At 37.8% G+C, this 143,236-nt stretch overlaps 10 protein-coding genes across 18 annotated transcripts; 7 read left to right on the top strand and 3 right to left on the bottom strand.

The window, feature by feature from the left end:
• Positions 1-14,096: 14,096 nt before the first annotated feature.
• Positions 14,097-23,849, top strand: LOC124393633 (histamine N-methyltransferase-like). The gene is made up of 7 exons (XM_046861578.1): positions 14,097-14,243; positions 19,665-19,828; positions 21,395-21,447; positions 21,908-22,015; positions 22,465-22,595; positions 22,880-22,973; positions 23,058-23,849. Exons 2-7 carry the CDS (start codon positions 19,704-19,706, stop codon positions 23,411-23,413), a joined length of 867 nt encoding a protein of 288 aa, XP_046717534.1. The 5' UTR covers positions 14,097-14,243; positions 19,665-19,703; the 3' UTR covers positions 23,414-23,849.
• Positions 23,850-31,834: 7,985 nt separating this feature from the next.
• On the bottom strand, positions 31,835-38,183 carry slc37a4b (solute carrier family 37 member 4b). Of its 3 annotated transcripts, none has more exons than XM_046860389.1 (11): positions 38,060-38,183; positions 36,814-36,939; positions 36,552-36,750; positions 36,084-36,316; positions 35,235-35,487; positions 33,957-34,112; positions 33,622-33,707; positions 33,416-33,529; positions 33,093-33,158; positions 32,552-32,690; positions 31,835-32,299 (listed from the first exon to the last, which is right to left on the bottom strand). In XM_046860389.1, exons 3-11 carry the CDS (start codon positions 36,694-36,696, stop codon positions 32,133-32,135), a joined length of 1,359 nt encoding a protein of 452 aa, XP_046716345.1. In that variant the 5' UTR covers positions 36,697-36,750; positions 36,814-36,939; positions 38,060-38,183; the 3' UTR covers positions 31,835-32,132. The 3 variants fall into 3 exon arrangements, with proteins under 3 accessions (XP_046716345.1, XP_046716347.1, XP_046716346.1); XM_046860391.1 differs by having other exon boundaries at positions 36,814-36,860; XM_046860390.1 differs by having other exon boundaries at positions 36,552-36,860; positions 38,060-38,181.
• A 1,267-nt stretch (positions 38,184-39,450) lies between these two features.
• b3gat1b (beta-1,3-glucuronyltransferase 1 (glucuronosyltransferase P) b) lies at positions 39,451-50,030 on the top strand. 3 transcript variants are annotated; one of them, XM_046861877.1, is made up of 7 exons: positions 39,451-39,685; positions 41,571-41,771; positions 42,127-42,186; positions 44,702-44,881; positions 45,117-45,607; positions 47,923-48,219; positions 48,796-50,030. In XM_046861877.1, exons 4-7 carry the CDS (start codon positions 44,770-44,772, stop codon positions 48,880-48,882), a joined length of 987 nt encoding a protein of 328 aa, XP_046717833.1. In that variant the 5' UTR covers positions 39,451-39,685; positions 41,571-41,771; positions 42,127-42,186; positions 44,702-44,769; the 3' UTR covers positions 48,883-50,030. The 3 variants fall into 3 exon arrangements, with proteins under 3 accessions (XP_046717833.1, XP_046717831.1, XP_046717830.1); XM_046861875.1 differs by having other exon boundaries at positions 39,452-39,685; positions 41,658-41,767; XM_046861874.1 differs by having other exon boundaries at positions 39,452-39,685; positions 41,571-41,767.
• A 536-nt stretch (positions 50,031-50,566) lies between these two features.
• Positions 50,567-64,712, bottom strand: LOC124393840 (beta-galactosidase-1-like protein 2). Its single transcript, XM_046861873.1, has 19 exons — positions 64,446-64,712; positions 63,049-63,234; positions 62,883-62,951; positions 61,271-61,366; positions 60,367-60,475; positions 60,189-60,281; positions 59,257-59,338; positions 59,095-59,159; positions 58,453-58,537; positions 56,607-56,744; positions 55,711-55,791; positions 54,482-54,588; positions 53,727-53,873; positions 53,571-53,642; positions 52,871-52,949; positions 52,620-52,707; positions 52,406-52,517; positions 51,716-51,832; positions 50,567-50,735 (listed from the first exon to the last, which is right to left on the bottom strand). Exons 1-19 carry the CDS (start codon positions 64,535-64,537, stop codon positions 50,649-50,651), a joined length of 1,905 nt encoding a protein of 634 aa, XP_046717829.1. The 5' UTR covers positions 64,538-64,712; the 3' UTR covers positions 50,567-50,648.
• Positions 64,713-64,871: 159 nt separating this feature from the next.
• ei24 (EI24 autophagy associated transmembrane protein) lies at positions 64,872-72,276 on the top strand. Of its 2 annotated transcripts, none has more exons than XM_046862076.1 (11): positions 64,872-65,009; positions 66,476-66,603; positions 67,445-67,590; positions 67,684-67,744; positions 68,228-68,294; positions 68,396-68,520; positions 68,598-68,717; positions 69,098-69,209; positions 69,284-69,395; positions 69,627-69,701; positions 71,165-72,276. In XM_046862076.1, the coding sequence occupies exons 2-11, from the start codon at positions 66,556-66,558 to the stop codon at positions 71,325-71,327; spliced, it is 1,029 nt and encodes a 342-aa protein (XP_046718032.1). In that variant the 5' UTR covers positions 64,872-65,009; positions 66,476-66,555; the 3' UTR covers positions 71,328-72,276. The 2 variants fall into 2 exon arrangements, with proteins under 2 accessions (XP_046718032.1, XP_046718031.1); XM_046862075.1 differs by lacking the exon at positions 64,872-65,009 and adding an exon at positions 65,235-65,387.
• Positions 72,277-73,893: 1,617 nt separating this feature from the next.
• Positions 73,894-90,495, top strand: stt3a (STT3 oligosaccharyltransferase complex catalytic subunit A). Its single transcript, XM_046861973.1, has 18 exons — positions 73,894-74,032; positions 74,984-75,092; positions 75,193-75,253; positions 75,354-75,475; positions 75,725-75,870; positions 75,968-76,058; positions 76,232-76,338; positions 76,420-76,584; positions 85,047-85,227; positions 85,993-86,148; positions 86,236-86,327; positions 86,584-86,739; positions 87,660-87,848; positions 88,488-88,604; positions 88,713-88,815; positions 89,683-89,871; positions 89,963-90,078; positions 90,165-90,495. Exons 2-18 carry the CDS (start codon positions 75,005-75,007, stop codon positions 90,201-90,203), a joined length of 2,118 nt encoding a protein of 705 aa, XP_046717929.1. The 5' UTR covers positions 73,894-74,032; positions 74,984-75,004; the 3' UTR covers positions 90,204-90,495.
• Positions 90,496-91,263: 768 nt separating this feature from the next.
• Positions 91,264-101,897, top strand: foxred1 (FAD-dependent oxidoreductase domain containing 1). Of its 3 annotated transcripts, none has more exons than XR_006927381.1 (12): positions 91,264-91,476; positions 93,172-93,392; positions 93,510-93,620; positions 93,774-93,892; positions 95,907-96,001; positions 96,246-96,347; positions 96,494-96,570; positions 96,886-97,046; positions 97,147-97,276; positions 97,454-97,558; positions 100,127-100,214; positions 100,938-101,068. XR_006927381.1 is itself a non-coding variant. In XM_046861819.1 (11 exons), the coding sequence occupies exons 1-11, from the start codon at positions 91,350-91,352 to the stop codon at positions 101,190-101,192; spliced, it is 1,503 nt and encodes a 500-aa protein (XP_046717775.1). In that variant the 5' UTR covers positions 91,264-91,349; the 3' UTR covers positions 101,193-101,897. The 3 variants fall into 3 exon arrangements, 1 of the variants encoding a protein (XP_046717775.1); XR_006927382.1 differs by having other exon boundaries at positions 100,124-100,214; XM_046861819.1 differs by lacking the exon at positions 100,127-100,214 and having other exon boundaries at positions 100,938-101,897.
• Positions 101,898-104,843: 2,946 nt separating this feature from the next.
• On the top strand, positions 104,844-107,594 carry dcps (decapping enzyme, scavenger). Its single transcript, XM_046861821.1, has 6 exons — positions 104,844-105,038; positions 105,422-105,569; positions 105,734-105,879; positions 106,168-106,281; positions 106,371-106,481; positions 106,674-107,594. The coding sequence occupies exons 1-6, from the start codon at positions 104,862-104,864 to the stop codon at positions 106,938-106,940; spliced, it is 963 nt and encodes a 320-aa protein (XP_046717777.1). The 5' UTR covers positions 104,844-104,861; the 3' UTR covers positions 106,941-107,594.
• A 986-nt stretch (positions 107,595-108,580) lies between these two features.
• Positions 108,581-110,758, top strand: kcnj1b (potassium inwardly rectifying channel subfamily J member 1b). The gene is made up of 2 exons (XM_046861820.1): positions 108,581-108,708; positions 109,053-110,758. Exon 2 carries the CDS (start codon positions 109,055-109,057, stop codon positions 110,186-110,188), a length of 1,134 nt encoding a protein of 377 aa, XP_046717776.1. The 5' UTR covers positions 108,581-108,708; positions 109,053-109,054; the 3' UTR covers positions 110,189-110,758.
• A 187-nt stretch (positions 110,759-110,945) lies between these two features.
• On the bottom strand, positions 110,946-113,557 carry smtlb (somatolactin beta). 2 transcript variants are annotated; one of them, XM_046861625.1, is made up of 5 exons: positions 113,524-113,557; positions 112,756-112,946; positions 111,671-111,784; positions 111,373-111,552; positions 110,946-111,257 (listed from the first exon to the last, which is right to left on the bottom strand). In XM_046861625.1, the coding sequence occupies exons 1-5, from the start codon at positions 113,537-113,539 to the stop codon at positions 111,060-111,062; spliced, it is 699 nt and encodes a 232-aa protein (XP_046717581.1). In that variant the 5' UTR covers positions 113,540-113,557; the 3' UTR covers positions 110,946-111,059. The 2 variants fall into 2 exon arrangements, with proteins under 2 accessions (XP_046717581.1, XP_046717582.1); XM_046861626.1 differs by having other exon boundaries at positions 111,470-111,552.
• Between the last annotated feature and the right edge of the window lie 29,679 nt (positions 113,558-143,236).

Raw genomic sequence — 143,236 nt, 5'->3', positions numbered from 1 at the left:
AAACAATGCACGGGGTGCAAGTGCATCAAGTGGGTAAATATCAGTGGACTATTTTATGTTGTCACTGACCCATTTGGGGACTGTAAGTAAAAGAAACCCCACATTTTAGACAAAGGGGGGCGCTAGTGGGCCACTTAAGAGACACACCCTTGTCCGACAATTTTTGGACACACTTAACAGCCGACAAATGTGATGTATGTGTCAAATTTCAAGTTAATCTAAGCACGCCAAAAGCCTTAAATATGCCTGAAATAAAATGTAAGTTTGACGCGTTGCCATGAGAACAGCGTTCGAGATATCAAAAATCACTTTGCAAATTATCATCTACAATGTCTCGCCATCATGTTGATTACGTTTGGTGTCAATCGCATGAATATCCTATTAGGAGTATTTAAAAGTTCACCACATGCAACTGTCAAAAAATCCACCTTTTGTGACTGACACACTTCCTAGCGCCTGTTGGTGGCGCTATGTCCGAGATTCACAATAGGCACGTCGATGCGATCGGAATCCTTGGCCGAACATACACACTGCGTGTCATCCGAATAAGAAATTTTTTGCTTTAGATATTAGAAACTTCCTGTTTCTCTGAATTCGCCATAAATTTGTCGCCTCGCCATGGCAGCACCGTTTAAAATATAAAAAAATCCCTTCACAATTTAGCAAGTGCAATGTCTCGGCATCATGTTCACCACTTTTGATGTCAATCGCATGAATTCCCTAGGAGGAGTATTTAAAAGTTCACCACATGCACTTATGAAACTATCCAAAATGGCCGACTTCTTGTTGGGCGGAGCTAATAGGTTTGATTGTGAAAGTTGTTCGGGTCGATGAGATCTATATGCCTACCAACTCTCGTACATGTGCGTACGTTTGCCCGATCTGTGCACCAATATTTGTTTTTGCATTACAGGGGGCGCTACAGAGCCCTATTGCCACGCCTATGTTCCAGCCTTTGACTGGTCCTAATGGCAGACGACTTTGACGTCTGTGCCAAATCTCCGGTGTTTTCGAGCATGTTAAGGCACACAAAGTGCATGCCAAATGCTTAAATATGCCTGAAATAAAAGTAAAGTTTGAGGCGTTGCCATGGGAACGGTGTTCAAGATATCAAATATCCCTTCACAATTTATCATCTACAATGTCTCGGCATCATGTTGACCACGTTTGGTGTCAATCGCATAAATATCCTGGAAGGAGTATTTAAAAGTTCACCACATGCAACTGTCAAAAAATCCACCTTTTGTGACTGACACACTTCCTGGCGCCTGTTGGTGGCGCTATGTCCGAGATTCACAATAGGCACACTGATGCGATCAGTATCCTTGGCCGAACATACACACCGCGTGTCGTCCGAATAAAACATTTTTTGCTTTAGATATTAAACACTTCCTGTTCTCCGAATTCGCCAAAAATTTGTCGCCTCACCATGGCAGCAGCGTTCGAGATATCAAAAATCCCTTCACAATTTAGCAAGTCCAATGTCTCGACATCATGTTCCCCACGTTTGATGTCAATCGCATGAATTCCCTAGGAGGAGTATTTAAAAGTTCACCGCATGCACTTATAAAACAAACCAAAATGGTTTGAGATGAGATCTATATGCATACCAACTCTCGTACATGTGCGTACATAATTGCCCGATCTGTGCATGAATGTTTGTTTTTGAATTACAGGGGGAGCTACAGAGCCCCCCTGCCACGCCCGTATTCCAGCCTTTGTCCGGCCCTAGTGACAAAGGACTCTGACATGTGTGCCAAATTTCAAGAGTTTTCGAGCATGTTAAGGAATCCCAAATGGACCATGTGTGTAAAAAAAAAATAAATAAATAAATAAATAAATAAATAAAATATAGCTGCAAGCAGCGATGGCGGGCCCTCGCACATTTGTGAATCGCTATACGGTGCCTTCCAGAAAACAATGCACGGTGGGCAAGTGCATCAAGTGGGTAAATATCAGTGGACTATTTTATGTTGTTACTGACCCATTTGTGGACTGTAGGTAAAAGAAACCCCACATTTTAGACAAACGGGGGCACTAGTGAGCCACTTAAGAGACACACCATTGTCTGACCTTTTTGTCCACACTTGTGATGTATGTGACTTGTCAAATGTGGGGTTTCTTTTACCTACAGTCCACAAATGGGTCAGTAACAACATAAAATAGTCCACTGATATTTACCCACTTGATGCACTTGCCCACCGTGCATTGTTTTACTTCCTGTTGGGCGGAGTTCATAGTTTAGAGCGCGAAAGTTGTTCGGCTCGATGAGATGTATATGCGTACTAACTCTCGTACATGTGCGTACATAATTGCCCGATCTGTGCACAAATGTTTGTTTTTTAGTTACAGGGGGCGCTACAGAGCCCCCCTGCCACGCCTGAATACCGGCCTTTGTCCGGCCCTAGTGACAAAGGACTCTGACGTGTGTGCCAAATTTCAAGAGTTTTCAAGTATGTTAAGGGACCCCAAATTGCCAGTGTGTGTAAAAAAAATAAATAAATAAATAAATAAAAAAAAAATAAATAAATTCTAAGGAAAACAATAGGGCTTCGCACCTCTGGTGCAGGCCATTCTGGCCTGCTCCTCGGTGCTCGGGCCCTAATAAATAAATAAATTCTAAGGAAAACAATAGGGCTTCGCACCTCTGGTGCAGGCCATTCTGGCCTGCTCCTCGGTGCTCGGGCCCTAAATATTAGTGAGTAATTTGAAAATAGCAATAGTGATGAATTGTCAGAGAGTATGAGGAGGTATAGGGAACAGAAAGTTAGGGAGAAGTCTCATTAGATTAGATTCAAGATTAGATTCAACTTTATTGTCATTACACATGTTTAAGTACATGGCAACGAAATGCAATATATATATATATATATATATATATATATATATATATATATATATATATATATATATATGTGATAGGATTGGCGAGTCCCTTCCTGCTTCCGGATTAGTCGGTTGAGGTGCTCAGTGATTGTCCTATCATTGGGCAAGGGGGATGTATAAATTTGGCTGGGGAGCATTTTGTTGGCACGGGTGCTACGCCCCTGTCTGCGTCATCACGAGTCGCCAGTCAGAGCTGTCTGTTTGGGTAAACCTTGCGGCCGGTGTTGGGTTGACGTGTTTCCTCGCGGCAGGTAAGTAAAACGGCTATAATACTTTTATTTCTTGTGGAAGACTGCGTAGGTAATTTCTATGCGTTTGTCTTAGTGTATAGTCCGAGATGAGCCGAAGAGAGAGAGGCGTTAATAATACCGACAGTGCCTGCCTTAACACATTGTACTATGGTGTGGTAGAGCTATTAAAGCGAGTGAGCCTACGGGTGCACAGAAGTGCTGTGTACGCGATTTCTGGGAAGACCCCACACACGGTATGTTTTAAGTTCTAACCATGCTACATTTCCAAATAGTGGGTTGTATTATCTTGTTAAATTGATTATAGATCGGTTGTCTCATCGGCGGTTCTTGTTCCCCCTGTGCACTATAATCTCAGATCTACGGAACGAGCCTGCAGCTTTCGGGCTTACCCTTATAGTAACCTGTGTTTCCGGATCACTCATCCCAAGGGTATGTGTCTTAAAGGTAATAAACGTTTCGCATGTATGGTGAGTTGTTTAACGTTTATTTTAATTTTATTACAGATTTGCGCTTCTATGGGTGACTAACGTGGAATTATAGCCCAGGAGGCGCTGTTGCTTTGCCTATAATTTAGCGTGTGTGTGTGTGTGTGTGTGTGTGTGTGTGTGTGTCTGAAGCTTATTGGTTGCTTTTGGGGTTTTGTGACCCTTTTTCTTTTGTGTTTACATTTAAATGTTAAAGGTTGGTTTTGCTTTCATTTAATGTTCCTTGAATTATTTTGTTATTATTTCTTTAATTTTGTATTGTGTAACTTGAGTTATTTTGTTTACCGAGGAGGGATTAATTTCCCTCTTTTCCCTTTTTGGGTCTTTTTTTTCCCTGTTTTTAGTTTTTTATATAGGAGGTGAAAGGCACAGTAAAGAGCTAAAGCTGCCCTCACCTCCTAGAGCTAAAGCTGCCCTCACCTCCTATGTGTTACTTGTGCACACTATTCATATGTTTGCGACTTGCACAGTATCCCATCAGTGGCCTTCTTGACTCTTCTTTTGTTTAACTCCATTCGTTTGTGGTTACAGGAGCTGAGTGCCGAAGGCGGGACGGATTGTTTTGATGGTTTTGCTTCACGAGTGCTGTGCTGGGTGCAGTGGTGTGTGTGAGTGTCTACACAGGTGCAACCAAAAGTTGTGTGGTGCTGTGGAGGCCGATTAGTGCCCTTGATCCCCGTTGTTACGCCTTGGCTCCTGCATTCACATCGATAAAGGTGTCCGATTATTGAAGTTATCTGTGTTATAGTTGAGTAATTTCTGTTTTTGGTTTTTCATTAGGTGCATCAGATACTTTTATCATTAATAAAAGAAATCCATACTAATTTTACCCACGTCTTCCGCTGATTCTTTGTACACGAACCTGTGTTGCCTAAGTGCAGTTATTTTCCTGGCCAAGTGCCAGGGTGGCGAGTCGCTACATTTTCTTCGTCAGCCCTCGGTGTGTCATGCCACATTTTGGCGTAGTCGGCAGGATACATGTTCATTTAGGTGAAGACGTGGGTATTTAGTTTTTTTTTTCTGTTAAGGGGAATTACAATTGGTTGGTGATTGTGTTTCTTTGTTATTGTTTTGTTGTGTTTAGTGTTTTTTAGGCAAAGCAGGAGTGTGGTGAGCAGCTTCCTCTATTTTTGTGACACCATCGTAGTGGTAAGTCGTGATTCTCAGAAATGGAAGAAGAACTTAGGGAACTTAGAGAATTGGTCGTCCAGTTGAGGGCGGATAATGAGCGTTTGCGCCAAGAAAGTGCTTTCGCGTTGCCTGGCCCCAGCGCATCATCTTCCCATGTGCCCGATCCAGAGCGGGTTGTGCCTCCTCCAGGCATTGCTGGTGCCAATCCATCCGAAAGATTTGTGTTTGTGCCTCGTGACCGGAAGTGTCCCCGGTTCAATGGTAGATCTGGTATTGGCATCAGTGAATGGATTGAGGAGGCGCAGGCTTGTATTCGGACCCGTCATTTATCGGTGGGCGAGCAGGCGTTCTTCCTTTTCGATCATTTAGAGGGGGAGGCCTGAGACGAAATCCGGTATCGTTCCGAGGCTGAACGAGGGGACCCGGAAAAGATTTTCTTTGCTCTACGTGAGGTTTTGTAGCCAGTCTGTCCCGTTTTCATATGGGATCCAATATGGTGTGCAGGGGGGTCAGCGTTCTGTTACAAATGAGTCTTCATCGTCTGAATTGCACGAATTACGAGAAATATTAAAAGCTCAACAGAATCAGTTAAATCAGCTGACTCAAAGTTTCGCCCAGTTTCAGGGCGTACGTTCGCGTAGTCATTCTCCGCGTTATGGACCGGGGGTTTGTAGGCGGTGTCATCAACCTGGCCATTTTGCCAGGGAGTGTAATTTGTTACTGCCAGCCAATTCGGCTTCTGATTCATCGTCTTCTGATCACTCGCGTCAGGACCCTACCACGTCGTCATTAGCGAGGGGGCAACGTCATCCAAGCCAGCCGTCTGGAAACTAGTGCCCGCCGGGCTGTTGAGCCACAGCTCGGCAGGGGTAATGAGGGGCTCGATGTCTCATTTAATGTCTGGCTGCCCACAATTGGTGGTCAGGATGGGAGGGGTTGGGGTGCCGTGCTTGATTGACACAGGCTCTATGGTGTCTACAATAACCGAGAGCTGTTTTTTAAGCCATTTTGAACCTTGGGGTCAAGAGCGTCTAAAACTTTGCCAATGGCTTCAACTGCGGGCAGCTAATGGGCTCGCTATTCCATATCTTGGTTATATGGAATTGGATGTTGAGCTGTGTGGTAAGATAGTGCCAGGGTGTGGGATATTGGTAGTAAAGGATCCCCGGCGTCGTGTGCTCAGGTCCCAGGAATACTGGGAATGAATGTGTTGAGCCGGTGTTACCAGGAACTGTTTGGTCAACATGGCCAAGCGTTGTTCGAATCTCCACCGGTGGTAGAGGTTCCTGATTTTGTGATGCAGGCTTTGCAGCAGTGCCACAAGGACACATGTCAGCCAGGACTTGGACAGGTAGGGCGAGTAAAGGTGCGAGGGCGTCGTCAGTGTCGTATTCCAGGTGGCACCATGAAGATTGTGGCTGCCACCTGTTCCGAACAGTACTCTCAGGGCACGGTGTTGTTTGAGCCGCTTGAGTCGGGACTCCCAGCTGGCCTTCTGGCCTCACCTGCCTTGGTGCCATCAGTTCGAGGTACAGTCTACATTCCAGTTGTAAATGTAGGATTGTTAGATGTGGTACTCTATCCAAATACCCTGCTGGGTACCCTACATGGGGTGTTTGTTGTAAGTTTGCCTCCGGGGGTCACTGAGGTGAAGGAGACCATTGCAATGGTAGGGGCTCAAGAGTGTGTGTTGGAACCTTCGCTACAGCAGTGGATTGATACGGTTGATTTATCCCCATTGGAGATTAAGGAGCAGGATAGGGTTAGGACCCTGTTACAGAAATATCAGTCTGTGTTTTCAGCTCATGAGAGTGACTTGGGCTGTACAAACTTGATTTCACGACATTCCCTTACAGATGACGTTCGGTTCGGCAGCGGTACAGGCGCTTGCCACCCTCAGAGTATGATGTAGTGAAAACGCATATTAACCAGCTGCTAGATGCCCAGATAATTAGAGAGCTCGAGCCCATATGCATCCCCTATCGTCCTGGTGAAAAAGAGGCGGTAGTCTCCGCATGTGCGTTGACTACCGTCAGTTGAATCAAAGACCAGGAGGGACGTTTCCGCTGCCTCGTATCGAGGAAACGTTAGACGCATTGACCGGGGCCCGCTGGTTCTCTACTTTGGATTTGGCTAGCGGTTACAACCAAGTTCCAGTCACTGAGGGGGATAAGTCCAAGACAGCTTTCTGTACGCCATTTGGGTTATTTGAGTGGAACAGGATGCCGTTTGGGCTTTGTAATGCTCCCAGCACTTTCCAGCGTTTGATGGAAAGATTGTTTGGGGACCAACGGCATCAGTCCTTGCTGTTATACCTGGACGACATTGTGGTTTTCTCCTCCTCAGTGACTCAACATCTGGAACGGTTGGAGGTAGTTTTGGGTCGATTGAAGCGGGAAGGGCTTAAAGCTAAGCTGGAGAAGTGTGTGTTTTTCCAAGAACAGGTAAAGTATTTGGGTCATGTGGTATCTTCTCAGGGGGTTGCCACGGATCCAAGTAAAGTGGAGGTAGTGGCTAGTTGGGCCTGTCCAGGAAGTGCTACAGAGCTCCGTTCATTTTTAGGGTTTGCCAGCTATTACCGCCGCTTTGTAGAGGGGTTTGCCAGGGTGGCAGCCCCCCTACATAAGCTAGTGGCAGAGTTTGCTGGGGGCAAGCGTAAAAGAGTAGTGGGTCCAGGGTTTGCGGTGCTTGGACTGAACAATGTCAAAGGGTTTTGACACCCTGCGGAGAAGCTTACCACTTCCCCTATTTTGGCATATGCTGACTTTTCTTTGCCTTTTATTCTTGAGATAGATGCAAGTTTCCAAGGGTTGGGGGCTGTTCTGTCCCAGGAACAGGAGGGAAAAGTTCGACCTATTGCCTTTGCCAGCCGTAGCCTGCGACCCACTGAGCGCAATTCTGCAAACTACAGCTCTATGAAATTGGAGTTTTTGGCGCTTAAGTGGGCAATGACCGAAAAATTCAGGGAGTATTTGTGGGGGCAAAAGTGCATTGTTTTTACAGATAACAACCCGTTGAGCCATTTGTCATCAGCGAAGCTGGGGGCCACCGAACAGCGTTGGGCTGCACAGCTTGCTGTTTTTGATTTTGAAATTCGGTACAGGCCGGGTAAGAGTAATGGTAATGCTGATGCCCTTTCCCGGCAGTTCCCAATTGATAGTGGGGAAGTAGGGCAGTTCGTACCAGTTACTGTGCTTCCTGCATCAATACAACAAGCTGCAGGAATAGAGCCTATGCATCAGGCAACTCAAGCGGCCCTTAGGGTCTTCCCGAGCTATTCCGCGGCTGACCTCAGGGCACTGCAGGACGTTGACCCAGACATTGGGGGTGTGGGGCGTCTCTGGCGCAGTAAAAACTTTTCAGGTCCAGACGAACGGAAAGTACTGTCCAAGAATAGTCTAATTTTGCTCCGCCAGTGGGATCGACTGGTGGAACGAGGAGGAGTTCTTTATCGTCGGGTTTTCCGTCCCGATGGGAGAGAAATCCTTCAAGTTCTTTTGCCATCTGTGTTAAGAGCTGAGGTCTTGAGGGGTTACACCAGGAGCATGGACACCAGGGCATTGAGCGAGCGACCGAGTTGGTCCGGCAGCGTTGCTACTGGCCTGGTATGTCCGGTACGGTGGCCAGATGGTGTAAGGAATGTGACCGTTGTCAATCCGCCAAGGGGGTACAGCCAGTGGCCTCTAGTTTTATGGGGCACTTGTTGGCTTCTAGGCCCAATGAGATCTTGGCTGTGGATTTTACCGTGTTGGAGCCAACCAGTGCAGGTTTGGAGAATGTGCGGGTGATCACAGATGTGTTCACCAAATATACCCTGGCGGTGCCTACACGGGATCAGCAGGCAGAGACAGTGGCCCAAGTGTTAGTGGTGGAGTTGTTCTGTAAGTTTGGGGTCCCTGGTCGTATACATTCTGACCAGGGCCGCAATTTTGAGTCTTTATTAATACAAAAGCTCTGTGGGTTGTATGGGGTGGAGAAGTCGCGAACAACCCCCTACCATCCTGCAGGGAATGGTCAGTGTGAAAGGTTTAACAGGACTTTGCATAACCTTTTGCGCACATTGCCCCCATCGAGTAAGCGGGATTGGGCTGCATGTCTCCCGCAGGTCCTGTTTAGTTATAACACTACCCCCCATCAATCCACTGGTGAGTCACCATACTACTTGATGTTTGGCCAAGAGACTCGGTTACCCGTTGACTTTTTGTTAGGTAAGGTAGAGGAGACTTCCGAGGGAAAAGTGCATGAGTGGGTTGTAGAGCATCAAACCCGGTTGCAGGTGGCTTCGAGGGGCACGTGAACACTTGAGAGTTGTTGCGGAATGCCGTAAGGCACGGCATGACTCACAAGTGCGAGATGCACCACTGGGGGAGGGTCAACTGGTTTATCTCCGCGATTTTGGCGTGAGAGGTCGGTCAAAAATCCGAGATCTGTGGAGCCCATTGGTGTACCAAGTTGTGAGAGCCCCTACGAAAGGAGGCTCGGTGTACTCTATTGCCCCTGTGGATGATTTAGATAAGGTAAGGCAAGTACATCGCTCCTTATTGAAAATCAGAATTCAGCAAGATTCTGGTGATGTACCTGCTCAGGACCCTGAGGCCATATTGGCTCCGGATGAGCAGGCACCTGAGGAGTCTGAACTGGGAGATTTATGGGTTGTAGTATCTGGGCCCCCAGTGACCGAGGAGGTTAGTGTCCCAGTAGACTTGGGCGGTGTAGACCCTCCTAGTGGTGAGGTGGTGGTGGCCCCACCTAACTTGGGTCAGCCCGTTGGGGATGAGCTAATTCCAAGGCCAGAGGGTTTGTATGATAGGACCGTGCGACGAAGTAGTCGAACTACAGCTGGCCAACATTCTAATGTCCACCACCTTCCACGATCTGTGGGGGGGTTTGATACGGCGGATGGAGCATCTAGGGCTATTTCAGTACTGTTTAGGCCCTGGGATTAAGGGGTGTTCATCGTCGGGGCGACGATGCAGAAGCGGGGGGGAGATTGTGATAAGATTGGCGAGTCCCTTCCTGCTTCCGGATTAGTCGGTTGAGGTGCTCAGTGATTGTCCTATCATTGGGCAAGGGGGATGTATAAATTTGGCTGGGGAGCATTTTGTTGGCACGGGTGCTACGCCCCTGTCTGCGTCATCACGAGTCGCCAGTCAGAGCTGTCTGTTTGGGTAAACCTTGCGGCCGGTGTTGGGTTGACGTGTTTCCTCGCGGCAGGTAAGTAAAACGGCTATAATACTTTTATTTCTTGTGGAAGACTGCGTAGGTAATTTGTATGCGTTTGTGTTAGTGTATAGTCCGAGGTGAGCCGAAGAGAGAGAGAGCGGCGTTAATAATACCGACAGTGCCTGCCTTAACACATTGTACTATGGTGTGGTAGAGCTATTAAAGCGAGTGAGCCTACGGGTGCACAGAAGTGCTGTGTCTGTGATTTCTGGAAGACCCCACACGGTATGTTTTAAGTTCTAACCGTGCTACATTTCCAAATAGTGGGTTGTATTATCTTGTTAAATTGATTATAGATCGGTTGTCTCATCGGCGGTTCTTGTTCCCCCTGTGCACTATAATCTCAGATCTACGGAACGAGCCTGCAGCTTTCGGGCTTACCCTTATAGTAACCTGTGTTTCCGGATCACTCATCCCAAGGGTATGTGTCTTAAAGGTAATAAACGTTTCGCATGTATGGTGAGTTGTTTAACGTTTATTTTAATTTTATTACAGATTTGCGCTTCTATGGGTGACTAACGTGGAATTATCGCCCAGGAGGCGCTGTTGCTTTGCCTATAATTTAGCGTGTGTGTGTGTGTGTGTGTTTGTGTGTGTCTGAAGCTTATTGGTTGCTTTTGGGGTTTTGTGGCCCTTTTTCTTTTGTGTTTATATTTAAATGTTAAAGGTTGGTTTTGCTTTCATTTAATGTTCCTTGAATTATTTTGTTATTATTTCTTTCATTTTGTATTGTGTAACTTGAGTTATTTTGTTTACCGAGGAGGGATTAATATCCCTCTTTTCCCTTTTTGGGTCTTTTTTTTCCCTGTTTTTAGTTTTTTATATAGGAGGTGAAAGGCACAGTAAAGAGCTAAAGCTGCCCTCACCTCCTATGTGTTACTTGTGCACACTATTCATATGTTTGCGACTTGCACAGTATCCCATCAGTGGCCTTCTTGACTCTTCTTTTGTGTAACTCCATTCGTTTGTGGTTACAGGAGCTGAGTGCCGAAGGCGGGGCGGATTGTGGTGGTGGTTTTGCTTCACGAGTGCTGTGCTGGGTGCAGTGGTGTGTGTGAGTGTCTACACAGGTGCAACCAAAAGTTGTGTGGTGCTGTGGAGGCCGATTAGTGCCCTTGATCCCCGTTGTTACGCCTTGGCTCCTGCATTCACATCGATAAAGGTGTCCGATTATTGAAGTTATCTGTGTTATAGTTGAGTAATTTCTGTTTTTGGTTTTTCATTAGGTGCATCAGATACTTTTATCATTAATAAAAGAAATCCATACTAATTTTACCCACGTCTTCCGCTGATTCTTTGTACACGAACCTGTGTTGCCTAAGTGCAAGTTATTTTCCCTGGCCAAATGCCAGGGTGGCGTAGTCGCTACATTTTCTTTCGTCAGCCCTCGGTGTGTCATGCCACATATATATATATATATATATATATATATATATATATATATATATATATATATATATATATATATAAGAAGAATTCATCAGGAAGTATACTAGACACAGAGTTTAATTTATATGAGTTAAAGAGAGCACTTGTGGGGGTCAAGCGTATGTTTCCAGGCAAGGACGATATATGCTATGAGATGATAACGCATTTATTGGACTTATCTTACATTTACATTTACATTTACATTTGCGGCATTTAGCAGACGCCCTTATCCAGAGCGACATACAAACGTGCTTTAAATCTCTAGTAGTGAATAAATCTACACTGGTATGCAAGAATACAAACTCTCTTTGAGTATGATTCTAAGACTTTTTAACAAAACATGGGAATCAGGGAGTTTGCCTGCAGATTGGAAGCATGGGGTAGTAGGGCCTATAGCCAAACCAGTGAAAGACCACTCTCAGCCAATTAACTGTAGACCTATTGCGCTGACATCAAATTTAAAACATCAAACATCAAACAAGTTTGATGATGGAACGAATGATTATGAATAGATTGACTTATGTAATTGAAAGCAGAAACATTTTCTCAGCATGTTAGAGTGGATTTAGAAAAGGGACAAATACGATGGATGCAATATTGTGTTTCAAATTAATAAAGAAGTACTAGTGGGAGTGTTTTTTGATGTAGAAAAAGCTTATGATATGCTGTGGAAAGAAGAGCTCTTGATGAACTGGAAAGTTTGAAAGTTGATGGAAGGATGTATAAATGGATTATGAGTTTCTTATTTGGAAGAACGATTCAAGTAAGAGGGACTGCTTTATCTCAGATCCTTCCAATTGAAAATGGAACTCCCCAGGGAAGTGTGAGCAGCAATATATTTTTTTATTTATTTAATGATTAACGACATCTATCATACTGTAGATACTGGAATAGGAAGGTCATTATACGCTAATGATGGAGCACTATGGAAAAGAGGGTGAAATGCTCTATTTGTAAAAAAAATAGGATTCAAAAAACAGTAAATAAGGTGGAGAATTGGACAAATAGTTGGGGTTTTCTGTGGCAAAAACGCAAGTGGTGTGTTTTTCGAAAAAGAAGAATATTCCAAGCTTGAATATTGAAATGTATGGTTATAAGTTGGAACAAGTAAATGTAGTAAGGTTTTTGGGAATGTGGATGAATTTTAAATTACATTTTAGAACACATATTCAGAAATTGATAAAAAAAAAAAAAAAAGGAATGAATGTATTAAGGTACTTGTCAGGAGTAGAATGAGTGACTTGTCAGTCATTGAAAATAATTTATTGTGCTGTGATTAGGTCAAAGATTGACTATGGATGTTTAATATACAGTTCTGCAAACAAAACAATACTTAAAAAGATTAAGGTAATACAAAATCAAGCTTTGCGAATTTGCTGTGGTGCATTTAGATCATCCCCGATAGCCGAAATGGGAGAATTGCCCCTAGAACTGCGCAGGTTCCAGCTGAGACTAAGCTACTGGTATGGTGCAAAGGGACATCTGGAAAATTATCCAGTTAGATTGATTTTGAAAGAATGTTGGGAGTATGAGTACAGAGAACTAACAAGCTTTGGTTGGGTAGTACGGAAGGAGGTGAACAAGTTGGAGTTGAAAAATCATTAAATTGCTATACCAGCAATACTCCTTTGGTTGTTTCCTATACCTGTAATAGATTTTACAAGTTAAGAAAATAATGAGTAATCCGGGGATGAATATACCAACTGAATTAGCAGTTCAACAGCATATTACACTAGAGTATTATGCTGCACTACAGGTATTTACCGATGGTTTTAAGGATCCAGAATCTGAAAGGACTACAGCAGCAGTATATGTCCCTGCTTTTAAGACAAAGATTGCAAAAAGACTATTAGACCAAGTGTCAGTTTTTGCTACCGAACTTTTAGCTATCATACTAGCCCTACGCTGGATTGAAGAAGTCCAACCAGAAAGAACTGTGATTTGTAGTGATTTAATGGCTGCTCTCACTAGTCTAAAAAGTGGAAAAAACCCGAAGCAAGGCAAGACTTAATATTTGAAATCTTACAAAGTCTGTTTAGAATTAGGCAGCTGAGGGTGAAAGTAATTTTCTTTGGGTACCTGCTCATGTTGGTGTGGATGGAAATGAAACGGTGGACTTGCTAGCAAAGAAAGCATTGAATCATTCACAGATAGACATTAAGCTAGCTTTGAGTAGAGCTGAATTCAAGACAGTGATTTCATCTGAAGTATGTAAAAAATGGCAGGAAGTATGGCATAGTGTGGCTAAAGGAAGACATATCGTCCAGATACAGGAGAATGTTGGAAACGAGAGGAAAAGATTGGGAAATAGAAAAAAGGATGTCATCATCACAAGATTAAGAATTGGACATACTGCATTAAACCATAGTCTGTTTAGAATAGGTAAGCATGAATCGGGAGAATGTGACAAGTGTGGGGAATTGGAAACAGTGAGGCACATTCTTAATAAATGTCCTGCATATGAAAGGGACAGATTTCAGTTAATTCAGGAATTAGGGTGGATAGGAGTAGACAATATTTCTCTAAAGGTACTTTTGGGAAGCGAGTATGGGCAATCGAGAACTCAAGAATTGTTATTTAAATACCTAAAAAAATACAGGAACAATAGACAGAATTTAGGTTTTAATTTCCCTTTTTTTGTGTGTTTTTTTCTTTCTTTTCTTCCAAATCAGTTCGCTCCACACTCCAGATCAGTAGGTGGAGGTAATGCACCTTTGGTTGGTCTGCCAAACAGCCATAAAACACTACAAGAAGAAGAAGAAGAAGAACAATTTAAAAGATCCTGCAGTACACAGGGTGCCCACAGACCAACAGGCTGCACAAGAAGCAAAAGATACAAGTAAGTGTGTTGTGGTTACTTTTTATATCATTTTACAGTGTAAATAGTAGTCAGTCAGTAAGTGGCTCAGATTTGTCTTGTATATTTCAAGAGTTTTGTTTCAATTGCAAGCAATATTTGTGTGAATGTGTGGTGACTGATTTCTACAATTCTGTGCCCACTGGTATAAATGAATATAGACACCCAGTGTTCCCATGACTGGTTCCTAATAACTGCAAAAAAAATGACTTTTTCATATTCACTGACTTGCAAATGAATTGTTTAGTTAAAAATGCCCTCCAAATGTTGCATACTCCAGTTCAGTAATCCATTAAAATGTTACTTTCTAACCCCTCTCTCATGCTAAATATATTATCTCTCTCTTTCTTCTTCTTCCTTTGGCTTCACCCATTAGGGGTCGCCACAGCGGATCATCCGTCTCCATACCATCCTGTCCTCTACATCTGCCTCTTTCATGCCAACTACTTGCGTGTCTTCCCTCACCACATCCATATACCTCCTCCTTGGCCTTCCTCTTTTCCTCCTTCCTGGTGGCTCCATCCTCAGCATTCTTCTACCAATATAAATAATGTCCCACCTCTGCACATGTCCAAACCTCAATCTCGCCTCCCTCACCTTGTCACCAAAACATCCTACATGGGCTGTCCCGCTAATAAACTCATTTCTAATCTTGTCCATCCTCGTCACTCCCAACGAAAACCTCAACTTCAGCTCTGCTATCTCCAGTGCTGCCTCCTGTCTTTTACTCAATGCCACTGTCTCTAAACCATACATCATCGCAGGTCTCACCACAGCCCTATAAACTTTCCCTTTCACTCTTGCAGATACCCTTCTATCACATATCACTCCTGCCACTCTACTCCACCTACTCCACCCTGCCTGCACTCTTTTTTGACTTTTCTCTATTACACTCTCCATTACTTTGCACTGTTGACACCAGGTACCTGAACTCCTCCACCTCTTCTCCCTGCAACCGCACCACTCCACTGCCCTTCCTCTCATTCACACACATGTACTCTGTCTTACTCCAACTGACTTTCATTCTTCTTCTCTCCAGCACATACCTCCACCTCTCCAGGCTCTTCTCAACCTGCTCACTACTCGCCACAAATCACAATATCATCCCCAAACATCATAGTCCAGGGAGACTCCTGTCTGACCTCATCAGTCAACCTGTCCATCACCACTGCAAACAGGAAAGGGCTCAGGACTGATCCTTTATGCAGTCCAACCTTAACCTTGAACCAGTCTGTCATTCCTACTGCACACTTCACTGCTGTCACACTGTTCTCATACATGTCCTGCACCACACTTGCATACTTCTGACACACCTGACTTCCTCATACAATACCACAACTCCTCTCTTTGCACTCTGTCGTAAGCTTGTTCTAAATCCACAAATACACAATGCAATTCCTTCTGTCCTTCTCTATACTTCTCAATCAACATTCTCAAAGCAAATTAGGCATCTGTGGTGCTCTTCCTCTGCATAAAACCATACTGTTGCTCACAGATGGTCACCTCTTCTCTCAGCCTGGCTTTCACTACTCTTTCCGATAACTTCATGGTTTGACTGATCAACTTAATTCCCCTATAGTTACTGCAGGTCTGCACATCTCCCTTGTGCTTTAAGATCAGTCCCAGCACACTCCTTCTCCATTCCTCAGGCATTCTCTCACCTTTCAAAATCCTGTTAAACAATCTGGTTAAAAACTCCACTGCCATCTCACCTAAACATCTCCATGCTTCTATGGTATGTCATCTGGTCCAACCACTAACCGTCCTAATTGCTGCTCTCACTTCCTCCTTACTAATCCTATCCACTTCCTGCTTCACCAACTTCATCATCCAACCTTCTCTCTCTCTCTCGCTCACTCATTTTCCTCGTTCATCACCTGCTCAAAATGCTCCCTCCACCTTCTCAACACACTCTCCTCACTAATCAACACATTTCCTTTTCCATCGTTTATTGCTCTAACTTGCAGCACATCCTTCCCAGCTCGGTCTCTCTGCCTGGCCAATCGGTACAAATCCTTTTCTCCTTCCTTACTGTCCAACCTCTCGTACAGCTCCTCATATGCCTTTTCCTTGGCTTTTGCCACATCCCTCTTTACCTGCTGCCGCATCTGATTGTACTCCTGCCTACTTTTGATCACAAATGTTGAGCTCAGTAGCTCCTACTTTTATACCAAAGACTGTTAAAAGAACATTTACTTAGAATCTTATACTCCAGTGCTCATGTTGGTTCTCACTCTCCAGTGTTCTGTATTGTTGAAAGATTTATGATCAAACTCTTGATGTCACCCAAATGAGGATGGGTTCACTTTTTGAGTCTGATTCCTCTCAAGGTTTCCTCATTACATCTAAGGGAGTTTTTCCTTGCCACAGTCGCCATGGCTTGCTCATCAGGGATAAATGCACACCATTCACCTTGACTGTCGATTTCTGTAAAGCTGCTTTGAGACAATGTCTGTTGTGAAAAGCGCTATACAAATAAACTTGACTTGACTACTTTTCTCACCACTCTGTCGATCCCACTTCTGTTTTGCCAACCTCTTTCTCCTTATGCTCTCCTGCACTTCCTCATTCCACCACCACGTCTTTGTATTCCTTTCTATTTCCAGGTGTCGGACCAAGTACTTTTCTAGCTGCCTCGCTCATCACTTCTGCAGTAGTTACCCAATCATCCAGCACCTTTTCACCACCACCGAGCCCCTGTCTGACCCCTTCCCTGAATCTCATAATACACTCTTCCTCCTTTAGTTTCCACCTTCAGTTTCCACCATCTTCTTTCAGTCCTCACTCTCCTCCTCTTCTTCTCCAAAACTATCCTACAGACCACCATCCGATGCTGCCTAGCTACGCTGTCCTCTGCCAACACCTTACACTCTTCAATCTCCTTCAGGTTGCATCTCCTAAATAGAACATAGTCCACCTGTGTGCACCTTCCTCCACTCTAAGTCACCCTATGATCCTCCTTCTTCTTAAAATATGTATTCACCACTGCCACTTCTATCCTTTTAGCAAAATTTACCACCATCTGCCCTTCCACATTCCTCTCCTTAAAACCATACCTACCCATCACCTCTGTTCCCTTCACCTACGTGCCCATTAAAGTCTGCCCCAATCACCAATCGTTCTCTTCTAGGTACACCATCTACCACGTCATCTAATTCACTCCAGAATCTTTCCTTCTCCTCCATCTCACAGCCAACTTGTGGAGCATAGGCAATGATGGCATTTATAATCACCCCTTTAACTTCCAGCTTCATGTTCATCACCCTATCAGAAACTCTCTTTACCTGCACTACACTCTTTTTGTACTCTTCTTTCAGAATCACCTCCACACCATGATAGAACCGTTTAAAACCACCTCCAATGTTCCTGGCCTTACTCCTTTTCCACTTGGTCTCCAGAACACACAACATATCTACCTTTCTCCTCTCCATCATATCAGCTACCTCTCTCCCTTTAACAGTCATAGTACCAACCTGAACCTCCACTCTACTACACTTCTCCTTTTCCTGCCATCTCTGTAGACGTCTTCCTCCTCTCCTTCTCCTCTTTCGGCCAACAGTAGCCCAATTTCCACCGGTACCCTGTTGGCCAACGATACCTGTGGCAGTCGTTGGTAACCTGGGCCTTGACCGATCTGGTATGAAATTCTTATTTGTGATCCGCATGTTCGATTTGGCATGTTTTACGCTGTATGCCCTTCCTAACGCAGCCCTCCCCATTGATCCGGGCTTGGGACCAGCAGTAAGAGTGCACTGGCTTATGCCTCCCTAATGGCTGGTTTATATAAATATAAATATATAAAACATAAAAAGAACAGGTACAAAAAGCCTGTCCTAGGAACCAAGTTACTAATGTTGGTGTCCACACAGACTTATTACTGTGTTTGCGCACCGGAAGGCAGCATTTAATGTTCATTCCTGCATGATAGTCAAGTCAAGTCAAGTTTATTTCTATAGCGCTTTTTACAACAGACATTGTCTCAAAGCAGCTTTACAGAAATCAACAGTCAAGTTGAATGGTGTGCATTTATCCCTGATGAGCAAGCTGTGGCAAGGAAAAAACTCCCTTAGATGTTATGAGGAAGAATCCTTGAGAGGAACCAGACTCAAAAGGGGAGCCCATCCTCATTTGGGTGGCATCAAGAGTTTGATCAGAAATCTTTCAACAATACAGAACACTGGAGAGTGAGAACCAACATGAGTACCGGAGTATAAGATTCTAAGTAAATGTTCTTTCTACAGTCTTTGGTATAAAAGTAGGAGCTACTGAGCTCAACATTTGTGATCACAGATCCAGCAACAGCTTCTCCATGCCAGAGACTTTAAACACTTCAGGAGGTCTAATGTCAAAACTCCACACATGTAGTGGGATCCAATTAGCAATGGTACGTCTCTAGATGGTACGGGATGTTTGCGAGTTTAGCATCTACTTCTTTAACGTCCATAATCTTCACGAGGTGGGACGTGACTGGAGCTGGCCAAACCTCAGGAAGCCTCGGGGTGGGGAGAGAAAGAGAAGCAGTGGAGAGAAATTGGCGTAGCTGCTGTTCATGATATTAACAGCACAAGTTGATAATGTGCATGTGATCAGATGTTCTGGAGCACAAGGTTATGACGTGAGACGTATGTTATGTGTAGGCTTTGCTAAAAAGATGCCTAACACCATGTTCATACAGACATCATTGCCATAAGACGATTGTTGCAGGTGACCCCAACTGCTTTAATAAAGGCTAATCTGGGAAGAATCTCTCATTGTCTGATTTTCTGACCGGAATCCTGTCGATATTTGGCCACCTAAACCAGTTTAATCTAGAGGGGTAGCATTACTCCCTCACATAAATTGACAGGTAACGGGTCTACAGGCTTGTCAAAATTGCACATCATGGCATTGTTTAAAGACAACAAATTTGTAACTGAAAGTCTGTATTAAGAAAATAAATATAACACAACAGTTTGTCTAAATCATTAATTTTCAAGGTTTTCTAATATTTTGTGTGATTTTTATGTGGAAAAAACAAATAAAGCCTATTGTGATGGTAAATTTTGTTTTTAATATGAAAATACCTCCATCAGTAAAATTAAAAGAAAAGGTTGGATTCTTTTTTTTTTTTTTTTTGCACAGGGGGCCAAAACTCAAAGCACACTTTAGGTCGCGGGTTTCACAAATATGGTCTAAACATTAATGATGTATTTTGTAATAACGTAAGTAGTAAATAGCTAGCTATATTTTGAAGGTATGTCAGGTGTGAAATTGCCTCTATGTAGTATTATCAGCACATGTACAATATATTAGTTATGTGTTCTAATGCATACACTTGGACAAACACTGAGCTTGTGTTTAATGTCAATAAAACAGAATCTTCTTTTGAAAGATACTTCCCAGCTAAGCTTTCTTTTCTCCAAGGTGACGGCTGTTCCTGATTTTCTGAAAAAGAAGATAAAAATGCAGAGTCAATTGAATGATCATGAAATATATTTGGAATCATTTGAGCTGTTTTTGGTGAATTCTAGTGAACACCAGTTCATAATAGAATTTATCCATACAGTTCTTCCAGACATCCTGGCCAGGTATGCACTGCAAATACATACATACATGCATACATACCAGTGGCGGGCTGTGCATTTGGTACCTGGGCCTTCAGTGGGGATGTACCCGTCTTAATCCACCTCTTAATACCACCACTATCACGTCGCAATTATGGAACCCATCAATACAATACAAAAACGCAATATAACAACGCGTGGTATTACAGAGAGAGAGGCATTTCACATATGGAGGGTAAATACCATTTTACTAACGCAAGAAACCCAGTTCAGGCAACTCCAAACCTCTACACTACCACCGCAACTGTGCAACTACATCATCTGGAGCAGATCAGAATCAATATTTGTTTAATACAACAAAAACAAAAAATCTAAATGAAATACAACCTACTCACCAGAGATGCAGACTCATACTTTGCACTGCTTCTCAGAGGCTGTAATCCAGTGGTACCGCTCTTATTCACTGGTCTGGAAGTGGCGAACAAACCCTTTCCCGGGATGAGACAAGCTATCTAGCTTCAGGGTTGGTCGACCTCTCCTAGCCGTCTGATTTTGTCTGAGACCAAATCAATTTCTCTTCCTCTGTAGACATAAAAAAAAAAAAAAGTCTAACTTTAATGAACTAATGTGTGCAGCGCGCTACACGTTTTGCCAGTCAAACTTGGCTGTAACAGTTTCCTTCTTACCAAGCAATCAGAGGACCGAAAAATGCTCAGTATTCTCGGCCAGCTAGCTGACACTGTGAGGCGACATTGAAATATGATTGGTTAAAAAACAATGCTATTTATTAAGATTATGGTAAAAACGCCAGCAGAACAGTCTTTGAAGGCCCTGGGCAGATTAGATTGACATGGCAACACACAGAGGCTTCTCAAAAACATTTTACAAACACAGACTGGAAGCAGTGCAGCCAAGAGAAACGTAACAAAATAAAGAGAATAAACTGTTGGGAATAAATGAATACAATTTCATGGAACAAATATTTAGAATTTAGCTTGTAAATGTTGGTCAGTTCTTCGGATAGTGTTTAGGCCAGCAGAGAAGGCTTTGCTGGTCATGTTATTAGACAGCTATTGATTTTGAACTGCTCCAGATGATGTAGGTGCACAGTTGCGGTGGTAGTGTAGAGGTTTAAAGTTGTCCTAACTAGGTTTCTTGCTTTAGTAAAATGTGCTCTTCCTCCATATGTGAAATGCCTCTCTCTGTAATGCTACGCATTGTTGTTATGCATTTTTGTATAGTATTGATGGTTTATATAATTGCAACGTGATAGTGGTGGTATTAGGAGTTGGATTAAGTCGGGTACGTCCCCAATGAAGGCCCAGGTAACAAATGCACACTGCTTCTCTGACACACTTAACTTCCTTATACAATACCACAACTCCTCTCTCGGCTCCCTGTCACACATTTTCTCTAAATCCACAAACACGCAATGCAACTCCTTCCTGCTTTCTCTATACTTCTCAATCAATATTCTTAAAGCAAATACTGCATTGTGGTGCTTTTCCTCAGCATGTACTATTGCTCACTACAGTTCTGCAATACAAAATAATACACAATCTCTCTCTTTGTTCTTTCTGCTTTGTGCAGAATTGGAGCAGGAAAAAACACTCTGAACATGATGGGACTGGGAAGCGGCGCAGGTATAACTCGTTTATCAATCTACACTGTATGAACAAACATTGTGGGCACCCGGCCATGTGAGCTGATTAAACACCCCATTTGAGATTCCTGCTGTTATAATAATCTCCACTCTTCTGGCAAGATATGTCACTAGATGTTGGCGTGAAATTTACGGTTAGGGAGTGGTCCAATCTCATAGCAGGCCACTCAAGATTTTCTACTCCCAACCCATGTAAATAATATCTTCATTAAGTTTGTCATGCTGGAACAGGTTTGGCCTCTAAAGTGAGGGGAAATTAAATGCTACCGAATCCAAAGACATTTTATAATTGTGTGGCACTAATATTGTGGTAACAGTTTAAGGAAGAACCACATATGGCTGGAATGGATCTGATGCCCCAATACTTTTGTCCATATAGTGTATGTTATTAGTATTCAGTATTGGCATTATCTGTATTAAAATTTTCTATCTTGCTCCAGGTGAGATCGATCTGGAAATTCTTAAAGTGCTGCATGAAAAGCATCCAGATGCCAAAATAAAGGTTGAGGTGGTTGAACCTAGCTACGCCATGCTTAACAAGTATAAAAGTAAGAAGAGACACATATTTGTTCTATGTTGTAATTTACCATCCGGGTGTTAATGTGCAACAGGATGAAAGCTATAGCCAGAGCTTTAACATATTTCTGGTTAAATGTGTTTAGCAAAGTGAATCTATATTCAATATTGTCAAATGAATAGTATTTTGTTATAAAACCATCGCAAAATTCTTTATACATGTGCACTTATTTCAAACTTGAAATGATCTTATTCCTTTTAGCAGATAATTTTGCATCATTTTAGAAATAATGCTAAAAAAAAAAATTTCTCAATTCTGCCAACAATACAAATAAATCCATGCCTGAAATAATAAAAAAAAGTTTCACAGTTAAATGACTTGGAATCATACTGTGTGCTAAGGGTGTAACCACATTTGCATGTGAGCATGGTGTGTGTGTGTGTGTGTCTCATTTAATGACCTTTTTATATTTTCTTCTAGCTTCATTATCAAAGATGCCAGGCTTTGATTATGCCACCTTCAGTTGGAATGAAATGACCGCAAAAGACTTTGAGAACAAACTGATGAAGGAAAACTCTGATAAAAAAATGCACTTGATTAACATGATACAGGTTCGTATATGCATGTCTGACTAGTCCAACAAGTGTTCTTATCAGCAAAAGGGGCAATCATGGCTTTCCTTTGTATGTGTGAATCACAATGGCACTATGTCATTTTACAGGTATCTGATAAGATGTATCTGTTTTGTTCTTGACCAGCTGTCTGCCATTTGTTTTCATCAGTCATTTTATTTATTAAAAATAAAAAGAGGGGATGAGTAGAGGAGTAATGATTGTAGTCAACATTATGTGAACAAAAGAACATTGAGATTTCGTTTACAAACTATTTTTCACAGATGCTTTACTATGTGAAGGATCCAGAGGCCACACTTTCCTTCTACCAAAGTTTACTGCACAAAGGTGGCAAAGTCCTTGTCATTCTGCTTACAGGTAAGCATGTACAGCTTCACTTTAACCCAATAGGCAAGAACACTTTGAAGTGAGACCTTTTCTAAGGCATTGAATCCCCTGTAGATGAGAGTGCATGGGCCAGGCTTACGAAAACCTTCCAAAATCAGCTGTATAAGGACGGAATTGTTGACACTCTTACATCCGGAGATATCAAAAGCTTTCTGGATTCCAAAAAAATTCCCTACCAAAACTACAAGCTCCAATCCCTGTTAGACATCACTCAGTGTTTCATACCTGGAAATGAAAAAGGAGAGCAGCTACTCAGTAGCCTGACTGAGATAATCGACTTCGGTAAGAACGCACCTCCAGAGCTGAAGAAAGAGGTGCTGGACTTCCTTAAAAATCCAGAAAACTACCAAGAAGTGAACAATAGGATCCTGTTCGATTGCAGCACGGAGGCCTTAGTGATCGATGCTTAGGTCCAGAGCTTACAGATACTTAGCAGGGGAAAAGCACTTGTCTAACAGCTGGTAAAAAAGATGAGGAATAAGAATTGACTATAAATATCTAATCAGCTTTATTATTCAGCCTTTAAATCCATTACTCAACTAAATCCCCGTTTTATTTTTTGCACTGTAAGAAATGGAAGAATTTGGAATAAATGAATGAACATTTCTTGCATGTCAGGAAGCGGTAGCTCACTGATTAAAGCTCTGAGTTATTGCATGGAAAGCCAGGCGGGGGTGTGGGAGTGGGGGTTTAACAGTGAGGTAACAGTTACCTCAAATATTAAACCCTGTGCTGTTAATCCACATGAATACATTTACCAGCATGTTGTTTTTTTCCCCCCTTGTACTTTTTTCAAAAAGTGTCGCATATAATTTGAAAACAATTAAATTCCATTCAAGTAAAGTACAACATTGCAGGTGCTGTTTTTATTGCTATATCACACACGCACGCACGCGCAAAAGATTTTGACTTTTTATACTTCCTGATTGTGTGAACTGTATAAACTTTTAGTGTTGGGGCCACTTTGTCAACATAGTTTTTGCAATATTCAATCTGTTTTTCAGACTTCATAAAAGCTTTTGTAAATCTCACTGCCTCTTAAGTAATGGGAATAAAGACTGAGATCGCAATATCTCCAACTAGGGTACACCTATAATTGAAAATATCCAAATTACACAAATACATATATACATTGGATATAAAAAACTTTGCACACCACTGTTAAAATGGCAAGTTTCTGTTATGTAAAAAAATAAATAAATAAAAGACCAAATGTATTAATTTCAAATCTTTTTCCACCTCATATGTGATCTATAACCTGTACAACTCAACTAAAAATGAGGTGGAAAAAACAACAAAAAAAACAAATAATGTGGTTGCATAAGTGTGCACATTCTCTTATAACTGGGGATTTGTCTGTGTCCAGATTTAAGCAATCCCATTCAAAAAGGGTAGAAAATAATTACCAAGGCATTATATATATGCCCTGGTACACACAAGACAGTCATCATCAAGTGGAGAAAATCTGGTGCAACATTAAAGGAGTTGCAGGACTTTCTGGAAAGTAATGTCTGTGTAGTACATGTGATAACAATCTCCCGTATTCTTCATATGTCTGGGCTATAGGGTAGAGTGGAAAGATAGAAGCATTTTCTTACAAAGAAAACATCCAAGCCCAGCTTAATAATAATAATAATAAAACGCACCCCAAAAGCATGTGGAGAAAATGTTATGCTTAGAGGTAACCAAGTTTGGCCATAATTCCAAAAGGAATGTTTAGCGCAAAAATAACACTGCACATAACCAAGAAGCTTGTAACATAGCTATAGTGGGCAGGCAGCCGGTGGCCTGACCTGCCGCCGTATAAGACTTAAAGCCTTGAAGAGATGCTGGTTGGCTATCTCCCCTGGTGCTGCATCGTCCCTTAAGGACTAATACATTAGCAAAGAGAGAAACATTGGGGCTGAAGAGGTGGGCGGAATAAGGGTTATTCCATGACCTGGTTAACACAGTGTGCAGGTCTGGGGAAAGAAAGGCAGATGAAGGCAGCAACGTTGGTTGCAGGAAACATTCATCCAACTTAGGGGACATTGTTTCTGCATATCGGCTGGCCAACCGCTATCCAGCTTGGCTACTGCCTGAGTCATTACCTCCAACAGCTCCTTGAACTGTAATGGCTGTGGAGGCATATCCTTTATGGGATTGCTGGCATCCATACCCTCTCTTTCCAGGAGGAAGAGGGGTGGAGTGCAGCGCAGCACTCTTTGCACAGGGGGAAGAAACCGCCAAAAGGCGTCCTTTTGAGGCAGAACAATGGGAGAGACCTGTCTCCAAAACCTCTGTCGGATCCAATTGCGAGCCCAACGACATGAATCGGGGCCAGAACCACAAGGAGCAGGAGCGCCCTCCTTGAAGAGCACTCTCCTGGAGCAATAACACACGTGATTCAGAGCGTGGAAACACAGATGCTTTCCCAAAGCATGGTTGATGCAGTTTTGGGTTCCTGAATGGGAACTGTCATTTCAACAGGGATATGTAGACTTTTTTATAATCAATCTGGATGCTCATAGAGCCTCTTTGGATATAAATTCTCCCTCCGTGTTTTTTCCCAAAATATTTTTTTTTTTATCAATTTCAACATTGTGTATTATATTGGAGACATCCAAACTCAAATTACAATGCATGTAATCTGTTTTGTTGAATGGCTGCCATCTTACTGGGAAATGGTGTATTAAACGTTGATGCACATACATTTAAATTTAACAAAAATGTGGCAATGTTGTATCAGCTCCAGAATAATCAGCTTTATGTTAAAAATGAAAGAAATGCGAGTTTCACCAGACGAAAGCTTAATTCCGGTACAATGATTTCAGTTAATACACAGAACAAGCCTTAGCCTTGTTAAAAGCTGCCTTCTCCTACAGAGAGCCACATGACTCTACAAAAGCCTATGATGACTACTTGAAACAAAACTTACATTTTGCGTTTTTGCAAAACTTACATCAGCCTACATTTTGCAAGATTATTCCTAACATAATACTTATAAAAGTCCTTTTACTATTTTCTTCTTCTTTATTGCAGTAATCTTAAAAAAAAAAAAAAAAAAATATATATATATATATATATATATATAATATATATAATAATTTCCATCGTGTACCGTCTTGTCATTCTTAATAATCAGTAAACATTTTTAGGTACAGAATTGCATGACTGACAGTGATTTTGAACATTTGGAACATAAACAATATGTTTTGGCACGGGGTAAGCAGTAAATTAATAGCTAACTTAATACATGAATATAAGCCATTTAAATGGCTTTATATAAAAAAGGACTAGAATAAACAGATGGATATTGAACATTTCTGTGCACTACTTAGTGAAATGAACAAAGGAGCAACAGGTGTTTAGCACAAACTAGCCTGTATTTAACACTAAACTACTCCTAAATCCACCCAAACATGTACAACAGCTAACAATGCATAATTTATTATAAATGAATGAGAGGGAACTAGTTCATTTTGGCTTTACCATCAAGGGAGTAGAATGTATTAAACATACAACAATTCAATCTGATACAGCAGTAAAGAGGAGTACTGGGAAATTAAATATATCCAAAATGACACCAAAGCAGTAGCAGCAGCTTTGTATTATCAGAAGAAACTGAGGTAACATTCACAGAAATGAAGTAAGATTAGATTAGATGCAACTTTATTGTCATTACACATGTAAAAGTACAAGGCAACAAAATGCAGTTTAGGTCTAACCAGAAGTGCAATAGCAGCAAGTGCAGGATATACAGTGTTTACATGAGTTACATAAATTAGATAAAATGGTATTATAGGAGTATTTTACAGATGTGTATGTACTATAAACCTAATATACAGATGGCTATTACTATAAACTGAAATTTACAGAAGGATATGTGCTATAAACAAAATATATGGCTATTACTATAAACAGAAATCGGGTGGATATATACAATGGTAAGTTAGGCTATGGTGAGCAGCAATGCAAAAAAAGAGCAAGTGTGAAAATGAGCATAGTTTTTGTGTAAACAGTCCATCAGTGCAATAAGGTGTGATGTGTGAATGTATATATGAATGTGGGTGCCCTGTGATGATCCGTGTTCTCATGACTGGTTCTTAATAAATGCAAAAAAGCAATTACTTATTTTTCATATTCACTGACTTGCAAATTAATTGTTGAGTTGAATTGCCCTCAAGAGAATCCAAATTTTGTATACTACAGTTCAGTTATCCATTTAAATGTTACATTCTCTCACAACCCCTTTCTCACGCTAAATATGTTGTATATAACCTAAAAAAAAAAGGTAACGGGTCCACAGGCTTGTCAGAATTGCACATCATGGCATTGTTAAAGATCATGCATTTGTAACCGAAAGTCTGGTATAAAGAAAATAATTGTAATCCGACAGTTTGACTAATCAATCATTAATTCTAAAGGTTTTCTAATATTTTGTGTGCTTTTATTCCTGTGATATTCATCTGAAAAAATAATAAAAAACTATTGTGAGAGTATACATTTTCTTGTTTTATTATGAAATTACCTCCATTGGTAAAAAGTAGGATTTTTTGCCATTCTAAACATTAATGATGTATTCTGGAATAATGTAAGTAGTAAATAGCTAGCTACATTTTGAAGGTATCTGTCAGGTGTGATGAAAATTGCCCCTATGTAGTATTTTCAGCACATATTCAGTATGTTAGTTATGTGTTCTAATGCATACACTTGGACAAACACTGAGCTTGTGTTTAATGCCATTAAAATAGAGTATGTTTTTTTTTTTAACATACTTCCCAGTTAAGCTTCCTTTCCTCCAAGGCCACAGTACCAAGGTGACAGCTGCCAAGCACCTGATTTTCTGAAGAAAAAAAAAAAAGATAAAAATGCAGAGCCAGCTGAATTATAATGAAAAATATTTGGAATTATTTGAGATGTTGTTGGTGAATCCGAGCGAACACCAGTTCATAATAGAATTTATCCATACAGTGCTTCCAGACATCCTGGCCAGGTATACACTACAAATGCACACACACACATGCAGACACATATAAAGTTTATATATATATATATATATATATATATATATATGCATACTAAAAGACTAATATTCATTACATTGTTATCCATAATACACTCAATATCAATCTTTATTATACATTTTAACCTTCTATAACAAAAGAAAAGAACTCCATAAAATGCTCTGCTAAGGAATCATTTACTGTATGTTGTTCCACTAATACCTTATCATGTGCAATTATAAGAAGTAATACACTCTGATGCATAGATGTGCTGCGATACAAAATAATATACAACCCCCTCTCTCTCTCTCTCTCTCTCTCGTTCTTTCTGCTTTGTGCAGATATTGAACATTTCTGTGTCCTACATTAACAGCTAACAATGCATAATGTATTATGAATGAATAAGAGGGAAATAGTTCATTTTGGCTTCACCATCAAGGAAGTAGAATGTATTAAACACACAACAATTCAATCTAATACAGCAGTAAAGAGGAGTACTGGGAAATTACATATAATCAAAATGACACCAAAGCAGTAGCAGCAGCTTTGTATTATCAGAAGAAACGGAGGTAACATACACAGAATTGAAGTCATCTTAAATTATTAGCAAGTGAGGACACAAGAGTGCTCTATACATTTTATTATTCACACTAAAATGTGTCTATAACACTGTAAACTGGTCCTGCTAGCAAGTGACAAAGACTGAAAATGGGTGGAGCTGTTGGCAATTGGTTGCTCAAACTTGTCAAAATGTTTTGTATAATACAAGAGTTTTATTTCAATTGCAAGCATCATTTGTGTGAATGTGGGGTGACTGATTTCTGAGTTATGTGCCCACATAAACTGGTACGAATGTGGGTGCCCTGTGATGACTCTGGTGTATTCCTGTCTGACATCCAGTGTTCCTAATAAATGCGAAAATGCAAATGTAAAAAAAAAAAAAACAGCTACTTTTTTTTTTCATATTTACTGACTTGCAAATTAATTGTTTAGTTGAATTGCCCTAAAGAGTATTCAAATTTTGCATACTAAAGTTCAGTTTTCCAGGGGGGTTTCCCCACATCACGCTAAATATGTTATATAAAACCTATTAAAAAAACATAGGTTAACAGGTAACAGGTCTACAGGCTTGTCAAAATTGCACATTATGACACTGACATGACACACACACACAAATCAATATCATTTATATATATATATATATATATATATATATATATATACACACACACACACACACACACACATATCAATATCATTTTATAAGAACACTCCTCCAGAGCTGAAGAAAGAGGTGCTGCAATTTCTTAAAAATCCAGAAAACTACCAAGAAGTGAACAACAGGATCTCGTTTGATTGCAGCACGGAGGCTTTGCTGATCGACGCTTAGGAGGTGGGGGCTAACAGTGAGGTAACAGTTACCTCAAAGATCAAACCCTGTGCTGTTAATCCACATGAATACATTTACCAGCATGTTTTTTTTTCGCTTGTACATCTTTTTTCAAAAAGTGTCACATAATTTGAATACAATTAAATTCCAATTATGTGTCAATTCAAGTAAAGTACAACATTGCAAGTGTTGTTTTTATTGCTATATTACACACACACACACAAACACACACACACACACACACACACAAACATACTGTGGATCAGTTTATGGCGTTAAACGATGTGGATTTTAAACTCTATCACTATCTGCTGGGTTTCTTACAACAATACAGTACAGGCGAAAAGGGTAATCGAACAGAAAAGATTTCACACTCAGTGTTTGCCTGTTGACTGCTCATATTTTTAAAAGTACTACAGCTTTTATTTAAAAATACATTTATTTATGCAAATGAGACATGGCTTTAGTCACCTTGCATAAATTTGCATACTTATTTGCAAACAACATTTGATGGTTAGAATTCAAATGTCTATTTTACGTTAATGACATTCCCACAATAAAGACAAGTATATAACAGTCTGTTGGGATATAATTTTGTCATAAGATTATAAATAATTCATGTAATTTTCTTTTTATTATAATCAAGTAGAAATGTTTAGGTAATAAATCAGAATCTATAGATAAAAAGTCAGAACTTTAATAACCTGCTCTCCAAAACAGATGCAAAAACACAATTAAATATAGAAATCTAATTTATATGAATGAATTTTCATTATGTGTAATTCTGTATTATCCTTCTTATTGTGGGCAGGATTGAAATGAGACTCAGGTTTCCTAATATAAAAATGTTTTTCATATAGAATATGTAGTTTCTACTGTAGTGTGGTTTGTCAAGGTCAGTGAAGGAATATGACATGTACATCATAATGACACATTAACTGTCAGTTTTGTGGGTACAAACACCTTGCTGATGAGAAGCATCAGAGGCGATTCCCCAGGCTGGTTTGAGCAGGTAGGAAGACTAAAAGTTAGGCTATAACTAAAATTACCACTCTTTACAACCGTGGTGAGCAGAAAATAAGTAAAGTCAAGTTTATTTCTGTAGGGCTTTTCACAACAGACATTGTTTTAAAGCAGCTTTACAGAATCTAACATTTAATGTGAATGGTGTGCATTTATCCCTGATGAGCCTGAAACCTTGAGAGGAACCAGACTTAAAAAGTGAACCCATCCTCATTTGGGTGACAGTTTGGGTGACAAGCCAAAATAATCTCAGAATGCACAACACATTAAACCTTGGGGTGGATGAATGACAGAAGAATCCACCAGAGACTAGTGAAATATCACCTGGTCTTTTTTAAATATTCAACTTTTTGAGTGGAAAATAAACATTGCTCTGTTTTGTCGTTTTAATTTTAGAAAGAGAGGGAGAGAAAACATGAGAATTTATTTAAAAATCTAAAAATAAAAATTAAAAAAATGAAAATACATTTTGTTTTTATGCCTTATTACTGATCGCAAATATTTATTTGAACACACGGTGTCGCACTAGGTCATTCCTTTTCAAAGGACAAAACAATAATGGAGATTTTGCTTAGTATTATCCTGTTCATTTTCTCTTAACTGATTTATTTTCAATATACATCCTGCAACATACCTGACGTTCATGTAATGGGGTATAGATGGATGCACAAGAAAGTAAAAGGTGTTTTATTATTAGACAATTATTTTAATATTATTTTATTATTTCCTTCTTCCCTTTTAATTAGAATGGTGCTAAATTATCATGGTTGTTGGCTTACATGCATGGAGCAGATTGTATGCACCTCCTATGCTGCAAGCTTTACAGACCTTATATGCATTTGCTGCTGGGCTCATTATTCATTTCGTAAATATGGAGATTAAAAAATGATTGAGGATGTTACCCATGTCTTACCATGTCAATTGGTAAGTGGTGAACAGCCTACTACCCCTACCAAGATCCGCTATGCAAAGATGGAATTAAACAGACCCATACAGCTGGAGAAGTCAAAAGCTTTCTGAATTCTGTAAATGAAGACCCATTCCATAACAGCAAGCTCCAGTCTCTGTTGGATATCACAAAGTGTTTAAATGATACATTAATTACCAAAATGTTATTTCATTTGTACTGTGCTAAATTTGAGAAGTAAACTCAGTTTAAACTCTGTGTCCAATCCACAGCAACTCATCAGTCTAATCAAACATCCAATTATATTATACATTTCTATAAGATACAGCATTCCAAGTGACACTGTGCAAGTGTGTAAAACTTCCAGAATAATTTAACGTTTTTTTATACATTTTACCCAGTTTTTTTTTTTAGCTCGCACACAAGCTTCTACTGCTTTTGGTTTTGGACATGGTGTCTCTCACAAACAGACACACACACAACCAGCATGGATCACCAGTCATAACAATCATCTAACACATTGTAATACAGTAAAGTAATTCAGTGTATTATTTATTCAGCATACCCTTATTTCCATAGTACAGCAAAATCCAATCTACAGAGTAGAAAGGTTTGCCACTCACAATTACACGTCTCAGATGTGGCTCTCGGGCTGTGAATCCTCAACGTTCCAGTTGCTAGTATCTCTAACCACCTTACTCAGAGAAACTTACAAATATATTAAATGTAGAGTGTGTTTCTGAACAGAAATTATATTTATTTGCTTATATGGCTCAGTAGTTTTAAATTCACAGAGTTTGAGAAGTGTTCAGTGTGTGTGCTGATCAGTCATTCTTTTCGTTTACGCGTCCCATTTTTGTACGCATGTTGCGCAGTGTGAAGAACCACACAGTGGTCAGGGCGCAGGTCACCTCCGCTACCCAGAAGGCTGTTTCCCAGCTGTAGCGCTTGGCAATGGTGCTGAATGGCAAGCCGGCAAGAAACGCACCAACTGATACACACACAAACACAAAAAAAATTATGGAACACTTATAACAAAAGATGTATTAAAATGACATAATTTATTAAATTTAAAATTACATTATAAAATATTTGTGTCATAAAGTTCCTAGTGTTGGTTTTACTGCCACTCCAAACTGCACATGTTCCTGACGTTAAATTATTTAGTATATTTAAATACAAAGCACAGCACTATATTTCCGTAAAATCAAAAAAAGTTGGTCAGCCGGACATAAGACCTTACCGTTTGCCATAAGCGCTACAATGGCGTGTGATGTCCCGCAGAAGTTCGAGGGTGCGCTCTCACTAGCAATCACCCCAAACAGAGCAATCGGCCCATACGATGAGAAACCAAAAGCAGCACCCAGGGTTAATATCCAGAGCTAGGTCACATGAAATACAGCAATCAATTTAAAATAACAGCTCTTTAAAAAGAGGTGTGGCTAACATGGCTGTCAGTTCTCATGAAAGAAGTGTGGTTTTTGTGTGCCATTCTCAGCAAAAGTAGGAGGCGTGGCTTGTGTGTGTCAGTCCTAAAGAAGGAGTCATGGCCTCTGTGAGTCAGTCCCAATGAAGGTGGCATGGCCTCTAATATCAATACCAGTGAAGAAGGCACTGTGTGCCTGTCCTAGCGAAAGAGGTGAGGCCTCTGTGTGTCGGTACCAGTGAGGGAGATGTGAACTTTTGTGTCAACAAATGTGTCAATATGCATCTAAGATATATAGGCTATTTAACTATGGGCTAAATATATTGGCAAAATGTGATTAAATCAGAGACATGGGTACCTCTTTCTCAGACAACCCTGTGAGGATAGAGACTGGATGAAGAATGATAACCCAGAATGGAGCTTCCTACACAAACCAATGTGAAAAAATGCGATTAATTAACATATATCATGAGGAGATATACAGAAGTCATAAACCCAGACAACATCTATACTAGTTGAATAAATATTACCCTTAAAAAAAAAAAAAAAGTGCAGTTCAATATAGAGACAGATTAAGAGAGCAGTTCATTTATACTAGTCATGATATTAAAATTAGAATCAAGTAACCGAAATGTGAAGGGCATTCAATACACTGTATAATATATAATAAAGAAATCATACTTCTGTTACATCAGGAGTGATGGTGACCCGGAAGAGATACATGGACACGACCATGCCCGCCATCATGGTTAAGAGGAGTGTATGCCGAGGGTTGCCATGCGTACCCAGTCCTTGCTGTTTAAACCACAGCTTCGATTAGATTCAATTAGGTTAAATAATTACATATTAGCCTTCGGTAAAAAAAATAACAGAATGTACACACATACCCGTGCAACAGCTCTGTCAGAGATGAAGCCTGCTGCGATGCTACCAGCAAAACCACCAACCTCTAAGGCACTCATGTACGAACTGCCTACGAAATAGAAGCATATATATATATATATATATATATATATATATATATATATATATATATATATATATATATATATATATATGACTATATATCTAATTAAAGCTAATCAAACTATAACTAGCTATACTTTTATTGTTACACATTTAAAAAGATAAGCTTACTATGTAAACAGTTAATGTTTGTTTATTTTTTAGGATGATTTTTCTTTTTCGGCTAACATGTTTGTCTAAAGTGCTGCAGTAATACCCATCATGGCCGACTGGCCTTTCTCCTGCATAAGAAACAGCTGCCCCCAGTCGGTGCACGCAATCTTCACTCCAAACACCACCAGGTAACCGAAGGACAGAACCCACAGGTATGGAGAGAGAAGGAACTCTTTTAAAGTGCTCTCATCATTTGGGGCTTCAGAGAGGGAAGAAAGACAGACAGTGGGGAGAGTGGGTTACGTAAGCGAGGAAAATTGTATCTGCTTTTATAGACATTTTATATATATATATATATATATATATATATATATATATATATATATATATATATATATATATATATATATATATATATATAAGAAATATATGTTCAATTTATAAGCAAAAAAGGTGTATTTGGGATTAATGTTACTTGCTGAATATTTATTCACAAATAAAAAATATTGAGTTTGAAAAAAAACTAAAACGTAATTTCGTTGCCAAACATCCTATTTTCATCGCACTAAAAGAGGTCTGAACTACACTTCAATTTACTTGTTAAGAAGAATGGATCAGGCAAAAAGATGGAAATCAACAAGAGATCCTGTCTTCTAAACTATTGAAGTACAAGGCAACACTGGAGTGGTAAAAGAACACAAGGTTAAATGTCCTACAGGGCCTCAGACAAAGTCTTGATCTTAATCCTATTGGAACTCTGTAGCACTATTTGAAAACTGCAATCCACAAGCATCGTCCAACCAACCTGAACATCCTGAAACAAATGTGCCGAGAAGAATGAACCAAAATCATTTCATTACTATCAGCCAAATATTAATGTTTGGGGGGTTATGTTTTTTTATTTTTCACGAAAATATTTCCCAAAACAATGTAATTTTACAACACATTTTAAATGTTCAGTGTTTTAAATGAAATATTAAACAGAATAAAATTTCCTCGCACCATTTGTAATTTAGTAATATGTGATAATTAGTCAGGGATCTGAATACTTGTGCAGGACACTGTAGATCTTGTTACAAACTTCCTGTTACAAAACTATGTCTATATAATTATAATCCATCACAAATTCTAGCGATGAAGCCAGAATTCCCCTTTTATAAAGAAGTGTGAGCTGTTGGATATTCAATCATATGTCTCCCAGATTAATATACAGTGAAAGTGTATTGTTTTGCTTATAGTACTGAATGTAATGTAGTAGTTTTGCTCACATAATTAAATGATTTGATATTATTAGGATGGCATCATGCAGCAGGTCAGGAAAAGGAAATGTAATGAGTGAAAATGCTGACCGTTGTGGAGAACATTACTATCAAGCTCTTACATTGTTTTTTGCCTTTGCCTTTCTTGGTCCCAGGCTGGATGCTGGGCAGGCCGACGTCTTTTGGCTCGTTCTTTACCATCAACAGGCAGATGAATGAAAAGGCCATGCAAAATATGCCGGAGAAGCAGATGATGCTTCTCCAGCTGTAGTACATAGCCAGGAGCGTGGTGATGAGCGGACCCAAACTCCCAGCCAGGTTCATGCTGCAGCACAGAACGGCCCACCATGTGCCAAACTGGGACGGTTCGAACCACTGCGGCAGAAAAACAGAGGAGGATTTTACGTGATTAAATTCCTGTGTAAATATTTTAAATCAATTTTATGTACTTTCTGTAGTGAAATCCAGAAAACGATTACTACTTTATTATTAATACTACACCACATATCTATTTTAATTGTTTGAACTTACACCAAACTGAAATCTCCATCTGGGTTCACACATTTCTCAGCTATGTATGTGCTCTTTGCAATGCAAGACATTCTGAAATCCGATTTATCAACCCTTGAATACAAACAATGCTTTGTATAAGTATTTGTTCCCCTTTCAACTTATATATCATGAATCTACACAACAAAAACAGTCCATAATATGAAATATGAGGGAATCTATTTAGGCTTTTTAACAAAAATATTTTAAAAATTAATAAATTAAATTATGACCTCACAAATATGTGACACCTGATCTGCACATGTTCTAAACCACTTGCTAACTGAAGCTATAATGCTGGTGACTCTAAATAACAGGTGCACGCTGACCTACTGCAATGGCACACGTTCAAGGCTCGGATCTAATTATGTCGAAATGTCTTGAAACGTGAGCTGTGAACATGCACTCAGTTAGCTCCTCACTTTCCGCAGCACTTTGCCGCACGGTGGCCAGCCAAAACCCTGGCCAATGCCATTCATAAACCAGAGCAAGGTGAATGCTGTGAGGGAGGAAGACTGAGAGAAGAGGACATTGATGGCCCCAACGATGAGAAGGCCAGAGGAGAAGAGCCAGCGTGCACTGATCTGATCCGACAACACTCCGCTGATGAATTTACTGATGGCGTACGCCAGAGTCTGACTGCTTGTGATCAGACCTGAAAATGAAGAATGGAACGATTCAATAACATAAAAACATGTGAGATAAAGAGTAGATGACAACTTTTCAGTAAACTTCATGACATCTTAAAGCAGACAACTTTGCCTTCAAACAAAAATACATGTTTACAAAATTTTGTTTTAAGAGGACTAAATGATCGTACACAACAGAAATCAACTTTTGTAAAATTTATAAACACTCAACAACTACAAATACAATAATTTAAGACTTACCAAGTTCCTCCTTATCTAGTTTAATGTCCTCCATAACTGACGGCATCAAAAAGGAGAACGTCTTCCGGTTAAAATAGTACAGAAAGTACCCCAAAAACATTGAGGTAAAGATGACAGACCGGTAATAGGTGTAACCAGCCCCCATGTTTCCGATCACTAAGATAGTTTTGGGAGAAAATTATTGTCCTGAAAGACTTTCAGAGACTATAACCACCACAGAAGATAGGTCTTAGTGAATACTTCTGACAAGAGTCATCCCAACTCCACACAAAGAAGCAGAAACGATGCGCTCCAAATGCTGAGGTAGACCTGAAGAAGAATCAGAGGTTCCTTAAATTCTTTTGCTCCTCGTGCTCATCACTATTGGCTCATCTCTTTCCAAAAGCACCTAGAACAAGCATGTTGTTCACAAATAAATCAAAAACAAGATGTAAAACTGTCCATTATTTTTTGCAAATGTTGGGACACACACCTCAATCATGTCAGGTCATGCAAAACGATGGTGGGATGTCTTGAGTTAAATAAGTCATTGGCATACCAGGTTTCAAGTCAGTCAGATAATCAAACAAAATCAATCACTTCTATATTATTGGTCCTCAAACAAGGCACCATCTGCACATGCATAACTCAAAGGCTGTTGAATGAGATTTGACTCTTTAGGTGTATCAAACTCTGCTATTTGATTAATCTGATTAATGACAAATTATTTGAACAAAACTCTGCCTTAAAGCATCATATAAGCAAGATGAATGTTTACAACATGCCAAAGACAGAAATGTGTCTTTACAATCAGTTTACATAAGAAACAACTGATTAATATGTGAACATGTGATTAACATGTGCTCAGAAGTTTTGTACAATTAATTTAATTAACATAAACAGTTAATTAAATTAAAATAAATCAGAATAATACAATGGCTGTTTATTTACACAACTTTCTTATTGTCAGTTACATTTCTGCCAATGATATAGCCAAATCAAAAGCATTTACAATAGAAAATTACTAATCAAAATCTTAAATTTAAGCTATGTTTATTTAATTGATGTCTAAGAATTTAATACATGCGAAACACAAGTAAAACTTATATATTTTTCAAGTATTTTTTAAGCACAATTGTCAGATATTTCTTCCTGCTTAAGAATCGAATCAGCCATTCGGTTCGCAGAAACGAGTCGGTTCGTTTATCTGTCAGGCAGTAAGCGACATTAAACAGCGCTATTCATCACGAATCAATGCCGACTTTCAATCTCATGTTAAATATAAATGAATGATATCCCAAAAAAACTGCAGATTATATTTTGGAGTTTTATATTTATTCCTGAATTATAAATTTAGACCTGAATCGGATTTGAGTCAGCGAATCGTTAGAGGACATGCAACGATACATATGCTAGGACATTATACACACATTCTCATACATACAGGTCATGTTTTAAACCCTGTACTTGTAATTTCATACAAATAATAATAATAATAATAATTTAAATAAATCACTAAATGAATGTACCTCCATCTGCTTGGGACACGCTCGCTCAAAACCTTGCTCTCTGAGGAACTCACGCCCCCAAATACCTAATCTGGATTCTGATTGGCTGCTGTGCTGTCAATCATTGTGCTGCAGCAGAGTGCATCACGCGCACTTTGAGGCAGCGTGCTATTGTTTTCCTCATTAATGCAAAAATCAGAGAGTGTTCTTCTCATGCCGTAAAGCAGATTTAAAGGATTGAGATGTGCATTGCTATTTTAAATCAAACACTTATGATATGTTCATACCACTGCATGGTTAAGCTTAAAATAGGATTTCCATTTTGCTGGTGGGTGTGAAATTATACTCACAGGGTTTATTTTAAGTCCTGCTGTTCCACCACTCAGTAGGGGACTTGGCATTAAAGAGGACTGTCTTGGGGCCAAGGTTCGGATTGCAGAATTCCATCAAAGAGAAGGTCGTAGTGAAGGGTGAAGACAGAATAGTTGACTACAGATCTTGACTGAATATATAATAAATTGACTTTCGGTGCCACCCAGATGTTAAAGGGTTCCCACTATTGAGGCATGATTCCTTTTAAAGTTTCTTTCTCACACAATCTCAGGAAGTATTCTTTGCCACTGTCACCCATGGCTTGCTCATTGGGGAAAATAAGGAACTAATAGCCATTGATGTTCCCAATACTGGGAAGTAGAAGCTCAGTGTTTAAGGCTACAGTTTACTAATCAGAAGGTCAGGGGTTCAAGGCCCAGTATTGCCAAGCTGCCACTCTTGGGCCATTAAGCAAGGCCCTTAACCCTCTCCAATCCAGGAGCACTGTATTGTCACTGACACCCAGATACCTACCATAACTGGGATAAAAAAGGGAAAGAATTTCACTGTACATGTAAAAGCCTCTCTTATCTTATAATTTAAACTTCATAACTGTCTTTATCTATGTAAAGCTTCTTTGGGACAATGTTTATTATTAAAAGTGGCATACAAAAAATTATTGTTAAAAATGTTTCTATGAATTGTTGATTAGATCAGGGCATAAGTGAATTAGATGACCTCCATAGATGTCAAATCTGCATCCAGATCATAACATGCATAGGCTTTGACGTGTATAATTTAATATTCCCTTTTGACAAACTGACCATGGTGTGGTGCATCAGGGCAAAGACCATGGAAAAGTGTGTGTGTGTGTGTGTGTGTGTGTGTGTGTGTGTGTGTGTGTGTGTGTGTTTGTGTGTGCTTATTAGTGATGTGATGTGATGTGCTAGGAGTGTGTGTGTGTGTATATATATATATATATATATATATATATATATATATATATATATATATATATATATATATATATATATATATACACATGAGAAAGAGAGAGAGAGGGAGAGGGAGAGGGGGACAGGAGAGAGAAGAGGCAGTGTGCATGCTAACCAAGTGTGTGTGTGCTGGTTGTAAAGCATATTTACAAGATGGCATTGTGTCAATGTGTTCTACAGGCCTGCATTGTGTTCCATGGGTCTGAGGGTGTAACGCTAATCAGTGTGCCTCCCTTTTGAAGAATGCAGTGAACTGGCCTGGTTTTGCATCTTAAAGCAGCCAAAAGGATATGAGCAGAATGTCCGAACTGGGCTGAATCACCTCAGAGGAGCCACACAGGTAAATCATTTTATTTTCAATACAATCTTTTTACTGTGATGGCTTTTCAACATAGACTAATCTGACTCTCTGCACTCTCACTAATCTGATCTCCTTGCTTGTTAAATATTTTTGTTATTCTAGAGATAAATGCTTTTAAATACATTTGTCAGGAACACAAGGTCATGTATTATAAGCTTCAGTCATAATTATGAACATTCAAATAGATGTATGGTTTTAGAAAATGTATCTGGATGGTAAGCTAGTGCTCTAGGATATTTTAGGCAGAATTGGGACACTAGCATTGGGAGTATCTTTACATCACCCCATCACCGATCTCTCACATCAGTCACGGTTACATAAGCAGACAGAGAGGGGCACATACACACACACACACACACACACACACACACACACAGGGTAGAGAGAAAGAGATGTCTGTCACCTAGTTGTCTGCCTCCACATTTGGTCCCTCAGTTGCCATAGCAACAGCCATTAGTCATCATAGTGGAAAATTTCATGTTTTCATCATGTAATCAGATGTTTCAGTATATATTTTCACCACTTAGATTTAAATAAGCATAAACTAGTCTACAATTGGATCCTTATTGCCCTGATTAATATGTTTTAAATGGCAATGATCCTTTTAACCCTAACTGATTCTCATTTTCTTAACAATCATTCCAGAAGACGTATCCCATTGGCAGAAAAAAATAAATCACTGGAATTGGGTTAAGAAACCAACTTATCATTAAAACCTAAAAAAAATATATTTTTCATTTAAACTTTCTGAAAAAAAGTAAAAAAACATTGTTGATCAGAGATCTTTCATAGACATGGTGAAGTAAAATTTGACAGTAAAGTCAAGATAGTGTTTAATAGTGGAATTAAGGGCCATTTTTAATCAGACTTTAATTGTGAAAGGCAGTTCAAGGAGCATGAGGTATCATCTTCTGAATTGGCCGACAACTTTTTTCAATACAAGACACACAATAAATGCATCTCTAGATGGAATTAAAAGTTGTTATATTGCATAAAGTCATTGGCAACATACCAGAATAAATGCATGATAAAAGTTCACTACACAAAGTATTACCAAAGAATGGGATATTGCAAGGAACTCCACAGATTCTGCACAAAGATGATGGTAGTTATTTGATAGATTTGTACTTGGGATCGGGTTGTGAACATCCTGCAGAAAGTGACTTGTTCTTTGAATTTATTGGAAACTCATCTTCATTGCTCCGCTGTAACACCTGCCTATATATTAAGGATGGCGAGTCATTCCAGCCTTCATAGCATATGGTGTCTTTCTCAAAAACATCTTGATCATTAACCTTAAAAATGTACAAATGAAGTAGCGATACTAATGGTTAGCAGGTTTATTCTACATCTGTTTGGTCTTGTTCCTACTCATGTCTGAGTAATCTTGAATATTCATTATGGTGTTATAGACAACAATAATAATAAAAAAATCTGTCTTATTTATATATATATATATATATATATATATATATATATATATATATATATATATATATATATATATATATGACACTGTGTTGTAATTAGGTTATTTCTGAGGGTTTTTTTTTATTTTTGGAAGTGGGATATTTTGCAAATGAGTGGGATATTTTGCAAATGGGGGGGGGGGGGGATCTCCTTCATCGTCACTAATGAAACGAACAGAGAAAATCTTATAAGTGCAGTTTGAACACTGATGTCATCTATCACATCTTTGCCACTGAAGCCTTCATGAATATTCATGTTATATCAAACGCCCCCAGCTCACTCCTGGCCACGTGATGCCAAAGACAAAAACCCACTCTCATATTTTCAAACACTTGACTGAGGAGATTTCGAGCCTGTTAGGCTGTATTTTCTTCTCTTTGTTCTGCTTTGCCAGTCTCCATCAGCATTCACAATCAGTGCCTTTGTTGCTTGGATGAGAGGGGACATTCTTCCAGAGGGATGATTTTTCTCGTCTCTGCAGGCCCTGGCACTGCACATGTCTGCCCCCGCACCGGCCTCTGTGCCAAGCTGGAGTCTCTTTCGAGCTGACAGACGCACACAAGCACTGCAGAAGGACAGGACATGTGCATGGTTCGTGAGTATGGATGATTTTATTTGTAATTTAGACATTATTAAGATAGATACAGATTTAGATACATAACTCATTGTCAGAAATCATTTTCATTAATTCATTCATACATCATGGACAACATGGCTTGATTGCAGTGCATCTCACACACACAATTTAATGCCATCCACTTACTGGGATGGTGTAGGTGGTAAAAAGAAACTGAAGAAAACAGAGGACACCCAAATAGATATGGGGAGAGTATGTACAGACAAGACTACAATCTCAGAATTTAATCTGGAGCCACTGGATCTGTGAGGTGGTAATGCTTCCTGTATTATTGTTATACTGACCTGTTACTCCTTTACCCTGTGTGTTACAGATCCTTGATACAATGGAAATGATCAGCTGATCAGCTGTCTGCATTTCCTCCTGAACATGTGTGAGTTCTCCATATGCATATTATTTAAGTTTTTAAGTTCCTTCTATCATGTTATTATGTACAGGTCTCGTTAAATGTACTCGGACCATGTGTCTCTAGACTGTTTTTCTCTTAACTATTACATTAAACTATAAATAACTATTTACCTTATTTTATACTATGTCCACTTAAATCTTTAGTCCAATTTGAAAATTATAGCAATTTAGTGAAGTAATGATAACCCTCTGAGACACATGTAGAACTACAACAATTTGCTGCTGTGTAAAATGTAAATAAAAGCATAATGCAATGACTTGCAAAAAACTGAGAAAATGTACCATTTTAAAGAAAGTATAATGTAATTTTGATTGAAAATTGATGGCTGCAACATGTCAACCCAAGTTGGTACAAGGCCATGTTAACACTGTGTAGCATTTGCTCTTTTCTTTTCTTTTCTTTTCTTTTCTTTTCTTTTCTTTTCTTTTCTTTTCTTTTCTTTTCCATTTGAAAACTGAGAAGACGAGTTGGTGGCATTTTGGGAGAGGAATGTTGTCCCATTTATGTCTAAAACAGGATTTTATTTGCTCAAAAGTCTTGAATCTTCTTTGTCATGATGCAAATTGGATATTCAAATTTCATGATGCAACAAATGTTTTCAATTGGTGAAAGTTTTGGACTGCAGGTAGGTCAGTTCAGAACTTGGACTCTACTACGTAGCCATGCTGTTGTAATAGATGCATGTGATTTAGACTTACCTTGCTGAAATATGCAAGACCTTCCCTGAAAAAGATATCATCTGGATGGAAGCATATGTTGTGCTGATGACAAGCCTGATGGTCTTTCTCTTCTCTTTAGTCTGGAGGATGCATCATTGATGGTTTCCAAGAAGAATTTCAAATTTTAGTTTGTCTAACAAGAGAACACTTTTCCACTTTGCCTCAGTCCATTTTAAATTAGCTTTAGCTCAGAGAAGACAGCAGCATTTCTGGATCATGTACACATATGGATTCTTTTTAGCATATTATGGCTTTATCCTGCATTTGGGATGACAGACAATCATTTCTGGAGGCAGTTCTGAGCCCATGCAGTGATTTCCATTATAGAATCATGCCTGTTTTTTAATGCATTACCCAAGGGGCTGAAGATCCAATGCACAGGCATACAAAGATTCAATACACATTATTGATTTTCTCCCTTTTCCATTGCCCACAGAGACTTTTTTGATGACATTATATACTATAGATAGTGAGATTTCTTTGCAATTTTCTTTTGTTTTGTTTTTGTAATTGCAACATTGATTAAATAATTTTCAAATTGTTCCACAATCTGTAGACAAAGTGTTTTCGCAGATGGGTAAACCTCCACCCATTTCTTCTTCTAAGAGACTCTTCTCTCTTTTTCTACTCTTTTTACTCCCAGTCAGGTTACTGACCTGTTGAAAACAGGGCATGTCTAAAGGTGTGCCATTTTTTCCTCATAACACCGAAAATACTCAAAGTACTCTTTACTGAGTTTGGTTTCACTAATAATAAACATACATTTGCATAAAGCATCCATATTTGTCCATGCCTATACTGATTAGAAAAAAATTTCAAAGTATTAATTAAAGGTACATTCAGAACAGATAAAAACGTGTAATTAAGTTGTGATTAATCGTGAATTAACCCTTGACAATCAAGCGATTAATCATCATTGATTTCATTAATCATTAATTAACAGTCTGCAGTAACATAATAAACGCTAAAATGTGGGCTTTCAATAATGCTAACGTTCTGAGATTTGGAATTTTAAGATGTAGAACAGTAAATACCTGTTTGTATTGAATAAACAAACATTTTTGCATGGTAATCTTATTTTTTGTTTATTTTTGTTTGCAGTGTCGAAGAACAGCTTCACTTTTAAATGATTTTGTCTTTAATCAGATAAACATATGGCTATTAAATATTGATTGTAATATTAATGTTTAAGTTAGTTTGTTTATTTTTAGACAGACCTTTTTTTTTTAAATGGAAAGGGGACAAAGTAAGGCACAGCAGCAATACATTCAAGGTTTCTTCAAGAAAAAAAAGATGTCAAAGACAGGTAGATGCAGTGCAGTGCAGTTGAGAACAAGTATTTTCTGTTCAATGTTTTTGTTTATAAAATGAGAGATGCGTTGTCCAGGCACTTGTGTAGAGCTATTTTTAAAGTATGCCTTTCCACTTCTGCTGGGGCACATGACTTTTCCCATGGGCCATCCTTGACTGGTTCTTGGTACCCCCTGTGCCACCCAATAAATAAATCCTAGAATCCTTTTCGGTAATTTTTCTAAAAAAGAGTTGCGGCCATAAAAATTCTAAATGACCAGGTCTTTTTATTAAAATGGTACATTTGCTCAGGTAAAACATTTGATATGTTTTCTATGTTTTATTGTGAATAAAATATGTTTTTGTGAGATTTGCAAATCATTACATTATGATTTTATTGACATTTTACTAAAATTACTAAACACCCTCCCACTCTGTTTTACTCTGTCTCTCTGTCTCTTTCTCTCTAGAAGGGCCATATGATAACAATATGCCCCTCATCATTAGCTGATGGCATGACATAAAGCAGGACTTGGACATGCCGAGGAGACGAGACGTCTTTGCGCTAGTCCTGATTGTGCTGCCATGGACTTTACTCATCAGTATGTGGCATCATGGTCCTGTCACTCCACAGCCCTTTTCACACAAGAGTAAATAAAGATTTAATCATCTCTCTCCAAATTGCCATAAGTTATGCAATCTTAAATAACATAAAAACGTATCTATATAATGACAAAACCAACTGTGCCTTTCATTACTAAGAAAAAACTATAATCAAGGCAAATGCAAGTTAAATTTCTGTGGTTTAAGAGGAATAAAATGGTCTATAAAGTGCAGTCATTGAAAATGAAAAATAAAGGTAGTAACAGCAACTCTGCATTACAGATGGTAGGCATGAAGTTGTCAACATGCAAAGAAATAACCCAAAAGAGAAATGCTTCACAGACAAGAACATCCTTCATGAACATGCATTTGGGCATCCCCTACCATGGTCCAAACTGCTCCCCACCATCTATGTCATCACGCCCACCTACACCCGAGCGGTGCAGAAAGCCGAGCTCACACGCCTTACCCACACCCTCCTGCATGTTCCGAACCTTCACTGGATTGTGGTGGAAGATTCTCCACGCAGGACACCACTCGTCACCAGACTGCTCAGGAGCTCCGGCCTAAATCACACGCACCTGAATGTGGAGACGCCGCGCCTTCAGCGTATGCGCAGGGAGACGAGGGGCAATCGTGTACCACGAGGAACAGCACAGAGGAATCTTGGGCTGCGCTGGATCAGAGAAAATCTTGGCCCTAAAGCCCGGCTTCAGGGGGTTGTGTATTTTGCTGATGATGACAACACTTACAGCCTGGATCTGTTTGAGGAGGTAATTAGATCAGAAATTTGTATGTTTGTTATGTAGTTGTTTATTAAGTATTATGTAATTATGTAACTATCCTTCCTGGAAGTGAATGAAAAATTAACCTAATGACTCTCAGACACAAGGCCAGATTTTTTTCCAGAGGTTAAAATGTTTGTTTGTTTTGTTTTTTTGCCCTTGATGTGTTTGTGCTTATTAGATGTCTTATTCTTCTTTCGGCTGCTACCATTAGGGGTCGCCACAGTGGATCATATGTCTCTATACTACTCTGTCTTCTACATCTGCCTCTTTCAAAACAACTACCTGCATGTCTTCCCTCACCACATCCATAAACCTCCTCTTTGGCCTTTCTCTTTTCCTCCTTCCTGGTGGCTCCATCCTCAACATTCTCCTACTGATATACCCCATGTCCCTCCTCTGCACATGTCCAAATCTCAATCAGGTCTCTTTTACTTTGTCTCCAAAACGTCCTACATGCTCTGTCTTTTTAATACACTCATTTCTACTCCTGTCCATCCTTGTCTCAGCATCTTCAGCTCTGCTACCTAAAGCTCAACCTCCTGTCTTTTACTCAATGTCACTGTCTCTAAACCATACAACATCACAGGTCTCATCACAGTCCTATAAACTTTCCCTTTCACTCTCGTAGATACCCTTCTCCACCCACTCCACCCTGCCTGCACTCTTTTCTTCACATCTCTAACACACTCTGCATTACTTTGCACTGTTGACCCCAGGTACCTAAACTCCTCCATCTTCACCACCTCTTCTCCCTGCAACTGCACCACTCCACTCCCTCTCATTCACACACATGTACTCTGTCTTACTCCGACTGACTTTCATTCCCCTTCTCTCCAGCGCATACCGCCACCTCTCCAGGCTCTTTTTAACCTGCTCCCTACTCTCACCAGAAATCACAATATCATCCACAAAACTCATAGTCCACAAAGACTCCTGTCTGACCTCGTCCTTCATCCGTCCTTATCTGTTTATTACCACTGCAAACAGGAAAGGGCTCAGAGCTGATTCCTGATGCAGTTCCACCTCCACCTTAAACCAATCTGTCGTTCCTACTGCACACTTCACTGCTGTCACACTGTCCTCATACATGTCCTGCACCACCCTCACATACTTCTCTGACACACCTGACTTCGTCGTACAATTTCACAAATCCTCTCTCTGTCGTACGCTTTCTCTAAATCCACAAACACACAATGCAACTCCTTCTGACCTTCTCTATACTTCTCCAGAAACATTCTCAAAGCAAATAATGCATCTTCCTTAACATGAAACCATACAGTTGCTCACAGATAGTTTCCTCTTCTCTCAGCCTGGCTTCCACTACTTTTTTCCATAACTTCATGGTGTGACTGATCAACTTTATTCCCCTGTAGTTACTGCAGGTCTGCACATCTCCCTTGTTCTTAAAAACCGGTACCAGCACACATCTCCATTCCTCAGGCATGCTCTTACATCTTGTTAAAACCTCAACTGCCATCTCTCCTAAACATCTCCATGCTTCTACCGGTATGTCTTCTGGTCCAACCGACTTCCTACTTTTCATCCTCTTAATAGCTGCTCTCACTTCCTCCTTACTAATCCTGTCTACTTCCTGCTTCACCATCTCCACACCATCCAACCTTTTCTCTCTCTCATTTTACTCATTAATCATCTGCTCAAAGCTCCCTCCATCTTCTCAACACACTCTCCTCACTAGTCAACACATTTCAATCTCCATCCTTTATTGCTCTAACTTGTAGCACATTCTTCCCAGCTCGGTCGCTCTGCCTGGCCAAACTGTACAAATCCTTTTCTCCTTCCTTAGTGTCAAACTTCTCATTCAGCACCTCATATCCTTGGCTTTTGCCACATCCCTCTTCACCTGCTTTCGCATCTCCTTGTACTCCTGCCTACTTTTCTCATCTCTCTGCCGATCCTAATCCTGTTTCGCCAACCTCTTTCTACTTATACTTTCCTGTATTTCCTCATTCCACCACCACGTCTCTTTGTCTTCCTTTCTCTTTGCAGCTTATTATATTATCTATATCCATTACCTTTTATACTTATTACTGACAACTTTTACGTTTTATATTTGAAGTTCTTTGGCTTTTTCCATGATAATGAATGACAAAGCTGTTTTACTGATGTGCAACCTCATATTTGCACCACAGGAAAACAGTTCTTGGGGCATGGGAGCGAATTATTTTCAAAAATCTAAGGATGTCAAGAAATTGTATAAAACTGTAATGAAATCAGCTATCATGCTAATACTTATTCAGTAGCCTACTGATTATCCATGTGTTTTTTCCCCCATAATTTAGATGCGTTCGACCAAGAAGGTCTCCGTTTGGCCCGTTGCCTTTGTTGGGGGCCTGCGTTACGAGTCGCCTAAAATCAACACCCACGGGAAAGTGTACGGCTGGAGCACCGTGTTCGACCCTCGGCGTCCATTTGCGATCGACATGGCAGGGTTTGCCATTAACCTCCAGCTCATCCTTAGTAAACCTCACGCCTATTTCAAGCTGAATGGAGTTAAAGGAGGATACCAGGAGAGCAGTTTGCTGGGGGAGCTGGTCACTCTCAGTGAGCTGGAACCCAAAGCTGATAACTGTACAAAGGTGAACTCATTAACATCCTTTTTTATTCAAATTATGTCAAATGTGTATAATGTATGTATAATAATAATTATTAATTATTAATAATTATTATATAATAATTATGTAATGTATAATTCTGCCATGATATCTACACCAATGCTGCTACTACTACTACAACAGCTACTGCTACTGCTGCTATAATATACTGCTGCTGCAACTACTTCTGCTACAGCTAATATTACTATTAATACTACTAATACTACTACTATTACTGCTGCTAATACTACAAATACTACTGTTGCTACTGCTAGTGATACTATTACTATCACTATTGCTAATACTACTACAAGTAAAAAGCTAAAAAGCCCCTTTAATAATATAGATTACAGTTAACTTACTATTTGACATGGGAGACACATCGATCTCTGCCATCACCCCTATCTCCATCCCCAACTTTGTCTTACTTTGTGTTATGTTGTCTGTGACATAAGAAAACCTGTTTTCACTATTTTCATTTTTTTTACACACACTTTTCGAATGAAAGCTACACTCAAACGCATGCTAAAAATGCTTACATGTGATTGATTTCTTTTGCAGGTGCTAGTGTGGCACACTCGGACTGAAAGACCTGTGCTAGTGAATGAAGGGAAAAAGGGCTTCACTGATTTCAACATGGAGATATAAATAAATCTTTCAATACCCGTCCCTTATTGTGCATCTTGGCACCTGATGTGGGACGTTGCAATAATGTTTTAAGATTAAAGTTGCACTGCACTGACTGGCATTGCACAAAGCCACGGAAAAAGAATAAACAGCTTACAAAGCACTACTGAACTTCCACTAAGCTTCACAAGCATTTTCCAGCCACCGTTTTTGGTATCTGGACAGATCTCTGTTTTCTCACACTGAGGATCAGCAGCAGAAGAAAAAGGCTGTTGTTCGGCGTGAGTCAGCTCTGAGCAATAGTTACATTATCATGGCGATTGTGCACGTCATCTTTACCCCCGAGATACACTGAGCCATTCAAGTCTAAATGACAAATACTTTTTTTTTTTTTTTTTTGTTTCCTTTTTTGTAGAATGCCCACTTTTGATTAAGCTATGTTTCTCTTGGGATAAATTCGCAACATGGGAACAGAAGCCCATGGATAAAATGTCAGTGTTTATGGAGTAATTTAACCTGGTGCACACACAGAAACCTTCACACACCACATGTAAAAAGTTTGGGGACATTTTACCATTTTTATTCTTAACTAAAAGCAGAAGTTTGCACAACTCCAGGAATAAAGGAACCATTTTAGACATCAGTGTGTTTAGTTTCTTCAGTATTGTACTTCTTACAATAACAAGAAATGGAAATTGTACATTAAGATATTGAGCATTTGAGAGCAATATAGCGCTTAGGGGCAGACAACATCATTATACTGATTTTGTTTTGTTTCTTGTGTGCGTTTAGTTGTTGCACATTCAATCCATGTATTATTTTTAAGAACTGTTATCAATGAATGGTATACAATGAAAAAATAATGTAATAGTGACGTAAATGTTTGTCCTACAATGACAATTATTAAGTCAGATTACAAATAATATCAAAATTGGAATTATTCCAAATAGTGTAATAGCAACTCAAATTTTTTGCCCTTTTTGTGGAATTGAGGGGAAAAATTTGATGGATGGATTTTAAATTTTTATATTATTATCAATAAGTCTATAACTTTATTATTTATAACTCTAAAACAAGATCAAAGAAATACCAATGCCCTACATGCTCTATATTTGGTCATCATTGTTGTCATATGACGATATTATACATAACTATTTTTAAAAACAAACTAAAAAAAAGGAAAACAATGACACACATGATGGAGACACGTGACTTGTACATTTCTCCTCATTCTATTTATCTCACAATAACAAAGTCTTTTTTCGATGAATGAATGCGGTATTTTCTTGTTTATATGCTTTTTGTCACAACAGTTTAAGGTATAAAAACATTTCGAAAAGCTATATCTTTGCAGGAGCCCCCTAACTTTCTGACCCCGAGAGCATGCTGTTGAAACCATGAGTGTGTGAAAACTTTATCAATCACTGATGTTTAAAAGGCATGTCTTAATTCTGTGATTTCTTTGCTATTTGCTTCCTAATGTGTATTTATTTTGAAAATGTTTGTGTATTCTCTTATTTCACTGTAGTTAAGATGGATAAGAGAAATCTGGCAATAAAAAAAACAACAACACTACCACAACTCCCAGTTGTCAAAACTTTATTATCAAATTAAAAATATCAAAAGATTAATATATAGTTTATAAATATAAATCAAATAAAAAAATTAAATAAAGAAATTACACTTATATTTCAATATTGCAAAAATAATAATCGTATAGATTTAGTTTGCATGTAATCACCGTACCCTTTGGGGTTTGGCCCTGTATCACTGGGTCCATCATGTGGTCACTGAATGTCGACGCTCATTCCCAGATCAGGACTGTTTTCAAACTGGAGTTTAAAGTCAGATTCCTCTTCCTCGAACACAATGACCTGAAATAAACCAGAAAAAGCAGTGAGACAAACATAAATTATGTCCATTTGATATCAAAAATGGCCCTTTTGTACCACAATAGAGTTCTTGCCCTAAACATGCTCCTCCAACTCTTACCCACAGTGGGAATTTTTGTAGCCAAAATACTTTGTTAAAATTGTTCATTTATCCTATAATTTAACAACACATTTCATAAAGAACAAATGTACAATGTGAGTTCAGCAAACATCAAAGCAGCATACACTAGGGAGATCAAAAGTAAAGAAAAAAATAGAACAAAATTGGAATGACAGACTAAAAAGACATCACAAAGTGAAATACTGAACAACACAGACACACAAATGTAAAAATATAAATAGATAAAATCTATATGCTCCTCATTCCACCTCACACTGATTTCCAAAAACAAGCAATTTTTATTTTATTTCTAATCCTGTCTTTGGTTTGTTACCTAATTGTGTTCCCCTGTTTTGTGTTACTTTGTGATTAGTTTGCTTATGTATAAGCTGATGGTTCTTTTTTCCTCTGTTATGTCTTCTCTAACATGCAGGAAGATGAGTGCAAGGGCAATCCACAATTCGTAACCAGGATTTGTTGGACAGGTAGACTTAAAAATTGCCCTTTTATCAGGAGAACTTGAGTTCCCCACAGTGCCAAAGCTATTTGTGAAAAAATGTGAAAAAAAAACCTGAAGCAAATAGGTTTAAACAAGGAAATTATGTAGTTCAAAAACGAATAAAGTACGCAGGGGTCAAAATCAGAAAACAGAGAAATGCGTGATCTACAATCTACAGACTGGCATAAGTCACATAACAGACAACTAATCTGGGTATAAGTGCATAATATTATCACTAAACATAGAACAGTTGAATGCAATGGATAACAGACAGGGGCAGAAATGGGAACAAAACCCATACAAAGAAATGTGCTAAAACAAAACCAAAAGCACATAGTGACTGTACAAGCTGTAATGACTGACTTGGTTGATTCCACTGTTGAGGAAAGGTCCTGGGATGTAGAGTGCCTGCTGGGGGCCCACGTGCCAATAACGTCCCACATTCTGGCTGTTGATAAAGATCACGCCTTTGCTCCAGCTCTGTAACAATACCACAAATGATTTCTGCCCTATTTACAGGATAAACACAATGCAGACGGGTCAGAAAGTATAATTTTACACTGGATCAGTGTACAAGTGCACATTTTGTCCTCAATGTTGATGTTAGAAGCGGGAAAAATGGGCAAGCATAAGCATTTGAGTGAGTTTGACAAGGGCCAAATTGTGATGGCTAGACGACTGGGTCAAAGCATCTCCTCTCTTGTGGGATGTTTCCAGTCTGCAGTGGTCAGTATCTATCAAAAGTGATCCAAGGAAAGAACAGTGGTGAACCAGCAACAGGGTCATGGGCAGCCAAGGCTTATTGATGCACGTGGGGAGCGAAGGCTGGGGGGGGGATCCTATTCAACAGATGAGCTTCTCAAGCTCAAATTGCTCAGGAAGATAATGTTGTTAATTTTTGACAGTTTAGGGCTCTTTTGGCAGCAAGAGAAGGACCAACACAATATTAGCCAGGTGGTCATAATGTTATGATTAATTGGTGGCCATAAATTTATGCCCTAATATTATTTTTTTTTAAATAAGTGTACTTGAACTTTAGCATATTTTACTCACAGGCATCTTAACGAATGTGTCACTTGGGTATCCATCCACAAAAAGTCTTCCCTGGAGAAATGCCGGAAAAATTGGCTTCTGAGGGAGAGACCTCCACGGAGCTCTATACAAACTAAATGGTGCAATTTGCTTAGAACGTGCTCAAACCAAATACTTACGCAAACTAATTCATGTAACATGTACAGACTCAAATTCAGATCAATATTTCACAAACCTGTCGATAAAGCTCTGGGTCATATCCAGGCTGTAAATTGTGAAGTCTCTAAGAGGCATGTTGTTCAGTAAAACGTCTCCGACAATCCCTAAAACCGAAGAACAAACAAAAAAAGAATCTTCTGGTAGTCTTATTGTAAAATAATAATTGTGAAAGCCATGTTATTAGATAGGTAGGTAGTAATACATATTTGGACCAAGTGTCATACAGAAACTTAAATCTGCATCTTGGTCATTTGTTTGGTCCACTACCTTTGCGCTGATTGTCCATTGCATAGCCGGAGTGCACTCTTCCGCAGTTTTCCAGCAGCAAACTCAACGTCCGAGCCTCCTACAAACACACGATAAAATTGTGATACAACAAGGAAACTTTCAGTCAAGTCTCACTAGTCTGTATTAGCACCTATGCCTGCAGAGTGTCCTGTAGAAACTTGAAACATGCTGTGAATCTAAACTGAGTTTAACTGACACATTAATCTGAAGGAGGTTTGTTTATAATGATGGCTGTGTTTCCTGAAAAAATAGCCATTCTCCATTCACAGTGCGGCTTCGATTAGAGATTAGACAGTGATTGCATTTCATTGTAACTGCAACACATTGAGGAAAGTGAAACGTAATGTGGCAAGGGATTCCATTCTATTAAATTCTAACACAACATAAAACAAAACAAAAAAAAACTTTTCAGTGCAACACGCTGTTCTTAGATCACGAGTCAAATGCGGTTTATCTGGCCTTCAGATAAAAATGTAAATAATAATAATGTTTTATGTTTGTCAATGTTTGATTATTACCCTATTGCAGTTTACACCACTCCTTTCAACCCAATGATTCGTCCTCACAGGCTGCTAAGGCTACTTTAATAACAAAACAATTAGGCATACTTTTCTATATCCCTAAAGCTTTCAGCTCATAAAAACACTTTTACATTAGTAAATAAATAAATCGTTAGTACCTTCCCATCAGAAACGGCTAACTCTTTATTCTTGTAGTCGAAAGTACCGATAAAACCTCTGTTGACAAACACCTGAAACATCATACGACCAATAAAAGAATATTAATATCAGAGTGCAACATTATTTTATTGTTATTAAATCTGCTTAGTTCTTACCAGAGCCCTGTCTCGAATGTTGTTTCCCGATTTTAAGAAGCCTCCGGTGGTGATGGTGGTCTCGTATAGTGTGTATCCGTATGCTTGTCCATTCTTGTTGTTTATGGGGAGATTCTCCATATTTACAGGACTCCTGGATTTAAAAGGCTTAAAAAAAAAAAAAGAAAAATGTATTTTATTACACTTTTTGACTTCTCGACTGTATGTAACTGTTTGTTGATTAAGAATGACAAAATGGCCTTTTATAGGTAATTATTAGTTGTTATTATATTTATAGTTTATTTATAAGTGTCTGGTATTTGCTGTGGGACTATGTATTCCAAAAGCCACTGCACCTCTTGGTTTATGTCACATAATTATTTGCACCTGTGTCCCATTTTAAGTAAAAATCACCTGTGATTATGTCAGACCTTGCGTTTTGCCAATTGTCTTGCTTTTGTCTTTCATGGTTTTTATCAGTCCTGCTCCATATTGTTTATCTTGTTCATGTGATTAGTCATTTTGTCATGTGTTCGTCATCTTATTCTGTGTCTGTCAATTAACATATTGCATAAAAAGTGATTTTGTGGCTTATTATTTATTATTGTTAATAAACTATAAACTAAATACTATAAACTAAGACCTTTTGATAGTAAAGGATAATGGAATCCTGTTTCTGAGTAATAAATATACCATATTGCATTATCCTACTATAATATAAAGGCCATTCACTGATCAGAAGGCCAGAGGGTGAAATGGATCAAATAACTTCACACCTCCTTTGTGAAAGGCAATGCGTCCCATAAAGAGAGGTGTCTGTACATGATGGCTGCCTCATAACTTTCCTTCCAGCGCAGAGCTGGCATTTCTGGTAGAGGATCACCTGAAAGACAACTTGCTCAAATCAGATCTTACTGAAAGACACACACAGAGACACACACAGAGACACACACACACACGCACACACACACACGCACACACACATTGAAGTATAGTGGATTAAAATTAATAGTTTGGCCAACATTTAAATGTACTTAATGCCCTCCGTGCTCATATGCATTCAATTATGGTTTGCCTGATTTGTCATTGAACCAGAGCTATAAAGCTAACATAGCTTACAATTAATGCAAGAAGAAATCCCTTTAGCTTCCAGTTTAGCACTATGGTTTCTGGTAGTCCACTGTATGACACTTATGTACAAAATGGACAAAAGGATTTCACAGCTAAAATAGGTCATGTTATTGTCGGTGTGGCCTGAAGAATATAAGGTTAGGCGAGAGAAGTGACTCAGATCATAATAGTCAATCAAAAATTTTGTTTTATTAAGTATCATTGGAAAACTGGAGGATATTTGCTCTTATTACTTGTTAAACAGTTAGGATTCGCGTTGCGAGTGTTTCCGAGTTTTTCCCCACCAGATGTCGCCACAATGTCACTCATCAGTTTCCCATTGTTTCTATTTGTATTCGATTCCCTTTGTGCATTGAAGTTCCCCCTTTGTCTCAGTTGTTTCTTTGCTTGGTTGATGTTGGTGATAAGTTATTGTTTTTGACTTTTTTTTTTTTTTACCTATAACCTGCTATTTCCTGAAAAGACTTTTTTTTTATTTGCCTTTCGAGATTTTCCCTTTCGAGATTTTTCTAATCCAAAACGCAAGAAAGAGACACCATAACATCAAAAACGAAGGCAAAAAAAATTAAACAAAGGGGGAACTTAAATATAAACAGGATGTGATTTGCAGCAAGTAAAAACAATGGAAAACTAATGAGGGACACAGCAACACAATGGCGACATCTGGTGGGAAAAACAGGTAAAAGAAAAACAAAAAGGGCAGAAGCCTTACAGGTCCCCCAAATCCTAAGAAAAACAAAATTGAAGAGGTGACTTTTAGACACCAAAGATGATTAATGTAATGGTATTGATGAATAGGGTGTATGGGAACACTACATACATTTTAATGTTTTCCAAACTGTTTCCTTAAACAAAAAAATGTTGTGTCACTTACTGCTATAACGACTAAAGAGTTCTCTCAGCAGGTGGTATTTTGGTGTATATTCACCGGCCTCGGACAAAGGCGCGTCATAATCTAAATAAATAAATAAATAAAGCATTAAAAAATAAATAAATCTATAGATGTCTATACACAAAATATGATCATTTGCAGGACAATTCTGTAGAAACTCAACTAAACTACGCTTAGGATAAGAGTCTAATTTATATATGTCTATTTATTACAAGTACACTGCTCCATACAAAACTAGTTTATATATTGCACTAACTGCTGATATTCTTATACACACTTTTTATATTGCATTGTCATTGTAAATTCGATAAGAGAGAAGAGATGTATGTCTGCACATATGGTGGCATTGACAATAAAAACCTTGAACCTTGTGGCTCAATACTGCTCTCTGGTGGTAAACTTGAGTAGTGCACGTCCATAAGGCTTACTACGAGAAACCATCTCTCTCTCTCCCTTCAAATAATCATAATTTGGATTAAAGAAATAGTTAAATTTTGTCAGGGTTTCCCGAAATCTTTATTATTATAAATGTATTACATTTTTATTTGACTTTGGACGTGTTCATTCATATTCAGTAAATTTCTGGGCACATTTGTCACGTTTTTTTTGGACGTGTCAGTCACTTTATGTTCTTAAAGAACTAGTGAAAAGAAGCTAGATAGTGTATTCTGTCCATTTTATTGCTCACATGTGTTATCTGTGATAGTAAAAAATACTAAAATATGACCTTTTTATCATATTTGATATTCTCTTATGACCGCATGAAGCCCTTGATCAAATGAGTTGGTCAGTGCAATGTTTGCTTATTTAAATGTTTGTATCCTTGGAAAGATTTCTTTTTACCATTTATGAACAGTGCAATATAAAAAGATACAAACCGTAGCTTGAAATTAGAGCTTTGTAAGAGGGCTTGGCCACGGCTCCGGACATGAAGCCGAAGTTTGTTCCTCCGTGGAACATGTGAAGGTTGATGGACATGCCGCGTCGCAAGACTTCTCGAACCACTCCAACCATGTCTAACAGTGAAGAGACACACTCACATTTAGATATTTAGTAATTACAGTATTTAGTAGTGCAAAACTTCCAGGCCACCACTAGCTTTGTTGTATTTAAAGAGTCTTTGAGAGAGACTGTCCTGAAGTTTTCTGAATTAATCTTCTTGTGTATTATGCCAGGCTTAACTAAAAGTTCTTCTTTTAGGTTTTGGTTGTATTTTTTTTCTTCATCTGTCCAGGTGATCCAATACTGCCTCTATAATATTCATATCTGGACTAAGATGTCAGAGTTTTATCAGCTGGTTCAAATATCTTTTAATATGATTCCACCAATTCAGACATCACCAACACCACTAAATGACTCTCCACCATGTTTCACTGAAGGCCACAAGCACTCATTCTTTCATCTCTATCTAACTCTTCTTCTCACATATTTTCGAAGATTGGGCCCAAAAATTTCAAACTTTAATTTATCACTCAATAACTGTTCTTCATTCTAACTGTTGTGAGATTAGCATACTTTAGCATTTTCATCTTGTTCCCCTTCTGAAAAAGTGGAGAACCAGGTTCCTGCTATTGCTCAAATCACACTGATTTGTTATTTTCAGGTTGTATTCTTCAAAAGAGAATAAAAATAATTTTATATGGTCTTCACATGATAATACACACAGAGACACACACACACACACACAGTTCCTCCCTGACAATGTCATGCCATGGGATGAACTGGTGCACCTGACTGCATCCCAGAAGCTCCTCACCCTACATTAGTACCGTAATTTCTGGACTATAAAGCGCACCCATACATAAGCTGCCACTGAATTTGACAAAGATTTTTATTTTTAACATAAATAAAGCACCTGTCTATAAGCCACAGGTGTCTACACTAATGTACTTTACACAGGTTTACACACGGTGTAACAGGAGAAATATGTTGCGCTTCCTTTAGGAGCATAGCTGTATTTTGGGAATAGCATGCCACTGCATATTTCCGCTATTACTGCGTGTGCAAGACGAGGATTATGTCCTTATTATTTTCTGATGCTCATTTCTAAGTTTCTTTTACTAACCCATAACGCTGTTGCCAAGAAAAATAAAAAAGCACGAGTTTTGGAAACCTGTCTGTGCTTATATGATTTCTGTTGCAACTGGAGTTAGTGAGCTTTCCCTTTACCCAGACTCAACGCGTTACAAAACGGCTTGTATCTAAACAGTAGCCTACCAAGAAAGTAATTGTTCACTGTCTTCCTCCTTCCTTTCACAACTATTTCTCTCGGGAGTTTATCTTTTGGCATCGTTGTGCGTTTAAAAAAAAAACTTTTTTTCTCCCTATGCCGTGCAGCTCAGAACACAGGTGAGGTGCGTTTTTTCGTTTCCATTCGGAAATTTCATTGGTCTAATGTTATGTCGCTCAATTGTTTGGCTTGAAGTTTGTGGAACCGGGAAAAACCCAGGAAAATTTCATAAATAAGACGCTTCGTTGATTAAGCCGCAGGGTTCAAAGCGTAGGAAAAAAGTAGCGGCTTATAGTCTGAAAAATACGGTACCTGATTTTACAAATTCCCTTTGTGGATAAATGAGCATAAATCTAGATAAGCACACTCCAAAATCTAGTAGAACATCTTCCCAGAGGATTTAAGGTTATTATAACAGCAAATGGGGACTAAAAGTGTAATAGGTTGTTTAAAAAGCAAATAGAAATCTTAATGCATAATTCTACAAAATATACCCTCTACAGGAAGGACGTGGTGCAGATCTCCCCAGCCATCGAATCGTCCGGTCCAGTACTCCGTAATTAGAACAGGACTGTTTGGCTGTTAATCAGTTAGATAATATGTATGAATTAAAACACTTGGTCCATGCTGTTAGAGGTAAATCAACAGCAGAGTGGTGTGAGGAAGTAGAGTTACTGAAAATAACTGAAATAGTTTAGTTTGTTTATTAATCATACATTTATCTGTTATAATTTAATGTTGAAGGAATTTCTTAAACAGTCATTTATTAATAAATGTACATCTAAAACATCCAATAAATCATGCACATTGCCTTGAAACTACAAAGCAAAAACACTTGACACTCCGTCCACAATGGTTACATTAAAATCTCTTTTAAGACATCATATCAGTGATTATATGATTTAAAAAACAATACTTTTTTAGCTATTATATAAAATGAACACTTTATGGTCAATTAAAATTAAGAATCAACCAATCTTTCAAATCTTTTGACCAATCAGTATAAAAGCAGTACTGTGATGCAAATTAGATTATTTGTATTGCATCTTCTGGAGGTCTGCTTGGGCAGTGTCCTGGTTACTAATGTTTCCTATAAAAAACCCATCAAAAGGAACTGAGATAAAAAGTCTTATTACCTGCACAGACTCCAAATACTTGATGTCTTCGTGATTTATTTTCCGTAGATTAAGAGTCCTGAGGACTGAGACAAGGGCAAAATATATTAACCGTAACTCATACACTAGAAAGTAATAATTCTGCTATATGAGACTGTTACAGATGTCTTATCAGTGGCTAACCTCCGCTAACTCCTCCATTCTTTAAGCCCTCATGGCTATCTGATGTGATGAGAAGCTCACTGATGCCCCTCGACTCAAGGGCCTGAAGGAAAAACAGCAAAAGCATTTGTATGGTTTGGATTATATTTAATATCTAAACAAAAAAATTATATTTCTCAGTAAACAAGTAACTAAAAGTACTTATATGCTCTTTTCGGTACACATAGGCATACTTTTTTTTAAATTCTCAGTGCTTTTATTCTGCTTTTCACATGCTTTTGTGTGATGAATTCACTTGCAATGCTTTTGGTCTCCTCTCTCCTCCCCCTAAGCCACTCATTTGTTTCTCTATTGTCTGCACCTGTTTTGTTTTATTGCCCTGTGTTTTTCATTTCTCTTTCCAAAGTCTTGCCAATCACATCATTCAACATTCAAACCTGTGCTGTTGTTATAAATTCAAATGAATATTGAATTCCTATCTTTAATGTTACCTGCCTGAGATTTGACCCACATTATGGACTTATTTCTGCGATTGCTCCTATTAAAAACACACCAAAGAAAAAGGGCCATATTTTTCTGTTTGTGCTGAATTGTAGCCTTAGTTCTAATGATGTATAGAGTTAAACAATGTTTTTTGCAAGCGAGTTAAAGTTTTGATGATCAAATGATGCAATGTATAAAATATATAGCTGAAGAGGGATAAATGATGGCGCTGGACAGACTAAAAGCGCTAAAGTGAGTTGCAGCACTAAGTAGAAATCAGCAATGGACAAATCTTACTGCACCACTATCAGTAGGCAGGACTCATTACTCATTATTAGTAGGCAAGAATTTCATTAGTAATAAACCTTGAATGAAAAATTTGAAATTGTTTTTTTCTTAAAGGGCCCTAAATGGGTCCTTCTGCTGCTCAGATTTAAACATTCCCTCAGAAAAGCTGTGTTTATCTGTACCTCTTTCAGAAATGACATATATTGCTTGTCCACTGCAAAAGATCCATATTCATGTTCCACTTGCATGGCGATGATGGGGCCGCCTTTCTTGAACTAAAACATCAAAATAAATAAAAAATTGCTTTCCTCATAAAACATGACGAAGCACTTTAATTTTTAAAATATTAAACCAATAAACCTGTAAAGGAATCATTTTGGGGATGAGCTTGTCCAGAAAAGCATCGACAGCCTGTGTGAAGCCAGCATACATTGTCCTTAGCTTCATTTTCCTGTCTTTTAACAGCCAACTGTGAGTGAAAGAGCAGAACACGGAGCATCAGATCAATCAAAACATCACTAAAAACTTGTTTTAAACATTATCACTACAATCCTTGCAAAGTTAATCTAACAATCCAGTAATTCGAGGATTTGTACATTGCAATTAATTTAGCATGTATTCAATGTGACTAGGTGACTTTCATATCAGACAACCAGTGGTGGACAAAGTACACACACCATTTACGTGAGTTAAAGTAGATATATACTTGGTAAAATATTACTCCAGTAAAAGTTTAATCTTTCACTTGAGTAAATGTACAAAAGTATTTGCCTTCAAATGTACTTAAGTATCCAAAGTACTATGATTTATGGCTATAATGTTCCTATAATCATTTTTCTCACAAGACTTTTGCTTAATCAACTCAGTTTATGTAAAAAAAAAGACTCTAATGTTACTCTAAGGACACCAATCAATTAATAGAATATTATTTATGAGTCAAACACTGATTGATATCTATTGAAATGATCATCGTGAAGTTAAAGTGCAGGTATCCCCAAATGCAAATACTTTAGTGAAGTACAGAAGCGTGAAAATGCTACTTAAGTACAGTAATGAATTGCATTTTATGTCTCAGTAGTTGAAAAGCCAAAGTGCTATAAATGCTGTATTATATAGTTTAGCCTGATTGGTCAGAAGAATAAAAAAAAGCAGGAGAGTTAAAACTAGAACTAGATGTAAAAAACATTCTTAGACATTGAACATCAAAATAATGTGTATTGGATAACGCTGAATATAATTTCTTGAAATAAATCAGGAGTCTCACCTGGGCAGTCCTCCGAGGTCCAGATCTGAGGAGACATACGGACCCGGGTGAAGAATAACCCAGAGACCCACATCAGCTGCCTGCTGAAGAAATGTCCTGAGGAACCAGGGGTGAACTTACAATGTGAAATACTACTCATTATTACTAATATATAAATATATATCTACTATATGAAATATACAGAATGTTCTGGACATTCTTTCTGTAGATAATGTTTGTATTAACAGGTGTTAGGTGTATTTAGGGCCGAACGCCCTGCCTGTTGTCATGGTGAAGCTGCAGTGGTTTAATTAGAGCGTGCTGATGTAATCGCTGTAGCGTTACTGACTCTTAAACCAGCGAGTGAATCTCCCACCTGACCGAAGCTGTCAGGGGAACGGCTACATAAATCGCCTGTGTCGTGGGTACTAAGAGATGTTTGGCATGATGTTAAGCGTTATAAGCTTTGATTTAAATCCATCCAGGAGTAATATACATGTGTTAAGCACATATTCGTGTTAAGCTCGCTCTCTTAACAAATACTGTCTAGGTTTCCTAGCACTAGTACACACTAGAGACAAAAGGTTCGGCGGCTCAGGTGTACACGGTATAAAAAATTTACCTTATGACAATCATCTTATATCACAATGTTACAGTTGAGAGCAAATGTGTGAATCCCCTTAGGACAAAATGTGTTTGTAAAGCTTTGGACATGTTTCATTATGGCACCCAATCAAAATGTTCCAAGCTTTTAATGATGGAAAATAAAACACAACATTATGTCATTCATTCATCATTGTAACTACTGGAAGTATTGTTTTGGTTCTATTGCACCACTGAAATGTGCTACCGCATGCTGAATTTTTAATCTGCTTAATGCTGTAAAAAGAAATGGCCACAAAAAGAATTCCTTAAAGTCGGCATTCTCCTTTTTTTCTATTGATTATTAAGACTTTAAAAAAACACCACACAGCTTGTCATATTCGAACGAAAACAAGGAAGCGAAAGCTCCTCGATCTTGGAGATGTTGAAAAACTTCAAGTTTCAATTTACAGTGTATTGTCCATCATACAAGTCTTTGTGAATGAACTCTTGCATTAGAAACGATTATGTACGTTGCCTGATTTGCCTTGTGGTTCAGATGATTGTCTTGGTACAGACAACATGCACAGCAGAATAATAGTGTTTTTCTTCATTTAGTGTAAAATCGATTTTTATATCTCTGCTATTCAAAAGAACCTTCGAAAGGGCAAACTTTTGCACCCAAATATATACATATATTGACATCTACATCTCTCTCTCTGTTTGAATCTCACTCTCTCTCTTTTCTACTGCGTGTTATGTTATTTGGTTTTCAAATTAGCGTATAAGTAATGCCTTTGTTTAGCTTTGTTCTATAGAACTGCATTTAGTGTTAAACTGCATATTTTAATATAATACTGCAGATGTTATAAACCACACCTTTGTCATGCCATTGTCTATATAACTGTACACTTCTTATACTGTAGACAATAAAACTGGTTTCATTGTCTTCACTCTATTCACTGGTGTAACCTCACACCTGTGTGCAGGACATTTTCCTACTTGCAGATGTTGTTTAAAGTCAAACAGATGAGTATGAAAATGTTCTTACTCCAAATCCAGACCTGCGCTGAACTGGAAGTTTCCTCTTTCAGGCTCGTGAAGGTTCCACGGCACGTACCTGAAACAAAGATGCAGATCAGGTTACTGACACCGTCCTCATGGCTTAGTTTTTTTAATGGTGTCCTGGGTGTGTCTGTGGTGTGTTCCACACATACGTGGTTAGAGTGTTGAGGCCACAAGCCTTCATCTTTAGCATGCGATCCTTCCAGTAGGCTCTAGGGACACGGAAATAATGAAGGGAGCCCCCAAGGATGCGGAATGGCTCTCCTCCGAGCATGAACTGCGAAGAGTTCACTTTTAATCCATGTTTCCTGCTGATCTTCACCTTCTCTGCTTGTCCACTAAAGCAAGAATCGGAGTTAATACAAGAACTTGTAGTTTGATTGTATCTATTCTGGGACCATTTATTTGATGTGTTTGTTCACAAGAACTGATCTGTAAAAACATAGCACATAGTTCTTCGTCCTCTTAGCGTTCTATGTTAAACCCAACAACAGTTTTCAGAGCAAAATTGCAGCAGAAAACCTGCAAATACAAAATGCTACATTTCCTACACGTAAACATTTGGTACGTTTACTATGTTCTATACTGATTAAAATATCGGTTTCTGAGATTTGCAAATCAGTGCATTCAGTTATTTATTTATTTTTTTTACATTTTACCCTGTGTCCCAACTTTGTTTTTGGAATTGGGGATGCATTTGTTAATATTTTGCTTATATTGCATTCTTTGTATAACTAAAGGCTCTTATCCCCAATTTTCTTTGTATGTTTCTGATTTGGCTCTAATAATATGGGCTCTTACTCTAATAAGGTTGTATATAGACTCCATTAGAGGTTCCACCATTTGAACAGCCAAAGAAAAAAGTGTTTTATATGGCTTTCTTTTGTATTTATTTGTTTGTGGAGTGTTCCTGATAATGCAGAACATCCAAAAAGGTGCAATAATAATAATAATAATAATAATAATAATAAAGTGAGATTCACACTTTCCAAGTCTTTCTCACCAGGTAAGGAGCAGAACCTAATCTCATCGTCTACTGAATATCTATCCAACTCAAGGTCTGATGCTTTGAAATGATTTTCCATGCTTGTAAAGAGTGATTAATGACCTCACCTTAGCCATTCTGTGGCTTTGAGTTACAGTTCAGATGGTTGTGGATTTAAATCCAAGCAATCTCATGATAGTGTTTATACTCTCATGATATACTTTATACTATAAACTATGTTACAGTTATAATGGTTTCTGTACAATTTACAATTTTGCCAAGGCTGCTGCCAGGAATTTACTGTACAATGTACAACCCATAGTGTAATAATAATAATAATAATAATAATAATAATAATAATAATATATTTATAATAATATTTACAATATTTAGAACTTAGAATCGCAATTGTGTAATGTACTAACATATTACTGAACCCAGCAGGCACACGAACAACTACATATTCACAAACAACATAAACTAAATATCTGTGTGTGTGTGTGTGTGTGTGTGTGTGTGTGTGTGTGTGTGTGTGTAATTGTCTTCCTTCTTTTTTTCTCTCACCTGAAGTGCCGGTAAATGATAATCCCGGTGATACTCAAAAGCAGCAGCACACACCGCCTCCTGTGCGCGCTCCTGACGTTTACCACCACCATCAGGATTAAAGTGATCAATTCTTTATAAAGACCAAATATTTTAGAAATGTATTTTTTTGCACGAAATGAAAAATCAGTTCCTTTATCCACGCCAGGATAAGCAAAAAAATAAAAAAGAAGAAGCCTCTTACATTACAATGTGTTGGTTTCTTAGAAACGCAGTGTGTTTTTTCGGGGGGGGGGAGGCAGCGCGCAGCGCGCGTGAACTGGGAGTCTCTAATTCCGCGCACGGCGCGCGATGCACGCGCACGGCGCGATGCACGCGCACGCACGCACGCACGCACTGGCTAGTGTTTTTTTTTATATATATATATATATATATATATATATATATATATATATATATATATATATATCCAGTCCTATAGCTAGCTCTCTCCCTCTCTGCGTACATGAGAGTGTGTGAGTATGACTGTAGGGTTTTGAAATAATAAAAAACAAGAGTACGACTTACACATTTTGTGTATATGAGGTAGGAAGTTACAGCTTTTTTTCAGTGTTTGTATCTGTATCGTGCTAACTGGGTATGTGTGAGCCTGTTTACTGCTAATGTAGCATAGCTTAGCTTAGCTCTCTGTCAGTCACACAGCGGTGATGGTGTTGGTTGCTGTGTTTTGATAAGAAATATAATATAACATTTGAAAAAATATATTTTTTACTAAAAAGCGTGACTGTTCACGTGAATGATGTGCGTAAAAATGTATATAAGACATAGCAAATAAAAAGAACAACAAACTACATCAGCTGGAGGTTCAAAACAGCTGGCTGTTTACAATCGAACAAGCAAACAGACAACACTGATATGTTATGTCTGTGTTTTTGCTACTTTAATATCATTTTAGGTACTTAGGTAAGTCATTTCCATGATGATTTGATGAGCAGTGTCTCTGCTTTTGGACCTTGACCGTGGTTTTGATCATGTACAGTGCAAAAGTTTTCACCCCCTTTTTGCTTTCAGACGGAGGAAAGGGAAAACATTCCTCTGTTTTTCATTTACAAATGTTAACATTCGATCAAGATGATGGTTTAATCGCATCCTAGATTAAATATAATCTTAAAGGTTGACAGAAATGCATTTCGCCCCTCTTGAGCTTGTCTAAAGGGTATACAAACATTTGCACTGTACACATTGAGGTGGGACAAAAAGGGTACATATCGGTATTGTCCCTTGTCATTGGTATTTTTTTTTGCTGAATAAAATATATTTCTTTTGGATATAGTGGACCTTTTTATGTACAACTTTGAATGGTTGTACCTTTTTGCAGCAATACACTACATGTACCTACATATACAAACATGTCTAGGCTTGTAAGTGACAAGGAAAAACACTACTTAGTACACACTTTTATATTAAAATACACTTAATCGCGTTTTTTATTCACACACAAAAAAATGAAGGAAAAAAGCAATTTGAGGGTTAAGGACTAAATGTTTGGAAAAATGCTTGCATTTCATTTTAAACCAAAATAAATATGAAAAAAATTTTAGTGATAAAAATATTGAATAAAATTAATAAATAATTTCTAAGTGAAACAATGTAAAAAAAAAAAAAATAGTGAGCCATAATTTATAATATGAATATATAGATATTATATTATTATATATACTATTTTATATTTATTTTATAAAAATGTAAGCACATTTTTGGTTATTATTAGCTAAGATTGTGTGTGTGTGTGTGTGTGTGTGTGTGTGTGTGTGTGTGTGTGTGTGTGTGTTAAATGGAAGGACAAATTATCAACCATAATTTTGTTATTATATTTTATATAAAATAATTTTATGATTTTGATATTATATAATTTTAATATTTGTATATTGTTTAATAATAGCATGTACTGCCTTTCTATTTTGAGATGGACACATAAGAGTTTATTGATCCTTAAGGATTGTGCTCTCTTCCTCCAGACACAAATAACTGTAAGCCTTTTGTCTTTACAGTTTACCAGGATTTCCTGTTCCTACAATGAGTTTATTTTCTGGCTCACCATCCTTCTGCAGTTGATGATTCTCCAGCTGGTATGGAGATGACGGACAGCGTAAGGGCCTTCCTCCGAAATGTTGTGACGGTGAGCAGCTTGGTCTCCAGCATACATGAAACAAACACAAACGTAGCCTTACGTTTTATTCACTTCAGTATTATTTTTACAAAGAGGTTCCCAGATTGTGGTTTATAATCATATTTTTTTCTTTTCAATTATCGTACAATCAAAAATAGAAGGAATATTGACAACAGACTTTGTGTGCTCATTTTAAATGTTATTAGGATTTGCATTTTGACTATGTGCTTAAATTAAGAGTGTATGTGTTATATTAGTCTTTTTTCCATTATTCTGACACATTGCTTTACTGTAGGTCAGCCATTAAAATATTTTTTTATCCATTGACCTCCACTTAAAAACTGGTGTTGTTTTTCTAATCTAATGCTTCTTTCATATTGATACCTATACTGTCTTTGAGTACTAATACTAGCCTTTACATTTTGAAAACCTCATTTAACTTTCAAACCTACTATAAGGTTTGTTATGTGCAGCAGCCTACTGGGGTTTTTAGATTACTAAATTTTTTTAATGCGGAGTCGGAGGTTTTAATTTGAGACATGAATCTTAACAACAAACCCAATGACGGTGGGAATTTATAATTCTCACAGAGCTCAAAACTGTGCGGAAAATCTATTGTGGTAAAAGCGTAAAATTGTTCTGTCCTGAAGATGCTCATTCTGGAGACTTCGTACTTAATGTTGAATAAACATCTCTATATGGATTCAATATAAAAAGTTTTTAATTATTATTCAATTTTGAGGAGAACCTATAAATGAAATGTTCTATAGAAAAGATAATTCAGCACCAACAATTTGTTCGTGGTTTTATTTGTTTTATTTGTTCCACAATTTGGTGTTTTACCTTTTAGGGGATGAAGGATTCTGTTCTGGGGATCACGACGATCACAAAGCTTGATGCTCGCATCCAGCAGAAACGGGAGGAACAGCGGAGGCGCCGAGCAAGTGGCCCACTGGCACTGAGACGGGCACAAAGTCAGGACCATAAGCCTGAGAAGTATGTGTGATGTGTGTCTCTACAACATACAAACTTTTTTATATTTGTACTTGTATTTATATATAAATGATTTCCTTGTTGTTGTTTTTTTAGTGAGCCCAAATTAGCAAGTAGGATTTTTCAGTGTTGTGCCTGGAACGGAGGCGTGTTTTGGGTATGTATTCTTTCACTGGCCGGATGTTTAATAGTTTACAGTTTGCATTTAAAAATAAATCCTTGACAATGTACAATAAGATAATAAAAAAGCTTTAATTTCTAAAATCTTACATTATATGGACAAAAGTATGGGATCTTTGGAGGAAGTTGCATTAAATGTTCCTTTCACATGAGATAAGAGACCAAAACTCTTTCTGTATGACAATGCCTTTGTGCATTATGAACATATGGTATACATGGTTTGGATCTTGAGTGACCTTCTCTCACTATATCAGTACCTGACTTTACAAATGCCTTTAAGGCTGAATGAGCACAAATCTTGACAAGCACACTCCATCAGAAGAAGTAACACAAGGAACATTACATCAGAATAGTGGCGGTTATTATAACAGCAAATGGGGACTAAATGTGTTTAAAAAGCACATGAATCCTGGGGTCAGGTGTCCACAAACCTGACTAATTTTTTTTTTCCTCTTAACAGTTAAGTCTGTTTCTTTTCTACCGGGTGTTTATACCACTGCTCCAGACTCTCACGGCAAAAATTATCGGTATGTTTTTTTTTTTCTCTCTCTCCTTATTAATGCGTTTGACATTGGAATCCATTATCTAGCAAACAAAAAGATTTAATTTGCATGTTGTTGTTGTCCAGGTGATCCGTCGCTGCATGGAAATGTGTGGTCCTGGTTAGAATTCATCCTGACGTCAGTGTTCAGCGCGCTCTGGGTTTTGCCTCTTTTTGTGCTCAGCAAGATTGTCAATGCTATCTGGTTCCAGGTGAGGCTGCCAACATAGACATTTACTTTTACTTTTATAGTCATTGCTATAAACCCAATGTTACTTTCTCCTTTTAGGACATTGCTGATCTGGCTTTTGAAGTATCTGGACGTAAAGTTCAGCCTTTCCCAAGTGTGAGCAAGATTATAGCAGACATTCTCTTTAACCTTCTTCTCCAGGCCCTCTTCCTCATTCAGGTACAGAAAGTGTTATTTATTTATTTTTTTGGGTCCTTGTGGTGCAGTCATGTAAACCAGGCAGCTTAAAACATGCAAAACCGAGCAAGGAGTTATGCAAACTGTATGTGATTGTAATGTCAGGAATGTTCCTACATTTGAGGATTTGACTGATAGGCAGATGTGTTGACTAAAAATTGGATTCTAATAATTCCAATGTAAAATATTTCAGTATTATACACAGAAATGTAACAGATGTTACAAAATGCTGTCTTATTCCTTTTAATGTAGAAAATATGACAATGCAGGGAAAGCCAAGTTTCAAAATATAAATATAAATTGTTAATTTTCTACATTCTGCCATTTTATGTGAGTTTTTTTTTTCCCCTCTTCCTTTCTAGGGAATGATTGTGAGCCTTTTTCCCATCTATGCGATTGGTCAGATGGTCAGCCTCCTGCACATGTCTCTGCTCTACTCACTCTACTGCTTTGAATATCGCTGGTTCAACCACGGTGAGTCAGTCTGTAAAGATACATTGAGCTGTGTGAAAGAGCTGTTAGTGACGTGTCTGCTTTGTGTATTGAAGGGATCGAAATGCACCAGAGGCTGTCAAACATCGAGAGGAACTGGCCTTATTACTTTGGCTTCGGTCTGCCCATGGCCCTCCTGACTGCAATGCCGTCTTCTTACATCATCAGGTACATTTTATTTAGTCAAACACTGGACATTGAGTGTAACGTTAGAATGTTAAGTGAAAGCTGCCTAATAATTGTTGTTTCCTAGCTTAATTACTAAACCATTAAGTAATTTAACGTTTATTATTAATGTGTTTTTGTCAAATTTGGGTTCCACAGTACAGACTAACAGAATTACTATTTATCGCAAAGGTTTATTTTGGCTTTATTCAGTATCTGCTTAATTTTTTTCAGTGGCTGTCTCTTCTCCATCCTGTTCCCGCTTTTCATCATTAGCGCCAACGAGGCCAAGACCCCTGCAAAGCTTTTGTGAGTCTTTCTAACGCATGATGATTACATGCATAATTCGGTTACAAGACATGATCTGATGCACTTTTAAGTGCAGAATCAATCTATCAATTGATGCTAAAAGGCAACTTCTTATTCAATGCAGGGCAGTTTCCTTCTTTCACTCTGACATGAGCATAGAATAAGCCTCTTTCACTCTGAGATGAGCATACGCCATACCTTTTTCACTCTGACATGAGCATAGGCCATAACTCTTTCAGTCTGAAATGCATGTATGTTAAAAACAGCAGATCATTGGTGCTCCCCTGCCCACTCTACAATACCATACAAGAACCAGAAACCGGGCAGAAAAAATCATTAATGACCCTTCACACCCTGAACACAACATCTTTCAGCTCCTCCCTTCTGGCAGGTGCTACAGAACTTTGTTCACTAAAACTGCCAGACACAGGAACAGTTTCTTTCTGCAATCAGCCTTATTAACAACCCACCATAATTATATTCCCTGCTTCATATCTATCTAAGTACTGCACAGAACTGTCAATCATCACATTATCTGTATATATTGCACACACTATAGCTGCTATATATTGTACAAAATTCTATAGTAAACGCTCTATCATACCTGACACACAATACTGTCATTTGCACTACCATACACTCACACACTTTATGTACATTACTGATCTGTATCCCTATTTATTACCCACACTGTCTATACTGTCTCACATTGTTTGTATAGTCTGTTTTTGTCTTGTCTTGTCTGTTTTGTCATGTATAGGTTTTATTTATGTCTGTACTTTTGAGAGTCACAAACAGCTGGAACCAAATTCCTTGTGTGTGTCAACACACTTGGCCATTAAACCTGATTCTGATTTTGATGTAGGCCATGTGTCTTTCACTTTGAATGACATAAACATAGGCCATGCCTCCCGTGGTAATTACCACCCCTTGGTAATGAAATACCTTAAGTTTAAAAAGTCTGATTTTATAAAATATAGAGTTCTAAATTAATAACATCAAATAGCAAGTTCAAAAATAGAGAAAATAAGTGTTGTGTTAGGTACCTTAACTGATGTTTTCATTTACTTGCAATAATGACCTAATTGTTTATTTCTGGTTGCTTTGAGTATATGAACTTAATCACAAAGATTAATGAAGAACAAAAAAAATTATAATATATATAAGTATAAATCTTCCTGTTCATTGTACCACCGGTCATGTCTTTATTCCCCACTTAGTCTTAGACAGACATTTATTGAGGTCACATTTTCTACACACAGGCTGGTAGACACAGAATCCAAGCTGTTTTCACTCTGACTCACAGGATACCTCATGCTGACTTGCATGTATAAGGCCATGCTGGTTTGCTTAGACGGATTTTTATTTTATTTTTTTTTTTAAACTGTTGATGATGGTTATAGGCCTTTACTTAGCACTATAGTGCAAACAATACTGAAATAATGTGCTTACTTTATCTGCAGCCATTTCCAGCTTCGTCTCTTCTCCCTGGTGGTCCTGATCAGCAACAAGCTCTTTCACAAGACGGTTCACCTGCAGACATCTCTGACATCCTCTAGCTCCATGGAGAAACTCGCCTCTCCTCATGCGTCCCCAAACCGCTACAAAGCTCCGCTCTCTCAGTGACCTCAGGCACTCCACAGATGGGAGTGTTATTTGTGTTTTTAATGCATTTATTATTTTTGGAGGATCGATCAGGCTTTGTTTTAACTGTGAATGATGAGCATGTGGGATTGGACAAAGCTCTCGACAGTTGGGTTTCGTTGGACTGTGTTTTTGTATCCCTTGTGTGCCATTTGGGTGATTTTATAGAAACTAGAGCACAATTAATTTTTTTTTTAACCAAATCGTCCCAGTCATCATCCTCACTGCTATTTTCCCTGGCCTTCTGCTTTTATTTAATACCACAGCTAATGATTGAATCAAAGTTGAGTTTGTGTCATTAATAATGAAGCCAAGTCCCTTTAATCCACACATTGGGAGCATTGTAGTTTTGTTGTAATTTATCATACTGGCATTGATCCTTTAATAACCGCACATAATCAATATCATGATATTTTTCTGATAAACTAAACAAGCTGCTTATTTCTATATAATAGGTCCTGTTTAACGTAAGCTAAGAGCTGGATGCGAATCTCCAATCAAATGTCTACGATAAATAAATAAAACGTTGCTTTATTCTGCTGCTTGTAACACATCCGGAACTGACGTTAAGTTCAATAATACCAAGTCTAACCTCCACTACAATTGCGATCCCTCTTTCCATTATTTATGTAGACATTAGTATTTATATAGATATCGCTTAGGAAATCTGAACAGGTTACTAATGTTTTACTGAAGCACATACCAAGGTCCTGTCTCACTGTCAGCGAATCCACTCGGGTAGAGAGTTGTGTGGTGTACTTCTTTTTATTTCTATTTTATTGTTTTTTTTGTTTGTTTTTTAAATGGTATGTCATTAATGTAAGAAGTCAGTAGTGTTACAAATGCAGGTTGGTATTTGTGAGTGACTTGTTCTTTGGTTAAAAAAGTATTAAAACCTTATTTCAATAAATTTGGTCTGTATGTACAAGTATTACTGTTTAATAGTCTTTTTGTTAAGTTTAAAGGGAGTATTTTACTGAAGTAATATTTTACCTACTGTATCTCTACTTTAACTCAAGTACATGGGTTGTGTACTTCATCCACCACTGATTTTGTGTGTAAACTTGTATGAAATAATCATGATTTTCAAAGTCGGATTAACAACAAAAGGGTAAGGATTGTATGCGGAGATTAAATAAAGAAACTAAAACTTATTTGTACATCTGTTGCACTGATGTGGTGCTTGCTAAGGCAGATACAATTTTTGTGTGATATAACAGTTAAAACAACATCCATGTGATAAAATGGTAAAAAGTGGTGGCTCATTGGTTAATGTGTTGGACTTTTATTGGGAAAGTCACAAGTTGAGATCTTAGCACCACTGCAATGCAACCGCTGGGCCCTAATGGCAATAGAATGTATTTGCTATAATTTATTATTACAAAATCTCAAGTTCCTCCTATTTTACATTTATGGCATTTGGCAGATACATTTATCTCCTTTATATACAACTGTGCAATTGAGGGTTAAGGGCTTTGCTCAGGGGGTCCAGCAATGACAGCTTAGTGATATTAGGATTTGAACCTGGCCTTTTAATCAGAAGTCAGCATAATATGGGAAGTGATAGCTCAGTTGTTAAAATGTTGCACTTCTGATCAGTATGTCATGCGATCAAATCCCAACACCACCAAGTTGCCACTGCTGGGCCTTGGAACAAGGCCCTTAACCCTCAACACTGGGTAAAGGTCTCTCCCAAATGCCATAAATTAAAATGCATATAAAGACATATTAGACAGTTGAATGCTTTTAAATTTGTGCCATAAAAATTTGCAAAAGGATCATTCATGTTCCAGCATGACTGCCCATAACCATGTTATTGATAGATTATTACAAGTACATGCTGCACTGTGACTTAGTGCTTAGACCTTTGCACAAATTATAGCAATAAATAAAGTACCAGGAACATTACAATTTAAAATGACATTTTAAGTAATATGCCGTATGTCCACGACCTGATGTCTAACCATCCTGCTTGTAATTCTGATATTGTCTCTTTTGTTTGCATATTTAGACCTAATGACAGAAATCCGTACAAAAGGATGGCTGGATCTTTCAGGTCTCATTTATACACATTTGAGGTCCCGGCCTTCTCTTCAGACATCAGTGCTTAACATCAGTAATGCATTTATTTAATTCCCACAGACCCGCTCCAAAAGCTTTTTGAGAAGCTGGACGCTGTTATATCCAGCCATGCTTTTGGAATAGGATGGAAACACCAAGCTTATACAGGTGTAATGAACTTATACCAGGTGTCCTTACATTTTTGGCTTAAACTTTGATAGACTTGAAAAACTGATTTGGTCTCATGTAAGAATTTGGGATCCTGTTTCAGCTCTTTTGTTTGCAGTTAAAAGAATTATGTTTAAAAAAAAAAAAAGAAGACAGATTTTGCACTCGTTTCTCTTCCCGTACATGCGGTGTGTACACACCGGTACAGTGGCACGTCTATAAGGACACGTCAGTTCTGAATCGCCATAAGGCCAATGTGGACTTCGTCATGGTTTGAGTGAAAGCTGTGCAGCCAATCAGAAATTGGGAAATGTAGACGTGATGGATGGTCAGCCAATAAGCGTGGGTTTAACGTGGCTGGGCGGGGCTGTGAGTGCTCCGCGAGTACTGTGTTAGGGGGAAATAGTGAGGTGTGGAACGGTAGCAGAGTGGAGGAGAAGCGCCGATGAAAGAAATTGGTAATTATAAAAAATAAAGAAAATAATAATAATTGTACACATTTTGAGACGAATGTATATACTCTGCTATGCATACGGAGAAAAAGAAGTCAAATATATATAGTTGTGAAGCAGACTGTGTTGTTAGCTTGCTAGCAAGCTAGTTCAGGCTAGCAGTAGAAAATAAACTGTTTTGAATGATTTGTGTAACAGTTTATATTGCATTCTTTTTCTATATTTGTCGTCCGAAAGTGTCGGGAATTGCAAATTTATGTTGCATGAAATATGAACATTTTTTAGGGTTTCAGTACAGTAGAAAGTAGCTATGATCCTGTTAGACATTCAACGTAGTTAAAGTAGCGAATTCTATGGATTGGTTTATTCGCTTATTTGGGTTAGTTCGTGCTAATATGAACGCGCATCTTAACATTTTTTCTTTGCTAAAAAAAAAAAAAAAAAAAAGGAGCCCAACCTTGATTTACTATTTCCCTACCCGTATTCGAGAACGCCTGCTCAGTCTCTTGAGCACAGATTGAGTCCCATTTAGAAGCGTTTTAAGTGAACAGTGAAATCAACCAATGAGCGACGAGGAGCTCGAGACTATAAGCCAATCCTAGAGCAGGGGGCGGGATTTTCATAAATACAGGTAGAATAAATGAAACCAAGTTTACCTGACTGGATTAGCTGCACTATTGTGGACTTGTCAGACTGGCTGGTTGGAACAATAATGTCACAGGAGTCACGACTGAATGTTACACATGTCGTTAGATGTCAGACAGAGTTTCACACTGTCTGTATTATCTCACCTAGTCTGTATTGTTTCATAAGTCTGTCTTGTATAGTCCAAGCTACATGTATAGTGGTATTTATGTCTCTACTTTTGAGAATCACTAGCAGCTGGAACCAAATTCCTCTTGTGTCAACACACTTGGACAATAAATCTGATTCTGATTTTTCTTTCCTGCATTGTAGGTGTTTTCTGTTAGAGGAAAGATGACCAAGATGGGCTTCCTGCGGCTGTCCTACGAGAAGCAGGACACGCTGCTGAAGCTCCTCATCCTGTCCATGGCGGCCGTGCTGTGTAAGTGTTCTTCAATTAGGTTTTTTTTTGTATGTTTTACCATGTCTTAACATTTAACACTCTTTTCTCTCTCATTTTCTCTCTTTCGGACCCTGTGCAGCGTTTTCTACTCGCCTTTTCTCTGTGTTGAGGTTTGAGAGCGTCATCCATGAGTTCGATCCGTAAGTATTCACACACACACATTGAAGTGAAGCTCATAAGGTATGATGCAAGATGTTTACCATGCACAATTTTGTTTTTCTTTTCTCCTGTATTTCTCAGGTATTTCAATTACCGCACCACTCGCTTCCTAGCTGAGGAGGGCTTTTACAAGTTCCACAACTGGTTTGATGACCGTGCATGGTACCCACTCGGGAGAATCATTGGAGGCACCATCTATCCAGGTATGCAGGGCGAAATCAAACACACTATTTGTATACTATGTCTGGTGCTACACCAGCCATGGTGCATTATAAAAGCTTGCTCACAAATGAATTCACGGCATGTCAGTTGCTGCAAGTTGTAGGTTTTAATTATTGCTCTCTAAACTTGCAACATGTCGATTTTTACAAACGTTTATAAACCTTATTTAGTGACCTCACAGTTTGAGGTTCTATGTAGGGACTTGAGAGATAAAACTTTCTGGTGCACAGGTTTGATGGTGACCTCTGCAGCCCTTTACCACATGCTGCACTTCTTCCACATCACCATTGACATCCGAAACGTGTGTGTGTTCCTCGCTCCGCTCTTCTCCTCTTTCACCGCCATCGTCACCTACCACTTCACCAAGGAGCTAAAGGTTTGTCCGTCTGTCCTCACTGATGTGGTGCAGGTTGCGCATGTTCGCTCGGATAGAAAAGTAACCAGGTTCAATTTATTTATTTTTTTCTTGACAGGATGCTGGGGCCGGACTTCTCGCCGCTGCCATGATCGCAGTCGTGCCGGGATACATTTCCCGATCTGTTGCAGGCTCCTACGATAACGAAGGTCTCAAAAATATACAATAATTGTGTTTTACTCCTAATTTGTGGTATAACTAATAATTTTGCCATGTGACCATGACAATAAGAGTAGGTCAATATTTACACAGTGAAGAATTGTTCCTGATTATAATTTGAGACACATTTCTGTGACACACTTCTCCTCCTTGCTCTGTGAAGGGATCGCTATTTTCTGCATGTTGCTGACCTACTACATGTGGATCAAGGCGGTAAAGACAGGTTCAATCTACTGGTCATCCATCTGTGCACTTGCGTACTTCTACATGGTGAGCATTTTCACAGGTATTAGTGCTTGTTATCCTTATGCATGACTAGAACAGACTGATTGTCTTTATATTTGTCCGCAGGTGTCCTCATGGGGAGGTTACGTGTTCCTCATCAACCTGATCCCTCTGCACGTTCTGGTGTTGATGTTCACCGGACGATTTTCTCACCGCATCTATGTGGCTTACTGCACTGTGTACTGCCTGGGCACCATCCTGTCCATGCAGATCTCCTTTGTGGGATTCCAGGTAGATAATGTGGCAGATCATGGTTTATAATGAATGCTTTCATGCATAGTGTCCACACTTGCTTCATATATTTTCCTATAAACAGCCATTAGATTACCCCAAAATCGTTAAACATAGCAAGAGATCTAGAGAGCATAGATTTAAATTAAACCTTTTACTTACTCATTTGCTCACTCACTCTTTTCTGGTATGTTTGCTAATTAATATTTGACTTTGATGCATAGTATTTACACATTTTTTTTTTTTTTTTTTTTTTTAGAAAAAGTCTAAATCAATATAACATGAAACATAAGGTCTGTTTTCTGGAAGAGGGCAGAACTAATCACCCTCTCCACAGTAATGTATCTGAATTTAGAAATATATATATATATATATATATATATATATATATATATATATATATATATATATATATACACACAGGAGTGCAGAATTATTAGGCAAGTTGTATTTTGAGGATTAATTTTATTTGAGGATTTAATTTGAACAACAACCATGTTCTCAATGAACACAAAAAACTCATTAATATCAAAGCTGAATATTTTTGGAAGTAGTTTTAGTTTTAGCTATTTTAGGGGATATCTGTGTGTGCAGGTGACTATTACTGTGCATAATTATTAGGCAACTTAACAAAAACAAATTCATACCCATTTCAATTATTTATTTTTACCAGTGAAACCAATATAACATCTCAACATTCACAAATATACATTTCTGACATTCAAAACCAAACAAAACAAATCAGTGACCAATATAGCCACCTTTCTTTGCAAGGACACTCAAAAGCCTGCCATCCATGGATTCTGTCAGTGTTTTGATCTGTTCACCATCAACATTGCGTGCAGCAGCAACCACAGCCTCCCAGACACTGTTCAGAGAGGTGTACTGTTTTCCTCCTTGTAAATCGCACATTTGATGATGGACCACAGGTTCTCAATGGGGTTCAGATCAGGTGAACAAGGAGGCCATATCATTAGATTTTCTTCTTTTATACCCTTTCTTGCCAGCCACGCTGTGGAGTACTTGGACGTGTGTGATGGAGCATTGTCCTGCATGAAAATCATGTTTTTCTTGAAGGATGCAGACTTCTTCCTGTACCACTGCTTGAAGAAGGTGTCTTCCAGAAACTGGCAGTAGGACTGGGAGTTCAGCTTGACTCCATCCTCAACCCGAAAAGGCCCCACAAGCTCATCTTTGATGATACCAGCCCAAACCAGTACTCCACCTCCACCTTGCTGGCGCCTGAGTCGGACTGGAGCTCTCTGCCCTTTACCAATCCAGCCACGGGCCCATCCATCTGGCCCATCAAGACTCACTCTCATTTCATCAGTCCATAAAACCTTAGAAAATCAGTCTTGAGATATTTCTTGGCCCAGTCTTGACGTTTCAGCTTGTGTGTCTTGTTCAGTGGTGGTCGACTTTCTGCCTTTCTTACCTTGGCCATGTCTCTGAGTATTGCACACCTTGTGCTTTTGGGCACCCAGTGATGTTGCAGCTCTGAAATATGGCCAAACTGGTGGCAAGTGGCATCTTGGCAGCTGCACGCTTGACTTTTCTCAGTTCACGGGCAGTTATTTTGCGCCTTGGTTTTTCCACACGCTTCTTGCGACCCTGTCGACTATTTTGAATGAAACGCTTGATTGTTCGATGATCACGCTCAGAAGCTTGGCTATTTTAAGACTGCTGCATCCCTCTGCAATATATCTCACTATTTTTGACTTTTCTGAGCCTGTCAAGTCCTTCTTTTGACCCATTTTGCCAAAGGAAAGGAAGTTGCCTAATAATTATGCACACCTGATATAGGGTGTTGATGTCATTAGACCACACCCCTTCTCATTACAGAGATGCACATCACCTAATATGCTTAATTGGTAGTAGGCTTTCCAGCCTATACAGCTTGGAGTAAGACAACATGCATAACGAGGATGATGTGGTCAAAATACTCATTTGCCTAATAATTCTGCACTCCTGTATATATATATATATATATATATATATATATATATATATATATATATATATATATATATATTATATACCGTATTTTTCGTACTATAAGCCGCTACTTTTTTCCCACGTTTTGAACCACGAAGCTTAAACAACAAAGCGGCTAATTTATGAATTTTTCCTGGGTTTTTCCCGGTTTCACAAACTTCAAGCCAAAAAACTGAACCCCATCGGGTACTTCCATCGGGTGATTTTTAAACGCACGATGATGCCAAAAGATAAACTCCCGAAAAAAATAGTTGTGAAAGGAAGGAGGAAGACAGTGAACAATGACTTTCTTGGTAGGCTACTGTTTAGATACAAGCCAGTCTGGGTAAAGGGAGAGCTCACTAACTCCAGTTGCAGCAGAAATCATATAAGCACAGACAGGTTTCCAAAACTCGTGCTTTTTTATTTTTCTTGGCAACAGCGTTACAGGTTAGTCAAAGAAACTTAGAAATAATCCACGTCTTGAACACACAGTAATAGCGGAAAAATGCAGTGGCAGGCTATTCCCAAAATACTGCTTTGCTCCTAAAGGAAGCGCAACATATTTCACCTGTTACACCGTGTGTAACGTGTCTTTCGTTAAAGCCCATGTAAAGTACATTATAGACAGGTGCGCTTATTTATGTTAACAATAAAAATATTTGTACAATTCGGTGGGTGTGGCTTATATATGGGTGCGCTTCATAGTCCGGAAATTACGGTGTGTATATATAGATCTATTTACTTTTACTAGTAACAAGTCACTTGTATGTGCTAATATTTTCTGCTGTGGATGTGAACTGACCAGCACTTTGTTCGGTCGTAGGCAACGTAGCACAACTGACATGTACTAATCGCTGTCGAAGGCAGTAGTTTTGTCTAAATCAAGCATGAGTTCTTAGTAAACAGTGTAACAGTGACACCTATGCACTTGTTATAGGTGACTTTTATTTTGAAAGGCCACTATTGTTCTTTATTAACATCATCAGTGCGCATCAGCGAATGTGATGGACAGCTTCCAAGAAACTTTTCAACAAGAATATAGAAGAATAGAATAGCCTTTATATGTCACATGTACATTAAAGCACAGTGAAATTCTTTCTTCGCATATCCTAGCTTGCCTAGAAGCTGGGGTCAGAGCGCAGAGTCAGCTATTATACAGTGCCCCTGGAGCACAAAGTGGGTAAAGGGCCTTGCTGAAGGACCCATGAGTGGCAGCTTGGTGATACCCGTGACCTTCCAATCAGTAACCCAGAGCCTTAACCACTACGCTTATTGTGTGAAAGAACATATTTTTAAAATGCTATTAAAAAAAAAGTCAATTTTCTAAATTGTCCTTAAATAGTGCAATAATCTGAGCACCACACGTTTGATTGACTGTGTGACACATTTGGTTCATTGTTCTTTATCAGTGTGAGTCGATGTTGCTATTTCACGTTGATGCTAGTTTTTTAAACATGGCAAAAGTTCACATTTTCTAAACAGTTTTTGTGATTATTTATTAGATATATATTTAATTCGATCTCCACATTTTCTCAGTTCACGGGCAGTTATTTTGCGCCTTGGTTTTTCCACACGCTTCTTGCGACCCTGTCGACTATTTTGAATGAAACGCTTGATTGTTCGATGATCACGCTCAGAAGCTTGGCTATTTTAAGACTGCTGCATCCCTCTGCAATATATCTCACTATTTTTGACTTTTCTGAGCCTGTCAAGTCCTTCTTTTGACCCATTTTGCCAAAGGAAAGGAAGTTGCCTAATAATTATGCACACCTGATATAGGGTGTTGATGTCATTAGACCACACCCTTCTCATTACAGAGATGCACATCACCTAATATGCTTAATTGGTAGTAGGCTTTCCAGCCTATACAGCTTGGAGTAAGACAACATGCATAACGAGGATGATGTGGTCAAAATACTCATTTGCCTAATAATTCTGCACTCCTGTATATATATATATATATATATATATATATATATATATATATATATATATATATATATACAGGAGTGCAGAATTATTAGGCAAGTTGTATTTTTGAGGATTAATTTTATTTGAGGATTTAATTTGAACAACAACCATGTTCTCAATGAACACAAAAAACTCATTAATATCAAAGCTGAATATTTTTGGAAGTAGTTTTAGTTTTAGCTATTTTAGGGGATATCTGTGTGTGCAGGTGACTATTACTGTGCATAATTATTAGGCAACAACAAAAACAAATCAGTGACCAATATAGCCACCTTTCTTTGCAAGGACACTCAAAAGCCTGCCATCCATGGATTCTGTCAGTGTTTTGATCTGTTCACCATCAACATTGCGTGCAGCAGCAACCACAGCCTCCCAGACACTGTTCAGAGAGGTGTACTGTTTTCCTCCTTGTAAATCGCACATTTGATGATGGACCACAGGTTCTCAATGGGGTTCAGATCAGGTGAACAAGGAGGCCATATCATTAGATTTTCTTCTTTTATACCCTTTCTTGCCAGCCACGCTGTGGAGTACTTGGACGGTGTGATGGAGCATTGTCCTGCATGAAAATCATGTTTTTCTTGAAGGATGCAGACTTCTTCCTGTACCACTGCTTGAAGAAGGTGTCTTCCAGAAACTGGCAGTAGGACTGGGAGTTCAGCTTGACTCCATCCTCAACCCGAAAAGGCCCCACAAGCTCATCTTTGATGATACCAGCCCAAACCAGTACTCCACCTCCACCTTGCTGGCGTCTGAGTCGGACTGGAGCTCTCTGCCCTTTACCAATCCAGCCACGGGCCCATCCATCTGGCCCATCAAGACTCACTCATTTCATCAGTCCATAAAACCTTAGAAAATCAGTCTTGAGATATTTCTTGGCCCAGTCTTGACGTTTCAGCTTGTGTGTCTTGTTCAGTGGTGGTCGACTTTCTGCCTTTCTTACCTTGGCCATGTCTCTGAGTATTGCACACCTTGTGCTTTTGGGCACTCAGTGATGTTGCAGCTCTGAAATATGGCCAAACTGGTGGCAAGTGGCATCTTGGCAGCTGCACGCTTGACTTTTCTCAGTTCACGGGCAGTTATTTTGCGCCTTGGTTTTTCCACACGCTTCTTGCGACCCTGTCGACTATTTTGAATGAAACGCTTGATTGTTCGATGATCACGCTTCAGAAGCTTGGCTATTTTAAGACTGCTGCATCCTCTGCAATATATCTCACTATTTTTGACTTTTCTGAGCCTGTCAAGTCCTTCTTTTGACCCATTTTGCCAAAGGAAAGGAAGTTGCCTAATAATTATGCACACCTGATATAGGGTGTTGATGTCATTAGACCACACCCCTTCTCATTACAGAGATGCACATCACCTAATATGCTTAATTGGTAGTAGGCTTTCCAGCCTATACAGCTTGGAGTAAGACAACATGCATAACGAGGATGATGTGGTCAAAATACTCATTTGCCTAATAATTATGCACACCTGATATAGGGTGTTGATGTCATTAGACCACACCCTTCTCATTACAGAGATGCACATCACCTAATATGCTTAATTGGTAGTAGGCTTTCCAGCCTATACAGCTTGGAGTAAGACAACATGCATAACGAGGATGATGTGGTCAAAATACTCATTTGCCTAATAATTATGCACACCTGATATAGGGTGTTGATGTCATTAGACCACACCCTTCTCATTACAGAGATGCACATCACCTAATATGCTTAATTGGTAGTAGGCTTTCCAGCCTATACAGCTTGGAGTAAGACAACATGCATAACGAGGATGATGTGGTCAAAATACTCATTTGCCTAATAATTATGCACACCTGATATAGGGTGTTGATGTCATTAGACCACACCCTTCTCATTACAGAGATGCACATCACCTAATATGCTTAATTGGTAGTAGGCTTTCCAGCCTATACAGCTTGGAGTAAGACAACATGCATAACGAGGATGATGTGGTCAAAATACTCATTTGCCTAATAATTATGCACACCTGATATAGGGTGTTGATGTCATTAGACCACACCCTTCTCATTACAGAGATGCACATCACCTAATATGCTTAATTGGTAGTAGGCTTTCCAGCCTATACAGCTTGGAGTAAGACAACATGCATAACGAGGATGATGTGGTCAAAATACTCATTTGCCTAATAATTATGCACACCTGATATAGGGTGTTGATGTCATTAGACCACACCCTTCTCATTACAGAGATGCACATCACCTAATATGCTTAATTGGTAGTAGGCTTTCCAGCCTATACAGCTTGGAGTAAGACAACATGCATAACGAGGATGATGTGGTCAAAATACTCATTTGCCTAATAATTATGCACACCTGATATAGGGTGTTGATGTCATTAGACCACATGGCAAAGTTCACATTTTCTAAACAGTTTTGTGATTATTTATTAGATATATATTTAATTCGATCTCCACATTTTCTCACTGTAATGTTTCATTTACTGTTTCTTATAGTGGAATATTATGTATATTAGAACGCACTTAAGTATATTATAAGCAAAAGTATATATTAAACATATTATTTATATATATATTTATATATATATATATATATATATATATATATATATATATATATATATATATATATATATATATATATATATATACAGGAGTGCAGAATTATTAGGCAAGTTGTATTTTTGAGGATTAATTTTATTTGAGGATTTAATTTGAACAACAACCATGTTCTCAATGAACACAAAAAACTCATTAATATCAAAGCTGAATATTTTTGGAAGTAGTTTTAGTTTTAGCTATTTTAGGGGATATCTGTGTGTGCAGGTGACTATTACTGTGCATAATTATTAGGCAACTTAACAAAAACAAATTCATACCCATTTCAATTATTTATTTTACCAGTGAAACCAATATAACATCTCAACATTCACAAATATACATTTCTGACATTCAAAACCAAACAAAACAAATCAGTGACCAATATAGCCACCTTTCTTTGCAAGGACACTCAAAAGCCTGCCATCCATGGATTCTGTCAGTGTTTTGATCTGTTCACCATCAACATTGCGTGCAGCAGCAACCACAGCCTCCCAGACACTGTTCAGAGAGGTGTACTGTTTTCCTCCTTGTAAATCGCACATTTGATGATGGACCACAGGTTCTCAATGGGGTTCAGATCAGGTGAACAAGGAGGCCATATCATTAGATTTTCTTCTTTTATACCCTTTCTTGCCAGCCACGCTGTGGAGTACTTGGACGGTGTGATGGAGCATTGTCCTGCATGAAAATCATGTTTTTCTTGAAGGATGCAGACTTCTTCCTGTACCACTGCTTGAAGAAGGTGTCTTCCAGAAACTGGCAGTAGGACTGGGAGTTCAGCTTGACTCCATCCTCAACCCGAAAAGGCCCCACAAGCTCATCTTTGATGATACCAGCCCAAACCAGTACTCCACCTCCACCTTGCTGGCGCCTGAGTCGGACTGGAGCTCTCTGCCCTTTACCAATCCAGCCACGGGCCCATCCATCTGGCCCATCAAGACTCACTCTCATTTCATCAGTCCATAAAACCTTAGAAAAATCAGTCTTGAGATATTTCTTGGCCCAGTCTTGACGCTTCAGCTTGTGTGTCTTGTTCAGTGGTGGTCGACTTTCTGCCTTTCTTACCTTGGCCATGTCTCTGAGTATTGCACACCTTGTGCTTTTGGGCACCCAGTGATGTTGCAGCTCTGAAATATGGCCAAACTGGTGGCAAGTGGCATCTTGGCAGCTGCACGCTTGACTTTTCTCAGTTCACGGGCAGTTATTTTGCGCCTTGGTTTTTCCACACGCTTCTTGCGACCCTGTCGACTATTTTGAATGAAACGCTTGATTGTTCGATGATCACGCTCAGAAGCTTGGCTATTTTAAGACTGCTGCATCCTCTGCAATATATCTCACTATTTTTGACTTTTCTGAGCCTGTCAAGTCCTTCTTTTGACCCATTTTGCCAAAGGAAAGGAAGTTGCCTAATAATTATGCACACCTGATATAGGGTGTTGATGTCATTAGACCACACCCTTCTCATTACAGAGATGCACATCACCTAATATGCTTAATTGGTAGTAGGCTTTCCAGCCTATACAGCTTGGAGTAAGACAACATGCATAACGAGGATGATGTGGTCAAAATACTCATTTGCCTAATAATTCTGCACTCCTGTATATATATATATATATATATATATATATATATATATATATATATATATATATATATATATATATATATATATATATATATAATATATTCTGGCCCTCTAAAACCATTCCAATTTCTCATGTGGCCCTTTTAAAAAAAAATAATTGCCCACCCCTGGTCGAAATGTTCCTGCTGCTTTTTGTTCATCAATCAAACTAAAAAAAATGGAGGAATAATTCAAGTTATTTGTTTGGATTTGCCACAGTTTGTCACGCTGTCTCTGAAATCATGCATGAATCCAAGGTAAATATTTTAATCAGCATTTTTTTTTCTTTTAATTTTTTTCAAAGCCTGTGCAATCCTCCGAGCACATGGCTGCCTTCGGCGTGTTCGGCCTGTGTCAGATTCACGCCTTCGTTGACTACCTGCGCAGCAAACTCAACGCCCAGCAGTTCGAGATCCTCTTCAAGAGCGTCATTTCCCTGGTCGGCTTTGTGCTGCTCTCTGTCGGAGCCGTTTTCATGCTAACTGGTAAGGACATGACACGCCCAGTGTGTACACACACACACACACACACACACACACACACACACACACACACACACACACACACACACTCACTCCTGCTCAGTCTGTGTGTGCTCATCTTAATGAAAAAGTGTTGATTTAAGATTGTAGCACAGGTTATATACGGGTGATAGATAAACACCAGACATGCCTATCAAGTTTCCTTTAATTTTGTTTATTACTTGTTTATTGTAACAGCTTTCTGCAATATAATAAAGATATATGACATTACTGATAGAGGTTTTTTTTTAAAACCTGGAGAAGTCACGGTTATGGGGTTAGAAAACAAGTTTAGTTAATTTAAATCCAATATGTAGGAGTTGATCGACAGCTGTGTATCTTCTGTCCTGTAACCTCCAATATGCTGGACGTTTCATGATTTGCACTTCATTTCAGTATCTAAGGCAGCATTTTTTCACATTTTACTGTTTTCAGAGAAATATAGACAGGACAGTAAGACTCAAGGTTCTGTTCAGTTAATAAAAGATTATCACATCTGCTAATGTTAAACAATTTCTTACACTTTTCTAGACCTTTTATTTTATACACTACATTAGGGTGATGTCTGAAGGGCTACAAATTTCTCACAGTGGATTCTCATAGTTTCTTCTTGGCTTGTATGTCCATAATCTGCCAGTCTTTCTGAATTGATTTCTGCTGGAGAAAGTTATTAAAATATTGTAATGTGGTAAGTGCATGTTTTTCACCCACTCACGTTTGTGTCCTCAGGGAAGATTTCCCCCTGGACCGGCCGTTTCTACTCTCTCCTGGACCCATCTTATGCCAAGAACAACATCCCAATCATCGCCTCTGTGTCTGAGCACCAGCCGACCACGTGGTCCTCTTACTATTTTGACCTTCAGCTTTTGGTTTTTATGTTCCCAGGTAAATAAATCTTTTGTTTAGTTTAGTTTTGTTTATTTTTTCGAAACTTTTTCAGAGATATAATTTTTTTGGTTTTTTTTTTCTCAGTGGGTCTTTATTACTGCTTCAACAACCTGTCGGATGCCAGGATCTTCATCATCATGTATGGTGTGACCAGCATGTACTTCTCAGCTGTGATGGTAAGCTTTGTAGTGAAGCCATTTGTGATGTAAATGAATATTTCTTCTTAATTGATCAAAATTAGCCTACACACAGATTTGTTTTATATTATCATTGTCAACTCATTAATATTTGATTAGATTTAATTGCTATGCAGTAGGTTCTGTAAAGACAGTTATGCAAATTTAGTTTAGTTATGATCAAATCAGTTGTGAACATTGTAAGGGAAAAAATGTATAGCTTTTTTCAATATTTCTGCAAACACTTTTCCTGTAGGTACGTCTGATGTTGGTTTTGGCACCAGTCATGTGTATCCTGTCAGGAATCGGCGTTTCCCAGGTTCTCACCACATACATGAAGAACCTGGATGTCAGCCGGCCAGATAAGAAAGGCAAGAAGCAGCAGGACTCCACCTATCCCATCAAGAACGAGGTAAAAACAAATCAATTTCTAGTCTATGATTGAAAGTAGGTGTGATATGTGGAATTTTGCTGGAACATTAAATGACAGGAAAAGATTTTTAACTCTTCTGATTTGTAAGCTGTTCAACAAATATAAAATTTTTATGTACTTTTTAAACATCTAATTCCACATTTAGTCCCCATTTGCTGTTATAATAAACTCCACTCTTCAGGGAAGATGTTCCACTAGGTTTTGGAGTGTGTTTCTGGAGATTTGTGCTCCTTTGCCACAACGGTGTTAGTTAAGTCAGGTACTAATGTAGGTTGAGGAGGTCTGGGGTGCAGTCAGCGTTGCAATTCACCCCAGAGGTGTTCAGTAGGGTTGAGGTCAGAGCTCTTTTGCAGGCCACTCAAGATCTTCCACTCTAACCCATGTAAAGTACATCTTAATGGAGCTCACTTTGTGCACAGGAGCATTGTCATGCTGGAACAGGTTTGGGTCTCCTAGTTCAAGTGAAGAGGAGATTTAATGCTACTGCATTTAAAGACATCCTATACAAGCGTGTACCTTCAACTTTGTGGTAACGGTTTGGGGAAGAAGTACATATGGCTGGAAAAGTTTGTATCGTGTATCAAAATCTTAGTCTTTAATATAAAAATGTATGAATTATGACATTGTCTACTAATAGTAAGTTCAGTTTAAAGAAATTTAAGAGAGTTGGAATTTTTCCTACCAGAGATATAAACAGGGAATTAACAGAAGAAGTTAACATCAGGTACCAACAATTATGTTTTGCTGTCTTCAAAATAGTTAACATGTGACCTTTTCTTAAATAGAAATCAAACGGTTCACACCAGACAGTAAACAAAAGCCTGCGTTACTATTATTCGTGTTCAAACAAACCTTGCTGATTGTCCGATTGTGTTTTTCTTGTTTCCGTCTGCCTGCAGGTTGCCAGCGGCATGATCTTGGTCATGGCTTTCTTTCTTATCACTTACACCTTCCACTCGACATGGGTGACGAGCGAGGCCTATTCCTCTCCCTCCATTGTGCTCTCGGCTCGTGGAGGTGATGGCAGTCGTATCATCTTTGACGATTTTAGAGAGGCTTACTACTGGCTCCGACACAATACTCCTGAGGTCAGCCTGTGTGCTTTACCCCTGAGGCCAGAAATGTGTGATTTACACACATTTCATTCTGTTGAGGAGGAAATCTGTTTAATTAGAATTCACTTATCATCATAGTCATTCGAACTGAGGTTTTATTTCAGCTTACCAGTGTGGTAAAATGTTGGTCATTTACTTTACAAGCAACTTTTCATTCATTCATTTATTTGTCTTCTAGTCAAAGTGAAGGGGAAAATGTTATGCTACTACATCCAAAGATATCTGTACAATACTGTACAATTGTGTGTCCACCTTTGTGGGATCAGTTTGATGAAGAACCACATATGATTTGGAATATCAGGTCTCCAAATAGCGTTCCTCCTGGAAGGACTGACTACAGATTCACAGCTTCCTTTGCAAACATTTTTAATTGTAAAGCTAATCAACATTCTACAAAATGTGTATCAGTATTTATTCATGAATTTCTAGTAATAAGACACCTTTTATATTTGAAGTAAAGGTTTTCAGATATTTTTTATAATTATTATAATATTAACAACGGTTAGTAATAGTGGGTCAAATCAACTGCTTGTTTTTGTTTTTTTTTTTCTTCTTTTGCTCATTCACTTTCTGTATTTGTTTCTATAAACGGCATGTTTTTCCTCCTTCCAGGATGCTAAGGTTATGTCTTGGTGGGATTACGGCTATCAGATAACCGCCATGGCAAATCGAACGATCCTGGTCGACAACAACACATGGAACAACACACACATCTCTCGAGTCGGCCAGGTAAACCCAGCGTTCTTTCAGACTGGTTTTATTGTTTTTATCCAGGTTTGATGCTATAGAACTAATCTATATATTGATGTGTGTGTGTGTGTGTGTGTGTGTGTGTAGGCGATGGCCTCTTCAGAAGAAAAGGCCTATGAGATCATGCGAGAACTGGACGTCAGCTATGTATTGGTGATCTTCGGCGGACTGACTGGATATTCATCAGATGGTACAAGCTTATATATATATATATATATATATATATATATATATATATATATATATATATATATATATATATATATATATATATATATATTGTGGTATTGTATGAGGAAGTCAGGTGTGTCAGAGAAGTATGTGGGGTGGTGGAGGACAGTGTGACAGTAGTGAAGTGTGCAGTAGGGACGACAGACTGGTTCAAGGTGGAGGTGGAACTGCATCAAGGATCGACCCTAAGCCCTTTCCTGTTTGCAGTGGTGATGGACAGGCTGACAGACGAGCTCAGGCAAGCGTCTCCGTGGACTATGATGTTTGCGGATGATATTGTGATTTGGGGTGAGAGTAGGAAACAGGTTGAGAAGAGCCTGGAGAGGTGGAGGTACGTGCTGGAGAGAAGGGGAATGAAAGTCAGTAGGAGTAAGACATAGTACATGTGTGTGAATGAGAGAGAGGGCAGTGGAGTGGTGCGGTTGCAGGGAGAAGAGGTGGAGAAGGTTGATGAGTTTAGGTACCTGGGTTAATAGTACAAAGTAATGGAAAGTGTGTTAGAGAAGTGAAAAAAAGAGTGCAGGCAGGGGGGAGTGGGTGGAGAAGAGTGACAGGAGTGATTTGTGATAGAAGGGTAGGCAGATGTAGAGGACAGAATACAGTAGTATGGAGACGATGATCCGCTGTGGTGACCCCTAATGGGAGAAACCAAAAGAAGAAGAGAGAACATATATATCATTTTTTTATTGATTGTTTTTTGTGGGTTTTTTTTTATCCTATTGTATTTAATTTTATTTATTCTATTCTTTTTCAAGCAAAACAAGAGTCTGTTCAAGTTTTTTTTTCTAGTTTAATATTCCAATTTAGTCTTTTTCTTGTCTTGTAGACATAAATAAGTTTTTGTGGATGGTGCGTATCGGAGGCAGCACAGACACGGGGCGGCACATCAGGGAGCACGATTACTACACTCCCACTGGCGAGTTCCGCGTGGACCGTGAAGGTTCTCCAGTTCTACTCAACTGCTTAATGTACAAGATGTGCTACTACCGCTTCGGCCAGGTCTACACCGAGGCCAGTAAGTGTCTCTGTTCAGGCTGTTCCAGTGGTTCTGGGTTTTAATTTAACCTGCACTTTTGTTTAGACAACTAACACCATGCCTTTTGCAGAACGTCCTCCTGGTTACGATCGTGTCCGTAATGCCGAGATTGGCAACAAGGACTTTGAGCTGGATGTGCTCGAGGAGGCATACACCACAGAGCACTGGCTAGTCAGGATATACAAGGTAAACCTCCAAACATCACTTAGTTCTTCTCTGTAAAGTTAAATTAAGATCTGCTGATTAACATGTCCTTCTCTCCTGTCCAACAGGTGAAAGACCTTGACAACCGAGGCCTCTCGAGAACGTAATGCCCAAACACTCACAACAATCTCTGTCTCTCTCACACACACATAAACACAGAGCACTGAACACCTTCCCCTGTGATCTGAAAAGCAGTGTGGATATTTTTTTATACTTCTGTTGTGATTGCAAGAAAGATTCTATTGCATTTTTTATGATTTACAATGTGGTGTTACTTTTTTTTTTTTGGAATGAAGTGAGACTTCAAAACATCCAGGAAACTGTCAGTATGTATTTCTGCAATCAGTGACCAAGCAAATGATTTGTCTACCAAAGGGGTAATAAATGGAGTGAATGGAATGTGGTGTGGTGGTTTTTTGTTTTGTTTAGTTTTTTGGTTGAAGGTGTATAAAAAATAAAAAAATAAAACTGGTTCCGTCATAACCTTGTGCAATGCTGAGAAAACCTGCAATGCTGTGACTGTTAATTTGTTATTGATGTATAATATAAATTAAAATATTTGTACGTATATATATATATATATATATATATATATATATATATTTTTTTTATAGTTTTACTGATCCCAGTACTACAGTTAATTTATTAGATTTTATTGATATCCACGTGCTAAACAAATTTGCAGTACATTTGGAAACAAGTATTTAATTGCAATCATTAGAAATTGTAAATGAATAACTAAATATTAATAATATAATTAAATCCTATAAAGATCAAATTACTTTTAAATATACATTATTACTTATAATAAAAATATAAAATCTTGTCACAATAAACGGAGCGGAGGCCATTTAAGATAATAGTTAAAGGAGACGTTTGAGCCAATCAGAGCTCGACTTATCATCCGGGCACTTTTTGCTTACCCCTCGTCAGTATGAAAGCATGGGATATGTAGTTAGTAGTTTCAATAGTGAAATAAAACTAAAGGTTATATGGTGTTAGAAACCGGTATCGGGGCACAAAATTGGTTTAATGTGCAATTTGAGAGTCTATTCATAAAAAGTACATTATAAAAAAATATGCATTGCTGAATGACAAAAAAAGTTATTCACTTCCGGGAGCGACCAGACGCGACGTACGAACAAAGGGGCGGGGCCACGTCATGATATATAGTTAAGGCGTCCAGCGCGTGGGTCGGTTGAAAATCTAAGCAGGAAGAGTCAGTGTCAGTCCAAAGTCAGTTGACTGTAGTAATGTATAGGTGGCATAAAATCTGGTTTAATGTCCGCATATGCAAAGCGTCTTCTTTACTAAAGTCCAACAACTGCAGCCGAAGCTTCAGTACTGGCAGATATGTCCGGAAAGACCACATCACCCAGGGTGAGTTAAAGCTGTACAGCTGCATTCAGCATACATTCATTAATAATCTGTTAGATAAAGAGTCAAACCCAGAAACCATTCAGTGTCCTTTATAGATCTGCAACGTACACAGCTTATTACTTATCTAACACGTCCCAAAATATCTGAAATAATAATCAAATATATTAAATCAATGATTTTTAGGGAGAAATGTATAGGCACTAAGATATAAATGTAAATGTTATAACCTACTTGTCTCTGTAAAGCTGCATGGTGTAGACCTTGACTGATGTTGACACATTTCTAGAGTGTTTGCTTCCTTCACCTAATCCTTAACTTTTACATCTTATAAATGATTTATTATGCAAATATTATACAATTGATTATTGGAATAATTAAGTTATCTTGTTTTTGAATGTAACTAAAAATATTCAGCAACCAGAATCTGTAAAAAAAAAAAAGAGAAAAGAAAAAAACCTCATCATACTGTACATTTCTTAAAAGAAACTATAAAGTCATCATCAATAAATAAACAAATAATTAAGTCCAATTCTAAAAAATTGGGACATTATGTAAAAACAGAATGCTATGATTGGCCAATCTCATAAACCCATATTTTATTCACAGTAAAACATAGAAAACAGAGAATGCATCATTTTAATACAAAATAAGGTCATTTTGAATTTCATATCTGCAACATGTCTTAAAACATCTCTTTTTATAACAGTCTGTATATGTCTAGGACCTGAGGAAAGACAAGTTGCTGGAGTTTTGGGATTGCAATGTTGTTCTAATTGTGTCTGATGCAGGATTCTAGCTGCTCAAAAAACCCTGTGTTCTTTGTCATATTTTTCGTTTCATGATGCGTCAAATGTTTTCAGTTAGTGACTCCAGGTCAGTTCAGCAACCAGACTTTCCCACTGTAAAGCCATGCTGTTGCAATAGATGCTGTAAGTGGATTTCTATTCTCTTGCTGAAATTTGCAAGGCCTTCCTTGAAAACTACCTCATCTGGATGGAAGCATGTGTCGCTCTTTTTTTTTTTTTTTTTGCCCTGCAGTGCCTGAAGGTCACTGAAATGGGCATGGGCTAACCCGAGATTTTTCAGATTCTCTGACTCTTTTGATAAACATTTGTACTGTAGATAATCAGAAATTCAAAGTTCTAGCGATTTTAGAATGAACATTGTTCTAAAACTGTTCTTTAATTTGTTGACAGTGTTTTTGCAGATTCGTGAACCTCTCTCAATATATACTTCTGAGAGCCTCTGCCTTTCTAAGATAGTCTTTTTTTTTTAATACCCAGTCACGTTACTGATCTGTTGCCAATTAACATTAGATGCTGTTCCTCCAGCTGTTCTTATTAACAGTAACACTTACTTTTCTAGCCTATTGTTGCTCCGTCTCAATTTCTTCCAGATGTGTTGTGACTATCAAATCATATAAAAATGTTTTTCCTTTAAATGTTACATTTTATAAATGTAAACATTTGATGTTCTACTGTGAATAAAATATGGGTTTATGAGCAAATACATTTTTTTTACGTTCCACAATGTTCTACAAGGAGTTGTGTGAATTTGTTTGTTTGTTTTCCTCAAAAACTACTCCATTAGTGTCTTCTCTTTCAAACTGATTTCTCAAATCCCCAAAACTAAGACTGGTATTGGTTAGATTAAGTTGATTATAGTTTTTTTTTCCCCCTCATTTTTTAAATGCAGATTTGGAGAAGCAGTTTAAAGAACTTCGTGATAAAGTGACAGCAGCGTTGCCCGGCAGTGACTGGAGCCCGATCAAGCTGACCCATGGCCTTCCTCCTGAGCGGGTAGACATCGTGATCGTCGGAGGAGGAGTAATTGGCTGGTCCATTGCTTACTGGCTGAAGAATAAAGTGATGTCTCGGGATTCGCTGAGGGTGTTGCTGGTGGAGAAGGATCCCACTGTGAGTCACACTCATCTGAGCCTTATGTTGTTTGGTCACTTTGTGACTTTTTGGCATTTTCATAATATTTCTGTTTATTCTCTTTGTATGTATATTTGTGTGTGCTTGTGTTCTCAGTACAGCCAGGCGTCCACCGTGCTCTCTGCAGGAGGCATTCGGCAGCAGTTCTCGCTGAAGGAAAATGTCCAGCTCTCGCTGGCCTCTGCTAACTTCCTGAAGAACATTAATGTAATCCTTTCCTTTATACTTAGGAGTTTATTAGGAATGCCAGATGTAATGCTCATACTAAAGCAGATCACAGTAATAATGGCTTCAATCATAAGAGATACGTGATGTGATGTACGTGAAATTGGTTTAGGAATTAGATGTTTCTTTGTACAGGAACATCTCGGTGTGGTGAACGAGGATCCCATTGACCTGCAGTTTAATCACTCTGGTTATCTGTTCTTGGCCAGTCAAGCATCGGCACATATTATTGAGGAGAACTACGTGATTCAAAAGTGAGCATAGTTTACAGCTAAAGACTAGACCATACATTTATGATCTTACAATTAATTGTGTGTACACACAGGTTTCCTGTTTAACTTCAGGTGTAGTGACCTGTAATGGGCAATCATTCATGTGGTTAACAATGTTGCTTATATAAGGTCACCATGCCCCTTTAGCTTGTGAGCGGAATCGATTCCCTACGATCCGAGTTGGGTCTCATCAGAGTTAATTCCCAGCTAGTAGAGTTCAATTCCAACTATCAAGTAGATTCAAAAGTCCTAAACTCCTTTTAAGTCCCAAATTCTGTAGAATTCCTTTGTGAATCAATGTTAAATAGGGTTAAATAGAGTTCTGCAACGAGGCGAAGCACGTCCCATGATTTAAGTCAACTTCCACCTTTAAAATTGCGAGTCTCTATGCTTTCTAAGCAAAAATAAGCCTGATCAATATACTTTGCATACAGTGCATTCAGAAAGTATTCACATCCCACTTTTTTCAGTTTCATGTTGCAGAATGTATGTTGACACTACAAATGCTTTATTATTATTATTATTATTAATCTACACCTTGACAAAGTGAATTCAAAATTCTAGAAATGTCTATTAATGTATTTAAAAATAATATAAGATATATATCAGTATTCAGATTTTAATTAGTACTTAGTTGAAGCACCTTTGGCAGCAATTACATCCTCGAGTTCAAGTTTATTACCATAGTGCTTAACACAATGGACATTGTCTCTAAGCAGCTTTACAGAATGTGTATTTATCCCTGATGAGCAAGCCTTGGGTGACCGTGGCAAGGACAAACTCCCTTAGATGTTATGAGTAAGAAACCTTGAGAGGAACCAGACTCAAAAGGGGAACCCATCCAATTTTGGGTGATATCAAGAGTGTGATTATAGATTATAGAGTGTGAGTTTTTTTAATTTTTTTTTTTGGGTATGATGCAACAAGCTTTGTTGTCCTGAACCGACTCCTGTGCTGTCTTGGATGTGTGCTTAGGGTCATTGTCATGTTGGAAGGTAAACATTCAGCCCAGCCTAGTTCCTGAGATCTGTGGAGATCTCTGTACTTTGCTACATTCAGCTTTCCTTTGACCCTGACCAGTCTTTCAGACCCTTCTGCTAAAATAAAATAAAAACAAAACAGCATGATTCTGCCACCATCATGCTTCACTGTTGGGATGTATTGCGCAAGTGATGAGGAGTACCCGGTTTTCTCCAGACATAACGTTCAGAATTGAGGCCAAACTGTTTAATATTAGTTTCATCAGACCAGTGAATCTTGTTCAACACAGTTTGAGAATCCTTGAGTTGCTTTTCTGCAAACTCCAAGTGAGCTTTTGTGTGTTTTGAACTAAGTAGAGGCTTTTAGCCACTTTGCCGTGAAGGTCAGATAAGGGCAGGTCTGCATTGATTGTTATTTTCTAGAACTTTGTCCCATCTCCACACAGGATATTTTGAGTGACCATCGGGTTCTTGGTATTCCTTCGAAGGCTCAGTTTGGAAGGGCAACCAGCACTTGGAAGATTCACAGTTATGGCAACCTTACTTTGATCTCATTGTTTGGTTTTTGCTTTGATAAGCATTTTCAGCTGTAACACCTGCTGTGACATAGCTGTGTCGAATACTTATGTTCTAGTGACATTTTGGTTTTTCCTTTTTCTTATTTGCAAATGTTTGTAGTATTCCGTTTTCCCTTTGTCATTATGGGGTACTGAGTGTAGATTAATAAGAGAAAATAATGAATGTAAACTATTGTAATATCAAGCTAAAACATTCAGAATGGTGAAGGGTATGAATACTTTCTAAATGCACTTTAAATGACCTTCCAGATAACTGATTTTTTATAATACATGATAACTGGCTGACTGGCTGCACAGTCATGCAGTATAAATGCTGTGTAATAAAATGTAGAAAGGTTTGGTGAGTGTAATTCTGCTGATCCAGTAAAGCTGAATGTTTGAATGACACTTTTGCTACAACTCTTTAACCTGTGTGCATTTTTTTTTTTTGTGGTTTAGAGAACAAGGGGCTAAAGTCATGCTGTTGTCACCTTCAAAGCTGAAGGAAAGATTTCCCTGTCTGAACACAGACGGTGTCGCTCTGGCTTCTCTCGGTTAGTCTCGAAAATGTTCAACTCTCGTGATGGCTAATGATTAGTGTATTCTGCTGACTAAAAGTTAAAGAACAAACACAAATTTTAAAGTATTTTTAAATATTTGCATCATATTTTTACCAGGTGAGTTTGGTGTTTGTATTTTCCGACACTGTTATGATTCTTCTCAATCACATCATCCTATTATCAGTGTAAACATGTTTTATTTTCAATGTTTTCAAATATATTGCCTTCTATTTACCAGGATTGGAGAACGAAGGCTGGTTTGATCCTTGGACGCTCTTGAACGCCTTCAGACGCAAAGCCATGTCTATGGGAGTGTATCAGTGCTTTGGAGAGGTCACAGGTTATTATTATTATTGTTTTATGATTATAATTTTTTTTAAATAATGTATTACAAGCACAGAGATATTAATAGGACTCTCAGACCCTCAGAGTTTTGTAGTCATCTGTTAATCTTGTGATTTCTATATATCATTTTCGTTTTTCCAGGATTTAGGTGCTCGACACAAAATGCAGAAACGATGGATGGAGACCTTCTGAACATTAGAAGGATCAAACATGTCAATGTAAGACTTGTTAACATGGCAGATATGCCAATAAAATTATATCTTCCCACAGGGTACAACAGTTCCCTGTTTAGCCCCGCTCACAGAACTTGATTGGTTGAGTGGCCAATTTAATGAAAAAAATTTCATTCAACATTAACAATGAAAATATAACAAATACAAAAACTCTAAATCTGTATATACTGACAATATCAAGATGTTATTGTTCTATAATTATGCAACTACAGTATCCGATTTATCCCATGATATGTGATGTAAATTATTTTATGGTATTGCATTAATTTGAAGCGTGAACAGGATTTTAAACTGTGACAGGTCCAGATGGCAAACAGTTTGGAGTACCAGCCTGTGGAGTGTGCCATTGTAGTGAACGCGGCTGGAGCCGGTTCAGGAAAAATTGCTGAAATGGCTGGAATCGGACACGGCCCGAAAACCAGCATGATGTCTATTCCATTACCAGTGGAACCCAGAAAGAGGTAACAATCATATTAGATATTATTTAGATCGATTCAAGTTCTGTGACTGCATAACTTTAAGTGGTGTTGTATTTTTATATTCTTTTGCAACATTCTCCAGGTTTATTTACGTAGTGCATTGTCCTGAGGGTCCAGGCTTGGAGTGTCCATTTCTGATAGACTACTCTGGAGTTTACCTAAGGCGAGAAGGCCTTGGAGGAAATTACATCACAGGGATGTCACCAGAGGAGGTGTGGCTTATCTTAATCTCTCTGTATTTATAACTGATCAAGTCAATATGATTGGCAGCAATGTTTGATAAAGTGGTGTGAAAAACTGTGAGAGGAAAAATGTGAATGATTAGATTTTTGTGTAGCCACAAAAAAAATAACCTTTCCTGTGCTTTCTTGTTTGTTGACTTGCTGCAGAACGAGGAACCAGATTGCAGTAACCTGGATGTGGACCATGATTTTTTTCAGGAAAAGGTCTGGCCGCATCTGGCACATCGAGTTCCTGCATTTGAGGGTCTAAAAGTAAGTGTTGTGAACATGTATTACTGTGCTGTAGTTTTCTACCTGGATTTAACTAAGCAAGTATAAAGATTGGAAACTGGAGAATTGGAAAAAGTTAATGTGGTCTGATAAGTCCAGATTTCATTGGTGGATAAATTGATTCACCCATCATGTCTATCGTCTTCTGTACAAGCCTACAGGGGAAGTATTTTGATCTGGGGTTGCTTCAGATGTTCAGGTCTAGGCTCAGCAATGTTATGTGCTCAAAAAATGAAGTCAGCTGACCATCTGAATTTACTGATTGACCAGGTTTTTCTATAAAAGGATTTTTTTTTTCTTTCCTGATGGCATGGACATATTCCAAGAGGATGATCCCAGGGTTTATTGGACTCTATGTAAAAGAATGGTTGAGGAAACATGAGACACATTTTACTTGTACACATGGATTGGTTACTACAGTGGTCAGACTTTAACCCCATACTGAATACATTACACAGCAGGCTGACTCTTCTATCATTAATATTCAATTCATTTTTATTTGTATAGCGCTTTTAACAATGAAAATCGTCTCAAAGCAGCTTTACACAGATAATGTGGTGATAAAAATGAATAAGATGTTCTTTATAAGTGTAAGTTTGTCCCTGATGAGCAAGCCAGTGGCGACTGTGGCAAGAAAAAAAAACTCCTCGAGATGGCATAAGGAAGAAACTTTGAGAGGAACCAGCCTCAAGAGGGAACCCATCCTCATCTGGTTTGCACCGAATGTCCATTTATTGCAGATATATGATGTTGCGGGGTACAGTGATGGTGATCAGAAGCAAACTGTAGTCCTGAGTCAGTGTAGCAGACTGTTGACATTAACTACAGTCCAAATCCATCCTCAAAGCTCCCGTTCTTACTCTGGAATTTCATGGAACCACCCAAGGCGTTGATGAGAAACTGTCCCCAGCTGCACAGAGTGGCCTCCAATCGAAGAGGACACTATCCAGAGGCAGGCCTGGACGTTGGAGGACCCGCTGACGAAAGAGGGGCAGGAACAGTAACGGTGACAGTGACTGGAACCTCAGGAGGAGAGAGAGGGAGAGAGGGGAGAGAGAGAGAGAGAGAGAGAGAGAGACAGAGAGGGAGAGAACGAGAACGAGAACTCCAGCAGGACTCGATATGGCAGAATAACTTAAAGGGAGAACCAGAAGGTAATACAGACATGAGGGATCTCTGGGATAAGAGACGACCCACCACACCACCATCAACAAACCTGAGTGAACGAGTGAGAGGACGACAGCATACAAATATCCCAGTTCACCAAACACTCGATATCCATGATGCCTCTAGATCTGCTCCTTTTACCTAAGAAAAATCTACTAATAAGACATGACTAAATAAAGTTTTTAGCTTTGACTTGAACACTGAGACTGTGTCTGAGTCCCGAACACTGATTGGAAGGTTGTTCCAAAACTGTGGGGCTTTATAAGAGAAAGATCTGCCCCCTGATGTAGTCTTCATTATTTGAGGTACCAACAAATAGCCTCAGTAGGCGTGGAGGATCAATTGGTAAAGAAGTTCACTCATACTGCGGCGCGAGACCGTTAAGTGCTTTATATGTCAGTAGTAGTATTTTATATTCAATGCTAGATTTTATTGGGAGCCAGTGTAGACTGATTAAAACAACGGTGATGTGCTCATATTTTCTAGATCTTGTGAGGACTCTTGCTGCTGCATTCTGAACTAACTGAAGCTTATTTATGTACTTACTCCAACACCCAGACAGTAAATCGTTACAGTAGTCTAATCTAAATGTAACAAAAGCATGAACTAGTTTTTCTGCATCCTGTAACGACCTCATATTTCAAATTTTAGCAATATTTCTAAGGTGAAAGAAGGCACTCCTGGTAATATTATTCACGTGAGCCTCAAAGGAAAAACTAGGGTCAATAATCACACCAAGGTCTTTGACTGCTGTACACACTGAGACAGAAACATCATCCAGAGATGCCACGTAATCGGAAAGTTTACTTCTAGCTGCATGTGGTCCAAGTAAAAGTACTTCCGTCTTATCCGGGTTGAGCAGAAGGAAGTTAACGAGCCTCCACTGTCTAATGTCCTTTACACACTCCTCAACGTTTTTTAAGATGATCTCTCTCTCATCTGGCTTTGCTGAAATATACAGCTGTGTATCATCAGCATAGCAATGGAAGCGAATACCATGTTTATGTATAATTTCACCCAGAGGCAGCATATATAAAGAGAAAAGCAGTGGGCCTAAGACAGATCCTTGCGGAACACCAAACTTTACCTCAGAGAGTGTGGAGAACTCACCATTTGCATCAACAAATTGAACAAGTCTTCAGTCAAACAACCTAAGCCAGGAGAGAGCTGTTCTTTTTATTCCAACATTTTCAAGTCTAGCAAGCAGGATAGTATGATCAATGGTGTCAAAATCTGCACTAAGGTCGAGCAAAATAAGTAAAGAGACAAAACTCTGATCAGAGGCCAATAACAGGTCATTTACCACCTTAACTAGCAATGTCTCTGTGTATGATGAGGCCTAAATCCTGACTGATACATTTCAAAAATGTTTTTTCTTAGTAGATGTGAGCAGAACTGCTGTGCTACAACCTCTTGGAGATAAAGCGGAGGTTTGATGTTGGCCTGTAGTTGGACAGCTGACAGGATCAAGGTCAGGTTTCTTAATTAGGGGGTTGATAACTGCCAGTTTGAAGGATTTAGGTATATAACCAGTGCTAATGGAAGAAAAATGGAATTTTAAAACGGGTTCAATTACCTCTGGAGTTAACTGTTTGAAGAAACTTGCAGGCAAGGGATCGAGAATGCAGGTTGATGATTTTGATGAGGATATAAATGAAATTGTCATTCTATTGAATAGGAGTAAAACTTTGTAATTGATTGTTATCATTACACTGCTGACTTCTGGGTTATTATAAAATAATTTGGATTTATATTAATTGTCTGAATTTTTTGAAATTATTACTACCTATTGATGGTGTGCATGTTAGTGCAGTGCTTTTATTTCCTGTTAATTTTGCTACCGTGCTGAATAAAAACCTAGGATTATGCTTGTTATTTCTATGAGGGTGGAGAAACCTGCTGATCTAGCAGCATTAAGAGATTTTCTATGACTCAGGAGATTCTCCTTCCATGCTATTTGAAATACTGTCAATTTTGTTTGACGCCATTTATGTTCTAATTTCTGGGTGGTCTGTTTTTAAGGTGCGCTTATGATCATTATGTCACTGTGTATATGTAGATCTTGGGGAGAAATAATGCATCTCGGGACTGAAATAAATGTTGTGACATTGTATTAGCTTATTAACGATCTCACAGAGAATGTGTCCTTTGATAACTGATCAAAAGAAGTAATTATTATTTTTATTTTAATCAGGTGACCGGATCATGGGCTGGGTTTTATGACTACAACACGTTCGACCAGAATGGCATTGTGGGTTTGCACCCGCTGGTCAACAACATGTACTTCGCGACAGGTTTCAGCGGACACGGGCTGCAGCATTCGCCCGCCGTGGGCCGTGCCGTCGCTGAGCTCATCCTGGACGGTGGGTTTAAGACCATCGATCTGAGCGCCTTTGACTTCAGACGTGTCTTTAACCTCGAGCCCATGCTGGAGAGTAACATTGTGTGATCGTGTGAACACTTTCATACTCGACCTGACAGTCACTTCACATTGTCTCCTCATGGGGGGATATACAAAGGATGTTTAATCTCATTTCACCCAAATAGATTTTTTTACCTTTTAATTTTGTGATGAGTACACAATAATAATAATGAAGACAGAACAGTCACCCTGAACTTTATTCTTCTATATGTAAGTATATGTAATTATGCAGAATTGTATACACTTGTTATTATACTTTAAAGAGAAAAAATGTGGAATGATTGTGTAGTTTTTTAACTTTATTCATGTCATTTGCTTTTTTTTTTTTTTTTTTTTTTAAATAAGGGTGCCTATTATTCTGAACTTGACTAATTAAATACATTTCCAGTTGGGTGCTGGAGGGTCAATTGTGGATGTGTTTTAGCATCAATAAAATTCAGGAAAAAAATATGTTGGCTAATATCTGAGTGGAGTGGGAATGTTTGTTCACCTTTAGATAGGAGAAGATGAAAACATTATTCCAACAGTTTCATCTGTGTTTATCAACAAGGCAAAACTTGTCAGCATGCCTGGTGAATTGTACAAGTAGCTTTTAACACTGCAGATATTTATTATAAAATTAATAAATTCAGGACTTCTGTTGGCCATGGAACCAAACATAGGTTTTATTGTTGTAATTGTGTCTCTTTTGTTTATTTTTGTACTCATTAAATAAAAAATCAAATGTTTTTACTTTTCGTTGTTTCTGTGTACGTACGGTACATAGTACAACACCATTGGTCCTTTCGCCCACATGAAGAAAACTCAGAAAGCAGCAAAACTTAGGAAAATAATCCTGCAAATGAAGAAGTGGAGAGGTCTGTATCAGACTTTGAAATGGGACTGATCCTTTGCAACTCTTTCAATCTACTATAATATGTAAAGCTCTCATTATCTTCACACGGTCAGTGATGTTCTGCACATACTCTTGGTCATGCATTTCCCATTAAATTCATCGTAACCATAGTTTCTGCAAGTATGACCATATTTTATATCCTAAACTTTCCACATCTCTAGATGGCCTTTTCTATATCTTCTGTTATCTCAAGATGGTCTCTTCCTGTATCGTCTGTCATCTACAGAAGGCCACAGGTGCCTTTTGTAATGATTAAAAGTCAAACCATTTTTTACAAACAGTACCATATTTTCAACATCACTTGGCCTTATCTTATTTTTATCCTATAGGTTTTTATCCCCCATGGGTGAGTGCAGCACATTTCTATAGGACAGTGTTGATTCAGAGGTTAAGGCACTAGTTATTGGTTTATTTTTTATAGTTTAATCTTTTGAGCTAGTCTGGGTCAATGTAGGGTATAGAAAAGATTTTTCTGCAGTAGCAACATAATAATTAGTTTTGTTTTTGTTTTGTTTTGAAACACATTTACAATAATAATAATAACAATAATAATTAAATAAATGTTAATACATTGAAAGAATGGGAGAACATTTGTTTAATGGTTAAATATATATATAAGAATAAAACAAAAAATATTAATAATAAATTAAAAACAAGACTGCTTCCATAACAAACTTTTGTGATGGTGTGAAAACCAATGGTGTGTAGGAAATAACAAGTTTGGTGTTCGAGGCTCATTTTATGCAATGTGTTTGTCAACCCATGTCATGGTATTGACATATAAATTAAGACATTTCTTTGTTTAAACAAGAAACGTATATTTTTATAGTACTACTGATCCCAGTACTACACTTCAATTATTACATTTTAATGATAACCAAATGCTAAACAATTTGCAGATCATTTTAACATTATAAATATTTAATCTCAATGAATATAACTACATATAAATAATATATTTAACTACTCATACATCATTTATAATTAAATATAAATAATAAAAGAAATTTTGATCTCAGTGGCTCTTAGAGCAAAAAACAGAGTGTAGGCCATTTAGACTAATAGCTGAACGAAGGTTGAAGGTTTACACTACAATTTAAAGCAATAGTTAAAAGTGGCAGCAAAGTGAGGTGATGAAGTGTGAAGTATGTGCAAACGGGCAGGGCTATGACCATGTACAATGAGATAACATTATGACATTATTACATTATGACTGGTGAAGTGAATAACACTGATTATCTCATCATGGCACTGGGAATAAAGTTGATCAGTCACACCATGAAGTTATAGGAAAGAGGTAACCATATGTGAACAGTAAGGTTTTATCCCAAGGAAGAGCACTACAGATGCATTATTTGCTTTGAGAATGTTGATGAAAAAGTATAGGGAAGGTCAGAAGGAGTTGCACTGTGTGTTTGTGGATTTGTCAATGTGAGAGTAAAACCCTGGACCATTCAGTCTCCTCTATAATTCGGCACTAGACACAGCTTACTTCTTATCTAGAGCGTGTGTACGCATCTCAAAACCTTTGAAATAATAATGAATTGATTAAACTTCTTGTCTCTGTAAAGCTGTTTTAGGAATAATGTTTATTGTTGAAAGTGCTCTACAAAGAAAACGGAATTTAATTGAACTGATTTTGCATGCTGTAGACTTTGACTGATGTTGACCAATGTATGGATTTGTGTTTGTTTCCTTCACTTAATCCTTCATCCTTCATCCTTTTTCCCCTTATGAATTCACTTTCCAAACTAAGTTACTCGATTTAATCTTCCCTTTTATCCTTTTTTATTTAATTCTTATTTAATTATTTATTAATTGATTTAAATAATTACGTCATTGTTAATTATAAATAGAATAATATTCAGAAACCCGAATCTGAAAAAAAAAACCATAATTTGATTAAAAAAAACAATAAAAAAAAGGCATAATAAATGAACATTCAAATGTCAGTACAACTACAATGCTGTGTAAAATGTAAATAAATACATATTTAATTCACAATAGAAAATAGAAAAAAAACAAATGTTTTAAATAAGGAAATCGTGTAAAGCATTTTATGGAAAAAATAATGTAATTTTGATTTTAATGGCCACCACATGTCTTAAAACGGTTGGGACAATTCCATGTGTACCACTGTGCAGCATCCCCTCTCTCTAATCATGCTGTCTAATCAGCATCTTGCCACACCTGTAAGGTGGATGGATTCTCTCAGCAAAGGAGAAGTGCTCACTAGCACAGATTTAGACAGATTTGTGAACAATATTTGAGAGAAATAGGTCTTTTGTGTACATAGATCTTAGATCTTGAGTTCAGCTCGTGGAAAAAGGGGGCAAAAACAATGGTGTTGCATTTATAGTTTTGTTCAGTATAGATATACTGATACTAATAACAATTCTGATCTTGACCCTGATACTGATACCAGCAATAGCACTATTAATAAAACACATACTGGTACTTAGACTTATATTGGTACTGCTACAGACTCAGAATTGTGTAATTGTGTAAGCATTTGCTAAGAAGTACCCAGCTTGAGATGAACAGAACAGAACTATTTCAGAACTGCAGAGCAGAGAAAATTTTACTTCATACATTGGACTTAAGTGCATGAACTATGTTAATAGAGAAAATCTTAAATGATTAATGAAGAACACAAAAACATTTAAATCCTGCCGTTAACTGCGCCCCAACTGTAATGTCTTTATTCCCCACTAGAGGGCGGCGCCCCACACTTGGGCGTCTATGTCTTATATGGCTATACATAGTCCAACACAATTGGTCCTTTCGGTCACGTGAGCAAAATGGCGGCTTCTCAAAAGGTCGGAGAGCTTAGCCCTCAGACAGTAATACGCCTCGAAACGTTACAAAATCCTGAAAATGAAGACGGACCCCCAGCGAAGAAGTCCGTATCACATTTTAAAGTGGAAGGGATACTCCGTGAATCTGCCAGGGAGAAAAGCATTTTCGTACAAGGAAAGGTACAAAAGTTTAAAAGTCGCGCGATGTTAGCCGTTAGCTAGCGGTATTGTTCCTTCACAAGCATAATGTTTGTAGTAATACCAGGTTCCCCCTTTAGAGGGCACTGATTGGGAGCTGTTTTGCAGAGGTCTATTGTTGTACAATTGTACGTTTTAAATTTCTTATTTGTTAAATATTCAGATTACAGTCATGTATCTCAGGTTTTCCCGAGTTTTCCCTACATGAAGGGATATTTTGAAAAGAGACTTCTATTTGCCATCTCCAGCTTGATTTTATCTGCTATTAATCTCATTAGAAGGGCATGGTTTCTTTAGGAGGGTATGCCTGAATCTAAACATGAATTCTTTTATTTTCTATTTCAATCCCATTTGTGTTTCTTTAGCTTGATGAACAGGAGGCTATAATCATCCTGGAGAAAACGCCAATCACACAAGCTGTCGTTCCAGAGTTGTTGTTGAGCACGCAGGTACTGGAGATGAAGAACGACATATACAGCACCTACCATCTCCAACCACCACCAAACCTCAACGGTAAGAAACCTGGATGTCTGGTATGCCGACACGTACATATCTGATGGCAGGTAAATGAGGTATTGCAGTGATGTATTTCGTGCCATGAACTGGCTTTATGTAGATCTTGCATGTAGCTTTAGAAAGTAGCAGATGGTTTTTGATCAATTCTGTCTCATCTGCAGAAATTAAGACCACTGTGATCTGCCCAGCGACGGAGAAACACTTCAAGAAGTACCTGCGTCAAGAGGTGTTTCTCATTGAGGAGACTGAGGATGATTATCAGTCCATCACACGCCCTTACATAATAACAAAGGGCTTGAGTGTGGAGGTATGTCTCCTCCCTGTGATGTTCAGTAACTGAACAAGCACATCTGTGTTTTGTGTGTGCTTTTGTTTTTTTTTGGACTTAAAATATTGGCACCCTGCCTTGTGTCTGTCTCTGGGCTGCCAACCTCCTGAGAAACTCTTCCTACTTTGACATTTAGAGTTACGTGATTGGATACGTCCGAGTTCATATTAGTTTTTCGAAGTCATGAAAAGTTTTTTTTACCGTAATACACTGTTATATAATGTGGAAAGCTATAAAGACATGGGTGATATATTTTTGTTCTTGTAGTGGGTTAACAACATCTTGGAAAAGAAATCTGAGGCTGATAGGATTATTTTTGACGATCCAGACCCGCAATTTGGTTTCATCCTGATTCCAGATTTCAAATGGGACCAAAAGCAGGTTTGCGATTTGTCTGACTTTAAATGCTGTGAATGAGATTATTTGGGGTAACTAGAATACAATTATGATCAGAAAGCATTGTTTTTCAGATGGACAACTTGCATCTGATCGCAATCGTATATCCACCCGACCTTAAGAGTTTGAGAGATCTCACTTCTTATCATCTTCCTTTACTGATAAACATCCGTGAGAAAGGCCTGGTATGTAAATGGCTTTAAATGATCTTTCTTTATGTTGAACAGTATGTTTCTTGGCAATATCTCTCTCTCTCTCTCTCTCTCTCTCTCTCTCTCTCTCTCTCTCTCTGTGTTATGGTTTTGCCCTTCATATTGAGGAATAGACCTCTCGCTCCTGGTAGAACGTGTTTTGAAACGTACCCTCTTTCCTAACAGAAGGCAATCGCAAAGCGCTACAACATCCCGGCCTCAAAACTGCGTGTGTTGCTGCATTACCAGCCATCGTACTACCACCTGCACGTACATTTCATTCTTCTGGATTACGACGCTCCAGGGTGTGGTGCGGAGAGAGCACACCTGCTCTCAGATGTCATTCAGAACCTGCAGATCAACTCTAATTACTACCGAAAACACACGTTTACCTTCCCACTACTGGCAAATGACGCGCTGCTGAGCAAGTTCAAGGAAGCAGGGCGATTTTAGATTGTTTGTTTTTTTTAACTTAATGCTAGTTGTGTGATTGATTGAGAATGTTAAGGACATTTGTGTTCCACTTTAAGTCTGAAAAGTTTTCTCAATATTGTATTTTTACGTTTTTTTTAATGTGATCTTTGAGGTTTTTTTTATTTGTTGTTTTTTATAAAATGTCGAATATTTCTTCGCGATGTTCTTAAACTTCAAACACGACCACATTTGTTGCTGAACTCCAGCTTTTTTAAATGTATATTTTAAATAAATTACACCTTCTGTTCTTCTTTTTTAGTTTTTTTTTTCTTCTTCTTTTCTCCCAACCAGCTTCACCACGCTGTGAGAATTAATTTGTTTGCAAATCAGAGGGGCCTCTTTGTAAAATTTTTGGCCCCTTGGAGGAAGATTGAATGAAATCTTGTACCATTCACGCTTTCAGAGAAACACTACAGCTTTGTAAAAGTGTAGGAAACAGTTATAAATGTAATCTTTGAAAACGCATTCTTGTGAATGGGGTTTTTAACCAGATTGATGTTTTTCTGTTTGAGTGTTTAAAGAATGATTAGTAAGTACATTGCAGTTGTGTTTCTGGTCAGTTAATAAAAAGGTTTCAGTTCTGTAGCAATGTAACAACTGATTATATTAAAGCAAAAAGAGTTTTACTTGTAACTTGTTGCTCTTTATTTGGATTTTAGAATTGTGAACAACTGGACATCAGCTATTCAAAATTAGTCATTCTATGTGATTTCACCTGTCAGTGTGGCGTAATCGGTGAATCATAATAGTTTGACCTGATCCTTGTGTTGTTGAACGTTCTTCTAAACGATATTCACTTATTTTTTTAAGGGTGATTGTCTGGACTTTAAAATGTGTTGAATCAATTGATATCTGGGAAATGTCTTGGTGAACTCGGCACATTTTGAATTATTTTCATCCTCATCAAAACATTGAGCTTTTGTATATTGTGCCTAAAATTGGCGACATCTTGGAAGAGACCAAAATCATCAGTATTCAGTGTTTCCACAAAGGTAAATGGTAACCAGAATTGATTAGCACTGGTGTTTTCCTACAAATGGAGCAGAAACATGTGAAAATGTGTGCCAAAAGTAACATAGAGCAGTGATTTAGCTCCCTTTTATTTCTCTTTTATTCCGCTAACTAAAAAATAATCAAAACTGATCTGAATTGTGTCCAGGTTCCTGAACCTGAAAGGTTTAAGTGGAATGAGTGCTTAAAGTGTTTGGTTTTATTAGAATTATTAAAGGGAATATGCTAACCCAAAGAGCATGGACCTGAGAGTGTTGTGCATGGGTTCAGAGAATACTTACGAGTAATCATGAATTTGATTGAAGGGTTGCTTTGTGAATTAGAACCCCTAAGGGGTAAAATCCATGCAGTGGGTGGAGGGGGGGCCCTTTGGAGCGTTTCTTTTTTGGAGTCCAAGACGCCGTATACAACCCAAAACAGCACAAATGAAATTTTATATTAAAGTACCATAATAATCTCGTTCAGAGTTGTTTTGTTTTTTGGCGATATGTAAGACATGCAAAACTTTGTTCGGAACCACATTTCCTTTGTCAACTGTGTCATGTGCCCAGGATTAGAGCATTTCAATGCGGATTACGTTTTCTTTCAAGGACCCCAATGGTGTGTTTTTATAGAGCAAGTGGAGAAAAAGAAGTTTCCTCCTGCCTCGTGAATTTTGTTTAAAGCTTTAAAAAAATTAAAGTGGTACATTGAGTGTGCTTTGGTGGATTTGCTGCTAACCTCTGTGTGAGTGGAGGTAAGTTTTGATTTTTGATTTGATGTATTTGATGTGTTTTTCTCCTTAAAAATCTGTCATGGAAATAAGCTGGTTGTTGATGTTTAGTAAGTGGTAGGATTTTGGCAATAGATATAACTGTAATAAGAATTTTACTGCATTCAGACTCTAGATTTTAAGAAAAAAATCTGACATTCAAGAAATGCCATTAGAAAAAATACTCTTGCTTTCTCTTTTTTTGATACATAACCTCTACTATTAAATACAACAAACACAGGACTAAGAAATCATTGCGGAATGTAATTACATTATCTTTCCCTTTTTTTTTATGTTGACCATTTTTACTAAATTTGTTTCCAATGAAGGAATGTTGCAGTTCATCCATAAGGAGGTTCATGATCATGTAGCGGAACACAGGATTCCACAGACACGGCTCGTGACCAAGGATGGTCACTGTAACATTGAATTCAGCAATGTCGCTTATCACAGCCATTTTGCTTACCTAATGGACTTCTGGACCACCTTTGTTGAGATCCGATGGCGTTTTGTTATACTTTCTTTTGTCGCTGCTTTCACGGGGAGCTGGTTTGTCTTCGGCCTGCTGTGGTATTTCATTGCAAAAAGCAACGGGGACCTGGAGGGAGAGAATGTTCCTGATGGTCATTTAAAGTGTATCGAAAATATAAACGGTCTCACAAGTGCCTTTCTTTATTCATTAGAGACACAGACGACCATTGGATATGGTGGACGAGCTTTGACAGGTCACTGTGCCCAGACAGTAGCCCTTCTCGTTGTCCAATCTCTAATGGGTGCCATTATAAATTGCTTTATGTGCGGCTTGATCCTGGCCAAAATCTCCCTCCCAAAAAATCGAGCAAAGACTGTTACTTTTAGTGACACTGCTGTGATCTGTTTGAAAAACCAAACTCTGTGCTTGCAGATCAGAGTCGCCAACCTCCGGAAGACGCTGCTCATTGGCAGCCATATTTACGGCAAGCTCTTGAAAACCAGTGTCACTCTGGATGGAGAGCCCATCATCCTAGACCAGGTCAATGTTGACTTCCTGGTGGACGCTGGCAAAGATAACCTCTTCTTTATTTGTCCGCTGACGCTGTACCATGTAATTGACACCTCTAGTCCTTTTTTGGAGATGACTGCTGATACACTTCAGCAGCACAACATTGAGCTGGTGGTCTTCTTGGAGGGCATGGCCGAATCCACGAGTTCCTCATGCCAAGTTCGCACGTCCTACATTCCAAGTGAGATCCAGTGGGGTTACTGCTTCCTGCCCATCATCTCCCGAAACAAAGGGGGAAAATACCATGTTGACTTTTCAAATTTCTCCCAAACTGTTCCCGTAGCCACGCCTCACTGCCACAGCTGTTATCTAAATCAACTAAACAAAGATCTTGCACTTCATCAGCATGCACAGCAAGGCATCGACAATCCTGGGTTTGAGGTAGTTACTACCGAGGATTTAGTGAACAATGTGCAAAAGTGACTTTTGGCTGTAGAAACCAATGACATTTTAGTGCTGTCAATGCTCTTACAAGGAAAAAACATACACTAAACAGGGGTTTCTCCAAGACCTTTAGCCTAGAACAAAATGCTGCTTTAAAACAAAACCCGACTGAAAATTGATTAAGCATGACTGTTTAGGATCAACCTAAACCAATCGTTATTAGTATGTCAGTATGGAATATTTGTTTTGAATAAAAAAAGGACAAATTAGGTGTTCCTCAGGGTTCTACAAGACGGCCTTTCCTATGTTCACTCTGCATGTTATCTTTGGATGGTAACCACTGTGTGGTTAGTTGTCCTTTACTCATATGTAATCAACTGACTTTCAGTTATAACTTTTTGTTTGGAAACTGTCTGGAGCCAAAATCCCACTTTGTTTGCAGGTTGTGTATTTTCCTAATTAAACATTTTAGTTTTTTTTTTTTAAAGTGGAATATTTGCTATCTTTAATTTGTTCTAATAACTACATATGGCTCATATTAACTTCAGGCTGCTAATCAACATGACTGTCTCGTCACTCTGAGAACAACTGTAAAAGATTTCTCCTGCCTGATCTGCTTGCAAAATCACCCTCAAATACAAGAGTTGAAGTTAAATCCATTATATTTAATTGAAAATAAATGCATGTGATATAAATAAAGTCACTATTCTTTTCGTTGAGGTGAAAGTGCAATTTTCAGTTAGCTTAGTGCAGGAATGAAACATGAAAAAAAGACAGGCATTGATTCTAAAATAACTTTGCAAAAAAGATATATTGTCTTTATTGTGCATATTTTCCAAACTTTAAAATATATATATTTTTATGTGGAAGTCCATTTTCTGAAAAGCCCAACATAGAGCTTTTGACATGGCTAGAAAAGGGAGCAGCTCAGGTTATCTGTATGGCGGCATCTAAGCAGTTTTAGAAACGTTTCCACTTTGTGAGCATCCTTTTTGAAGCATGATAGCGCATTGTAGTCTCTCAGTACATGCTCCTCCATGGCAGGAACAGCAAGGTGACGTGCCAAGCTCTCATTATTTTCCAAATCCAGGCCTCCTTCGTCCAGCATCTGTGCACACAAGTGAAATAGTTAAAGAATGTAGAATTTCAGTTGCTTTGGTTGCATTTAGTCAAATGATGATTTGAGACATCAGGGAAAACATCCCCAGCTTCCTTATATGTACCTTACTCATAAGGACAAGTACTCCTTGCTTAAGGTTCATCAATTTAGTTGACATCCACCTGGTCTTGCTGAGGAGGGCACTGGGAGCATTGTCATACCTGTCTAGAGAATCCTGCAGGTCAGCCAGGGGATCAATCCAGAACTGAACCAGAATCAGGATTGAGTGGAGAAGCCATTTGTCCTGCAACAAATCGTTTTTTTTCTTAGCAAACCTTCACATGTTCGCTGTCAAATGTTAATATTGAATCAAATTTTTTTTTTTTTAAATAGTGGAAAATAGTGGGTATAGTAGAAATTACCGAAATTTGTTGAATTTCCGTTTTGGATGTAGGAATATGCACAAGACTGGATGTGCAAGAGTTGCCTAAATGGCCTTGATAAGCAGATATCGATAAAGGGATAAACATCTCCTCCTGTAAATCATCAATAAATTGTTGATACTAGATACACATTTAGCAAAGGCAGAAAAAATCTGAGCAGAGATCAAAGTAGTTGACTATCAAAGTTTTTGCATAAGAGTCTGGCTCTAGCTGAGTTTAAGTCCCAGTTGACAAAGATAAGTAAGTTTATAGGGATAAGTACAGATTTTTCTGAACATACAATGGACAATTATAAAGTTCTTCATAGTGCATTTAGTCTTCATAGTTGTGCCTTCTATTAGACATCTTAAAATTTTTGATGTCTGGTATGCTTATTAATAATATGATTTATGAGGGAGGCACTTTGTTATTTGCAGTTTATAGTCACCTATTATTATATACAAACATTATTTATGATCGCACCCTCCCATGATATTTTCTAACAAATTAATTTGTTAAAGTTTTTGCTAATTTTCTAAATTAGTTATAATTTCCAAAAATCAAACAAAGTTTTATTTGTAGTATTGGAATCAAGTATACTACTATGTTCATCTATTTTACCTTTCTTTCTTCAGAAAAAAAAAAATCTACTGATATTTTTGTGGGGTCCTGAAGGTTGGAAATGATACAATCTCTAAACCTAATCTTATTGTAGGTCTTATAGAAATGTGGGAATTCATTGGAGGTGGTATCAAGTGTCTGATCCTCTCCAACATTTGTAGTACAGACTTAACAAGGGTTCTTTCTAGAATTCTTTAAACTGTTTAGGGTTAAAGTTTAGTTTTTATAATGGTTCAACTTCTACCTTTTTTTGCAAATAAAATACTCAGTTATATGCTTCTACACATGAACCATTACAGGTTTAACAGACATGCAATTTCGAAAAACGATTCACAGAAATACATTTTATAAAATCTCATTCATATCAATAATCGCAATAAGTGATCATGTGATCACCAAGGCTTGCCCACACTGAGCTGCTTTACATCCTAAATATAAATTGAACCGTGGTTATATCTACTCACAAACAATGTCCTGGCCTCGTCTGACATGCGATAGATGAGCTCAGCATGCTGGATGGCTCGATCTAGAAGTTTCTCTACAGAAATGGAACACCTTGTGCCTGTAGGATCCTGATCTGAGCAGTCCAGAGCTGAACCCAGTCCCAGTAACCCATTTACAGAGCACAACAAGATCCCCATCAAAACCTGAAGAACTGAAAATACAGTGTCAGAAAAATATGATTTTAAAATGTCATGTACATGTGAGCTGCAGTGTTTTACTGAGCAAATACCCTGTGACATGCTAGCATAGAAAAATAAATCAATGACAATGATGTGAATTTAATAGGTTTTTCCTCTATACAGTATACATATCACTTTTTTATTTTTAATACTAGCACATCATGCTTTCCATAATTTATTGTTACACTTTATGTTGACCACAAAACAAAGTGCGCTCTATTCTTTTTCTTTTGCATTCAAAATGACTAGGAGTCTGGAAAGTATGTCTCTCATCTGTCCTAAAGATTTTTTAGTGCCAAAAAACGTCCTGAAAGCACTGACACTGGAGACTCCTTCCTTAAATATAATCTTTGATTAGATACTTTTGTGTCTTCTATACAAGGTCTTGTCGCATAAATTATAACATTTCACGAATTAATTAAAAAATTACACCTTTTAATCAATCGAAAATTCTAAGGTTCTTCTGTAAATAAAGCCATATATAAGCATATCTAGGTTTTAGTTGTTACCTTTCTGTATTAAATAATACAAATAAAATAGATACAGTACCTTCGGTTTGGTTCATGATTGCACTGTGCCTGTATTACCTGTACATTGTGGGGCAACAACACCTTTTATACACCGCGTACTCCATGAATAAATCCAGACATTTTTAAATTCAAACATAAGTGGTAAGGAGATAGTTTGAGTCACGGATAGTTTGGACCAATGATTTTATGCAGCATCTCTGACAGAGGGACAGGGATGAATCCTGGAACATCGTGTCAGCTGCTGTTTCACATAAATTGTAAAATAATGAATTTACCACAGTTAAAAAGGTACAAGTAAAATAAAAAATGGATTCAGGTATAAATAGTGACCAGTTTAAACATGGTAAAATATTAAGGAATGATGAGATTTACTATTTGTTTTTATTATTGATTATAACTTTGAATACTTGTAAAAGAAACTACATTGATAAATTATATTAATAATGCATTTATTAGCTAATCCATCATGCAATGAAAGTTGAAGGTTCTGTCCCTGAAACGCAGAAAAGTTATTTTCTTTTCTTGAAAAAAAATAAAATAAATAAAAATAAATAAAAATAATAAATAATACAAATAATATAAATAAAAATCCAGAGCATGACATTTTGCATTTAATTAAAAAGTATTTCCTTTGTTTATGTATAATCTTTAATTTATTTTAATTCTTTTTCTTTAAATGCATGGTTTTAGTTTAATTAAGAGTCTTTAAATAATTTTTTTAATATAAATAATGTCAGTATTTTATTTTATTTATTTCAAAATTGTACATTGAATTATATACTGTATGTTATAATAATGTTAACTTTACATATTCCCCTGTGCTTATTGTCGTACTTTTTCATGTCATTTCTCATGTCAATTCAATTTTCTTAGATCTAATTACATGAAGTTAAATCCTCGTTTGCCACTTTGTGAAACCTCGAATACTTATCCTTGACATTTCAGGTTTTGTTTTCACATGATTAGGGGATCAGTTGATATTTGCAGACAAAAGCTCTAGCAGTTATTTTTGTGATTGGGGAAAATCTCCAGCATACCACATCCACTATATAGACAGTTTTGGGACATCTTCCCCTGATTGTTATAATAATGTTAGAGAAATACAATTGTATAAAATGTCTCTGGATGTGGTAGTATGACATTTTCCCTTTACTTGAACTAGGGGACCAAACCTTGTTCCAGCAATAGGAATGTTGACTGCCACCCCCTGGCCTTCTCATTGTGACTCAGTAAACCAAATTTAGTAATGCCCTTGTAGCTGAATGAGCACAAATCTCCACAAGCACACTCCAAAATCTAGTACAACATTTTTCCAGAAAGAGGTTGTTATAATGGCAAATGGGGATTAGATAAGGAATGGAATGTTCGGAAAGCACATATGAATCTTATGCTTTGGTGTCCACAAACATTTGTCCATATACTGTATATATGCAGCAGTTCTGTACACAGTAGTTCAGTTGATCAAGAGTAGAAATGTTTATATCTGAGAATAGTTATTGTAATTTTTGCAACTGTTTGCAATAATAAATAAAAAGTTTGTGTTTGTTCTCAAAAGTATTTAATCAACTAATTTAATTTATTTAATGAATCAACCCAGTAACTTTATTAATAATATTTGTGTTATGTGTACACATTTAATTCATTAATATTCAATAGCATAGAGGTTCTCTTGTTAAACAATATTTTTGTTTAAATTGTCACACAATCTTTTGTGTGCACTATTATGTGCAGTTACACATTATGAATGGTTTACATTTATTTGTGATATTCTAATTGATTCAAAGAAGGCGAACAAATATTGCTTGAAAATATTCTCATATTTTTCTTATATATTCTTTAGCTGTCTGATTAAAAAACCTTTGCTTGGATGGAGGACTTTCCAATGTTACAATTTTGTGACATTGTGCAATTTAATCTTCCTGTACAAGTAATGTTGGTGCAAATCACAGCAACATTGCGTTAAAATAATATCAAACAGTCTTTACTTTATCATCATATTAAAACATCTCTGTTTATGGACAATTGGGGAAAAAGTACTTTTAGACTTGTGAGACTGTTCTAAGCCGTGGTAAAACAGTGTGGATGAATGTGATCTTGCGATGACATAAATCCTGTGTTTCCTATTCATGATATATCCTTACAGCTGGCTTTTCCACTGAACGCGTGGAGAGAGGCGGATGTCGGTAACTTGAGGGATTAGGTTGCACAGTGCGTCTGACCTTTGGGTTGAGTTTGTCTTTTTACGTAAGCAAGGATTTACACTGAAATAGAGAAATTAGAGAATCTACGCATTACATCATAACTCATGCACATACAACGCTTTTCAAACGAACAAATCTGAATAAAATAAAAAAATCACAGATTGTTATAATATTATCAATAATTAATAATAGATAGATAATAGATTATTATTAACTGTTTGTGTATTACACAACATCATCTATTATTGTATCCTTTTCTTCCTCCCAGGTTTTTCTCCTGTTCAGACTTCTTTCCAGAATTCAACAGATTACTTACATTTCTATTGACTGGTGATTATTATTGCATCAAGTAGCAACCCCCCCGAACAATCCAGTGTTTTTGATCTATTATTTGTGAATGAAATCTTTATATCATCCAATATGAGTTTTTTATGATTTTCTGTGATCTCATTTTTAAACTTGATTTTGATTTAATCAATGAAATCCTGAAACTAATCAAATGTTCATCTTTAGGTTTTAAATGTAATCTGATTTATCAAAGTAATTATTCACTGACGAATTTGACTAAACAAGTTGTAGTGACTGATACCGACTATACTATGTAAGGACAACAAAGGATGGACCATGCTGTTATAAAATAATAAACATCAGGCAAAAATGGCAAAAGTACACACATCCTTTACTCAAATAAAGTACAGATACTTATATTTAAAAGACAGTAGGTAAAAGTTGAAATACTGACTAAATTTTTTTCCATGCAAGGTAAAGTGAAATGTTTGGGCTTTGACATGTATTTAAGTGAAAAGTAGCCATTACTACTACTACCTGTTTTAGTGTCACACTGGTAATTGGAACACACATTATATTAATATAATATTACAAAAGAATTTTACAATTTTGTTAACGAATAAATGGAGCTGGGCTGAAAAAGCACCATATAGAACCCAAGCAGAGAAAAGATGATGATGATCAGGTGATCAGTAATGCCTCATCAACGTTAGCTCCATACTTCTTGCTGCCTTCTACCTTGTGTGCTGTGGCAGGTTGAAAAAGCAGCACAATGACAAGAAATAGGTTGATGGGCTGAAAACGGTGCACATTTAGAAGAAAAATCATTGATTATGTCACCAAATAGATTAAAACTAAATTAAAGAGCCTGGTTTTACAATGTAAGAAGTAGAAAAAACATATATTTGTGTACAAAATTAATAAGTTAAAGTAAAAAGTTGATAAAATAGTGAAGTAAACTACTGATACCATACAAATGTACCTAATCACAATTACATAGTATTTGTAGTTCATTACTTCCCACCTCTACACCAGGGTATTCTGTTTAAATAGATTTGCAACCAAAAGACTTGATACACATTTTTTAGATTGTGATTTAGATTTTAGATTCATGTTTACAGTCGCACTTAAATTTATGGAAAAACTATAATACAAGTTAGTTCTTAGTATCACTTATATTATAGTAGCTATGATAAACAGTCAGAAGTCTCTCATGTGCATCTCTTTGTTTTTTCCGTTTTGATTCTCACATTGAAAAAAAACACAATTTGTCATTATAATGAAAAACTTTTTTTTTTTTTTACAAAACGGTGATATCTGAGACTCCTTCCAGAAATGGTAAATACATTTCTCCTAATAATCAAATAATTTTGTTTATCTATGTTAAACAACATTCCATTAAAAATAGGAAAATAAAATAATTTATAGTTTGTTGATTTAATTCACTATTTGATAATTACATATGGAGTGTCATAAATGCTTACAATGTATGCATGATTGTATTAAATATAATCCATTATAATCAACATAATCTATTATAGAAAGTTTTTTAATAACATTTTATAAATGTTTGCCATTTTACTGCTATCTAAAAATACGTAAAAATATAAATACTTCATAAACAATACTGTTGTAGTACTTTCCTAATTTTTGTAGTGTGAGTTAAATTATAGGGTCTAGAGATCCAGATAATATGGAGCATTCTTGTAAAAAAGCTGTTACTATAGAAACCAAAACATATTAAAATGAGTGCATTAATATTAATCTATTGTTTATGTTAAAGTTGTGAGTGTGAACCTTCATAATGTACTTTTTCACACCAATCAGACTTGTGAACTTGTGCTGTGTTAAATGATACCTGCTGTGTGTTGAAAGTGAGATAGTGATGCTGCTTTTTAAATAACTGTCCCTGTTTTCCTGTTTTTAATGCAAATTGCAGCTTCCCACTGGTATTGTGTTGGTCCCCCTTTTCCTGCCAAAACAGTTCTGACCCTTCGAGCATTAACAGCATTAACCTCTTCAGCAGTTTGAGCTACAGGAGCTCATCTGTTGGATCGGACCACACAGGATTTCGCTCCCCCTGCTGCATCAGCGAGAGCCCATGACCCTGTCGCCGGTTCACCACTGTTCCTTCCTTGGAGCACTTTTGATAGATACTGAGCACTGCAGACCGGGAACATCCCACAAGAGCTGCAGTTTTGGAGATGCTCTGACCCAGTTGGCTAGCCATCACAACTTGGCTCTTGTTAAATTCGCTCATATGCTTTCGCTTGTCCATTTTTTTTGCTTCTAAGGCATCATATTTGAGGACAAAATGTTCCTTTGTTATCTAATATATCCCACCTAACTAACATGATGAACATAATGTTATGCCTGGTCTGTGTAACGAATTAATGAATGAATTCATGCTACAGTTACAAGTCTAAAAACATCTGAAAAAGTTTTAGATTCTTACAATGTATTTAAATTTAGTTTAAATGAAGACTTATTTAATTTCAAAATAATTAAGACAATGATAGAGAGTGTGCACTAAATAAAATGCATTACAAAAGAAAAGTGTTCAAAAATGTGTTTCAATCCAAAGCATGTACCACTGTTATGTATTTAAAATATTAGTTGTTTCACAGGTTGCCAATAACACTGTACAACAATTCTTTTTCAAGTTTTGCTTCCTGAAAGGTTTTTGCTGATGGTGACAGGTGGGCATGCACAAATATATGGTTTTGCTGCATCACATAGGAACTCTAAGAAATAGACAGTTAACCCTTTACCGGCAATAACGTATTCGATTGTATTTATGTTTCTAATACGCTATTAGGTTCAGCATAATTAAAAGTGTTTTGCTCCTGATTTTTGTTTGTATTCAATATCTTCTGCATCATATTGCAATGTCCAAAAGAACCCAGCATGCATTGATGGATTCCAGTTGCCCTGATATTGTTTTTCCATTGTAGCAATGTCCTGGTGAAACCTCTCACCGTGTTCATCACTGACAGCACCGAGATCTGCAGGGAAGAAGTTCTAATGTGAGTGGAGAAAATAATTCTTGAATTTTGAGAAGTTTGTCTACCAGCTGATTGGAAAGTGGGGCTCTGTAATTGCCAAGAAAATTGTCAACATCTTTGAAGGCTTTTTCTAGGCAATCTTTTTTAGCCCAACTAACAGATCTCCAAACCGCTTGTCACTTGTATGATCTGAGGGCCCATAAATGCCCTCTTTGATCTTGCCCTCAGAAATTCTTCATAAGTCCCAAATTTATGTGAAGAGTAAGCACTTGATCACCAATTTTACAGCCAAAGTACAGATTATATGCTTTCTTCACGAGAGAAGTCATTGAACGTTTCTGATGAACAAGTGTAAACTCACCACAAATATAGCAGAATGCATCGTGGCTGTAACGACATTGATGAGATATACAGTATATATATTGACCGACACCAATCGTCGTGAAACGTATATCTAAATGACTTGTTACAGTGCTATATTCTGAAACAATACGTACACACTTTAAGGTCTAAATTATTCCAATGAGCAGCATCTGTGTATGCAAGCCACTTTAATAGCCTGCGGAGACAGGGTTAAGCTGGCTCTGGCCTGCCCAGGCATGCTCGGGCTGCATACTTCCACAGAACAGCTTCTAACCTGCCACGAGTTCATGCCTGGACATGCCCAGACTGCACAAAACATTGTTCATATGTCTCTTACAGAAACAAAATGTTTTTTCTGAAAAAAAAAAAAAAAACCATGACAAAACTAAAGATTGCAATGAGACGGTATGTGATGGGCAAACATGGATGTGATTTTCGTGATCAGCAGCCAAAGAATTTATGAGGAACCCCCAACAGTGTTCAAGAAGAAAAACTTTGTTGTGCAGTGTAATTTTTGAGTTGACTGCTACAAAACCTTCACTATAATTCAGTTCAATTTAATTCAGCTTAATACAGTTTGATTTTTATAGCACATTTAACAATGAACATGTTTCTAAAGCTGTCTTACAGAGATAAGTAGGTCATAAAATGCAAATTCTAGATTTTACTGCCTATAAGTTTATTTCTTCTAAGTTTATTCACTGTTTCTTTCCCAGTGGCACACACTAGGTGGCAGTAAAGGTCCAGGACTTTGATTTTATTGTACAATTTATACCAGTGATTCAATTTATTTATTTATTTTATATGACACTCTTTTCTGCCTTTCTTTTGAAAACCTACAATGAGTTCCGTATTCGGTAAAGTCATTTTGATTTCATTGTGAGTCAGAGACAGTTGAGCTACATGTGCAGTGTGTGTCAGAACAAATGATTTTTTATGGACAGACTAGAACCAATAAGTCTCCGTACAATCATAAATCATACTGAGACGTATGATGTGTCAGTCATCTCTCTTCCAAGCTGCCTCTAGTCTTGTGATCTTACACAAGATTGATCATGTACTGTAGAGTATTTTTTTAAACTTTGTATAGCTCAGTTTTATTTATGCTTTCTGTGCCGGGATCATTTCCCCAGTGATGTCCTGTATTCACACAGAATAGATTAGTTTAGATTTATGGCTCTGGTATAGAAGATCTGGTAGATATTATACTTGAGTTATTTTGATTGTGCAGGTTTAAAAGTAGTCCAAGAGTTTCTAAAAGATAATGTGTCACCAGGGGCACTGTTAAAAGGGTACAGAGTACGCAAGGGATAATGCCCCATAATACACTAGGGGGCCTCAAATTACCACTTAGGAATTGTTTTATTTTAATTTTTGAACGTATTAATTTGAAAGGAGAGGTACCAACATTGTGTCTTGCAACGCCCTATTTACAATTATTGATGGCATCCCTATGTGTCACTTCTGTAGCAAACATTGTAGCAAAGTGTACTAACTATCATGTTTGTGTGGTGTAGTAGAAATATGAAAAAACAAGCAAAAAAAAACAGGTTCAGATGTCACATGTAACATTTTAGCATCCCAACATTGAAATATCAGCTGATCCAGTGCCAGCTGGCTGTGAGTGATCCTGTTTATTTGAATGTAAGATGTGTGTAATTTACAACAAACAACTCCAAGAGGCTCTAAATATTCCAAGTTCACACACAAAAAACCCTGTGTGGTGAAGCGACTATCTAGCCAAAATGAAGGAAACACAATGTATGTATGTCATGTGTCTATGTATGTATCTATGTATGTGTCAATTGACAGACATACAGAAATCCCCTCCACCCCCAAAAACACATCCACAATACCCGTATCCTTATTATTCCGCAGCAATTTAATGGTTTTGAAAAAACATGAAGAAAACAGGTTGCATTCGAGTAACTGTGTGGAAATAAATATGAATAAGGACCTGCAAAACAGCATTGTAACATTGACAAACCAAAAGAGTTACGAGCGTCACAGAGGCAGCTCCAGCGTATAAGCTGATCTACGGCCTTTGTCGTCGTGTCACTACTGTTAACAAGCTCATCAAACGTTGAACACAGTGTCATGAGCGTTGCTTCAAACTCGGTCTGATGTCTTCCTTTTTTTCTCCCACAATGCTTCGACACGCTTTAATGAAGAAGGCTTTCTTTTTTCCTTCTTTGCTTTAGAAACATCTTCTGATAGTGGTTTTGAAAGTGGAAATGAAAAGAACTGGGCTTCAATAGACAGACATACAGACTCCCCCCCATCCCCACCACCCAATACCCATATCCTCGTTATTCTGTAGCAGTGTAATGGTTTTAATAAGAAAGGCTCCTGAAAGCCTTTTCATGATGCGGAGAGTTTTTTTTTCCTTTTTATTAAATCTCCCAACTCTCCACTCGTTTCTCAATAGAAGTTTGTCTGTGAGGCTTTGCTTTTATAAGATGAGAATATTTATGCTAATCAGGCTAACGCTATTATTCACATCCCATAATGTGACAAAATGTTCAGGAAGATAAAGTCTATATAATGAACACTCAATGCTGGGAATTATATTGGTTGTGAACAACGGGCAAGTGCTGGTGCTTCAAATTATTAAAAAAACGTTGAAGAACTCATATAATAATAACAACAAGAACAAGAACAAGAACAATAATAATAATAATAATAATAATAATAATAATAATAATATAAGAATAATCAATCTTAATAATAATAATAATAATAATGTTAAATTATATAATTATATCTTCTTCTTCTTCTTCTTTTGGTTTCTCCCATTAGGGGTCACCACAGAGGATCATCTGTCTCTATACTATTCTGTCCTCTACATCTGCCTCTTTCAAACCAACTACCTGCATGTGTTCCCTCACCACATCCATAAACCTCCTTCTTGGTCTTCCTCTTTTCCTCCTTCCTGGTGGCTCCATCCTCAGCATTTTTCTACCGATATACCCCATGTCCCTTCTTAATGCCACTGTCTCTAAACCATACAACATCTCAGGTCTCACCACAGTCCTATAAACTTTCCCTTTCACTCTTGCAGATACTCTTGTATCACAAATCACTCCGGCCACTCTTCTCCACCCACTCCACCCTGCCTGCACTCTTTTCTTCACTTCTCTAACACACTCTCCATTATTTTGCATTGTTGACCCCAGGTACCTGAACTCCTCCTCCACCTCCTCCACCTTTTCTCGCACCCCTCCACTGCCCTCCCTCTCATTCACACACATGTACTCTGTCTTGCTCCTATTGACTTTTATTGCTCTTCTTTCCAGCATGTACCTCCACCTCTTTAGGCTCTTCTCCACCTGCTCCCTACTCTCACCACAAATCACAATATCATCCGCAAACACCATAGTCCACAGAGACCCCTGTCTGACTTCGTCCGTCAGCCTGTCCATCACCAATGCAAACAGGAAATGGCTCAGAACTGATCCTTGATGCAGTCCAACCTCCACTTTGAACCAGTCTGTCGTTCCTACTGCACACTTCACTGCTGTCACACTGTCCTCATACATGTCCTGCACCACCCTCACATACTTCTCTGACACAGCTGACTTCCTCATACAATACCACAACTCCTCTCTTGGCACCCTGTCGTACGCTTTCTCTAAATCCACAAACACAATGCAACTCCTTCTGACCTTCTCTATACTTCTCCATGAACATTCTCAAAGCAAATATTGCGTTTGTAGTGCTCTTCCTCGTGCTCTTCCATTACTCTTTCCCATAACTTTATGGTGTGACTGATCAACTTTATTTCCCTGTAGTTACTGCAGGTATGCACATCTCCTTTATTTAAAAAAATCGGTACCAGCACACTCCTTCTCCATGCCTCAGGCATCCTTTCACCTTCCAAAATCTTGTTAAACAATCCAGTTAAAAACTCCACTGGCATTTCTCCTAAACATCTCCATGCTTCTACTGGTATGTCATCTGGTCCTATCGACTTTCCACACTTAATCCTCTTAATCCCTGCTCTCACTTCCTCCTTACTAATTCTATCCACTTCCTGCGTCATCTCCACACCATCCAACCTTCTCTCTCTCTCATTTTCCTCGATTATCAGCTGCTCAAAATACTTCCTCTATCTTCTCAACACATTCTCCTCACTAGTAAACACATTTCCATCTCCATCCTTTATTGCTCTAACTTGCAGCACATCCTTTCCAACTTGGTCCCTCTGCCTGGCCTATTGTTTCAAATCCTTTTCTCCTTCCTTAGTGACCAACTTTACATACAGCTCCTCATATGCCTTTTCTTTGGCTTTCGCCACATCCCTCTTCACCTGTTTTACCTGCATCTTCTTGTACCCCTCCCTTTTCTCATCTCTCTGCCTGTTTTTAATTCTGCTTTGCCAACCTCTTTCTCCTTATGCTTTCCTGCACTTCCTCATTCCACCACCACTTCTCTTTAACCACCACTGTCCACCCTGTCTGACTCCTTCCATGAAACTTACACTGCAGTCCTCCTCTTCTTCTTCACCTCTGAAGACATCCTACCATCCTAGAGACCACCATCCAATGCTGTCTAGCTAGGTTGCATCTCCTACATAGACTATAGTCCACTTTCCTCCACTTCTTCTTTCCCTGCTGCCTCTGTAGACGTATTCCTCCTTTCCTTCCAACCCTCCACATTTATCCGGGCTTGGGACCGGCACTAAGAGTGCACCGGCTTGTGCAACCCTAATGGCTGGGTTAAATTATATAATTATATAATGATTATAATATTTCCTAAAGGTCCTCTAAAATTGATTCGTTACTTCATCATACATTTTTTTTTTATATATTAAAGTTTGGTAACACATTTTTATTAATATTGAAAATAGTGGTTGTTGTTTCTATAGTACAAAATAAATGTTGAATTGATTGATTTTATTGACAGAAAGTTTTCTGTTTATTATTTATTGAAGGAGTCAGCAGGGTCAGAACTTCGTAACGGTCCAAGGTAAAGCCGATAACATGACAAGCTTTGGAAAAAGCTAAGTATACTGAAGGGCTCTTGAGAAAACAAGCATTTATAGCTGCTTAACATAAGTAATGTAATTAGCTGTGGTGTAAGTAGGATAAAAAGCTCCAGGCCATACAGTTATAGGAAAATTATCAACCTCAGCATGATGAAAGAAATTTTGCTCCATCACTTCTTCATGTCATTTGTTATTTTCCCGTAAATTTTATTTTAATTTTTTTAAAGATCTTGGCTTAAACAAAATAAAGATTTAAAACAAGAAGGCTTATGAAGGTCATAGATCTTTTTCACACTAAAACATTCGTACATTTTATGAGCTGATTCATATTTTACACTTGATAAAGGAAACCAATTGCTCTGCTCTGGGAAATTATACCCATTATTTTTCTTATTATGATCAGGTGATGCAGAGTTCTTGTTCAAATTACCTGTCCTGTATTTTTATTTTTTTAAACAAAGAAATCCATCATGTTGGAAGCCAGTCCACTTGGGATAAACAAAATTTCTCCTGGGATAATTTCTTCAGATCAGAAGCAGCACCCGAGATTGATTTGTTATAGTGCAGTTTAGACTTTTGCTCACTAAATCACACAGATTTGTCAGATTATTGTCAATAACTGATTTTGTTTTATTTGTTGATGGAGTTGTTACAAGCACAATGTTAAATTTTAATGACTCATTCATCTCTAACTCATTCTTGCCACTTTTCTTTATGTTGGTTAAGAGTGAAATGGAACAAATGGCAAACGGCGATACAATTGCAGGTATTTACAGTGCTAAACGTGGAACGTACAAATAAATGAACAAACACAAAATACCTAGAAACATAAACATAAAGAACCACAAGCTGAAAAGAGACTTGTACTGGTAAAGGTTATATGAGACAAACATGAGACAGAAAGTGCTACAAAAAGCTTAAATACAAGTGTAAATTACTAGAGATTAAAAAACAGGTGGGTAAAACACCTATGTGATGTAATGAACCTAGTCGGGTACAGTGCATCTGAATCTTTGGACGTGGTAGCATTAAATATTTCATTCACTTGAACAAGGAGAATCAAACTTGTTTCAGCATGACAATGCCCTTGTTCACAAAACCAGCTGCAGGAAGATATGTATTACATATGTTGCCGTTTTAGATCTTTCATGGCCTGCTACAGAGCTCTGACCTCAACCTGATAGAGCACATTTGGAATGAATTGAAACGCTGACTGCACCCCAGGCCTCCTCACCCTACATCAGTACTTGACTTCACTAAAACCCTTGTGACTAAAAGAGCACAAATCTCAACAAGCACACACTAACATGTAGTGGAACACCTCCCCAGATGAGTGGAGGTTGTAATAACAGTAAATGGTACTAAATGTAAAATGGGTTGTTCAAAAAGCTTATGTCTTATTTAGGTGTTCACAAACTTTTGTCCATATAGTGTCATTTGTGTCCAAAATCTTTAAAAAGAGGTGTATCTTCTGCTTTTCCGTAAACCCCATTGAGTCATGGGCATGTTTAACTTCATTCGAAGTGCTTTGTGAGATCTACAAGGTGAACTTTACAAAAGTGGTTGGACAGTGTGTTGACTGAAAGAACCTTAAAGTTTTTAGGCAGTTGGTCTCAGTGGTCTGTCAGTTAACTCCAGCCAAAACATAATAATAACATTTTGTATGTTATGATCACTGTCAGCATGTTTAATCAGTCATCTGTAAAATATTAAGGACGTTTCTGTGAATATCAAATGCTGTTCTAATATGGCTTTAAGAAATTTTCAAAGGAATCTTCGCTCCCAATTTCAATGCAATTATGTTTTTCAAACAATGATACAAACTTCCCTGACCCGATCTGTGCCGGCAACTCTATGCCTTATTTATCCCCGGGTTTATTTGGATTTAATCATCTTCAGACGTGCAGTGAAAGGAAATCTTGTGCTACTGACAATAACAATAATGCAGAAAAGTTCTCTTCATTAGACTTTATAGTAACACCTGTTTTGAAAGTCCATTATAATGATCGTAAATATTTGTACAGTGAGGATGGAGAATTGCAGGCTTATAGCAAAATACCTGTGAAGTGACTTCTAGAGCTTTTGTGTGACTTTGAGCGAGAAGAGAGCGAAGAATTTATGCCGTACTTATGATGCTAGAAGTGCAAATCTGACTACTACGTTTAGTCTGTAGGCATTGAAATCATCAGCATTATATTTAGATTTAGTTATATCTGTTTTAAATGCTAATAGTTCTCTGAAGACTTATAGTCAAATGTGAAAATGGAAATCTTCAATGAGTCCTTGCTGTGGCAGTGTTCCCGGAAATTTCATGGCTCACTCAGGTTCTTAATTCACACCAGACAACAGAGAAGGCGAATAAAAAAATAAGTAAAAATGTGTTGCAGGAGGACTTGTCAGGTTTGATTTATTAAATGTAGCTCTTTCCCCACCTGCTGCGAACTTGTCAGTCCTAACAAAAAAGAGAAGCTCACTGTGTCAGGATTGGTTTATCCCTGTGTGCCATGCGAGTATTATCATGCAATGTTGCGCTCGGTGCATAATCATGCAATATTGTGTTTTGAAGAATTTGCCGCACATGGCCATTGTGTCCATCTGAGAGGCTGTGTCTTCTTTGCTTCTTCATGATCTTCTCACTACGATTTGGATGAAATGACACATTAATGAGAGATTATACAGTATTTCATGGTGGAGTAAAGATATTAAGCATGGATCTTGTTTGTTACTGATTCAGCCAGTTGAATCCTACACTGGTCAATTAAGCATGTCAAGAAGAGAAGACCATAATTGCTAATTTCTGCTAATTTCAGCAACATTACAGTATCACACCCTCTAGGCTGCGTCTTTACAGCTTTAAGATGTCTGTTACCATGAGAAACATTAGTGTCTGGCAACAGCTCTCTTTCTCTCATCGTTCTCCACTGCTGTTGTCTCCCTTTAGATTGGAAACAGTTATTAAAAGCTAATTAGTTTGTATTAGAAGTGCAGTGATGGTGATCTAATGAAGTGGCAGAGCTGGGATTAGGGCAGTGTTCAGACAAAAAACGAGGGAAAGCTCTGATTTGGTGGTGAATGAATACCAACATTAGTAACTAAAGAATAATTAATGAATTTATGATCATATTTAGTAAGAGCTTTATCCTAGTCAGAGTTACAGTCAATCCTGGAGCTTGTCCCCAGGAACAGGTTGCTTCAAATGAAACGGTGATCATGTTAAAATTTCCCAGAACTTGATATTACATTGTGCCACTTGTCCATTTGTTTGCAAACATGACATTTTGTTACAATTCACCTGATAATGAATGTTGTTTTTTCCCCCCTCATTTCACCTGACAATTCCCACACACCAGCAGAGCTCTGATATCCAACCCTTAACAGACCTGACCTAATGGAACCCAAGAAAGCCACAGATTTCAGATGGGTTTGGGTTCATTTGTCCATAACATCTTCAGAATCTGAATGCTAACAATCGTGTTTATATTCCCTGGAAAGCTATCGCTCTCAGTGGCATTAGGCAACACTATTTTTAATTATTTCCAAATTATTAGGCAATATGGAAGACGTGACCTCTGACCTCACAGGCTTAAATCTTTACTCCGCCCTTAGTGAGGCCTTATCACTATGCTGCTTGTGTATTGTTCACTTTGGAGACAGTCAGTGATTTCCCAGGTTGTGTGGTAATGAGACAGGGCCGTGAGCAATTGTGGTGGATTGTAATGAGCGCTGTGTGAAGGGGGAAAGCTTTAGGTGTAGATGAAGTTATCAGATGGCCCAGACGTGTTACGAAGCAACGAGAATAAGCAGGGAAGAACGACAGAATATGTTCAGTTCAGACCTCGTTATGGGTTTTAGCTCATCCGGCGGTAAAAATGCGCATAAGTGATTTTTTTTACTGGACCATGTCCTGTGAGATGTTAAATTATATCTACAGCTGAGATATTTATGGAAATTAATTTATAGAGGCACTTTTAATTAGACTTTATTTGCATTGCATTTTCCCTGATTAAGTGTTTGTTTTCATTTCCAGACAAACGAGAAACGCATTTTCTGACAAACTACGTTTTCCCTTGTGAGACATTTTGGGGAAATTTGAAAGCGCTGGGCATACAACGTGAACAAATGCTCTGTTGATGTTAGAGAAGATCAGGAGGTGTTTTATTCTGGTTAAGCAGAACATTTATAATTTACATTCAGGCCATTTGCCCGATGTCCTTATCCACAGCGACTAACAATGATCTAATTTATACAACTGGCAGCTTGGTCATGCTGCAGTTTGAAGCCACGATTTTTCAATCAGAAATCCTACATCTTGTCCACTTAGCTACAAATTCTCAAGCTATTATATTGTCTCCAGAATGTCTAGACAGCGTTGGTGCTGTAAATGTGTAAGATTATTTAACTTATGGAGGTAGTTTCCAGTGTCAATGTGAAGCTGTACGTATTCTGTCATCTCCAAAAATAAGTAGTTTACACTCCTTTGTGTATTTTTTGCCTTATTAACTACAAAAAAAAGAGATGAGACAAGGCTGGTGAGAGAACAAGTGGTTATGGATGATATAATGTAAGTGTAAACAGGTGCACTGTGTTTATCCCTACAGCATTCACCATGTTTACTTCATGTATTCAATTGTTTGTTCTGGACGGGATCCTGTAAATTTTCTCTTGTCTTTGCATGAGACTGACAGAGAGAGCGAGTGAGAGAGAGGAAGTTAGAGAGACAGAGTGTGAGAGTGAGGGAGTAAGAGAGAGAGATGGAAAGAGATAGGGTGGAAAAGCAAAAGAAAGAGGGAATGAAAGATGAAGTGAGAAACAGAGAGGGAGAACAATAAAGAAAGAGAGAGAGAGAGAGGGGGTGAGATGAAAAGAAAGACAGAACGAGAAGAAATGAGAGACAGAGAGAGATGAAGTGAGAGGAGAGACACTGAGACAGAGAGAGAAAGTGAAAGATGGAAAAGAAAGAGAAATGAGAGGGAAAAAAAGAGAGATGGAGTTAGAATGAGAAAGAGGGAGAGAGAAAGAGAGTATTATATAGTTATTTCTTTGTTTGCCGCTGCTCTGATCCTAATGCTGGATGTCAGCGTTAGCACTCGTCTGTCCAAACTCATCCATCAAACCATGACACACACACACACACACACACACACACACACACACACACACACACACACACACACACACACACACAAACTGAAACCAGCCCTTTCTCTGTAATTTCACGTTAATGCATTGTATTGAGATGAAAAAATGATCAAGAAGCATTCATGCACTACTGCTGTATATACTGCTGCAGATTTCTCCCTGCTTTTCTGTTTCTTTTGTCATGAGTAAAAATGTATTCTCTCTGTTTTCATTGTAGAGTCAGAATAAAGCTTTTAGCTTCTCCATGCACCAGCCTTTTTAAATGCAAAAACATTTTTACATTTTACTTAATTTTTTACTATTTTTTTTTTTAACAAGTCATTCACTTCACAGTTTTTTCAAAGTGCATCTTTCATTGATTGTCATATGATTTGTTTTTTTACATATAGCCGATGCTCTTGATGCAAAAATTAAAGCATGAATAAGTTTTTCATATTACATTATTATTACATGATTTACATATTCTCACATTTTTTTTATTACCCTTGACACGTTTATTTTTAGGTGACATTTCAAACATTAATTTATTTCTTTTTTACGTCCAAATTTTTTTCACATGATTCATTGAGTCTCGTGATTTTTACATTAATCGTTTATTTTCATAAATTTTTTTTTAACACATGTTTTTGTTTCAACTTCTTTCTGCAAGAGAGCGAGCTTGCTACAAAAATACACAAAAGTATTGGGACACCTGACTTTTCCAACCTGTATGTGGCCATAATGTATGTGTAAATGCCATACTGTATGTGATTCCTGCCTGGACTGTTAACTCAAAGTTGGAGACACACAATTCTATAGGATCTTTGGATGTGGTAGCATTAAATCATTCGTCACTTGCACTAGGAGACCCAGTACAGCATGACAATGACCCTGTGAACAAAGCTAGATCCATTAAGATATGGTGTACATGGGCTGTAGTGAAAGATCTTGAGAGGCCTGATAGAGCTCTGACCTCAACTCTACTGAACAGCTTTGTGATGAATTGGAACGCTGACTGCACCCCAGACCTCCTCAACCTATCAGTATTTCACTTCCCAGAAGAGTGGCGATTATTGTAACAGCAAATGAGGACTAAATGTGGAATGAGATATTCAAAAAGCACATACTAATCACATGGACAGTTGTTCACAAAACCTTTGTCCATATAGTGTATGTCTACACTAGACTTACTTGCAGCTTAAACAGCAGACAAATCTTAAAAGCTATTTAGCAAACAATTAGCTCACCTTTTTGGCAATTGTTTGTTTCTGTTTTCATTTATAATCTGAAAGGGAAAGTTTTCCTGATGAGAAATAAATCAGTTCCATGAACCTGTCGCTGTGAGACACGGCTGGTGTAAATCCAATGCTGAACTGTAAAGCGTGTGGGGAAGACTTGCGTGTTCCTGAGCCGCAGAGCGCACACTCCCAGATCCCTTTTCTAATTAGCCGTGCTGGAGTGTGTACCGCACTGCCTGTGTGGGACCCGAAGCCTGCACACCAGTGTTAATGAGACTGGAACGCTGCTCTGCTTATTTGTTAGTCTTTTTTTTTTATTAAGGACAGAGTTGTAATTATCACTTGTTCTGGATGCCCAGTATGTAACAGTTGCCAATGTCTACTCTGGCATAAATAACTAATTTGTAGCTGAGTTCCTCACAACTTATAGAAATACACTATATGAACAAACACATGAACATAACCTACACACTTTTCACTGTGTGCTAAACTTTATATGGTTGAAATGGCAATAAAGCCTACTTGAACTTGAACTTAAACTTGGAGCGTGTTTGTGGAGATTTCATGTTCATTCAGCCACAAGGGTGTTAGTAAAGTCAGGTACTGGCGTAAGGTGAGGAGGCCTGGGGTACAGTTACTGTTCCAATTAATCCCAAGGATGTTTACTAGAGTTAAACACCCATGAAAATGAATGAAAATTCAATGCAATGAAAATGAATGAAAATTCAATGCAATGAAAATCAGTGAAAATTCAATGCAATAAAAATCAATAAAAATTCCATGCCTCCAACTTTATGGTAACAGTTTGAACAAGATCCACGTGTTATAATCAACAGCCATAAAATTTGTTTTACAACTTTAAAAATATATTAGCAGACAGATCTTGTGTGATCTGTTGTCTTCACCGGCATATGTCAATTTGCACACACTTTTTTTCAGATCACCACTCCAGTGGACACGCCCACTTCTAGTAACCAACAGTTGCTGTTTTTGAAAATTAATTGTCATTCAAAATCCAGAAATTTCTGTAACACAATATGAAAAATAGTGTTTTATCTATCACAGCAATTTGAGAATGAGTTAATTTTTTCCTTAATTAAAGTAGCCTTATCTGTTTATTGTAACTTTAATGTTGAGGATCATCACTGAATCAATATCCAAAATCATTACATTTATATCTATACTATTTCCAAACAAGATTAAGGTAAATCTGACAGCTCCATTGCTTTAAAGTCATAAGAGACAGTCAGGGGTCAGTAGGAAGGGAATCCAGCATGAAGGTTAGAAAGTTCAATGCACAATCCCACTGAGATTCTGATTTGAAATGTATCTCACAGCCAGCAAAACCTGGCCATATTACCTTTACTGATATTTTCCCCTTTTTTCCTGATTGATTTCTGAGCAACCGGTTCATTCTTCAGTGCCCCAACCAGCCAGCTTAATTAAAGGGAAGTGAAGACAATGAATACAAACAAAGGTCCATTAAAATGATTAATGATCTGAGCGTGCTTTGTCTTTCCCACTTCTCCTGACAAGCAAAGATCAGAGGAATTCTTTTTATTTGCTTCTGAACAGACGCTTGCTTGGAATAATCTCCTTCAGTTGTTAGTGTTGCATTACAGGCGGACTGAAAATGTGTTAAAAATAAAAGGTAATAATTTTTTTAAAGTCTGCAATCAGAATAATCTCATACATACTCTTGGAACTAGCTCAGAGTAGTCTAGTACTTTTCCTCACTTGGCTTGCTAATTAGCTGAAGAATAGAATCCAATTGGATGAAGTGTGAAGCGTTGAAACCTTCCAGCTTTCCTCTTTAGTATTTTTTATGTAGGCAACACAAGGCAACTTCATCAGCTGAAATCGGCTGAGATGGGAACTTCCTGCTCTGCCTGATTGACAGTTGAACCCTGAACCTCAGAGTAAGTGAAAGGAATTAAGCAGGTTTGGTTCCTCACCACAGCATGCAAAAACACTTACATTTTTATGTAAGTACAGCTTCCATGGCTGATTAGATCCTATTAAAAGCCTGAATGCGAGCCACAAACCCTCAAAGGTCACTGTGTCACTGTTGCTTAAACATTTTTTTTGGTAAAGATCTTTCTTTGCTCAAGAGCCAGACATCGACACCTCAAAAACACAATTATTTCTGTGTGTTTCTTAAAAGCTCCCAGAAAAGCAATTTCTTATGCAAATGCAAGAGATGTTGCTTCAGGTGCTGTATCATTTTATATGCGTCATTAGATTTTCATTTCCATAAATCATCAAGTTCAGAAGATAATGTCTTGCCTGGCGAAGAGTAGTTCCATGATTACAGATTGGTCTTTGTTTTTTCATTGATCGTAAAAAATAATCGACACAAAATCTATTTATTATTAAAACATTAATTCCTTAGCATTATTTTATCAATAAAAACAATTAAAATCGATAGCTGCATTCAGCATTAGTATTAAGTGACTGCTTATTTACAATAACTAATTAACTAATTTTTATCTGGTCGTGGATAATAATTTTTGAAATGAAACATTTTCTTGGAAAATGTTCAGATTTAACTCAAAAAACAACTAAAATGCTCAAAACAAAATTAAGGAATGGAATTCATATTTACAAATCTAGGGAAGGTCTCCTGAACCATGATTTCAGTATGTGATATACATTTTTTTTTAAATGACAGTAAACAAAGGTATTTTTTTTATAATGAGCTATTAGCTAAGTTATCGTATAGCTGATATGGTACAATGTATATATGGTATAATTGGGAGGAGAAGTGAGTTTGTGAGTTAAAATCCCAGCCCCACCAGTGAATTGAAGTGAATGAGAAGTGGAATGAGCCTAAGATACATATTACATCATTCCACACTGGCTGTAGAAGTTCTGCTAATCACAATAACTCACAATTTTTTCTGTTTATTTGAACTTATTTTCCTCCATCACTATATTGGGTTGTACCTGCGCTGTGACAATAACCGTTCAGAACTCAATATGAACCGAAACCGTCATTCCTGACACATCTTCATAAATGGCATCTCTGTGTGTTTATTTGTACTGGGATGTTGTGTTTAAATCCCAGGCCTGTCTGAGAGAGTCAATGTTGAGCCCTTAAGCAAAAAAGCTGAACTGCTTTGCCTGAGGCTTGTAGAATCGGATTCTGCTGTAAACACTTCAGATCAAAGAAACTGATAAATAATTACATTACAACAGTCAGAATTACATGAAAAAGGCCTGAGAATAACCCGGTCTGTCATGTGATGCACGGATTCATTGGGATGCAGACAGCGATTGAGACACTAATGAGTCCCTTGATGAGAAATAATTTATTCATGAGGGCAGGAAAAAAAATGGTGAAGGTCACTTTCGAAAAAGCAGGATAATAATAATAATAATAATAATAATAATAATAATAATAATAATAATAATAATAATATTTCTATTTGCGTCTATTGTATTCACACACATTTTATACACACATGGATATCTGGAAGAAAAAGGAACAGTTCTCAGAAAGCTTAATCCCTTCTAGAACTTCTAGAAAAGCAGAATTATTTGTCATTTTTTTCAAAAAGAACATTTATGACCCTTATTTCTGAGAATAGAAAACTGCTTTAGGTGCACATAATGCTTCATAAATGTTTATTAGCCAATTAAGGACATAAATAAGATACAATAAGATTTAGTATTCAAAGCAAATTCGCTTCTTGGTTATAAATCTTACCCTTTATACCATTTCTTTTTTTTTTCTGGGATTTTTGTACGTGGCAGGTTTTTATTTTGCAAAACAGCCATTTAATCCATTTGCATGCAGCATACTGTGTGATTCATAACTGTCTCTTTGCTGTCGTTTTTTTTTTCCAACCAGCAGCTACATTTTGAAGCAGTAGGGACACTTGACACATGCTGATTATCACTGAGAAAAGCGCCAAGTCTTTTGCCCCCCCTCCCTTCTGCATAATAGAGTGTGTATAGATGCTTCCTGCCAGGAATACCGAGTGCATCCGGAAAATATTTACGAGTACCTGCTCTGTGGTGTCAGAATTGACATTTTGAGCATTTCCCTTCTATGTCTGCTGTTTTTTTGACACGGGTCAGTGCTCAAATACTGTAGCTGCAGATTGGCATGAATGGATCCTGACATAATGTTCTCAGCTCAGTTCTCGGTTCAGCCTGTCGGAACTTTTAATTTTTAATTTTCCTCCCAAAAAACGAAAAACAACATAATTCTGGGTGGCTTGTTGACTCAAAATTGCCCCTTGATGAGAATGTGTTTGATGAGTGTGTATGTGTGCTTCTCTGTGATGTCGGCTCAGACCCAAACAGTAGTGTAAAGTATTTGAGTAAAAACACTAAGTACTTTACAGTACTTAAGTAAGTTTTGAAGCTAAATTTTAATATCGGTGAGAGGTGCATCTAATCACAGTCAGCTCTGAATATTTGGTTTTAGTTTATCTAAAATTATTTACTTCAATATACTCTAAAAATTCTGTCATATGAAATTGATGATTTTTAACTTGTGTTAATGGAGTAAGTTATGCTGTAAGGTATCTATACTTTTACTCAAGTATGATTTTCAGGTACTCTTAACACCTTTGGAAATTTACCACTCAATGACACAATATTTTTGAAAATCTGTATATAGTCACATTTTGTGTTGGGGAATGTCTGACACCCCCGTACATTCTGAATAATCTACTTAAATAAAACTGCTGTTCCGTTCACACCCGATTTACATACTGATGCCTTGGTTTGATCATTTGCTTGCTAGTTCTTAAAGATTAGATTAAAGTTGCAAGTTTAAAGAAAAAGAAATCATTGATACCTTCAGTATAAAAGTGAATTTTGAATTATCCAATGACTGACACAGATGTAATAAAAAACACCCCGGTTCCAAATCTGTAATCATTCTCAAGGCGAGATCTATAATCTTATTGAACAATACAATGAGTGCCAGTAAGCGACAGCACCTCAGGCTTATTGATACAATCAACCCTGTGAAATAATTTCACAGAGCATGAAAGAGACAATAATGACTTTTCCAGCCATATGTGGTTCTTCCTCAAACTATTACCTCAAGTTTGAAGGCACACTATTGGATAGGATGTTTTTGTATGCAGTCGCATTACATTTTCTTTTCACTTGAACTAGAAGATGTAAACTTGTTCCAGCATTACAATGCTCTTGTGCACAAAGACAGATTTATGAAGATATGGTATACATGGGTTGGAATGGAAGATCTTATATGGGCTGATTTAGAGATGTGACCTCAACCCAAGTGAACATCTGTGGGATGGATTGGAATGTTAATTTGACCACAAGCCTCCCCACCCTACATTAATACCTGACTTAACTTACACTCTTGTGGCTGAATGAAATGTGGAATCTTATGGTCAGGTGTCAACAATATATATATATATATCTTAATTTTTTTTTTTAATATAGTCCATATTTATTTAATTTATCGACCAGTGGACATCATAATCTGAATGCTAGTCTCTGTCCAATTACAATTTACCTGTCATGTGCTTCATTTAAAAAAAAAAATGTGTGTGTGTTTGTGTGTGTGTGGGTTCCGGCAAGGTTCGGGGGTGGGTGTAGGATGGTGAGCCATTCATTGTCACACTGCTGTGATAATTTCTCTGGATCAAAACCAGTCACAGAGGTTTAATAGATTTTCTCAAGGGGCGCAATTTCAAGTTTCGGTCAGTCAAGAGTGTATGGATTTGTCCGAGTTGAAAATCAAGAAATATGTCCTGTGTGAGGAATAAAACACTGCATGAGGGCAGTGTAATGAAAAATAAAAGATTATTTTCATCAAACAGCAGGTTTTGACATGTTTTTTCCTTTGTTTTTCGTTAATACAGAGTAAAACATTGTGCGTTCTATCCATTCAGAGTTACAGTGTTTTTAATGTTGTGGAAGGTGAAACCAGTTTAAATTTGTATCCAAAATTGCCTTTTTCTTGTTTTTGGAGTATGTTACACACACACACAAAAAACAAACAAAAAGAAAACAAAAAAAATACTTGAGCAATAATAACTTGTAATCAGGTTGGTGTCTTTAATTACCCTTTTCTGTTTACTTTTATTTGAGAGAAAAATGCATTCTGTCCACATAAATAAGCAGAGTGGCATTTATGCATTAGAGTCTGTGTATGAGTATTCGTGTATTAGAGTGTCTATGAGGAGTGTGTGTGCATGAGTATAATAACCCTAGTATCTAACCCTAGTATGTGTATGAAAGTGTGTGTATGAGTATTATTATGAGAGTGTGTATGAGGTATGTGTGCATTAGTAATATAATGTGATTATGAAAGTGTGTGTATGAGGTATGTGTGTGCATGAGTATTAGTATCAGTAATATAATCAGTGTATGAAAATGTGTGAATGAGTGTGTAGAAGGTATGTGTATGTGTGGATCTAAATAATTACAGTGTATGTACGAGTATGTACATATGAGTATTTGTGTGTGGTGTGTGTGTGTGTGTGTGTGTGTGTGTGTGTGTGTGTGTGTGTGTAATATGTGCACAGTATTACAGTGTATGTATGAGTGTTTATGAATTGTGTGTGTATGAGTATTATAATGTGTGTATGAGAGTGTATGTATATGAATATTACAGTGTATGTATGAGGTATGTGTGTACATCAGTGTACCACATCAGTGTGTATTACATTAGGTGTATGAGAGTGTGTGTGTATATAAATATTACAGTGTTTGTATGAGGCATGAGGTTTGTATGTGCACATCAGTGTCATACTGTATGTCAGTGTATATGAGTGTGAGTGTATATGGGTATGTGTATGAGAGTGTAGGCACTTGTGTATGAGTATTGTTGTGTGTGTGTATGAGAGTGTGTATGTTAGAATGTGTGTATAAATATGGTATGTGTGTATTTGAGTATTAAAGTGTGAGGCATGTGTGCTTGTGTGTGTATGAGATATAATAATAGTAATAGTGTGTGTGTGAGTATGTGTGTATTAGTGTTAGTGCATTAGAGTATGTGTGTCTGGGAGTGTGTGTATTAGAGTGTGTGCATAGGTATTAGTGTGTATCTGAGTGTGTAAGTATTAATGTGTGTATAAGAATGTGTGTATGAGAGTTTATATGAGAGTGTGTGTATGAGTATAAGTGTATGTAGAAGAGTGTATGTTTGTATATTTATGTGTGTATTTGAGTGTGCGTATTAGAGTGTGTATAAGGTGTGTGTGTATGAGTGTGCGTGTGTTTATAAGAGAGTGTGTATGAGATTAAAGCCATTCCTGACATTTAAAAAACAAAACAAAACTCGGCACAAAAAGGAGATGTCTCACACACAGCTTTATATCCATTTCTTTATGTCATATCGCTGCTTTCTAACGCAGGCCAATTTCCTGAGCAATATCTCACAGGTTTCGAAAAAAATGACGACAGGTTGTTCTCTTCCTGTCTAAATGAAGAACATTTTCACAAAGCAAGTGCCTCTTTAAAATTGGCCCAAAGAAACACTAACAAGACTTTCTCTGAAAATAATTGGCTTCTGTGACACAGGATCCTTCAAGGCTCCTTTAATAAAGAGGTTAAGCCCTAAAAAAAAAAAGATCCACCTCACAGGCAAAATGTCTCATGGTGAGAACACAACTCATTATTCACATAGGCTGCTATTTGTGTCCCAGGTATACTGTGTGCATGATGAATGTAAATTATACTTTATATTATACACTATATGGACTTCACTCAAATTAGGAAACTCAAACCTGTTTCAGCATGATAATAACCATATGCAAAAAAAAGCCAGTTTCATGAAGATATGCTTTATATATTGGAGTAGAAGATCTTGAGGGTCCTGCCATAGAGCTCTGACCTCAACCCTATTGAACACTGTTTGGATTAATTGGAATGCTGATTGCACCCCAGGCCTCCTCACCTTATATCAGTTCTTGACTTCATATTTTTGTGGCTGAATGATCACAAATCTTCCCAAGTACAAAAGCTAATGGAACATGTTCCCAAAGGAGTGGAGGGTATTATAACAGCATATGGGGACTAAATGTGGAATCTTATGGTTGGGTGTGTATATATACTTTGTTCATATTTCTTATTTAATTTATCTAACAGTGGACATCCTCATGTGGGCACTAGTCTCTGTCCAATTACAATTTACATGTCACATGCTTTGGTATTTTATAAATAATTCAGTAGATTTGTGTGTGTTTTGTGAGGTTGGCATGATGTTGGATGACGAGAAGACAATAGATGACAATGGGAAGTGGTAGCTCAGTAGTTAAGTTGTAGGACTTCTGATTGGAAAATCATGAGTTTAAATCCTTACACTGTTATGCCCTTGAGCTACTCTCAGCTGCACAGATAATTGTAAGTCGCTCTAGCAAATGCCATAAACAATATGTCTGTTTTGTGAACGTTGCCAGTTGGATTTTGACTCAGGTGTTTTGAAAAGTTTGCGTAACATTTTGTGTATAGTCACAATGTCTTTCACCCACTAACAATGTATTATTATTCAAATAGCTGTGATTGTTGACAGGAGAAACAAAAAGCTGGGAAAGTTAATAAAAAGAAACAGCTGGAGGAACACTTTGCAACTAATTAGGTTAATTATAAAGAATTAAAGAACTTCTTAGAGAGGCAGAGTCTCTCAGAAGTAAAGATAAGCAGAGGTTCACCAATCTGTGAAAAAAACTGCATTTATAAATTTTGGAAATACAAATTCTACACAGTGGTAATCATGTCCCTGTCCCAACTTTTGAGGTCAACAAATTAAAAATGACCCTATTTGTTTTCTTAAAATTGTACATTTCTTATTTTAAATATTTGTTATGTTTTTTTATGTTCTATTATGAATAAAATGTTAGATTTATATTATTGCAAATGATTGCATTCTATTTCTATTTAAATTTTGCAGAGCAATTTTTTTTGGAATCGGGGTTGTATTAATAATGAAGTCCAAAAAAAAACAAACATTATGTCCTTCATGATTCTGATATCTTTAAATGTATTTTTCAGTTTTGTGTTTTACTAAAAAAAAAATGTCATCTTGCTTATAATTTTTAGTAATAAATTAATACAACCTTGCTTCGAAACAACTGAGCAGTCACATAACCTTCACACAGTTGTTCATTTTGTTGTGACTGTATATAAAATCATATCTTTATCTTTCTTTAAACAGGTGGTAATTTTAATGGGACATCATAGTGTTAGTGTAATGAATACCTAGCTCTAGCTGCTAATGCCACTCAAAATTAGCAATATAGTGTCAATGTCTATTTGCCTACTTTTAGCAAAGTCTCTTGTTAAACTATAAAACCTCTTTTTAACTTCCAATACAGATATTACGTAACTCACCTCTACATGCTTGCACAGAATTTTTATAAGCTGCTAGTTCAGTCTCTGGGCAAACAGAGCTTAAACTGCATAATAAAGCTTTTCTTGTATTTGAAGCTGGAGTAATCACTTAAATATGGCCAGGGGTTCACTTTATTTCCTACAGGTTCAACTTCAATAGAATTTGACAGGGTTTAGCTTTCACCTGACTATGTACCACTGTTGTCTGACTTGAGATCCATGAAAAAGCTAATATAGAGACATTTCAAACAGAACATTCACCACATACACATGTGATGCAGCACAATACCAAATTCCTTTTATTATTCATCAAACGAATAGGCTGTATTTGTGAAACTGCACAAAATAAAGATAGCCACTTTAATATTCAGCTGCACAATGAGAACCATAATTACCGCACATACAAACCTTTTATAGTGGTTATATGAGGTGATATATGGGGCTGAAATGATCATGTAACACAACATGACCAAAGACAAACCACGTGTCATTGTAGAACATGTTGTTAGACAATGCGAAATGTTTATGATGGGATTTAAAACTGAAATCTCACTCTTCTGTAGCCTGTTTAGTGGTTTTTAACAAGTGAAAGTTTTGTTCTCAGTCATGTCTGTTTCTTTTTCTCTGAGATTAGCAAAGGGGCAAAAACCTTTATGACATCAGTGTGTAGTTTCAATATGAACTGGATATCCTATTAAAGAGGTTAACTGGCAAAAGTTCAGTAACTATTAGATAAACAAAAAGAGTATCTTAAAGAAGCAGAGACATTTAGAAGTAAAGATGGGGAGATGGTTTACCAATCTGCAAAAAAAAAACCTGTCTACAAATTGTTCGATAATTTCTGAGTAATGTCCCACAAAATAATACTGTGAAGACTTTGAAGATATTGTGCCATCCACAAATACAGGTTAAAGCTTCATCAGGCAATAAAGAAGCCATATGCGAAAACGATCCAGAAATACCATCATCATCACCAAAGATCATTTAAAATGAACTGAGATCTGTGGTTCTGTGGTCAGACAAAATAGAAATGTGAAATTCTTTTGGGAAACTAAGGGTGCCATGTTGTTATTAACAAGCCATGGCTTGTTATTAGCACTCAGTTCAAAAGCCTGCATCTCTGATGGTATGGGGGTGCATTAGTGCCTATAGAATGGACATTTGGAAAGGGACCTGTCAATGATGAAAGGTGAATGCAGGTTTTAGAGCAACATGTTCTTCCATCCAGACAATGTCTACTTCAGAAAATGACTTGCGTGCTTTAGTTAGACAATACTTAACAGTATAATGCATCTATTACAAATGGCTTTGTAGTAGAAGAGTCTGTGTGCTAAACTGTCCGGCCTGCAGTCCAGAAGTTTCACCAACATTTGGTGCATAATAAAACAAAAAATATGCCAATAAAGACCAAGGACTGTCAAGCAACTAGAATTTTGTATAAGACACAAATTTTTTTTGCAAATCATTGCATTCTGTTTTTATGTACATGTTAATTCTTTCCCAACTTTTTTTGGATTTGGGATTGTACATCTAATTTATAATTATTTAATTTAAGAAGTGTAATCATTTTCCAAGCAGTTGCACTATACAAGGAATAAAACACTAACCTTATCAGACTACATAAGTAAGAAATACAAACTTTACATATTAAATTCACTAATATCATCAGGCTGAGGTTGTAAGTTAGAAAGCAAAATCCCAGAGCAGCTTTCCACAGAAAAACAGTTTCTTTTTTTTCTTTTCTGAAGCCCTTATTCTTAGTCTTTTTGAGAGGAAGGCAAAGGCCAAGCAATCCTCCGGGATGAACAAGACTGAGCTACTTCCTCCTACACTCTTCAAAATCCTGCAGCAGGAAGAGACAAGTCAAGCTCTGTGATCTACACCACTGCACTGCTCCACATTCTTCCTGAAGGCCTTTAAAGGGGAAGAAAGAACCTCACCCCAGCAAGCTAGAAGAACATAAAATCCATTGAAGCATGGCAATAGACTTAGCAAAAATCTGCAAAGTCTACACAATTCAAGTGAAGATCAGGGAAGCTAATTATAGAGTATGTGAGAAAATAAGCAAGGTGGCGGAGGTGAACTGGAAATGTCTCTGGCTCTTAACATGCAAAAACAGAGTAATCCACAGCCAGCACTGGGCCTTTGAGACTTGCTAACATATTAGCAGAGGCACCCTGGCAGTAATACCTGATGCTGAAAGATTTCCAGCATGCTAACCCTCCAGCTAGCTGTGTTAATATTTCGACCATCTTATTGACATTTATATATGATGACAGTCATGCTTGGCAGCATAAGTTTGCACAAAGCAAGATTTTTTGTTTCTTTTTTTTAATTTTAATAAACTATTCAAGACTTAACCAGAGGTGCCAATAGAACATCTAAATAAATCTTTGGATTTATTTCAGGCACTGGTTTTAGTGTCTGATGGTAAACTAGTGTCTCTTTCTACAAGCTTTTTTCATGCTGGCTACATGATAACACTAATAGTACAAACTAGCCTGCAAAAAACCAAACGTAAAAGTACAGATTTAAGTTTTAAACTTCTGAGGATACAAATTATGTTTAATTAAATTAAAATGATCTCTGGTCTACTGTATTCATCAATTTAATATGGTACATATCGTTTGGCACCATATTTTGTTAGTGAGATTAAAAGGAACATCAAGCATATTAATGAGAAGCGTCTTATCACAGCGTGTAATGGGAATACGAACCAAGCCCTGGGTTTATTTCCCATATTATGATGAAGACCAGATGAGCGATGAGTGCCTGAGAGGTTACGCTACTTTACTTCTAATAGATGCAGGATGAAATTTTCAGTGTGTATTTTGAGTACATGGAAAGTGCCACCATAAACAAAGACATTTGACAAAACTTGAGCACAGCACTGAGCTTGGCTCAGGAAAAAATTGCTATTTTTTATATAAAGAAGAAGCCTTCAGTCATGAGATACCAAATTATTATTATTTTTTATACATTTTTTATAAGTCTTTGGAAAATATACATTTAGAAAGTGTTTATGGCTGGAACTACATTGAATACTTTAGTACAGTTAGTATTATAGTAGAGTATTTGCAACAATAGTGGCAAGTATTTGGTTGTTGGGAATGATGATAAGTGATTGGTTGTTGGCAAAGATGATGATTGGTGATTGGTTGCTGGGAATGAAGGATATCAGTGATCGTTTTTAGGGAGCAAGGGTTAA

Source organism: Silurus meridionalis, chromosome 11 (genome assembly GCF_014805685.1).
Source record: "Silurus meridionalis isolate SWU-2019-XX chromosome 11, ASM1480568v1, whole genome shotgun sequence".
Classification (NCBI taxonomy): Eukaryota; Metazoa; Chordata; class Actinopteri; order Siluriformes; family Siluridae; genus Silurus; species Silurus meridionalis.
Note: the sequence above shows the minus strand (reverse complement) of the source record. Positions and strands in the feature narration are given on the sequence as shown.

Excerpts from the sequence above, each read along its gene's own strand:
- LOC124393633 (XM_046861578.1), top strand. The coding sequence starts at position 19,704 with ATGCAGAGTCAATTGAATGATCATGAAATATATTTGGAATCATTTGAG. Across the intron at positions 22,016-22,464 it reads CATGCTTAACAAGTATAAAA|CTTCATTATCAAAGATGCCA; the intron begins GTAAGAAGAGAC and ends ATTTTCTTCTAG. Across the intron at positions 22,596-22,879 it reads ACTTGATTAACATGATACAG|ATGCTTTACTATGTGAAGGA; the intron begins GTTCGTATATGC and ends TATTTTTCACAG.
- slc37a4b (XM_046860389.1), bottom strand. The coding sequence starts at position 36,696 with ATGGGGGCTGGTTACACCTATTACCGGTCTGTCATCTTTACCTCAATG. Across the intron at positions 35,488-36,083 it reads GCGGCAAAGTGCTGCGGAAA|TGGTTCGAACCGTCCCAGTT; the intron begins GTGAGGAGCTAA and ends TTTCTGCCGCAG. Across the intron at positions 33,530-33,621 it reads CTGACAGAGCTGTTGCACGG|CAAGGACTGGGTACGCATGG; the intron begins GTATGTGTGTAC and ends TGGTTTAAACAG.
- b3gat1b (XM_046861877.1), top strand. The coding sequence starts at position 44,770 with ATGCCGAGGAGACGAGACGTCTTTGCGCTAGTCCTGATTGTGCTGCCA. Across the intron at positions 44,882-45,116 it reads ACAGCCCTTTTCACACAAGA|ATGGTAGGCATGAAGTTGTC; the intron begins GTAAATAAAGAT and ends TCTGCATTACAG. Across the intron at positions 48,220-48,795 it reads AAGCTGATAACTGTACAAAG|GTGCTAGTGTGGCACACTCG; the intron begins GTGAACTCATTA and ends TTTCTTTTGCAG.
- LOC124393840 (XM_046861873.1), bottom strand. The coding sequence starts at position 64,537 with ATGGTGGTGGTAAACGTCAGGAGCGCGCACAGGAGGCGGTGTGTGCTG. Across the intron at positions 60,476-61,270 it reads GACCTCGGAGGACTGCCCAG|TTGGCTGTTAAAAGACAGGA; the intron begins GTGAGACTCCTG and ends TTTCACTCACAG. Across the intron at positions 51,833-52,405 it reads ACACATTCGTTAAGATGCCT|AGCTGGAGCAAAGGCGTGAT; the intron begins GTGAGTAAAATA and ends GTATTGTTACAG.
- ei24 (XM_046862076.1), top strand. The coding sequence starts at position 66,556 with ATGGAGATGACGGACAGCGTAAGGGCCTTCCTCCGAAATGTTGTGACG. Across the intron at positions 68,295-68,395 it reads TCTCACGGCAAAAATTATCG|GTGATCCGTCGCTGCATGGA; the intron begins GTATGTTTTTTT and ends GTTGTTGTCCAG. Across the intron at positions 69,702-71,164 it reads AAGACCCCTGCAAAGCTTTT|CCATTTCCAGCTTCGTCTCT; the intron begins GTGAGTCTTTCT and ends CTTTATCTGCAG.
- stt3a (XM_046861973.1), top strand. The coding sequence starts at position 75,005 with ATGACCAAGATGGGCTTCCTGCGGCTGTCCTACGAGAAGCAGGACACG. Across the intron at positions 76,059-76,231 it reads AGGCTCCTACGATAACGAAG|GGATCGCTATTTTCTGCATG; the intron begins GTCTCAAAAATA and ends TGCTCTGTGAAG. Across the intron at positions 88,605-88,712 it reads ACATCTCTCGAGTCGGCCAG|GCGATGGCCTCTTCAGAAGA; the intron begins GTAAACCCAGCG and ends GTGTGTGTGTAG.
- foxred1 (XM_046861819.1), top strand. The coding sequence starts at position 91,350 with ATGTATAGGTGGCATAAAATCTGGTTTAATGTCCGCATATGCAAAGCG. Across the intron at positions 93,621-93,773 it reads ACTTCCTGAAGAACATTAAT|GAACATCTCGGTGTGGTGAA; the intron begins GTAATCCTTTCC and ends TTCTTTGTACAG. Across the intron at positions 97,047-97,146 it reads CCAGTGGAACCCAGAAAGAG|GTTTATTTACGTAGTGCATT; the intron begins GTAACAATCATA and ends AACATTCTCCAG.
- dcps (XM_046861821.1), top strand. The coding sequence starts at position 104,862 with ATGGCGGCTTCTCAAAAGGTCGGAGAGCTTAGCCCTCAGACAGTAATA. Across the intron at positions 105,039-105,421 it reads GCATTTTCGTACAAGGAAAG|CTTGATGAACAGGAGGCTAT; the intron begins GTACAAAAGTTT and ends GTGTTTCTTTAG. Across the intron at positions 105,880-106,167 it reads CAAAGGGCTTGAGTGTGGAG|TGGGTTAACAACATCTTGGA; the intron begins GTATGTCTCCTC and ends TTGTTCTTGTAG.
- kcnj1b (XM_046861820.1), top strand. The coding sequence starts at position 109,055 with ATGTTGCAGTTCATCCATAAGGAGGTTCATGATCATGTAGCGGAACAC.
- smtlb (XM_046861625.1), bottom strand. Across the intron at positions 111,785-112,755 it reads ACGAGGCCAGGACATTGTTT|GAGGAGATGTTTATCCCTTT; the intron begins GTGAGTAGATAT and ends GATGATTTACAG. Across the intron at positions 111,553-111,670 it reads CGGAAATTCAACAAATTTCG|GACAAATGGCTTCTCCACTC; the intron begins GTAATTTCTACT and ends GATTTGTTGCAG.